At 54.5% G+C, this 140,782-nt stretch overlaps 7 protein-coding genes across 10 annotated transcripts; 3 read left to right on the plus strand and 4 right to left on the minus strand.

The window, feature by feature from the left end:
• Nucleotides 1-7,837: 7,837 nt before the first annotated feature.
• NELFB (negative elongation factor complex member B) lies at nt 7,838-21,078 on the minus strand. The gene is made up of 14 exons (XM_078877943.1): nt 21,020-21,078; nt 19,657-19,773; nt 18,525-18,688; nt 17,744-17,843; nt 17,048-17,278; nt 15,913-16,098; nt 15,664-15,776; nt 15,346-15,448; nt 13,622-13,717; nt 12,351-12,493; nt 11,693-11,799; nt 10,844-10,985; nt 10,212-10,317; nt 7,838-9,338 (listed from the first exon to the last, which is right to left on the minus strand). The coding sequence occupies exons 2-14, from the start codon at nt 19,759-19,761 to the stop codon at nt 8,949-8,951; spliced, it is 1,986 nt and encodes a 661-aa protein (XP_078734069.1). The 5' UTR covers nt 19,762-19,773; nt 21,020-21,078; the 3' UTR covers nt 7,838-8,948.
• Nucleotides 21,079-26,969: 5,891 nt separating this feature from the next.
• Nucleotides 26,970-54,271, plus strand: LOC144948463 (ral guanine nucleotide dissociation stimulator-like 1). The gene is made up of 18 exons (XM_078877956.1): nt 26,970-27,267; nt 35,579-35,695; nt 35,928-36,193; nt 36,561-36,638; nt 37,423-37,619; nt 38,851-38,948; nt 40,596-40,811; nt 41,186-41,289; nt 42,857-42,941; nt 43,634-43,723; nt 44,196-44,282; nt 46,167-46,199; nt 47,268-47,389; nt 47,944-48,033; nt 49,748-50,012; nt 50,271-50,651; nt 52,614-52,728; nt 53,890-54,271. The coding sequence occupies exons 1-18, from the start codon at nt 27,187-27,189 to the stop codon at nt 54,078-54,080; spliced, it is 2,616 nt and encodes an 871-aa protein (XP_078734082.1). The 5' UTR covers nt 26,970-27,186; the 3' UTR covers nt 54,081-54,271.
• A 7,649-nt stretch (nt 54,272-61,920) lies between these two features.
• Nucleotides 61,921-66,944, plus strand: TADA1 (transcriptional adaptor 1). Of its 2 annotated transcripts, XM_078877944.1 has the most exons (8): nt 61,921-62,035; nt 62,627-62,718; nt 63,195-63,260; nt 63,407-63,483; nt 64,197-64,454; nt 64,935-65,095; nt 65,482-65,608; nt 66,126-66,941. In XM_078877944.1, the coding sequence occupies exons 1-8, from the start codon at nt 61,959-61,961 to the stop codon at nt 66,303-66,305; spliced, it is 1,038 nt and encodes a 345-aa protein (XP_078734070.1). In that variant the 5' UTR covers nt 61,921-61,958; the 3' UTR covers nt 66,306-66,941. The 2 variants fall into 2 exon arrangements, with proteins under 2 accessions (XP_078734070.1, XP_078734071.1); XM_078877945.1 differs by lacking the exon at nt 63,195-63,260 and having other exon boundaries at nt 66,126-66,944.
• A 127-nt stretch (nt 66,945-67,071) lies between these two features.
• Nucleotides 67,072-70,228, minus strand: PTRH1 (peptidyl-tRNA hydrolase 1 homolog). Its single transcript, XM_078877946.1, has 5 exons — nt 70,026-70,228; nt 69,415-69,658; nt 68,733-68,832; nt 68,285-68,330; nt 67,072-67,608 (listed from the first exon to the last, which is right to left on the minus strand). The coding sequence occupies exons 1-5, from the start codon at nt 70,191-70,193 to the stop codon at nt 67,399-67,401; spliced, it is 768 nt and encodes a 255-aa protein (XP_078734072.1). The 5' UTR covers nt 70,194-70,228; the 3' UTR covers nt 67,072-67,398.
• A 1,895-nt stretch (nt 70,229-72,123) lies between these two features.
• GOLGA2 (golgin A2) lies at nt 72,124-92,852 on the plus strand. Its single transcript, XM_078877947.1, has 27 exons — nt 72,124-72,233; nt 73,180-73,308; nt 74,222-74,317; nt 75,251-75,300; nt 76,321-76,384; nt 76,875-76,931; nt 77,894-77,974; nt 78,642-78,680; nt 79,078-79,137; nt 79,701-79,794; nt 79,947-80,053; nt 80,282-80,340; nt 80,610-80,751; nt 81,465-81,554; nt 82,045-82,152; nt 82,589-82,676; nt 83,176-83,327; nt 83,980-84,198; nt 84,612-84,725; nt 85,392-85,559; nt 86,159-86,440; nt 88,522-88,719; nt 90,499-90,601; nt 91,025-91,131; nt 91,612-91,795; nt 91,956-92,057; nt 92,367-92,852. Exons 1-27 carry the CDS (start codon nt 72,183-72,185, stop codon nt 92,549-92,551), a joined length of 3,129 nt encoding a protein of 1,042 aa, XP_078734073.1. The 5' UTR covers nt 72,124-72,182; the 3' UTR covers nt 92,552-92,852.
• Nucleotides 92,853-95,086: 2,234 nt separating this feature from the next.
• On the minus strand, nt 95,087-102,168 carry UMPS (uridine monophosphate synthetase). Of its 2 annotated transcripts, none has more exons than XM_078877948.1 (8): nt 101,357-102,168; nt 99,181-99,331; nt 97,625-97,749; nt 97,303-97,410; nt 96,290-96,725; nt 95,998-96,173; nt 95,790-95,904; nt 95,087-95,486 (listed from the first exon to the last, which is right to left on the minus strand). In XM_078877948.1, exons 1-8 carry the CDS (start codon nt 101,489-101,491, stop codon nt 95,305-95,307), a joined length of 1,428 nt encoding a protein of 475 aa, XP_078734074.1. In that variant the 5' UTR covers nt 101,492-102,168; the 3' UTR covers nt 95,087-95,304. The 2 variants fall into 2 exon arrangements, with proteins under 2 accessions (XP_078734074.1, XP_078734075.1); XM_078877949.1 differs by lacking the exon at nt 101,357-102,168 and adding an exon at nt 100,043-100,112.
• A 3,498-nt stretch (nt 102,169-105,666) lies between these two features.
• Nucleotides 105,667-112,400, minus strand: CACFD1 (calcium channel flower domain containing 1). Of its 2 annotated transcripts, none has more exons than XM_078877951.1 (6): nt 112,108-112,400; nt 111,753-111,908; nt 109,858-109,930; nt 109,125-109,250; nt 108,115-108,222; nt 105,667-107,110 (listed from the first exon to the last, which is right to left on the minus strand). In XM_078877951.1, the coding sequence occupies exons 2-6, from the start codon at nt 111,868-111,870 to the stop codon at nt 107,017-107,019; spliced, it is 519 nt and encodes a 172-aa protein (XP_078734077.1). In that variant the 5' UTR covers nt 111,871-111,908; nt 112,108-112,400; the 3' UTR covers nt 105,667-107,016. The 2 variants fall into 2 exon arrangements, with proteins under 2 accessions (XP_078734077.1, XP_078734076.1); XM_078877950.1 differs by having other exon boundaries at nt 112,102-112,400.
• Nucleotides 112,401-140,782: the final 28,382 nt, after the last annotated feature.

Raw genomic sequence — 140,782 nt, forward strand, 5'->3', positions numbered from 1 at the left:
AAAAAAGTGGCGTTTCTTTTTTGTTTGTAGTGTGCTCTTTATTCTTGTGAGTATAACTGCAGTGAGTGTAAACTATCCTGTTAGAGGTAGTCTCCTGCGGGGAGTGAACTCTGTATTGTAGTAAGTGCTATGCTGTAGTAAGTGTACTCGATGAAGCAATACGTACTGTAGCGGGTGTAGTCTGCATTGCAGTGAGCGTGAATGGAGTCCATCATCAGCCATGGTCAATCCACTGCTGCATGAAGGCCACTTCTCACGATCCTGCGATGTTACCAGCTGATTCCATCATCATCATCGCTCCATCTCCTCTTCCAAGCCGCAGTGACCGGCGCGGTGAAGTATGGTCGTCAAAGGGATGCACGTTTCGGACGACGACATTATTGTGACAGAAAAGCACGGACGGGCTACATTCGCCACCATTCGAATCGTGCAGTGAAGCCAATTGTGGGGGTCTCGACTTGGAGGGGCGATTCTTGATGGGGCGGTCGAGGCCGAGGACGGAACGGCAGCCAAATGCACGCATTGGAACGCGCCCGAGAGAGGAGGGAGGAGGAGGAGGAGTCCGTCCGCCGAGGAGACGGAGCTGTGAGCACCGCGGGCGTGCTGCTTGCTGTCGTGGATCGCGAACCCCGCGGTGGCTGATGTGTCCGCAACGCACGCGGTCACGGCGTGTTTTATAGGTGAGCTCACTTGCTCGCGTTATCTGTCTGGGCTTGCAGCTCGGCATAATGACGACCGTGAGTGTGGGGGATAACGACCGCCGTGAGTGGTGGTGGTGATGATGATGATCACCAGGCCGGCACGCGACTGTAATCAAGAGATGGCTTGGCACCGTGCCGGTGACGTCGGCCAACTCACAATCCCCCCCCATGGAACCTCAGCAGCGTGTATCACTCTACCCCAGCGTGTCGTCTCACTCTACCCAGCGTCTCGTCTCACTCTACCCCCAGCGTGTCATCCATTCACGCATACACACAAAGACAAAGATCCCCTTATAGCCGTCAACAGACGATTGTGGCAAGTGCTGTCAGCGAGTAGCAGCAGCTTTGAAAGCCGGCACGGCACACGAGGGAGAGGGTGGCCAGCACCACTCCCGGCCGCCTTCGTCTCCCCGACGATTTACACATCGCGTCAAGTACTCATTTTGGGCTGAGTCAACTTAAAAGGAGGCCCCGGAAGGGTGGAAATATTTGCCACCGCTGTTTATAGGTGGTGTAATTTTTTTCTGCTGAGTCGACATAGGGGATACCCAAAACCGGCTCCTTGTTGGTGGTCTTGTTGGCCATAGCCACGAATCTAACCCTGGTCGCCGAGATTGCAGCGCAGTGCCCCAACCACTGCGCCACCGCTCCACACAACTACACAGATGCCCCGTGTAGCCTTGACACACTTTTAGGACAAGTGCTGTCAAGCGAGTCATCATGCCGGCACGAGGGGGTGGATTGTTGGCCAGCACCACGCCCCGACCGCCTACACGGGCACACATTCGCCTGGGGAGTAATTAAGTCGATGTGACACACGCATTGGTGTGTTTTCCCAAACGGGTAATTCCACCTCAATGGGATCATTCAATCTTGATTTAAGCTTTCGTGACTGCAGGAATCCATACTCTTTGGTTCTTTCGGTAAAAGTCACGTGGGTAGAAAAATAATAGATCACGACGTTTCGACCGCAACACAAGCAATCGTCATCAGGTGGGACAACCACAACAAGAAAAAAAAAGTTCAACCGTCCAATGCTGCACTGCCTTGTGCACAAAAGTCGCAACCGGGTACCCGGTACCCGTACGATACCCGGCTACCCGTACCCGGCCGGGTACGGGTACGGGTAGCCGTTTGCGACCCTGGTGCGGCCGGGTACGGGTACGAGTAGGCCGTGAGTCACTGGTGAGTAACCGTTTGTCACTCATTTCGGGTAGGGTATGGGTAAGGAATCAAAACCCGTTTGCGACCTCTGCTTGTGCACCGACCGCCTATAGCTCGACTAGCTGTAACGCCAGTCATGCAACAGGGTTACATGGGCGACATCGCTCTATACCCCGTTTCTATGCTGATGTTGATCTTGCCTGTAACCGAGAACACTTGAGTTCTCACCTGGGTAATACACAAAATACACGCGATGCCATAGATTTGAAGCTTTCGGGACTGCAAGGATTCATATTCTTAGGTTTTGTCGGTAAAGTCACGTAGGTAAAAAAATTAAAATTAAAATTAATAAAAGTAAAATAAAATACAAATAAAATAAAAATCACGACGTTTCGGAGGCAACACAAGCTTCCGTCTTCAGGTGGAACCGTCACAGCACGCTTGCTGTATTTTTATTTTATTTTACTTTTATTAATTTTAATTTTTTACCTACGTGACTTTACCGAAAAAACCTAAGAACACGCGATGCCACTTATGTGGACTGGTGCGTTCAGCACCACGCCGGGCCGCCTTTGTCTCCCCGGTGATGGATGCTTTTAAACACGCTGGGGGGAGGACCAGTACTGCGGTCCCGATGTCACTCTCGGACTAACGCTAGCCTTGGTCGGGACTCGAACTCGGGTGACCGGATTCCTAATCGCAGTCTATGGGTCTCTATGCGAGTCTGTGGGTCTGAACGAGTCTATGGGTCTCTGTGCGAGTCTATGGGTCTCTATGCGAGTCTATGGGTCTCTGTGCGAGTCTATGGGTCTCTATGCGAGTCTGTGGGTCTCTGTGCGAGTCTGTGGTTCTGTGTGCGAGGCTATGGCCCTCTGTGCGCGTCTATGGGTCTCTGTGCGAGTCTATGGCTCTGTGTGAGTCTATGTGTTTCTGTGCGCGTCTATGGGTTTCTGTGCGAGTCTATGGGTCTCTATGCGAGTATATTGCTCTCTGTGCGAGTCCACGGACTCGCACAGAGAGCAATATACTCGCTCTCTGTGCGAGTCCGTGGCTCTCTGTGCGAGTCCGTGGCTCTCTGTGCGAGTCTATGGCCCTCTGTGCGAGTCTGTGCGAGTCTGTGGCTCTCTGTGCGAGTCTGTGGCTCTCTGTGCGAGTCTGTGGTTCTCTGTGCGAGTCTATGGGTCTCTGTGCGAGTCTGTGGCTCTCTGTGCGAGTCTGTGGCTCTCTGTGCGAGTCTGTGGCTCTCTGTGCGAGTCTGTGGTTTTCTGTGCGAGTCTGTGCGAGTCTATGGCCCTCTGTGCGAGTCTGTGGCTCTCTGTGCGAGTCTGTGGTTCTCTGTGCGAGTCTGTGCGAGTCTATGGCTCTCTGTGCGAGTCTGTGGCCCTCTGTGCGAGTCTGTGCGAGTCTGTGGCTCTCTGTGCGAGTCTATGGGTCTCTGTGCGAGTCTGTGGCTCTCTATGCGAGTCTGTGGCTCTGTGTGCGAGTCTGTGGCTCTCTGTGCGAGTCTGTGGCTCTCTATGCGAGTCTGTGGCTCTCTGTGCGAGTCTGTGGCTCTCTGTGCGAGTCTGTGGCTCTCTATGCGAGTCTGTGGCTCTCTGTGCGAGTCTGTGGCTCTCTGTGGCTCTCTATGCGAGTCCTTGGCTCTCTGTGCGAGTCCGTGGCTCTTTGTGCGAGTCTGTGGCTCTCTGTGCGAGTCTGTGGTGTCTATTTGGGTCTCTGTGCGAGTCTGTGGCTCTCTGTGCGAGTCTGTGGCTCTCTGTGTATGAGTATGTGGGTCTCTATGCGAGTCTGTGGCTCTCTGTGCGAGTCTGTGGTGTCTATTTGGGTCTCTGTGCGAGTCTGTGGCTCTCTGTGGCTCTGTGGCTCTCTGTGCGAGTCTGTGGTGTCTATTTGGGTCTCTGTGCGAGTCTACGACCTTGCGCGCGTCGCCAGGTTATTGCTACTGGAGGGATCAAAGTTCACCCTGTCACTTGGAGCGGTTATTGATTCGTCACGTGTTGTGAAACGTCTGAACACAGCACGTTTCAGACAAAGCACCTGCTCCAACCGCTGTACTAGAACAGTCCACTGCTGGGTGAACGCCTCCCCTGGCCGTAAAGGCAGCAATTTGACCATACTTCGCCACGCTGGTCAACGCGGGTCGTAGTGTAATGCAGAGGAGGAGGTGGTCAGGACCGGTTCAGTTCTTAGACTTCACTGGTGTTTAGCCGGAATCGAACGCAGGTTCGTCTCCGTCCGTAATCGGAATGGAGCGGGTGAATGAATGCTCACGACTGGAGACTGCCTCTGACCGAGTCACCCGGAATGGGCCGACCCATGTGAAAACTAAAATGTATTCGACTCGAAGAGAATTCTACGGAAACACATCACTCACGACCACTCGTGGATGTCGAACTATTGTTCCCTCCGAGCTGTGGCAAAGTGCGCGAATTATGACACCGTCATTCAAAGATAAAAATGTTTAATGTTTCGCATGGCCGCGCGAACCGTCGCTTAAAAGCTGTCACTTAAACGTGGAACGGGAACAGCCTAAAGAAGTACCGACAAGATCCGATGGCCTCAATTAGCCCGTGGGGCTACTGCGCCCTTTGTTGCTAGAGGCTGCTGCGGCGCTGGCTGCTGAGCTTTTAATGTCAAACTCGCATGGGCTTTACTCGGGAATGAAACCTTTGATTCGCAAGGGCCATTGCGCTCCCCCTACGTATACTTCAGTTTCATTTCAGGTTCATTTATTAGGTATAACCCTGTGAGCCATGCGGCTCTTGACTCGGATGCAACCGCAACAAAACAAAAACATGAACAAGAAACAGCTTAAAGTGACTAGGCGTAACAGCGTTTCAACGGTGTGTGCAAAAATCCCTGCTCCCTGCCCGTCCGTCACCAACACCCGCACGGACGCGATCAGTCAGCGTGTTTGATTTACGATCAAATAACCCCCCTCCCCCCCACCACTACAAGCCACACCGGTGAGGGGAGGCCCTTATCCAGCAGTGGAGTGGAGTGGCCACGCGTGCCGGCCAGATACGCCGGAGACGACTGAAGCAGGCTTAAGACTTTATCGGAAGTTAACCGGCCTCTCCAATGTTTTTGCAAAAAGAACGTCTATTGGAATAAACGGCGGCGGCTCGGTTAAGGAAGGAAATTGGTACACCCTGGTTAATACTTGCTTTGTTGCTCATGCGTGTGACGATATTAATCGACCAATTATCAGACTGTGCCTTCATGCCACCCAGTCCGCGTGGTTGGCACAATAGCGCCCTCTGGTGGATATAATGAATTTATATTTGAAGCTTTCGTGACTGCAGAAATCCATACTCTTTGGTTCTTTCGGTAAAGTCACGTAGCTAGAAATAAAATAAAACAAATCACGACGTTTCGATCGCAACACAAGCGGTCGTCATCGGGCAAAGTGTTGCAATCGAAAGGTCGTGATTTGTTTTATTTTATTTCTAACTACGTGACTTTACCGAAAGAACCAACGAGTATTTTGAATATATATTTGGAATCTACGGACCACAGTGCAGTCGCAGTTAACCACCGTTGTCTGCGCTCGCTCCTTCAACGAAGCCGCAGCAAAACCACACGAACTCTCCTGAAGCCCTCTCGCCGTGGGCAGCAGGCCTCCACATTGGCATCTAACTCTTGAACATATCGCTGCTGCTGCTGCTGCCGTCATGTGGCTAGGAGATGTTATCTCCCTCGCCTGGTATACAGGAGGTCGTGGGCTCGATCCCGACCCCGACGCCTGCTGTATATTTGGAGTTTGCGTGTCTCTCTCTGTCATCATCACGGTGGCTAGGAGATGTTAACTACCTCGCCTGGTATACAGGAGGTCGTGATCCCAACCCCGACGCCTGCTGTATATTTGGAGTTTGCGTGTCTCTCTCATCATCATCACGGTGGCTAGATGTTATCTTCCTCGCCTGGTATACAGGAGGTCGTGGGCTCGATCCCGACCCGACGCCTGCTGCTGTATATTTGGCGTTTGCATGTTCTCCCCGTGGTCGTGTGGATTTTTCTCCGGCTCCTCCGGATTTCCCCTCCACATTTATAAACATGCGTTTAGACGCAGGGGTGGGGAACCTTGTTTTCTGCCAAGGGCCATTTGGATATGTATAACATCATTCGCGGGCCATACAAAATTATCAAATTCTAGATTTGAAGCTTTCGTGACTGCAATGATTCATATTCTCAGGTTTTTTCGGTAAAGTCACGTAGGTAAAAACATTAAAATTAATGAAAGTAAAATAAAACAAAACAAAAGTTAATTAATGAAAGTAAAATAAAACAAAACAAAAGTTTTGTTTTATTTTACTTTCATTAATTTTAATGTTTTTACCTACGTGACTTAAAAATTATCAAATAAAAATTAGCCTGTTATATTTGGTCAAACATTTAATTAACTCACCCCGAATGTGATGGCTGGAACTGCTTCTCTTTGGTGAGGCGTGGTGATGTTAGCTGGTATTGATGATGTTGCTACTCACAACTGCATTTCCAGGTTTGCTCCGAGATTTATTGAATTTCGAGTCCCGCCTGCGGTTGCCTTGGCAGGGCCAGACCCAAATGATTTCGCGGGCCCTATACGGCCCGCGGGCCGGACGTTCTCCACCCCTGGTTTACAGTATTTGGCTGCTATACATTTCCACATAAGCCACTTCGTTGAGCTTTCATTTGTGGCCAGGTTGCTTCTAAAAAAATTGCGATATAGCTCGGTGGGCCTTATCTGGTCAAATAAAAGAAAAAGTTGAATAGTTTAGTGTGCAAACAAATTGAATGCGGGGTCTGCGCTTTTCATGACCACAGCTCACACACCTTCCACACGATTTGCATCTCTCACACTTCACACTCGTATCTCACACAGCACACAGAATGTGACCCTCCTGTTCTCCGCGCTCCCACGTGTCTCTCCGCGTCGTCACGTACCACTGTGCTGCTGGCGTCAGTGACGTTAGCTTTCGAGTGTGCAGGCGTGGCATTTGCACCAGGTCTCGAGGCGCCGGGCTGTGAAGAGTGGGGACATTGGATGGGTGGCGTGGCGGCAGAGGTCGCAATCGGGTACCCGATACCCGTAACCTACCCGATTCCCAGCTACCCGTACCCGGCCGGGTACGGGTACCCGTTTGTGACCCTGGTGCGGCCGGGTACGGGTAACCGTTTGTGATCCTGGTGCGGCCGGGTACGGGTAGGCCGTGAGTCACCGTTTGTCACTCATTTCCCAACGTCTTGTCTCTTCTCACAATTCAAGTTCCTAGAATCAACCCACCCGCGCCTGCAACATGCCTTCATCCCAGAGGTTGCAATCGGGTACCCGATACCCGTACCCTACCCATACCCGGCCGGGTATCGGGTAGGGTACGGGTAACCCATACCCGTTCCCGGCTGGGTACGGGTACCCGTTTGCGACCCTGGTGCGGCCGGGTACGAGTACGGGTTAGGATTCAAAACCCGTTTGCGACCTCTGCGTGGCGGGAAGGCCTACTTCAGTCGTTGCACCAGGGCTATGGAAGTCGTGATGCAGTGGCTAGCGCGCTGCTCTACAAACTCGGCGACCCGAGCTCAACTCCCGCTCGTCGCCCGACCAACCAAGGCCAGTGCCGATTATATTACCTGAACCAGTCCTGGGCCTCCCCTAGGTCCACTCGACCTCAAATGAGTACCTGGTGCGGTGTGTAAACATTGCCACTTGGGAGACAAAGGCGGCCAGGCGTGGTGCTGGTCATCCACCCCCTCCGTGTGCCGTCTTGGTCTTCGTAGGTGAACACTAACAGTACCTGCCCCAATAGTCTGTTAAGGATATATGGGGGATCTTTGTATAGCGCTCTGCGCGAGTATGTGGGTCTCTACGCAAGTCTACTGGTCATGCCAACCACGACATGCCACCGACTGGGTCAGGAACCGCACTCACAGGCCCCCGGCTCGCACGTTCACTCCGGACGCGAGGCAGAGAGAGACGCCCGGGATAGAAATGACGAGAGTTTTATTGTGACCCAAATCTCACCGCTGCTTGCGGCTCGCAGCCTCTATCCACCCGGGGCAGGGGCGTCCCCGGGCCTACGGGGGGCGGGGGAGGTGGGTATATCGCGGCTGCCCGCTTATCACGGACGAGTTTTACCACGACCTTTAAAAAAAACAGAAAAACTCGGAAAAGATCTCAACTCGCACTTTCCCGAAGCTCCAGAAACTGTGTGGTGAGGATAACCCCGCGGCTACGCGGCTACGCTGCCACGCTGCCACGCGCGTCTCCACACAAGCCCCAGCTCGCTCCCACGTGTTGCCCTACGGTGACCGCTGCAGCGCTGGATTGCGCGTTGTGGGATCGCTTTCTATACTTTTACATTAGAAAAATATAAATGACCTTGCACGCTGGAAATAACGGACAACGGATCTACTGCTAGGGGCTGCACGATCCCTGAGGACACGAGAGCCGTAGCTGCCGCATAGTTGCATTGGGTCGTGAGGTGGCGCTCACGGTCAGTGCGCACAGTGTGTGTGGGTGGGTGGCTTCACCGGGCCTGGCGTTATGAACTCCAGGGTGAACGCACGCAGCGGGCACGGCACAATCAAAGGCAGTAAAACCGTGGTGAACGCTCGGGGCATAAGGGTGCAATAGCACGACGGGGCATTGCCTCAATGGCGGTGCGTGCCTCAAGCGGTGCGTGTACGTCGTGCGCGCGCGCGTGCGTGTGTATGTAACGCGTGCGTGTATAACACGTGTGTAAAGCGCGCGTGTGTATATAGTGCGTGCGTGTGTAACGCGTGTGTATAACACTTGTGTATAGTGCGTGCGTGTGTGTAACGCGTGTGTAAAACGGGTGTAACGTAACATGTATAACACGCGTGTGTTTAACGTAACGCGTACGTAGGTAACGCTAATCTAGTGTATCACACATGTACGTGCGTAATGCGTGCGTAACACGTGTGTGCAACGTGTACGTGTGCGTAATGCGTGCGTAACGAGTGCGTAACGCGTGTAAGGTATTACATTCGTAGCTACCTGCGTGCATTACACCCATCACCACCCCTGGGCGATGCACACACACACGCGTGATTCTCTCTGCCGACAATCGCCACCCAACTCGCTCACGGCGGTGGCGTCACCGTGGCCGCGACGCTAACCCGGGGAGACTCTCCTCCTCCGGCTCCTGCTGCACCTGCTGCTACAGCGGCAGCGGTGGCGCCGGCAGCGGCAACGGCAACGGTGCCGGCAACGGTGCCGGCGACGGTGCCAACGGAAGTGGCGGCGATAGTGGCGGCGGGCGTGGCGGAGGTCGTGGTGGGGGTCGTGGCGGGGGTCGTGGCGGTGCTGATTGCGACTGGCTGCGTGAGCGCCAGCACGGGCGTGAGGCCCGGGGTGAGTGCCACGCCGGTGGCGGAGGCCGGCGCCGTGGCGGCGCTGGCGGCGGTGCCGGGCAGACGCGAGTCCCCCTTGGCCAGGAGCGCCGTGTGAAGCTCCTTCACAACATCGCCACTCTGCCGGAACAGCAGCAGCAGCATCGGCACCATCAGCAACACGAGCATCAGTAGCTGTGCTCGATCCACGGCTGGATGAAGGCCTCCCCAAAGCTGCCACCATCTCTCACCGTCCCCAAGGATTGTGAGAGATGGGGCAAGTACTGTTGGCGAGCGCCTATGAAGGCCGGTACGGCACACGAGGAGGTGGGTGACCAGCACCACGCCCGGCCACCTTTTGTCTCCCCAGTGCCGATGTTTTTTCACACAGCACCAGGTACTTAATGAAAACTGAGTCGACCTAAGGGAGGCCCAGGACCAGTGTCGATATTCGTCACTGGTATTGGTCTCCGTGAACAGGAATCGAACTTGCTTCACACATACACACACGCAACTCGCTCAGTCAACAACAACCGCCATTCGCCACTAAGTGGCGGTGACGTCACCACGACGCTTGTGCCAGGCCATGTGCACCTTCAGGCCACGTGAAGTGTCGAACGCCCGCTGGCAGGAGGTCACGGGGCAGACCCAGCAGGTGCCACGGGTCGACTGACTGAGATGACCGAGTCACAAAGATCCCCCGTATAGCCTTAACAGACTGTAGGGGCAAGTGCTGTTAGCGAGCACCTATGAAGGCCGAAACGGTACACGAGGGGGTGGGTGGCCAGCACCACGCCCGACCGCCTTTGTCTCCCCAATGGCGATGTTTACACACCGCACCAGGTACTCATTTAAGGCTGAGTAGACCTAGAGGAGGCCCAGGACCGGTTCAGATAATCGTCACTGGTGTTAGCCGTGAGCGGGAATCGAACCCGGATCGCCAGGTTCATAGCGCAGCGCGCTAACCGCTACACTACCGCTCCCACCGAGACACGCACACACACACGCACTCACCTGCTTGTTGGGCTCCAGGGCGGTGCGTAGCGTGGCGAGCCGCGCAGGCACCAGCTTCGCGTGCACGTGCAGCACCAGCCGCAGCGTGTGCCTGTGCACGTTCTCTCTGCCGCACGCACGCACGGGGAGGCAGAGGTGTGAGCGAGCGCTGCTGCGCGTGTGCGCTAGTGGATATTACAACGTGCATCAGAGGCCAGTGTGTGTGTGTGTGTGCGTTTCAAGTTGACTTTGTATAATCAAGTGAGAAATCGAGAGACCGGAATCGAGTCATTTGCAAGTCACCTAGGGAGGGGGGGGGGCAGGGCATCAGTCTGCTGGCACTGATTGCTGCTGTGTGTACAATTGCGCTTGAGTAATTTGCGGGTTGTAATGTTTCAAATATAGACCCCAGGCTCCGGCACGCAACGGCCTACTCTTGCGAATGACGTCACGGGACCTTTAACGTCCACTCGGAGTGAAGTATTTTTTTAATAGCCGATACCACACCGCGGTAATAGCCAGGGCAGCCGCTTGGCATCGAAGCGCGAGCCTCAGCAACAACCCATCGCGTCGGCGCCCGTGTACACGGCCCGTGCATTCGTGTGGGCTCTCGCGCGCGCGGCGATCGTAGATGATCGTAGATGAGAACGTACCGGGAGAGCGCGGGGAGCAGGAAGCTGTCGAACAGCGCGCCGCACAGGCCCTCGGACCCCAGCTCATCGGCGAGCAGGGTCAGCTGGGACAAGAAGAGGTGCAGGAACCAATCGCTGTAGCCGGCGTCCCGGTGGAATTCCGCTATGGATTGCATATACGTACAGAACCGCACCGATGTCTCACCAGTGTACAGCACCAGTGTCTCAACAATGTGTACCGCACCCGTGTACCGCACCAGTGTACCGCACCAGTGTACCGCACTTGTGTCCCACCAGTAAACCACACCAGTCCATGCACCACGATCAATCAACACATTTAATACGTGACATTCCTATCGTGCAAGGCTCAACCGAAGGCACTGTGTTTCACAGACGGGTAGAGTCTGTCAGTAGCAGGACGACGTGGCAATGTGCTTTTACTAAATCCATCAACTTGCGAGTCATTCTTAAAATTTGGCAAATTTGGACCGTGACGCCATTGCGCATTTTCCAATAACGCCACGAGATCTGTCACATCCTCCGTGAAGCAGCCAGCGCCCATTTTTGGTGAAGGAGCCCTCTCAAGGAGCGCTCAACAACTCCTATTATAAACTGTAAGCCCCGACGCCCTTCCTCCAGCGTTGACGCGAGCAAGTGACTGCCGGGCTTGCACCACTCCTGACCTCCGCGGTATTAACCGGGGCGGCCGCTGGACTCGAACCGCAAAACCTCCGCAACCAGGGGCCAAACGCACTGCTGCCCGGCCACGTTCCCCCCCCCCACCTGCCGCTTGGTCTCTCCCCGTCGTCTGACGTACGCCTGCCCGCCCGGGCGAGTGGTACACCCCGGTGGTAATCGTGCCACACTCACCGAGGGCGGGGAGCACGCGCGCGATCGCGTTCTTGTTCCTCTGCCGCGTCACGTGCAGCACGTAGTAGAGCCCCATCTCGCAAGCGACCGGGTGCTCCTGCACCCACCTGCACGCAGCACCGCAGCACGGTCAAGGCGAATGAAAATCGAGGTGGCCGGGTGAGTCGGAGGGTGAGAAGCTCTGAGCCGGCACAGCTGAGAGCCCGGGTTCGAATCCAGAGTATGTGCCGCCTGTGAAACCAGGGTTTCAGCCACTGCTCGTGATTAATTAGAATTCTCAAGCCACGCGAGTTGATGGTCTCCCGCCAATCACCAACGATTGCACGAGAAAACACAATCGCATTAAATTTGGCTCTGCACTGGATTTGGCTCAAGTACAACCGTGAGATTTTAAATGCGAGTCTGTCCGAAGGCGGTGAACCCCCCCTACAAGCCACGCCCAGCACGACGCGGCCAGTGATTGTATGACGTAACTAATGACGTTGCCAAGCCCCACCTCCCGTCCAGCGGCACGAGTGGTATCAGAGGCGAGACCTTTTGTTTTCCCCCACCCCCTCCGCCAACTATTTTCGTGTTCCCCGATGAGTCTAGCGACCCGACCGACTGTCGGTCGCGTCGCTTGGGCGGCCTCCTTCTGCTCGGCTCCCGGCGTCCTCACTTGGTGAAGGCGGGGGGCAGGCCGGAGGGGTACGTCGGGGGGGTCCCTCCTTCCGCCGGCAAGCGAGCGTCCACCCCAAAGGTCAGGTCGTCCACCAGCAGGGTCATGAGCGCCGGCAGGAAGCGCGTCGCCACCTCCGCATCCTGCTCACCGCGACACACGACGTTGGCCGAAACGCCGGGGCGGGCAGGCTCGTTACGGCGACGCGGTCCGAGTCACCGCTCGCGAATCGCTCGCGTGGGAAGAACCATACCGGCACAGCCAACTCCACAGGGAGGCGCCGACAGCAGCATGGCAAGCGCTACGAGAAGAAACGCTCGGCCAACGCGCAGCCCGGCGACCGGCAAGGCCGCGCCTGGGTTATGAGTGGCTACGAAAAATGCATGCGCTAAATCGTGACCCCTCAAACAAGCCATAATGCTCGGCAATCCAGCCCGTTACCCATTAGCGACCGTCCCTACCCTACCCAGATATCTCACGTCTAGCCTGTGAGCGGTCAATAACATTACTGATATCTAGATTTGAAGCTTTCGTGACTGCAAGGATTCATACTCTTAGTTCTTTCGGTAAAGGCACGTAGGTAAAAAATGAAATTAAAATTAAGAAAAAAAGATATTTGTATTTATTTATTTCTATTAATAAAAAAAAATATTTGTTTATTAAAAAAACTATTTTAATAAAAAATAAAATATTTATTTTATTCTTTATTAATTTTAATTTCATTTTTTACCTACGTGACTTTACCGAAAGAACTAAGAGTATTACTGATATCAACAACGACGTCAATGTCTGCAGGGTTAAGCCACGGCGATCCATGAGCAAGGGTGCTGAAACGCAGTGAGCCCCCACAATGCCATGTGCCGTGAGATCACGCAAAAACCAACGCGTTCCCCAGCCTCGCACGTGCCGGTTTACTCCGGGTGCTCCGATTTCCTTCCAAATGTATTCATTAATTTGCTGATAACACCTTAATATATAGAGAATCGTAAAGCTCGGGCAATTGTTGGTAGCGCCGGCTCACAGCCTTGCTGCCGCTGCCTTTCCCTCTCGTCTGTGGTTCCTCCTCGTGCCTCCGACTCGTCCCCTCTCCATCACTCCCCGAGAGCGAGCGGACACGGTGCGGCGGCGACGGCGGCGCGTTTTCATGCCGAAGTCGTTATCATTCTTGTTATCGCTCAGAACGCCTGTGTGATCATCGATTAGATGAAGGAGTCACGGGGCGTTAACGAGTTTGCTGGGAAGAGAGACGTCTCCCACGGAGCCAGACTCACCAACTTGGGCTCCCTGAAGGCCTGGCTGTCGATCATGTCCCACGCACCCAGGCCCAGCGCCAGCATCCGCAAGAGCAGCTGCAAGTCCGGACTGTCCTGTGGGCGGCACACGGAACGCAGCGCGTGGGCACACGCAGCACAAACAGCAGGCACACAAACAGTACGCACGAAACACACACACACACAAATAGTACGCGCACAAGAACAGCATGCATACGAAACGGCATACAACCTGCTTGCATGACACACGTAAGCAGCGTATACACAAACAGCATGTACAATATACACAGCATGCATGGGGCACACACTACGCACACAAGAACCGCATGAACAACATACACACAAACAGCGTGCATGGAGCGAACACCAACATAATGCAGACAATAACAGCATGAACAACAAACAAACAGCGTGCATGGAACACACACAGACAGTACGTACACAAGAACAGCACGCATACAAAACAGCATGAACAATATACGGTGTGCATGGTGAACACGCACACAAACAGCACGCATGTAAAACAGCGTGAACAATATACAGTGTGCATGATGAACACACACCCACAAATAGCATACATACAAACATCATGAACGGCACGCGCGTACAAACGGCATGCATGGTACACACACGCACACAAACAGGATACACACAGTGGCGCACACATACAAAACCATCGTGAACACTGCATGTGACGCGCATTCGCGACACGGACACACGTCGCGTTCCCACGCTCAGGGTGCAGGGTCCTGCAAAAACACGCGTGGACAACCGCAGTGCAGGTGTGTGTGTGTGTCCGGGTTGAGTTTGTTCAACCAGGCGAGGCCTTGAGAGAGACCAGCAGAGTCTCGCTGCAAAGAGAGGTCAGGGTTGGACCTGCCTAGTACCAGGTTGCAGTTGTGCTTGTAGCCGTGACTGTGGTTTTAGTTGTGACTGTGGTTGTGACTGTGGTTGTGACTGTGGTTGTAGCTGTGGTTGTAGCCGTGACTGTGGTTTTAGTTGTGACTGTGGTTGTGGCTGTGGTTGTACCTGTGGCTGTAGTTGTGGTTGTGACCGTGGTTGCGACTGGTTGTTGCTGTGACTGCGGTTGTAGCTGCGGTTGTGGTAGTGACCGTGGTTGTAGTTGCGACAGTGGTTGTTATGACTGTAGTTGTAGCTGTAACTGTGGTTGTGACTGTGGTTGTAGCCGTGGCAGTGGTTCTCGTTATGACTGTGGTTGTAGTTGTGATTGTGGTTGTGTTTGTTTGTTGTAGTTGTGGTTTAGCTGTGGCTGTAGCTGTAACTGTGGTTGTGACTGCGGTTGTGGTTGTAACCGTGACAGTGGTTGTGACTGGTTGTTGCTGTGACTGCCGTTGTAACTGTGGTTGTTTTTGCTGTGGTTTTTGCGGTTGTGCTTTTAGCTGCAGTTGTGGTAGTGACTGTGGTTGTAGATGTAACTGTGGTTGTGACTGTGGTTGTAGTTGTGACTGTGGTTGTAGTTGTGACTGTGGTTGTAGTTGTGACTGTGGTTGTAGTTGTGACTGTGGTTGTAGTTGTGGCTGTGATTGTAGTTGTGACTGTGTCTGTCGTTGCAGCTGTAACTGTGGTTGTTGTTGTGACTGTGGCTGTAGTTTTGACTGTGGTTGTAGTTGTGACTGTGGCTGTCGTTGCAGGTGTAACTGTGATTGTGGTTGTTGTGACTGTGGCTGTAGTTTTGACTGCGGTGGTGGCGCCGCGAGGCTCACCCTGGGCAGGCTCTCATGGCTCACGAGCTCCTGCAGGGTCTTCATGGTGCTCATGGCCAGAGTGTTGATAGCGAACGGATCGCACAGGATCATGGAGAGGTCCCTGGACAGGACAAACACAAAGATCCCCCGTGTAGCCTACACAGACTGCTGGGGCAAGTGCTGTTAGCGAGTAGCACCTACGAAGGCCGGCACGGCACACGAAGGAGCGGCGTGGCTAGCACCACGCTCGGGTGACAATTATCTAATTACATTTCCTCCAGTAATTTATAACATGCGATTTAAATTTTCCCATCTCCATCACTCCAAGTCGCTCACCCCAGCACCTGCTCCTGTCCCCGCTTGATGCCGTCCAGGAATCCCTGCAGCTCCCGCGCCCGCTTCACGTCCACGAAACGCTCGCGGATGCACGCGTCCAGGCACCACGTGAACTGCGCGCATGCGCGTGTGCGCAGAGAGAGGGACCGTTAAAGACGCTCGCTCATCACTGGCGCTACGAGGTTCTCCTCTTGCGCGAGAACCGTCGCGAGTTCCGTTGAGACCAGCGCGACGCTCCCCGCGGGTCACCTTGTGGCAGGGGTCGACAGAGCAGATGTCGGTGGCCTCCAGGTCGTGCAGGGCCATGAGCAGCTCCGCGCGGAGCGTGCAGTAGTGCGGGTTGCGCGTGCGCAGGAACAGCGTGCGCAGGAACTGCAGCACCATGTCGTACAGCTTCACGTTGCGCCCGATCATGCCCGTCAGCTTCTGTACCACCTGCCAGGCACAGCTAGGTGTCACGCTAAAAGCCGTGTCGATAATGACGACAACGATGAGGATTGAGCCCGATTTATAACGAGCGCAAAATCCATTTGCGCAGCAAGTCAGAGGCACGGGGCGGCAAGCCCCAGGTGTTACTTGAGTCGAGCTAAGCGGACGCTGCCACAGTGGTGTGGTGGTGGGCACACTGGATTTTCAATTCAGAGGTCGCCGGTTCAATTCCATTTCCCCCATGCAGGCAGCGTAAACGATGCTGCAAGTTTCTAAAATCCCTCCACCCCACCCTGCCGACCACCTCTGTCCACCCAGCAGTATAAAGGGGTGCATCGCAGCTCGTCGATGGGGCAGATCGCCGCGTGTGGTGGGGTAAAGTGTGGGTACGACCACTTCTTCCAAGGCGTCTGGCCAGAGTGGAAGAAGATGCCAGACACGCTACGGCAGGGTAAACAGCTGCAGGTCTGCACGTTTACACTAGTTACAGTGTACAGCTGGGCACCCCCCCAAAGCACCCGCCACAGCCCGCCAACTCGCCCGCCTGCTCGCTCGCCCACCCACCCACCCAGCCGCTCGCCAGAGGTCGCAAACGGGTTTTGATTCCTTACCCGTACCCGGCCGCACCAGGGTCGCAAACGGGTACCCGTACCCGGCCGTACCCTACCCGTACCCGGCCAGGTACGGGTATCGGGTACCCGATTGCGACCTCTGGGATGAAGCCATGTTGCAGGCGCGGGTGGGTTGATTCTAGGAACTTGAATTGTGAGAAGAGACAAGACGTTGAGAAATGACTGACAAACAGTTACTCACCAGTGACTCACGGCCTACCCGTACCCGTACCCGGCCGCACCAGGGTCGCAAACGGGTATCGGGTAGGGTACGGGTATCGGGTACCCGGTTGCGACCTCTGACGCTCGCTCACCCACCCAGCCGCTTCGTTGGCTTCACTCACCTGCCCGTGGCGGCGCGCCTTCGGGGAGGAGCTGTAGAAGGTGTGCACGGCCGACAGCTCGGGGCCCAGCAGGGCCGCCTCTCTCTCGGCCAGGTACTGCTTGAACAGCGGGGATGCCTCGTCCCCGAACAGCGCCTGGTTCTCCTGCCAGATCTGCCGCTTGACCTCGGTGGCGCACGCCGCGTACAGCGCCGGGTCGCTCGTCACCTGCTTCAGGTAGCGCTCGGGGACCTGCGCGGCACGAGCGGAGGCGGCGCGGTGGCGGCGTTCACAGCAGCGCCGCGCACGGTCGTCGCGAGATTGTTCCACGCAGGCCGCCGCACAGGTGGTGCGGCCAACACCACGCCCGGCCGCCTTTGGGAGAATCCCCCCCAGTGCTGATTTACGTTCCGCACCAGGTGCTCCTTTAAGCTTGAGTCGACTTAGAGGAGGCTCAGGATGGTAGCCTCGGCCGGGTATCAAACTCAGGTTGCTGGGCTTATAGTGCACTGCAGGAACCACTAAACTACCACTCTCCACCGACACTCGCTGGCCTGTGCCACGATAAGCCTTGTGCCTCACAGGGACAGCTGCCGGGGTGGGGGGGGGGGGTGCTCCCTGGTGACGACATCAAGCGGCGGCTGTACACGCGCGACGGGGACACCACATATGCGTGCGATGGCAACGCCGCCGCGGGAGCACGGGGAGGTCGCTCACCTTGGGAATGTGTTTGAGCAGGCACATGACGACGGGCTGCACAGACGGCATGCGCACGAGGGCAAAGCTCTTCTCCAGAAGCTCCTCCAGCTTCGTGTTCCTGCCCGGGGCACACGTAGAGCGACGCAAAGTCAGACAGACGTGCCCCTCTTCCGACTGCGCGCACGCGAGCCGGGCCGGTACGGGTGGTTTTTCCACCGGCCGTTTGCCGAGCCGAGCCAGAACCAAACAGATGATACGTAAGCCTCACAAGATATCCGAAGGATGCTCGAGGTCAAGCGGGGGCAGGGGTGAGGCAAACAACGCGTTCATTGCGTGCGACATCAGCGGCGCGGCTCAGCTTCTGTGGTGGAAAATCAACCTGGCGCTGCCCGAGCAGTGCCGGGCTGGCTCGGCACAGGCCTGGCACGGTTGTGCAGTGGAAAGAGGTAAGGGGCACAAACATGGAAACCAAGACGCACTGAGAGACACAAGCAAGAATTCCACGTGTACAGACTCGACGTGTGCACACACAGACACACGTGTGCACACACACGTGTACACACACACGTGTACACACGCACACACACGTGTGTACACACACGTGTACACACACACGTGTACACACACACACACACGTGTACACACACACACGTGTACACACACACACGTGTACACGCACACACACGTGTACACACACACACGTGTACACGCACACACGTGTACACGCACACGTGTACACACACACGTGTACACACACACGTGCACACACACACGTGCACACACACACACGTGCACACACCGGCTGAGTGGCGGGCCCTCGGTGGCGATGACCGCCACCCTCTCGAGGAGTTTGTCGCGCAGCTCGTCGAACACCGACTGGTGGAAGTCGAGGCGCGGGATCGCGTGCAGGTCCAGGAAGGGCAGCGCCGACTGCAGCGAGGGCAGCAGGACGCCGTTCTCCAGCTGATCGCATGCGGGGGGGGGGGGGGCAGCAGGCAAAGCATGAGTCCGGAAGATTACACTGGTCAACAAAAAATAAACATTTTTTTCTGGCCCTGGACTTTTGCAGCTGTTTTAGACTAATTTCAGGGTGCTGATTCCAAATCAGATCTCAGATTTGCATCTCATTTTTATGCTATCGGCATACCCCATTTTCATTGATTTTACCCGAAATAAACTGTCACTTATGATTGCAAGTTGTTGCGAGTCAGTGACTGCTTTAGTGTTAAAATATGGTGCTGTATTTTTAGGATAGTGTGTTTATAATATCACTTTATGTAGATATCAACATTTATTTAATATTTTCCTTCTGCAGTTTTTATTGAAAATGCAATATTCGATATCTCAAAAACCCGATGTGATAGACAAAAACTGTGTGTTGACCAGTGTAATTCGTGAGCCCTGTGGCTGAGTTTCCGAGTCTGGGAGGTAATTTCGCCTATGATGTGGAGGCAGGGGGGGCATTGTGTTAACCGTGACAGCCATGGCCGAAAACAACTTTTATTCGTTTTCTTGGTTCTTTCGGTAGAATGGAAATAATGAAATAATAAAAATAAAACATAATAAAATAATTCTCACGACGTTTCGGCCACAACGTAAGCAGCCGTCCTCAGGTGAAGAACATGTGTCTTCTCGACAGACCTGTTCTGAATGACTCTGTCTTCTCGACAGACCTGTTCTTCACCTGAGGACGGCCGTTTGCGTTGTGGCCGAAACGTCGTGAGAATTATTAAATGTTTGATTTTTATTATTTCATTATTTCCATTCTACGTGACTTTACCGAAAGAACCAAGAAGATGAATCCCTGCAAGTCACGAAAGCTTTAAATCGAAATTTAACTTTTAATCGTGTTCTATTTGAGCTGCGTGTTGATGATGCCGTGATGCTGCTGCTGCTGGGGCAGGAGTTGAGCGGCGGCGTGGGGCTGGAACCTGGAACTGCTCGATGGCCTTGAGTGGGTCCGTGCAGTTGGTGAGAGTCTCCCGGAGGTCCTCTCCGCCAGCCACTCCAAGCTTCTCCAGACCCGAGGTGGCCATGGCTCCCGCCTCCTTCTCGGGTCGACACACACACACGCACGTGGAGAGGTATGGAGACACACGGGGGGAGACACGGGGAGAGGTATGGAGACACACGGGGAGACACACGTGGGAGAGGTATGGAGACACACGGGGAGAGACACACGGGGAGAGGTATGGAGACACACGTGGGAGAGGTATGGAGACACACGGGGAGACGGGGAGACACAGAGAGACACACGGGGAGACACACGGGGGGACGTGGAGACACACGGGGAGACACACGGAGAGACGTGGAGACACACGTGGGAGAGGTATGGAGACACACGGGGAGGGAGACACGGAGACACACAGAGAGAGACACGGAGACACATAGAGAGAGAGACACGGAGAGAGACAGAGAGAGACACGGAGACACACAGAGAGACACGGAGACACACAGAGAGAGACACGGAGAGAGACACGGAGACACACACAGAGAGACACGGAGACACAGAGAGAGACACGGGGAGACACGGGGAGACACGGAGACACAGGGAGAGACACACAGAGAGAGACACAGAGAGAGACACACAGAGAGACACGGAGACACAGAGACAGAGAGAGACACGGAGACACACAGAGAGAGACACAGAAACACGGAGAGACGGAGAGAGACACGGAGACACAGAGAGACACGGAGACACACAGAGACACGGAGACACAGAGAGAGACACGGAGACACACAGAGACACACAGAGACACGGAGACACACACAGAGAGACAAGGAGACACACAGAGACACGGAGACACACAGAGAGAGACACAGAAACACGGAGAGACGGAGAGAGACACGGAGACACACAGAGAGACACGGAGACACACAGAGACACGGAGACACAGAGAGAGACACGGAGACACACAGAGACACACAGAGACACGGAGACACACACAGAGAGACAAGGAGACACACAGAGACACACAGAGAGAGACACGGAGAGACACGGAGACACAGAGAGAGACACGGAGACACGGAGACACACACAGAGAGACAAGGAGACACACAGAGACACGGAGACACACAGAGAGAGACACGGAGAGACACGGAGACACAGAGAGAGACACGGAGACACGGAGACACACACAGAGAGACAAGGAGACACACAGAGACACGGAGACACACAGAGAGAGACACGGAGAGACACAGAGACACGGAGAGAGACACGGAGTACACGGGGACACACGGGGACACACAGAGACACAGAGACAGAGAGAGACACACAGAGACACTGTCCCTCACCTCAAAAGGCCGCGCTTCGAACTCCTTGCGCCGTGCACCGCTACCGGCAGATTGAAGAAAACACTCGGAAGAGTCTTCCAGAAGACGCCTGCCATGCCCAAATGAACATCCGGAAGATATCTTCCGGAAGATGTATTCGATTTGCGTTGGTGAACATCTTCCGGAAGAAATCTTCCAGAAGATACGTTCGAGTAGAGTTAACGAAAAAAACAGAAAGTTATCTTCCGGAAGACATATTCCGGAAGATGTATTCGAGTAGAGTTAACGAACAACCAGAAGACATCTTTCGGAAGATATATTCCGGAAGATGAATTCGAGTAGAGTTAACGAACGACCAGAAGATATCTTCCGGAAGACTATTCCGGAAGATGAATTCGAGTAGAGTTAACGAACGACCAGCAGACATCTTCCGGAAGATGTATTCCGGAAGACGTATTCGAGTTGAGTTAACAAACGACCAGAAGACATCTTCCGGAAGAGGGTACGGAAACTGAATGAAATTCCTTGCATTGTTCGGCGTCGTTACTCTCCCCACGCTCCCCGCTGTCAAACAAACCCGCATTGACCCGCGAGGTGAAGTATGGTCACTAGCAAATCCCCATGCCACGCCACGCATGTTGTGGCATGGGGGGAAGGCCGTAGTGTGTGTGCCCGTCAGCGGCTGGTGGAGTTTGGTCAAAGTTTCGATTTAAAGCTTTCGTGACTGCAGGGATTCATCTTCTTGGTTCTTTCGGTAAAGTCACGTAGAAGGGAAGTAATAAAATAATAAAAATAATAAAACAATAAAATAATTTTACTTTTTTATTTTTATTAAAATAATAAAACATAATAAAATAATTTTATTATGTTTTATTTTTTTCAAAGTGTTATCTTCTTCATTTAATGTGTCACTTTATTTCAAAAAAACGATTATCTGTATTAATTCTAGATTTGAAGCTTTCGTGACTGCAAGGATTCATACTCTTATGTTTTTTCGGTAAAGTCACGTAGGTAAAAAAAATAAATTAAAATTAATAAAAGGAATAATAGAGATAAAATAAAAGAATAAATCACTAAATCTAACTATTTATTATTTTATTTTATCCCTATTATTCCTTTTATTAATTTTATTTTGTACCTACGTGACTTTACCGAAAAAGCATAAGAGTATGATTATCTGTATAACGTCTCTAATCAATGTCGCCGTGATACAAAATGTTTTGTCGAAATCAAGCACAAGCGCAAATAGACATATAGCACATGCAGACGGCTCGTTGCCCGAAACGTCGCCTGTCATATACTTTTTCCCCTTTAGGGCCACAGTGTTCTTGAGGAATGTGCCGAGGGTTTTTAAAAATGTTGTTATCTTGGGCATTTGGCAATTGTTCTGCCAGGCTTGTGGCTGGAGTTCTACCAACGGGAGACAATTTAAATTCGCCTGTATGGGATAGGGGGCCGTCCATAAATGACGTCACGCGATTTTGGACGATTTTTTACCCCCCCCCCCTCGTCACACGGCGTCACAAAAAGTCAGACCCCCCCCCTCAAATATGACGTCACAAAGCTCTGTCTCCCCCCCCCAAAACCATATTTCCATTTTGAAAATTAAACATGCTTCAAATCGCTTTAAACTATTGTCATTGTAGGGCGTATTTAATGTGGCGCTGCACTCTGATGTTGTAGGAGTGTTGTTATAACAATTATTGTTGTTATAACAATTCTATGTTTATTTAAAGTTGCGCATTTTGATGTGACGTCACATTTCTCAACCCCCCCCCCCCCCTCGTCACACATCGTCACAAATGTCTGACCCCCCCCCCCCCGTAGGTGCGTGACGTCATTTATGGACGCGTCTTTTTTCTTCGTATTTTCCGGGTGGTCCGGTTTCCTGCCCCATATAAGCACTCGTTTAAATTGCGCCGGTAACGTCTGAATATTGTAAAGGGCAGAGGTTCTCAAATGGGGGTACGCGGATTCCTGGAAGTACGTGGCAGTGTTCCAGGGGGGGTACGTGATGTGATTTATAAACGTGTGAAATTATATCATCAGTGAGAGTCATTGGTGAATAATCGTGTACGAATCTACCAACAAATTAACTAGGGTTAAATTTCAAGTTCATTTATTAGGTGTTGCCCTGTGAGCCATTCGGCTCTTGAATCGGGTGCAACCGCAACAAACAAAAAACAAAAACATGAACAAGAAAACATCTTAAAGTGAATATGTGACTATGTGCAAACAAAAATCCAAGAAAAGACAGCAAAATATTGCAGAAAAAGCACCGTACACCAACACTGTGTGCAAAAATCCCAGTGGGATGCAAGTCAAACAACAACAACCACAAGACAACTTAGATTAAGGCCATCAGTCTAACTCTGTACTACAACAAACCAACATGGCCAAACCAATACACTTTTCGAAATCACCAAAATAAAGCCTTAAAGCAATGTAACAATGATCATAGGAACTGTGACCGATTTTTCACAATAAACGACAAACAACATGTACCACCAAACTCTGCAGCCATAGCTGGCTGCATGAGTCACTCCACAACAGCAGAAGCATCAGTCGGAGTATCAACATTTTTCAATGCACCTTTAAGATCAGCACGCTAAATCAAAACACAGGATCATACTTTGCAGCGATCATCCGGAGCGAAACATTTTATTTTAGGCCACTGAATTTTCAGTGGCAGCTAGGGGTGTACAAGTCCTCTAGAGAAGTTTTGAGTGAAGATCTCATAGGTAGTGATCTCAAATTTAAATCCATATGGTCACCTATAAGGATATCAAATACCTTTCTAAACTCATTGATCGTACATTTTTTATTTAAAGCTGTCGTGACTGCAGGGATTCATATTCTTGTTTTTTTCGGTAAAGTCACGTAGAAGGGAAATAATAAAATAATAAAATATAAGACAATACAAATTCTCACGACGTTTCGACTGCAACACAAGCAATCGTCATCAGGTCTGAAATCCACAGCAAGAAAATTTGAAAAACAGCCACTTTTTTCAAATTTTCTTGCTGTGGATTTCACACCTGATGATGATGATTGCTTGTGTTGCAGTCGAAACGTCGTGAGAATTTTTATTTTTTATATTTTTATTATTTTATTATTTCCCTTCTACGTGACTTTACCGAGAGAACCAATAATTTCATTGATCGTACACAATGTGGTGTACGAGAGTAAAACCAGCGAGTGCAAACAAATCACGTGTCCCATGCAGAACGTCCGTTGGATTTTTATTTATTCGCTTGCAGTTACTAGCAGCTAGTTACCTCACAAAATGTATCATTGGTAACAAAAAATATATATATTGATATTGATTTGAAGCTTTCGTGACTGCAGGAATCCGTACTCTTTGGTTATTTCGGTAAAGTCACGGAGGTATAAAATAAAATAAATAAATTTATTTATTTTCAATAAAATTTTCAATAAAAATTAAATTAATTCATTTTATTTTATACCTACGTGACTTTACCGAAAGAACCAAAGAGTATATATATTGATGTTCATTATTAATATTTTTTTTTCCTCTCAAAACCATGTTGGGTCAGGCAAGGGGGTTTACTCGGTTGTAACACCATTCAACAAGGTTGGCTACAGTAGCCCAAACAAAAGGTTGAGAACCACTGATATCGAGGCCCGCAGAGCTAGGGGGAGAATTTGGCGCAGGCTGACCGCCTTGGCTGCTGTTCGAATACATCAGGGCTGGGGAACCTTATTTCTGCCATTTGGATGTTTATATAACATCATTCGCGGGCCATACAAAATTATCAACTTAAAAATTAGCCCGTTATTTTTGGTCAAACATTTAATTAACTCACCCCTAATGCGATGGCTGGAACTGCTTCTCTTTGGCGAGGCGTGTGATGTTAGCTGGTGTTGATGATGTTGCTACTCGCAACTGCTTTTCCAGGTTTGCTCCGAGATTTATTGAATTTCGAGTCGCCGCCTGCGGTTGCCTTGGCAGGGCCAGGCCAAATGATTTCGCGGGCCTTGTACGGCCCCGCGTGCCGGACGTTTCCCACCCCTGGTCTACATGAATCAGGAGGCGAGGCGACCTTCCCGTCAAGCCAACAGGAGACGTGATGCCTTCATTCCTGCAGCAGTGGGGGCGATGGAGGACGGGGGCAATCACGGCCGTGGATGGCGGCTCTCACATTGAAGCCTGTGGGCCAGAGGTCGCAACCGGGTACCCGATACCCGTACCCTACCCGATACCCGGCTACCCGTACCCGGCCAGGTATGGGTACGGGTACCCGTTTGCGACCCTGGTGCGGCCGGGTACGGGTACGGGTAGGCCCGTGAGTCACTGGTGAGTAACCGTTTGTCACTCATTCCGGGTAGGGTACGGGTAGGGAACCAAAATCCGTTTGCGACCTCTGCTGGGGGCTAACCTTGACCCGAACTCCAACACAAAGGCGAACTCTTCCAGAGACGTAAAAACAGAAACCCCTGCCACTGTAAACATTGAGACAATGGGTGTTACATTGAGACAATGGGTGTCAGATTGAGACAATGGGTGTCACATTGAGACAATGGCTCTCACATTGAGACAATGGGTATCACATTGAGACAAAGGGTGTCACATAGAGACAATGGGTGTCACATTGACACAATGGGTGTCACATTGAGACAATGGGTGTCACATTGAGACAATGAGTCTCACATTGATACATCGGGTGTCACATTGAGACAATGGGTGTCACATTGAGACAATGGGTGTCACATTGAGACAATGGGTGTCACATTGAGACAATGGCTCTCACATTGAGACAATGGGTATCACATTGAGACAATGGGTGTCACATTGAGACAATGGGTGTCACATTGATACAATGGGTGTCACATTGCCACAATGGGTGTCACATTAACACAATGGGTGTCACATTGAGACAATGGGTGTCACATTGAGACAATGGGTGTCACATTGAGACAATGGGTGTCACATTGAGACAATGGGGTGTCACATTGAGACAATGGGTGTCACATTGAGACAATGGGGTGTCACATTGAGACAATGGGTGTCACATTGAGACAATGGGGTGTCACATTGAGACAATGGGTGTCACATTGAGACAATGGGTGTCACATTGAGACAATGGGGTGTCACATTGATACAATGGGTGTCACATTGAGGCAATAGATGTCACATTGAGACAATGGGTGTAACATTGAGACAATGGGTGTCACATTGAGACAATGGGTGTCACATTGACACAATGGGTGTCACATTGAGACAATAGGTGTCACATTGACACAATGGGTGTCACATTGAGACAATGGGTGTCACATTTAGACAATGGGGGTCACATTGAGACAATGGGTGTCACATCGAAGTTCGCAAAGCAGAACCATAGTTTATTCTGATTGTAAAAAGGAGAGGGTGGAGATGGGGCAAAACGGAGAGAGATGGGAGAGAGGGCAGGTGGGAAATGGATAGAGCCGAGAGATGAGCAGAGGCAACAGAGAAGGGGAAGATGGAGATAGCGGAGATAGTGAGAGAGGTGAGAGAGATGACAAGGTGAGAGAGATGACAACAATTCGATGAAGAGAGAGAGAGAGGAGATCGAGGAAGTTGAGAGAGTTGGCAGATGGAGAGCGGAGAAAGAGGAGGAATTGAGAGAGGAAAGATTGGGGAGGAGAAAAGGGGGACGGGGGGGGGATGGAGAGAGGGGAGTGAAAGGAGATAGGGGAGAGAGAGAGAGAGAACGGGTGTAGAGAAAGGGGAGATGGGGGGGGAAGAGAGAGAGGGCATGGAGAGAGAGAGAGAGGGAATATCTAGAGAGGAGTGGGGGGGGTGTGATGTGAATGTTGTGAGATTTCAGCGCGGGTCGCCGCGACATGGACTGAAGCTCGGAGCAGGGAGAGAGAAGGAGAGGTGACAGGGAGGGGGAGAGGAGAAAGGAAAAGCGAAGGAGGGAGGGAGAAGGAATCAGCGGGGGGTGAGGGAGGAGACAGAGACGGGAGGGGAGACTGGGGGAAAGAGCGAGAGACGGGGCGAGGAGGAGGAGAGAGCGAGAGACAGCGGGAGGAGAGACAGCGTTACAGGCTGAGACAGCACAGCCGGTGAGACACAGGGAGACAGGTGGGGAAGACAGGGGGACAGGGAGACGCGAGATGATGATGCTGCTGCTGCTGGCTCCCAGTAGCAGCAGCCGTCGTCTCGTTCTGCTGCTCCATGGATGTCGCGCTCATCCCCCTCCTCTCTGACAAGCAGCGAGCGGCGAGGGGGAGACGAGGCCGACATGATCTCCGACTACCAGGTACATGCCGTGCCGGGGGGGGATGCGGGTGGATACGGGGGATACCCCGGGGTTAGCGGGCAAAGCCCCGGTGTTTGGGATGCTCGTGCCCTGCCTCACCCCCCCCCCGGTCACCTCGACAAGGCTCATGTTTTGTGTGGCCGTCAGTACAGATTGTATCTGGGAGATGGGGTGGCGTGTGTGTGTGATGGGTGGTGTGTGATGGGTGGTGTGTGTGTGATGGGTGGTGTGTGTGATTGGTGGGAGGTGTGTGTGTGTGTGAGATGGGTGGGGTGTGTGATTGGTGGGAGGTGTGTGTGTGTGTGTGATGGGTGGTGTGTGTGATTGGTGGGAGGTGTGTGTGTGTGTGATGGGTGGGGTGTGTGATTGGTGGGAGGTGTGTGTGTGTGTGATGGGTGGTGTGTGTGATTGGTGGGAGGTGTGTGTGTGTGATGGGTGGTGTGTGTGATTGGTGGGAGGTGTGTGTGTGTGTGATGGGTGGTGTGTGTGTGTGTGATGGGTGGTGTGTGTGATTGGTGGGAGGTGTGTGTGTGTGTGATGGGTGGTGTGTGATGGGTGAGAGGTGTGTGTGATGGGTGGGAGGTGTGTGTGAGTGTGATGGGTGGTGTGTGTGATGGGAGGTGTGTGATGGGTGGTGTGTGTGTGATGGGTGGTGTGTGTGTGTGTTGGGTGGTGTGTGATGGGTGGTGTGTGTGTGATGGGTGAATTGTGTGTGTGATGGGAGGGAGGTGTGTGATAGATGGGAGGTGTGTGTGTGTGATGGGTGGTGTGTGTGTGTGTGATGGGTGGGAGGTGTGTGTGTGTGTGATGGGTGGTGTGTGTGATGGGAGGTGTGTGATGGGTGGTGTGTGTGTGATGGGAGTTGTGTGTGTGATGGGTGGGAGGTGTGTGTGTGTGATGGGTGGGGTGTGTGTGTGTGTGATGGGAGGTGTGTGTGTGATGGGTGGTAGGTGTATGTGTGATGGGTGGTAGGTGTGTGTGTGTAAGGGAAGCTGCGTGAGTGGGTGTGTGTGTGTTGGTGAAGGTGTGGGTGCAGGGGGGGGGTGTTTTTCTACGGGGCAGCAATCACGCAGTGGTTCGCGTATTCCGCTCCGAGCCCGGCCACCCGAGTTCGAACCGGTCCTGAGCCTCCTCGAGGTCGACTCAGCCTTAAATGAGTACCTGCTGCGGTGTGTAAACATCAGCATTGGATAGACAAAGGGGGCCGGGCGTGGTATTGGCCACCCACCTCCTCGTGTGCCCTGTCGTCCTTCATAGGTGCTCGCTAACAGCACTTGCCCCAACAGTCTGTAAGAGCTCGCTAGCTTTGTCTTTGTGCTGTGCGTTAATAGTCTCGTGATGATGACGGGAGTCTGCGTGATGCTAGTGTGTAAATGCTCGTGTGTGTGTGTGTGATGGTGGTGCGTGAGTGTGTGTGTGTGAAGGTGGTGCGTGAGTGTGTGTGTGATGGTGGTGCGTGAGTGTGTGTGTGTGTGATGGTGGTGCGTGAGTGTGTGTGTGTGATGGTGGTGCGTGAGTGTGTGTGTGTGATGGTGGTGCGTGAGTGTGTGAGTGATGGTGGTGCGTGAGTGTGTGTGTGATGGTGGTGCGTGAGTGTGTGTGTGATGGTGGTGCGTGAGTGTGTGAGTGATGGTGGTGCGTGAGTGTGTGTGTGATGGTGGTGCGTGAGTGTGTGTGTGTGATGGTGGTGCGTGAGTGTGTGTGTGTGATGGTGGTGCGTGAGTGTGTGTGAATATTAGTGTGACGAACATGGTATAGTGGGAAGATGGTGGTACTTAGTAATGGTGTGTGATGATTGAATTCGATGAGTGTGATGATGATGGTGGTAGTGGTGTGTGCGTGATGGCAGCGTCTGTGTGGGTGTGACTTGTCTTGGCGTGTTCTCTTCCACTGATTTGCATGAGGAGCTGGTAAACACACAGAGCCCAGGGAGTGTGTTGGGTTGTGTAGCGAGGTCAGTGTGTGTTGTGTGGGTTGTGTGTCCTGGTGAGTGTGTGTTGTGTTGTGTGGGTTGTGTAGCCTGGTGAGTGTGTTGTGTTGTATGGGTTGTGTAGTCTGGTGAGTGTGTGTTGTGTGTAGTCTGGTGAGTGTGTCCTGGTGAGTGTGTGTTGTGTTGTGTGGGTTGTGTAGCCTGGTGAGTGTGTTGTGTTGTATGGGTTGTGTAGTCTGGTGAGTGTGTGTTGTGTGTAGTCTGGTGAGTGTGTCCTGGTGAGTGTGTGTTGTGTTGTGTGGGTTGTGTAGCCTGGTGAGTGTGTGTTGTGTTGTGTTGTATGGGTTGTGTGTCCTGGTGAGTGTGTGTTGTGTTGTGTGGGTTGTGTTCCCTGGTGAGTGTGTGTTGTGTTGTGTGGGTTGTGTAGCCTGGTGAGTGTGTGTTGTGTGGGTTGTGTAGCCTGGTGAGTGTGTGTTGTGTTGTGTGGGTTGTGTAGTCTGGTGAGTGTGTGTTGTGTGGGTTGTGTAGTCTGGTGAGTGTGTGTTGTGTTGTGTTGTATGGGTTGTGTGTCCTGGTGAGTGTGTGTTGTGTGGGTTGTGTTCCCTGGTGAGTGTGTGTTGTGTTGTATGGGTTGTGTGTCCTGGTGAGTGTGTGTTGTGTGGGTTGTGTAGTCTGGTGAGTGTGTGTTGTGTTGTGTGGGTTGTGTAGTCTGGTGAGTGTGTGTTGTATGGGTTGTGTGTCCTGGTGAGTGTGTGTTGTGTGGGTTGTGTAGTCTGGTGAGTGTGTGTTGTGCTGTGTGGGTTGTGTACCCTGGTGAGTGTGTGTTGTGTGGGTTGTGTAGTCTGGTGAGTGTGTGTTGTGTTGTGTTGTATGGGTTGTGTGTCCTGGTGAGTGTGTGTTGTGTGGGTTGTGTTCCCTGGTGAGTGTGTGTTGTGTGGGTTGTGTAGTCTGGTGAGTGTGTGTTGTGTTGTATGGGTTGTGTAGTCTGGTGAGTGTGTGTTGTGTGGGTTGTGTACCCTGGTGAGTGTGTGTTGTGTTGTATGGGTTGTGTAGTCTGGTGAGTGTGTGTTCTATGGGTTGTGTGTCCTAGTGAGTGTGTGTTGTGTTGTATGGGTTGTGTAGTCTGGTGAGTGTGTGTTCTATGGGTTGTGTGTCCTAGTGAGTGTGTGTTGTGTTGTATGTGTTGTGTAGTCTGGTGAGTGTGTGGTGTGTTGTGTGGGTTGTGTGTCCTGGTGAGTGTGTGTTGTGTTGTATGTGTTGTGTAGTCTGGTGAGTGTGTGTTCTATGGGTTGTGTGTCCTAGTGAGTGTGTGTTGTGTTGTATGGGTTGTGTAGTCTGGTGAGTGTGTGTTGTGTGGGTTGTGTGTCCTGGTGGGTGTGTGTTGTGTTGTATGGGTTGTGTAGTCTGGTGAGTGTGTGGTGTGTTGTGTGGGTTGTGTAGTCTGGTGAGTGTGTGTTGTGTGGGTTGTGTAGTCTGGTGAGTGTGTGTTCTATGGGTTGTGTGTCCTAGTGAGTGTGTGTTGTGTTGTATGGGTTGTGTAGTCTGGTGAGTGTGTGTTGTGTGGGTTGTGTGTCCTGGTGGGTGTGTGTTGTGTTGTGTGGGTTGTGTAGTCTGGTGAGTGTGTGGTGTGTTGTGTGGGTTGTGTGTCCTGGTGAGTGTGTGGTGTGTTGTATGTGTTGTGTAGTCTGGTGAGTGTGTGGTGTGTTGTGTGGGTTGTGTAGTCTGGTGAGTGTGTGTTCTATGGGTTGTGTGTCCTAGTGAGTGTGTGTTGTGTTGTATGGGTTGTGTAGTCTGGTGAGTGTGTGTTGTGTGGGTTGTGTGTCCTGGTGGGTGTGTGTTGTGTTGTGTGGGTTGTGTAGTCTGGTGAGTGTGTGGTGTGTTGTGTGGGTTGTGTGTCCTGGTGAGTGTGTGTTGTGTTGTATGTGTTGTGTAGTCTGGTGAGTGTGTGGTGTGTTGTGTGGGTTGTGTGTCCTGGTGAGTGTGTGTTGTGTTGTATGGGTTGTGTAGTCTGGTGAGTGTGTGTTGTGTTGTGTGGGTTGTGTAGTCTGGTGAGTGTGTGTTGTGTTGTGTGGGTTGTGTAGTCTGGTGAGTGTGTGTTGTGTTGTATGGGTTGTGTAGTCTGGTGAGTGTGTGTTGTGTTGTATGGGTTGTGTAGTCTGGTGAGTGTGTGTTGTGTGGGTTGTGTAGTCTGGTGAGTGTGTGTTGTGTTGTATGGGTTGTGTACCCTGGTGAGTGTGTGTTGTGTGGGTTGTGTACCCTGGTGAGTGTGTGTTGTGTTGTATGGGTTGTGTAGTCTGGTGAGTGTGTGTTGTGTTGTGTGGGTTGTGTGCCCTGGTGATGGGGCCGTGTGTTTGAGACAGATGAAAGCAGCACCATTCTAAGTGGAGATCAATTTTTGTTTAAATCAATCATATACCTGGGTTATGAAGGCAACCTTAATAAAGGCGACCTTAATAGCCCTCAGCCCCAAGTGTTCGAATGTCCATATGGGTGTCATCGTGATAGTGAGAGTAGTGAGTTTATGTCTGCCTACGTACGTACCATGGGTCCGTATGTAAGCGTGAGAGTGAGTGCAGTGGTTAGCGCACTCACGTTGCAAACCAAGTGTGGCCAGGATTCAATTCCTGCTTTCCCCAGCACCAGCGTCGAATATCTGACCTTGTCCTGGGACTCCCCTAGGTCGACTCAGCCTTGAATGAGAACCTGGTGCAGTGTGTGAACATCAGCGGTTGGGGAGACAAAGGTGGACGGGTGGAGTCCTTGCCACACCAACCCCCCTCGCTGAACAGTACTTGACCCAACACCCTGTGTGGGTTACACGGGTGAGCTTTGTCTCTGTAGGAGGGCCATCTCAAAAGTTCTGTCACCCACAATATCTAGATGGCAATTAAACATTTAAAGAAATTTACTGCATTGAGACGAAACATAATTGATAATTGTTCAAAAATTGCACCTGTATCCTTTAAAAATGAAGTCCTACATTTATTTGAAAGTATAAATCGTGCCTGCATTAATGTTAATAATGGAAGTCAGTCTGAACATTTGTTAAATAAAAAAGGAAATTACCCTGTGATCTAATAAAATACATATAACCTCCCTGTCTACTGACTTTTGGGCTACCCTGTTATAGGGTTGCCACCTCTTGAGTGGGACATATCATGGCAAGAAGGAAGCTATCTCGGATCAGCACAGCAGTGGAGAGCTACATGGGAATTCCTTTATCTCCAGCAGTTGTCATTGCTATTGTCATGCAACGGACACACACCGGGACTTGCAATGACAGATTTCCCTGCCACGGCAACTGCCGTATTCTCCGAATTATAAGACGCTCCAGAAAGTAAGAAAAAACACAAAAATAACCTTATCAGAATATTAATTTCAGTTGCACCGACAAAGATCCCCCATTTTCGCCTTGACAGGCTTTTGGGGTAAGTGCTGTTCGTGTGCAGCTATGAGGGCCGGCAAATAGATGCACACACGCGCAAACACAGGGGTATGAGACGCACCCCCCAACCTCTGCTGTTAAATACAGGAGTTGAGGAGGTGTGCGGGGATGTGTGGGGGGGGGCACAAATACGCTGCGTCTTCTAACCCGGAGATTAGGGGATCTCTCAGCGAAGACGGTCCTGGGGAAAACCAGGACAGGTGGCGGCCCGGACAGGGTGAGCGGAGCGCCGATCTTTGTCCCGCCGCTCGATGCGAAGCTCCGTTCCGCCCGGCCGTGTTCGTCCCAGACACGCGCGCCATGAGGTCCCTGCTTCCTCGAGTGGACTGACAGATCTCCCAGGAGAGCGGCCGGCCTCGTCCAACAAGAGAGGACGATGTTGCATGGAACAAAACCTGCGGGGGCGGGTGACAGCGCTGCCCCTGTCACCTTCCGGCAGGTGTAAGGTCGTGGATGGGTGACACGGCGACGCGACACGGCGCGACACGGCGCGTGTTGGTCCACTTGTCTGGTAGAGCTCCGGTAGAGATCGCGTTTCGCACTCTGCTATTGAAATAACGAAATCAAATACCTACGGCAGGGGATGGGGGGGGGGGACCCGCGGCCCGTAGGCCGGATGGGAGCCGCTACTTCGTTTCGTGCGTGTCCGCACCAGGCCTGCCGCGTCGGGGCGGCAGGCAAACTATGTTTGTCCGTGATTGCAAACGTCTTCCAACGTCACCATCACTCAGCCCACACTATGGACCATATAGAGAATCAACCGTGATCTGCATTCCTTCATCGGAGGAGGAGGAACAGAACAACGGCACGAACTCTCCCTGAGCTGAAGTAACAGACCTCCACATTGGGCATCTATTGCAGTTCTGAAAATGCAAAAATATACGTTTGACCGTCGTGCGACGAACATTGCTCTCGCGTGTGTGGACCAGAAATCAACTTGAAGGAGGGATCTCAGCGGTAGATCTGTGACACCTGCTTCCGCGGGCCGCTCTCGAACGCGACGGGGTCACACTGCTCTGCGAGATTTCTGAATCGATTCTTCATCACTTGGAATGAGAATGAAGGAAATCAAACGCACGTGTATAGCATGCGCCTGCTGCTGTGCTGCGGCCAGTGACGATTATCTGAACTGGTCCTGAGCCTCCCCTAGGTCGACTCAGCCTAACACGAATTTATCTGGTGCGGTGTGTAAACATCGCCACGAGGGAGACAAAGGCGGCCGGACGTGGGTCTGGCCTTCACTTGCCCCAAACGCCTGTAAAGGCCCCGTGTGTGTTGGTGGCATGTGCTGGCGCACGCGCGGGGCTGTGCGGCGTGCCCCGTGAGTGGGGAGCTGGTCGGTAGGCTTGTGTGCCACTAGCGGGGGGCTGTTGGCCACTGCTGTGCGCGCGTGAATGTTTACACGGGGCCAGAGGACAGATTCACCGCTTGAAATAGCTACCATATAGTGTTACACGCAGAGATGGCACAGTACGCCATACACACAGTACACCATACAGACACCGTTATACTATACACACACACACCAAGATAAGTGTTATACCATACGTGTTGCACCAAAGATGAAGGTCCCCCGTATAGCCGAAACACATTTTTGGTGCAAGTGTTGTGAGCGAAAAGCGTCCGGTATGGCGAATGGCACCAATAAAAGCCGGCACGGCGCACGAGGGGGTGGGTGGCAATCACCACGCCCGGCCGCCTTTGTCTCCCTCGTGGCGATATTTACACACCGCACCAGTTACTCATTCGAGGCCGAGTCGACCTAGGGGAGGCCCTGGGCCGGTTCAGGTAATCGCCACCGATGTTGATCGTGAGCGGGATTCGAACTCGGGTCACCGGGTTCGTAGCGCAGCGCGCTAACCGCTCCACTGCCTATCCGGTACCATACACACAGTGACACGCGTTATACACATTACACCGAGGCCTTAATTATAATAATATATATTGGGAGGGAACATATCCCCCCCAAATATTCAAATATGCTCAAAATGTCCCCCCCCCCCCATTATATTGCTATAAAATAAATTTCTGTTTATATGATTGTGGTTATGGTTGTACTTTATTAATCCCTAATCTCTGCCATAATATGCAATGAAACAAGAAAAGGTAGAAAAGAAAAAAACAGAGCAATGTAATACAATGCACTATTAGACATTATTGTTAAAATAAAATAAAAAGTCCATCCTATGTGTTAGTGCATTTTTTCATATTTTAGGCAGGAAATGGCAGGAAGTTCTTTTTCAAATTTAGATTTTTTTTCTGGGGGGGGGGACCCCCAGACCCCCTAGAAGATTTGGTCCCCCCCAATGTTGACTCCATGGCTACGGCCTTGCATTACACACACAGGTATATGTTATACGCCATGCACAGAGAGACACATCTTTAATAACTGTCCCACGTGTTTTCTAGTTATGTCCCCCAGGCCCCAACCAGTGATTGGTATTGTATTGATAGTTACCCACAGAGGAAATGGGTTGAATCTCAATACTTACTCATGTAGGGGGCTCCTATTTCAAGAGCTTGGAATTTCAGGACCCCCCCCCCCCCCCGCTTTCCCTGTGGGGGGTTCACTATCCTCCTCTGGCTGTTAGTGACTCGTGCTGAATTTTGTTTGGGGGAGCGGTGGCGCAACGGTTAGCGCGCTACGCTACGAACCCGGCGACCCGCGTTCGATTCTCGCTCACGACCACCACCAACACCAGTGACGATTTTCAGAACTGCTCCTGGGCCTCACCTAGGTCGACTCAGCCTTGAATGAGTACCTGGCACGATGTGTAAAATCATCGCCACTGGGAAGACAAAGGCGGTCGGGGGTGGTGCTGGCCACGCACCCCCTGGTGCGCCGTGCCGGCCTTCATAGCTGCTACTCGCTAACAGAACTTTCCCCAACAGTCTGTTAATGCTACACGGGGGATCTTTGTCTTTGCGTGTCACAGCCCAGCGTGGTGCAGGACTGGGGTGAGGAGGTGGAGGATGGAGCCCTGTACAGCGTTACCCTGCGCAAGGTGCAGGTGCAGCCACTCGCCACGCACAAGGGAGCTCGCTGGCTCGGGGTGAGGGCACTCACCACACTCACCCACCACAGCACACACACCGCTCCATGCACACCATACCGTACTCACCACACACACCACACACATCACACTCACCGCACTCACCACATCCGATTATCACTCACCAGACCGCATCATACGCCACACGCACACCGCGCACACACCGCACACACCGCACCACGCACACGACGCTCGCTAGACAACAACTCCGCCGCCCGCGTTGGCACGGCAGGTGGAGAATGGCGCGTGCGCCCCGGGCTCCGGCGGCACCGGCGGCACCGGCGCGGCACCGCCCCCGCCGCTGCCGCCCCCGCCGCCCCCGCCGCCCACCGTGGAGACGGTGCGCACGCGCACGCTGAAGGCCGGCACGCTCGAGCGGCTCGTGCGCAACCTCCTGGTGGCGTTCCGCGAAAACGACTCCACTTACGCCACCGTCTTCCTCGCCACCTACCGCTCTTTCGCCACGCCCACGCAGGTGCTCGACCTGCTGCTCGACAGGTGAGGGGCGCCGGCGGTGCGGCACCGGCTGGCACACGGAGACTAAGAACTCCCGCCCCCCCTCCCACAAATCCCCAACCGTGTAGCGTTTAACAGACTGGTCGGCGCAAGCATTGTTGGCGAGTGGCACCTACGAAGGCCGGCGCACGAGGGGGTGGGTGGCCAGCTACACCACGCCCGGTCGCCTTTGTCTCCCCAATGCTGATGTTCACACACTGCACCAGGTACTCATTTAAGTACACACCGCTGTGCTGCGCAGTGTGATGCTGACCACGTGGTGCTGTGCAGTTCCTGTGTGGCGCTGACCGCGTGATGCGGTGCGGCGCTGACCACGTGGTGCTGCGTGCTGTTGTACGGTGCCGTGCAGGTACGGCAACCTGGAGGGCGAGGCGGCGGAGATCTCGCTGCGCGGCTTCACGGCGGAAGACAAGGCGGTGCTGCGCAGGTGAGCGCTCGGCAGGGGGACTTGGGTGGGACTCGGGCGGACGAGAGGGCGCGAGTCGGAGGCGTCGTCGTCGTGATGGTCAAACGCGGGCAGCGGCCGTGGGCGGGGGGCACAGTGGCCGGGGGTCGAGGCCAAGGCCGGAGCGGCGCGTCGGAGCTCTCCGCTGCCGTTGTGGCGGGGCCGTGAGAGACGGCGGCGGACTGCGGAGGCCTTGACCGTAGCCCACTGTGATTGTGATGACGCTGATGGTGGTGATGGTGGTGGTGATGATGATGATGGTGCTAATGATGGTGGTGATGCTGATGATGGTGGTGATGCTGATGATGGTGGTGGTGAAGATGATGATGGTGCTGATGATGGTGGTGATGCTGATGATGGTGGTGATGCTGATGATGGTGGTGATGTTGATGATGGTGATGATGGTAGTGATGCTGATGATGGTGATGACGATGGTGGTGATGCTGATGGTGATGCTGATGGTGGTGACGCTGATGATGGTGGTGATGATGCTGATGATGGTGATGCTGATGATGGTGATGCTGATGGTGGTGATGCTGATGGTGGTGATGCTGATGATGGTGATGCTGATAGTAGTGATGCTAATGATGATGCTGATGATGGCGATGCTGATAGTAGTGATGCTGATGATAGTGATGCTGATTATAGTAATAGTGATGCTGATGATGGTGATGCTGATGACGCTGATGACGCCGATGAGCGTGTCTGACCACCGAGTCGCCCGTCCACCGCCCGCTTTGACCGTACCCGTGCCGTGCCGTGCCAGCTCCATCGCGTCCATCCTGGGCGCGTGGCTGGACCAGTACTCGGAGGACTTCCGCGAGCAGGGCCCCGAGTTCGGCGGACTGCGCCGGCTGCTGGAGTACCTGGCGCGGACTTTCCCCGGCTCCGACCTGGAGCGGAGGGCGCGAAACCTCATGCGGCACTTCAAGCAGCACCGCGGGGAGGCCGCCGACGGGCACAGTGCGTGTACTCACAGCGCGTACTCACAGCGCGTACTCACAGCGTGTACTCACTGTGTGTACTCACAGCGCGTACTCACAGCGCGTACTCACAGCGCGTGTACTCACCGTGTGTACTCACAGCGCGTACTCACAGCGTGTACTCACAGCGCGTACTCACAGCACGTACTCACCGTGCGTACTCACCGTGTGTACTCACAGTGCGCGTACTCACAGCGTGTACTCACAGCGCGTACTCACCGTGCGTACTCACCGTGTGTACTCACAGCGCGTACTCACCGTGCGTACTCACCATGTGTACTCACAGCGCGCGTACTCACCATGCGTACTCACTGTGCGTACTCACAGCGTGTACTCACCGTGTGTACTCACCGTGCGTACTCACTGTGCGTACTCACAGCGTGTACTCACCGTGTGTACTCACCGTGCGTACTCACCGTGTGTACTCACCATGCGTACTCACCGTGCGTACTCACAGCGTGTACTCACCGTGTGTACTCACCGTGCGTACTCACCGTGTGTACTCACCGTGCGTACTCACCGTGTGTACTCACAGCGCGCGTACTCACCATGTGTACTCACCGTGTGTACTCACCGTGTGTACTCACCGTGCGTACTCACCGTGTGTACTCACCATGTGTACTCACCGTGCGTACTCACCGTGTGTACTCACCGTGCGTACTCACCGTGTGTACTCACCGTGTGTACTCACCGTGTGTACTCACCGTGCGTACTCACCGTGTGTACTCACCATGTGTACTCACCGTGCGTACTCACCGTGTGTACTCACCGTGCGTACTCACCGTGTGTACTCACCGTGTGTACTCACCGTGCGTACTCACAGCGCGTACTCACCGTGTGTACTCACCGTGTGTACTCACAGCGCGTACTCACCATGTGTACTCACCGTGTGTACTCACAGCGCGTACTCACCGTGTGTACTCACTGTGCGTACTCACAGCGCGCGTACTCACCATGTGTACTCACCGTGCGTACTCACCATGTGTACTCACCGTGTGTACTCACTGTGCGTACTCACAGCGCGCGTACTCACCATGTGTACTCACCGTGTGTACTCACCCGTAAATGAGCACCTGGCGCGGTGCGTAAAGCCGGCCCGGCGGGGAGACGTCGGAGAGACAAAGGCGGCCGGCGCCGACAGCAACTTGCCACGGCAGGGTGGGTAGAGGCTACATGGGGGGGGGGGGGCACCTTTGTCTGTGTGTGCGCAGGGCTGGCACACACGTGGCACCCGGAGCGCGAGGGCCGCGGTGACTTCCTCTCCTTCCCCTCGGACCTCATCGCAGCGCAGCTCACGCTCATGGACGCGGTGCGGGGCCGACCTCCTCCACGCACCTCCACGCAGCCCCCCCGCCTTGCACCCCGGCACTGTGTGTCGGTCCGTGTGTGTCTGTGTGTGTGGCAGTGTGTCTGTGTGTGTGGCAGTGTGTCTGTGTGTGTGGCAGTGTGTCTGTGTTGGTCCGTGTGTGTCCGTGTGTTTGTGTGACCACCCCTACTATGTGTCTGTGTGCGGGTGGCCGTCCGTGTGTCTGTGTGTGTGTCCGTGTGTCTGTGTGTGTGTCCGTATGTTTGTGTGACCACCCCTACTATGTGTCTGTGTGTGGGTGGCCGTCCGTGTGTCTGTGTGTGTGTGTCCGTGTGTCTGTGTGTGTCCGTATGTTTGTGTGACCACCCCTACTATGTGTGTATGTGTGCCTGTGGCCGTCCGTGTGTCTGTGTGTGTGTGTCCGTGTGTCTGTGTGTGTGTGTCTGTGTGTCTGTGGCAGTGTGTATGTGTGTGTCCGTGTGTTTGTGTGACCACCCCTACTATGTGCGTCTGTGTGCGGGTGGCCGTCCGTGTGTCTGTGTGTGTGTGTCCGTGTGTCTGTGTGTGTGTCTGTGTGTGTGTCCGTGTGTCTGTGTGTGTGTCTGTGTGTGTGTCCGTGTGTCTGTGTGTGTGTCTGTGTGTGTGTGTCCGTGTGTCTGTGTGTGTGTCTGTGTGTGTCCGTGTGGCTGTGTGTGTGTCTGTGTGTCCGTGTGTCTGTGTGTGTGTGTCCGTGTGTCTGTGTGTGTCTGTGTGTGTCCGTGTGGCTGTGTGTGTGTCTGTGTGTCCGTGTGTCTGTGTGTGTGTCTGTGTGTGTGTCCGTGTGCATCTACCAGTCATCTCAGTCAGCCACCGAGACCTCCCCTTGTCAGCGAGCTTTCGACACTTCACGTGGCCTCAAAGCGCACCTAGCCTGGCACAGGCGCCGTGGTGACGTCACAGTCACTGAGTGGCGAATGGCGGGGTATTGGTATTGGTCCGTGTGTCTGTGTGTGTTTGGCTGTGTTTATATCCGTGTGGTCTGTGTGTCCATGTGTCTGTGTGTGTTTGATCTTGATTTGAAGTTGTTGTGACTGCAGGGATCCATACTCTTTGGTTCTTTCGGTAAAGTCACGTAGGTAGAAAATAAATTAAATCACGACGTTTCGGGCGCAACACAAGCGTCCGTCACCAGGTGGGACGACCACAGCAAGAAACAATTGCTGAAGTGGGCAATTTGTTGCTTGCTGTGGTTGTCCTACCTGATGACGGACGCTTGTGTTGCGCCCGAAACGTCGTGATTTATTTTATACCCACGTGACTTTACCGAAAGAACCAAAGAGTTTGTGTGTGTCCGTGTGTCTGTTTGTGTTCGTGTGCCCGTGTATCTGCGCGTTGTTGTGTATCTGCGCGTCCGCCTCTACTCTGTGTCCGTCTGCGTGTGTGTCCGTCCGTGTGTTCCGGCGGCAGCGGGGAGAGGGGGGTGGGAAGAGACAAAGACGGCCGGGCGTAGCGTAGCCACCCCACCCCCCTCCGCCGCTGCCGCTGCACGATCGCGCACGACACTTGCCCTCCAAATATCCCGTCAAGGCTATCCGCTCGGCAGCGGAGGAGGAGCGGCGTCGTCGTCTGCGCTGCGTCGTAAACCCCCGCGTCTCCGTGCTGTGCGCACAGGAGCTGTTCAAGCGCGTGGTGCCCCACCACTGCCTGGGCTGCGTGTGGTCGCGGCGCGACCGCAAGGAGAACGCGCGCCTCGCCGGCACCGTGCGCGCCACCATCGCGCAGTTCAACGCCGTCGCCAACGCCGTCACCGTCACCGTGCTCGACCCCGCGCTCGCCAAACCCGCGCAGCGCGCACGCCTCGTGCACAAGTGGATCGACGTCGCCCAGGTGCGGGGGTGGGGGGGGGGCTGGGGGGGGGGGGAGCTGGGGCTGGGGGGGGGGGGAGCTGGGGCTGGGGGGGGGAGCTGTAGCTGGGGGGGGGGGAGCTGGAGCAGAGGGGGGGGGAGCTGTAGCTGGGGGGGGGGGAGCTGTAGCCGGGGGGGGGGAGCTGTAGCCGGGGGGGGGGGAGCTGGGGGGAGGGGGAGTGGGAGCTGTAGCTGGGGGGGGGGAGCTGGAGCAGAGGGGGGGAGAGCTGTAGCTGGGGGGGGGGGAGCTGTGGCTGGGAGGGTCGCGGGGTGCCCACGTGGGTATCCACGTGTAACCATGAGACACAAACACACACACACGTGTGTCACCACGTGTGTGTCTCCGTGCGTCTGCAGGAGTGCCGAATCCACAAGAACTTCTCGTCGCTCCGAGCGGTTCTGTCCGCGCTGCAGAGCAACGCCATCTACCGACTCAAGCGCACGTGGGCCACCGTCCCCAGGCACGCACGCGCGCGCAGAAGCACAAAGACAAAGACCCCCCGTGTAGCCTGTAACAGACTAACACGTAGCAGGCTTTCGCGACCAATAGTATTCATAATCAACGTTTTTGGGTTTAGATCGCGTTATTTATAAATGTGTCGTAACCCTCCACCACCCGACACGGCCAATCAGTAAAAAAGTGTCACGTTGACAAAAGACAAATAGTTCACTGCTTTAGCCCACCGGTGTGTTGAAGCGTGAAACCACAACATTTACAATTTGAGTACGACGTTTCGCTCGGTGGGCTAAAGCAGTGAACTATTTGTCTTTTGTCAACGTGACACTTTTTTACTGATTGGCCGTGTCGGATGGTGGAGGGTTACGACACATTTATAAATAACGCGATCTAAACCCAAAAACGTTGATTATGAACTGTAACAGACTGTTGGGGCAAGTGCTGTTAGCGAGCACCTATGAAGGCCGGCACGGCACACGAGGGGGTGGGTGGCCAGCAACCACGCCCGGCCGCCTTTGGGGGCTGTCCATAAATGACGTCACGCACCTAGGGGGGGGGGGTGGTCAGACATGTGTGACGATGTGTGACGAGGGGGGGGGGATTTGAGAAATGTGACGTCACATCAAAATGCGCAACTTTAAATAAATATAAACAACACGTTCTACTGAATTAAATAGACTTTTTTTTATAAATGTTTTCTCCTACAACATCAGAGTGCAGCGGCACAATAAATACGCACTACAATGACAATAGTTTAAAGCAATTTGAAGCATGTTTTATTTGGGGGGGGGGGGGGTGCAGAGCTTCGTGACGTCATATTTGAGAGGGGGGTCTGACTTTTTGTGACGCCGTGTGACGAAGGGGGGGGGGTCAAAAATCGTCCAAAACCGCGTGACGTCATTTATGGACGGCCCCTTGTTTTCTCCCTTGTGGCGATGTCTACACACCCCACCGGGTACTCATTTGAGGCCGAGTCGACCTAGGGGAGACTCAGGACCGGTCCAGATAATCGTCACCGGTGTTGGCCGTGAGCGGGAATCGAACCTGGGTCACTGGGTTATAAGCGCAGCGTAGCGCTAACCGCTACACTACCACTCTGTGCGTGTGTGCACAAAAGTACACACACACAGGTACACGCATTCACACGCACGTACACACAGATGCACACATACACGCATGCACACACATGCACCTACACACACACGCACCTACACACACGCACTCACACGTACACACACGCACCTACACACACACACGCACCTACACACACACGCACCTACACACAAAGGCACCTACACACACACACACCTACACACACGCACCTACACACGCACCTACACACGCACGTACCTACACACACACGCACCTACACACACACGCATCTACACACACACGCACCTACACACACGTATACGCACACGTACACACGCGTATGCACGATGGCTGCGCTGCGTGTACGAGCCGTGTGTGTGTGTATGTGTGTGTGCTGTGTATGTGTGTTCTGTGCGTGTGTGTGCGTGCGTGTGTGCTGTGTGTGCGCTGTGCGCGCCTTTGATCTTGGTGCGCCACAGGGACACCACCTCCCTTTACCAGGAGCTGTCTGACATCTTCTCCGGTGAGAACAATCATCTCACGAGCCGCGAGCTGCTCATGAAGGTGAGCGAGGGCACACACATAGACAAAGATCCCCCATATAGCCTGTGACAGACTGTTGGGGCAAGTGCTGTTAGCGAGCACTTATGAAGCCTGGCACGGCACACGAAGGGGGTGGGTGGTCAGCACCACGCCCGACCGCCTTTGTCTCCCCAGTGGCGATGTTTACCACACACCGCACCGGGCACAGGTACACGTACACGCAGGTACACACACGCAGGTGCACACACGCAGGTGCACACACACGCAGGTGCACACACGCACACACGCAGGTACACACACGCAGGTACACACACGCAGGTACACACATGCAGGTACACACACGCAGGTACACACACGCATACACGCAGGTACACACACGCAGGTACACACACGCATACACGCAGGTACACACACGTACACACACGCACACACCGGTACACACACGCAGGTGCACACACGCACACACACGCAGGTGCACACACGCACACGCAGGTACACACACGCACACGCAGGTACACACACGTACACACACGCAGGTACACACACGCAGGTGCACACACGCACACACACGCAGGTGCACACACACACGCACACACACGCAGGTGCACACACGCACACGCAGGTGCACACACGCACACGCAGGTGCACACACGCACACACACGCAGGTGCACACACGCACGCACGACGACGCGCGCGTGACTCCGCGTGGCAGGAGGCGACGTCGAAGTTCGCGACGCTGGAGAGCAGCCTGAAGGAGAGCCAGAAGCGCGCGCTGAAGCGCCTGCAGATCCAGAAGGACACGGTCAGTCGCGCTGGGGAGGGTGGGGGGAAGGGGGGGTGGGGGGAATGGGGGGTTGGGGGTTAGGGGGGATTGTGGAGGAAGGGGGGGTTGGGGGGATCGGGGGGTATAGAGAAGGGTTGGGGGGAATGGGGGGGGTTGGGGGAATGGGGGGGGGGGTTGGGGGGGATGGAGGAGGGTTGGAGGGGAGGGGGGTTGGGGGGATCGCGGGGAATGGGGGGGGGGGGTTGGGGGGATGATGGGGGGGTGGGATGGGGGGAGATGGGGGGGGTTGGGGGGGATGGGGGGGTTGGGGGGTTTTAGGTGGATGGGGGGGGGTTGGGGGGATGGGGGGGTTTAGGTGGATGGGGGAGGGGATAGGGTAGGGTTGGGCGGATAGGGGAGGGTTGGGGGGGATGGGAGGGGGGGCACCGCACCCCCCCCCCCCCCCACACTCGCGCTCACCGCGTGCCTCTGCCGTGTCCGCTCTGTGCAGGGCGTCATGCAGGGCACGGTGCCGTACCTGGGCACGTTCCTCACCGACCTCACCATGCTGGACACCGCCCTGCCCGATCGCCTCGAGGTGCCCACGCTCCCAGCCCATGCACCTAGCCCGTGTACTTCGCCGAAACACCATCAGCCATGCACCTAGCCCATAGTTCTAGCACTCACCCCATGCACCTAGCCCATAGTTCTAGCACTCACCCCATGCACCTAGCCCATAGTTCTAGCACTCACCCCATGCACCTAGCCCATAGTTCTAGCACTTACCCCATGCACCTAGCCCATAGTTCTAGCACTCACCCCATGCACCTAGCCCATAGTTCTAGCACTTACCCCATGCACCTAGCCCATAGTTCTAGCACTCACCCCATGCACCTAGCCCACAGTTCTAGCACTTACCTCATGCACCTAGCCCATAGTTCTAGCACTCACCCCATGCACCTAGCCCATAGTTCTAGCACTTACCCCATGCACCTAGCCCATAGTTCTAGCACTCACCCCATGCACCTAGCCCACAGTTCTAGCACTTACCTCATGCACCTAGCCCATAGTTCTAGCACTTACCCCATGCACCTAGCCCATAGTTCTAGCACTCACCCCATGCACCTAGCCCATAGTTCTAGCACTCACCCCATGCACCTAGCCCATAGTTCTAGCACTCACCCCATGCACCTAGCCCATAGTTCTAGCACTCACCCCATGCACCTAGCCCATAGTTCTAGCACTCACCCCATGCACCTAGCCCATAGTTCTAGCACTCACCCCATGCACCTAGCCCATAGTTCTAGCACTTACCCCATGCACCTAGCCCATAGTTCTAGCACTCACCCCATGCACCTAGCCCATAGTTCTAGCACTCACCCCATGCACCTAGCCCATAGTTCTAGCACTTACCCCATGCACCTAGCCCATAGTTCTAGCACTTACCCCATGCACCTAGCCCACAGTTCTAGCACTCACCCCATGCACCTAGCCCATAGTTCTAGCACTCACCCCATGCACCTAGCCCATAGTTCTAGCACTCACCCCATGCACCTAGCCCATAGTTCTAGCACTCACCCCATGCACCTAGCCCATAGTTCTAGCACTCATCCCATGCACCTCGCCCAACAAACCTTGTCCATACCTCTAGTGCATAGCCCAAAGCCCACATACAAAGCTTTAACACATGCTCAGATTGTAAATGTTGTGGATTTGCTCTCCAACACACCGGTGTTGCTGTACTGGTAACGAATTGGCATGTACCGTTTACGTGACAAACCTTACTAATTGGCTGTGTCGGGTGGTGGTGGGTTTAACGACGCATTTATATTTACGTGATCTAACCCCCCCCCAAAAATACTATATTATGGATTCTAGATTTGAAGCTTTCGTGACTGCAAGGATTCATATTCTTAGGTTATTTCGGTAAAGTCACGTAGGTAAAAAATGTAAATTAATAAAAGTTAAATAAAAATAAAATAAAAATTACGACGTGACTTTACTGTATCAACAGCTATCGTGCTGTGACGGTTCCACCTGAAGACGGAGGCTTGTGTTGCCTCCGAAACGTCGTGATTTTCATTTTATTTTTATTTTACTTTTATTAATTATAATTTTTTCCCTACGTGACTTTACCGAAAAAACCTAAGAATACTATATTATGGACTTTAACACGTAGCTTAGCCAGAGACGAATAAAAGCGCCCTTAATAGGTGCTTGCTAACTGCACTCGCCCCAACTGCCCGTAAGTGTGACACGGGGAATCTCTGCCTGTGTGTGTGCTGCGTGTGTGCTGTCAGTGTGTGCTGTGTGTGTGCTGCGTGTGTGCTGTGTGTGTGCTGCGTGTGTGCTGTGTGTGTGCTGCGTGTGTGCTGTGTGTGTGCTGTGTGTGTGCTGTGTGTGTGCTGTGTGTGTGCTGTGTGTGTGCTGTGTGTGTGCTGTGTGTGTGCTGTGTGTGTGCTGTGTGTGTGTGCGCGTGCAGGGAGGTCTTATCAACTTTGAGAAGAGACGCAGGGTGAGTTCCCCTCTAAAGAGGAACAACTGAGATCGTCATCACGTGTGTGTGTGCTGCGTGTGTGCTGTGTGTGTGCTGTGTGTGTGCTGTCATTGGGCTGTGTGTGTGCTGTCAGTGTGTGCTGTCAGTGTGTGCTGTGTGTGTGCTGTCAGTGTGTGCTGTCAGTGTGCTGTGTGTGCTGTGTGTGTGTTGTGTGTGTGCTGTGTGTGTGCTGTCAGTGTGCTGTGTGTGTGCTGTGTGTGTGCTGTGTGTGTTGTGTGTGTGCTGTGTGTGTGTTGTGTGTGTGCTGTGTGTGTGCTGTGTGTGTGCTGTGAGTGAGTGCTGTCATTGGGCTGTGTGTGTGCTGTCAGTGTGTGCTGTCAGTGTGTGCTGTGTGTGTGCTGTCAGTATGTGCTGTCAGTGTGCTGTGTGTGCTGTGTGTGTGTTGTGTGTGTGCTGTGTGTGTGCTGTGTGTGTGCTGTGTGTGTGTGCTGTCATTGGGCTGTGTGTGTGCTGTCAGTGTGTGCTGTCAGTGTGTGCTGTGTGTGTGCTGTCAGTATGTGCTGTCAGTGTGCTGTGTGTGCTGTGTGTGTGTTGTGTGTGTGCTGTGTGTGTGCTGTCAGTGTGCTGTGTGTGTGCTGTGTGTGTGCTGTGTGTGTTGTCTGTGTGCTGTGTGTGTGTTGTGTGTGTGCTGTGTGTGTGCTGTGTGTGTGCTGTGAGTGAGTGCTGTGTGTGTGAGTGTGCTGTGTGAGTGTGCTGTGTGTGCATGCTGTGTGTGTGAGTGTGCTGTGTGTGTGAGTGTGCTATGTGTGTGAGTGTGCTGTGAGTGAGTGCTATGTGTGTGAGTGTGCTGTGTGTGCATGCTGTGTGTGTGAGTGTGCTGTGAGTGAATGCTATGTGTGTGAGTGTGCTGTGTGTGAATGCTGTGTGTGTGAGTGTGCTGTGTGTGTGAGGATGCTGTGTATGTGAGTGTGCTATGTGTGTGAGTGTGCTGTGAGTGAATGCTATGTGTGTGTGTGCGCTGTGAGTGAATGCTATGTGTGTAAGCGAGTGTACTGTGTGCGTGCTGCGTGCGCCGCGCTGTGGCAGGAGTTTGAGATCATGGCTCAGATCAAGCTGCTGCAGTCGGCCTGCAACAACTACAGCATCAAGGCAGAGCAGCGCTTCCTCGCCTGGTTCCACCGTCTGCACTCGCTGTCCGAGGAGCAGAGGTGAGCAACGGAAGAGCGGAGAGGGGTGAGGGGACCCTGTCCCACGTGGTGTACCGTGGCCCATGTCGCGTGTACCGTGTCCCAGGTTGTGTACCGTGTCCCACGTGGTGTACCGTGTCTCATGTCGCGTGTACCGTGTCCCACGTGGTGTACCGTGTCCCACGTGGTGTACCGTGTCTCATGTCACGTGTACCGTGTCCCACGTGGTGTACCGTGTCTCACGTGGTGTACCGTGTCTCACGTGGTGTACCGTGTCTCACGTGGTGTACCGTGTCCCACGTGTGTACCGTGTCTCATGTCGCGTGTACCGTGTCCCAGGTTGTGTACCGTGTCCCACGTGGTGTGTCCCACGTGTGTACTGTCTCCCACGTGTGTACCGTGTCCCACGTGGTGTACCGTGTCCCAGGTCGTGTACCGTGTCCCATGTGGTGTACCGTGTCTCATGTCGCGTGTACCGTGTCCCACGTCGTGTACCGTGTCCCAGGTTGTGTACCGTGTTCCAGGTTGTGTACTGTCTCCCAAGTGTGTACCGTGTACCGTGCGCGTGTTCCCAGTTACGCGCTGTCGTGCGAACTGGAGCCGCCGGGAGAATCGACCTCGTCCCCCAAGACCACGCGCCGGCGCGTGGGCAAGAGAATCAGCGGGTAAGCGGCACAGCAGCAGCAGCAGCAGCAGCACCACCACCAACAGCAACAACACAGCAGCACCACACCGCCAACAACAACAACACAGCACCACCACCACCGCCAACAGCAACAACACAGCAGCATCACACCGCCAACAGCAACACAGCAGCAGCAGCACCACCGCCAACAGCAACAACACAGCAGCATCACACCGCCAACAGCAACAACACAGCAGCACCACACCGCCAACAACAACAACAACGCAGCACCACCACCGCCAACAGCAACAACACAGCAGCAGCACCACCGCCAACAGCAACAACAACGCAGCACCACCACCGCCAACAGCAACAACACAGCAGTAGCACCACCACCACCGCCAACAGCAACAACACAGCAGCAGCACCACCGCCAACAGCAACAACACAGCAGCAGCACCACCGCCAACAGCAACAACACAGCAGCAGCACCACCGCCAACAGCAACAACACAGCAGCAGCACACCGCCAACAACAACGCAGCACCACACCGCCAACAGCAACAACACAGCAGTAGCACCACCGCCAACAGCAACAACACAGCAGCAGCACCACCGCCAACAGCAACAACACAGCAGCAGCACCACCGCCAACAACAACAACAACGCAGCAGCACCACCGCCAACAGCAACAACACAGCAGCAGCACCACCGCCAACAGCAACAACACAGCAGCAGCACCACCGCCAACAACAACAACAACGCAGCACCACACCGCCAACAGCAACAACACAGCAGTAGCACCACCGCCAACAGCAACAACACAGCAGCAGCACCGCCAACAACAACGCAGCACCACACCGCCAACAGCAACAACACAGCAGCAGCACCACCGCCAACAGCAACAACACAGCAGCAGCACCGCCAACAACAACGCAGCACCACACCGCCAACAGCAACAACACAGCAGTGCAAGCCTAGCCACTCTCCCACTCAGTCACAGCGCACCGTGACACAACTACAACGCGTCGTTGTGTGCGACGCTCTGCGTGGGAAGCGGAAGAGCAGTGGTCAGCGCGCCGCACTACGACCCCGCTCGAGAATCCCGAGCACAATTCCCGCTCCTCACAGCCACCACCACCGGTGAGGATTATCCGAACCGTCCTGGGCATCCCCCAAGTCAACTCGGCCTCAAATGAGCACCTGGTGCGGTGTGCAAACACCGCTCGGGAGGCAGAGGCGGCCCAGGCGTGGTGCTGGCCACCCACCTCCCTCTGGTGCCACGCCGGCCCTCGTGGGCGATGCTCGTTAACGCTCTGTCCAGGCTACACGGGGGGGCCTTTAAATTTCGATTTAAAGCTTTCGTGACTGCAGGGATTCATCTTCTTGGTTCTTTCGGTAAAGTCACGTAGAATGGAAATAATAAAATAATAAAAATAAAACATAATTAAATAATTCTCACGACGTTTCGGCCACAACGCAAGCAGCCGTTCTCAGGTGGAGAACAGGTCTGTCGAAGAGTCTGACTCGAGGAGACAGAGTCTGTCGAAGAGTCTGACTCGGTCTCCTCGACAGACCTGTTCTCCACCTGAGGACGGCTGCTTGCGTTGTGGCCGAAACATCGTGAGAATTGTATTTTATTATGTTTTATTTTTATTATTTTATTATTTCCATTCTACGTGACTTTACCGAAAGAACCAAGAAGAAGGGGGGGCCTTTGTCAATGTCTTCCCCCGGCGGGGCCTCTCCCCGCAGCGTGTTTGGAGCGGAGGGGCTGGCTGGAGGGGTGGTGGCGTCCCGCACCGGCGCCGCCGTTGCCGCGGGCCCCGTCGGCGGCGGGCCCTGCGTCGGCGGGCCGGCCGAGCACCGGCGGCTGGCTCACTCGGGCAGCGTGGGCGGCGAGAGCGCCGACTCGGTGAGCGTGCTCTCCTCGGGCTCGTCGGGCTCCGACATGGAGGAGATCTACCTGGGCCTGGCGGCGGGCTCGCCCGACGCGCACGCCAAGCACGCCGCCGGGCAGGTGAGGGCCGCTGTCGCGCCCGGCGTGGGCTACGTGACCCGGCCAACGCAGCCTCGCCCGCCGACGCCGTGCTCACACGCGCTCACGCACGCAGACGCCCCTTCGCTCGCCGCGTGACTGAGCGACCCTGCCGTGCGACCCCGCGGCGTGACCCCGCACGTGCGACCCCCGCGGGGCGACCCCGCCCTGTGACACGGTGCCGCGCCCTGCGTTGCGTGCGTGCAGCTCACGAGCTGCACGTCCTGTGCCTCGCTCCAGTCTCTAGACACGACGTCCGGGGTCTCCTCGGGCTCCTCAACCGTCTCCACCGAACCCTCGCCCGCGCCCGCCTCCCGCCGGCCGGGGACGCCCGGCCGCCCGGCACTGCCCCCTCCGACAGCGGCGCTGCCGCCGCCGCCGTCGCGGCCGCCGCCGCCCCCGCCGCCGCCGCATCGCCGCGGCCGCGGGGAGACGGCGCCGAAGGCGGCGTCGCTGTCGGCGGCGGCGGCGCTGACGGCCAGGAGCCACAGGCGGTCGTCGTCGGGCGCGGTGGGCTACAGCAGCCTCTCGCTGCCGCTGTACAACCAGCAGCAGGACGGCGCGTGCGTGATCCGCGTGAGCCTCGACCGGGGCAATGGCAACCTCTACAAGAGTATCCTGGTGACACGCCGCCCCACACACACACACACACACGCCCTGGCGCACTCACAGCGGCAGCAGCAGACAGCGGCTTGTGCCAGGCTAGGTGCATCTTGAGACCGTCACGTGAAGTGTGGAAGGCTCGCTGCTGGTAGGAGGTCACGGGACAGACCAGGTGCCATGGGTTGACTGACTGGGATGACTGGAATATGCACCATCCTTCACAAGCATCCTCCTCCACAGAGGCCGATCTTGACACCGCCAGTATCAGTCTTCGATAAGTCCACTCAGCTCCACATCCTCCTGTAACGCATCAGTTCTCTAGCTCGTGCCGCGTCCGTTTAGCCCCCTCTATCCGGCCAAAGCAGCCTCGCCTGCCGAAGCGCACCGGTGGGACTGTGTCCAGATCAATCAAGGGTCTGTGAGCTCCTCACACAATCCATTCTGGTTACACCCAGGATGGATCGTAGGCAGGCCAGCCTGAATGTTTCAAACCGGCGCACCGAGTCAGCTTAGGGCAGGGGTCTGCAACCTTTAAGACATAAAGAGCCACTTGGACCCGTTTCCGAAGGAAAAAATAAACTGGGAGCCGCAAAACCATTGCAACTATTAAAACAAATATAACACTGTATATATTGTTTCTTACCTTATTGCTATATACAGGATCGTGCAGTCAGCTGTCAATCTGAATAAAAAAAGGACTTTTTCACTTAACAATGTAAAATATATTTTTGCAAATTAATAGCTAAATTACCTGGTTAATGGGATTTTTGCTCCTGAACCTCAGTGCACAGTGTCTGCACATCAGGGCTGTAAGACGTCACCTTCATTTTCACACAGGCTTGCAAGCTGTCATCTGTGAGGCGTGATCGATGTTTGTTTTTAATATAGTTCATGTTGGAGAAGACCTGCTCACATACATATGTGGAGCCGAAGATCGACAGGACTCCAAATGCATACTTTTTCATGTTTATATAAGTGTTGGGGATGGCATTCCATGTTTCGAATACAAGTTTGTCCTGTTTGGGAAGGTTTTCAATATCACTCCATTTATGATTCTGAGCCAGAATGGCCTTCTGACGGGCAACATCCTCAAGAGTAGCGGTCAAGCATTTGAACTTGGACACCCATATATCTTTGTCGGCTATATCGGCCAGTTCCATCTCAAGATCAGGTTGACTTACACCTGCAAATGCAGTCATATTCAATAGGGATGGATCGATCGCCAGGGGAGTGACAGGGAAGGATAATGTCGTTTTTTCCTCTCTGAACTCACAGAATCGTTTCCCAAACGAACTTTGCATTGTGGTGATTGCAGACTTGAAATATTCCAAATTTATCGTATCATGACTTTGTTTGAACTCTCTCAAAGAGGGAAAGTGAGACAGTGTACCTCTCTGTAAATCTTTGACAAACACTGTCAACTTGCGCTCGAATGCCAAAACCTCCTCCAGCATGTGCAGGGCTGTGCCTCCTTTCCCCTGAAGGGTTGTATTTAGCGTGTTTAGATGTGCTGTCATGTCTACCATAAAATGTAATTTTTCCAGCCACTCTGGCTGTTCCAGCTCAGCAAAGGTGACCTCTTTGCTGCCCAGGAAGGTTTTTACTTCTTCCAAACATGTGACAAAGCAACGGCAACGTTATTGCCTGTCACCGGGCGGGCAGTGTGGAGCGGAACGGCGACCTGTCAGCAGCGGCAACGCCAGAGCAGGTGTCACAGTGCGCCTCCTCCCCTCGCTAGCATCCGCCCCGGAGCCGCGGTCAAGGTTCAAAAGAGCCGCATGCGGCTCCGGAGCCGCAGGTTGCCGACCCCTGGCTTAGGGGATGCCCCAAGCTGGCTCATATATCACTCATCATCCACAGGCCAGGAGGGCGTCGGTATGTTTGTGATAACGCTCATCGTGCGGTGGTGGTGCCGCCGACAGAGAGTGCTGAGCCATGAGCGTGTGTGTGTGCATGCGTCCGTCCGTACGTGACGTGCAGCTGACGAGTGCCGATAAGACGCCGGCCGTGGTGCGGAAGGCGATGATCAAACACAATCTGGAGGAGGAGCGCACGGAAGCCTTCCAGCTGGTGCAGGTCGTGGGAGAGGACAAGGGTAGGCGGTTCACGTACACTCACACACGCACACTCACACACGCATACTCACACACGCACACACTCACACACGCACACACTCACACACGCACACTCACACACACACACTCGCACTCACACACGCACACACTCACACACGCGCACACACTCACACACGCACTCACACACATGCACACACACGCACACACGCACACACTCACACACGCACACACACACTCACACACGCACACACACACTCGCACACACTCACGCACACACGCACACACTAATACTCGCACACACTCACGCACACATGCACAACAACAACCGCCATTCGCCACTAAGTGGCGGTGACGTCACCACGAAGCTTGTGCCAGGCCATGTGCACCTTGAGGCCATGTGAAGTGTCGAACGCCCGCTGGCAGGAGATCACAGGGCAGACCCAGGTGCCACGGGCCGACTGACTGAGATGACTGGCTGATGCATGCACACACTCACGCACACACGCACACACACTCGCACACACTCACGTACGCACGCACACACTCGCACACACTCGCACACACTCGCACACACACACACGCACACACACGCACACATGCACACACTCGCACACACTCGCACACACTCGCACACACACACACGCACACACTCGCACACACTCGCACACACTCGCACACACTCGCACACACACACACGCACACACTCGCACACACTCGCACACACTCGCACACACACACACGCACACACTCGCACACACACGCACACACGCGCACACGCACGCACACACACGCACACACGCACACACGCGCACACTCGCACACACGCACACACGCACACACTCGCACACACGCGCGTGTAAGTGGTGCTATGCTACAAACCCGGCGACCCGAATTCGATTGCCGCTCACCTCGTGGCCAACACCGGTGACGGTTATCTGTAACAGTCCTAGACCTCCCCTATGACGACTCCGTCTCAAACGAGTACCTGGTGCAGTGTGAAGTAAACATCGCCACTAGGGAGACAAAGGTGGCCGAGCGTGGTCCTGGCCACCCACCCCCTCGTGTGCCATACCGGCCTTAATAGATGCTCGCTAACAGCACTTGCCCCAACAGCCTGTTAAGGCTACACGGGGGGATATGTATCTTTGTTGTATGCACACGTGCGTACGTGCGGTGCGCAGAGTTCGTGATCCCGGACAACGCCAACGTGTTCTACGCGATGAACACGACCGCCAACTACAACTTCATCCTGCGCAGGAAGGGCGCCGCGTCGGCGCGCAGCGAGCGCAAGGTGGGCTACCTCCACGCCACGCTGCCGCGCATGCGCACGCGCGCCCTGCTCGCGGACAAGCTCGCCAAGATCTCCCTGTGAGAGCTCCTCCCGCCTGCCAGCCAGCCACCCAGCCGGGCAGCCAACCACCACCAGTGACCCCACAACCACAGTACCCACCCCATTGACACTGCCGCCCCCCCCCCCCAGACACTGCCGCCGCCGCTTCTCAAGACACTACCACCCCCTCTCAAGACACTACCGCCCCCTCTCAAGACACTACCACCCCCTCTCAAGACACTACCACCCCCTCTCAGACACTACCGCCCCCTCTCAAGACACTACCACCCCCTCTCAAGACACTACCACCCCCTCTCAGACACTACCGCCCCCTCTCAAGACACTACCACCCCCTCTCAAGACACTACCACCCCTCTCAAGACACTACCACCCCTCTCAAGACACTACCGCCCCCTCTCAAGACACTGCCACCCCCTCTCAAGACACTACCACCCCCTCTCAAGACACTACCACCCCTCTCAAGACACTACCACCCCTCTCAAGACACTACCGCCCCCTCTCAAGACACTACCACCCCTCTCAAGACACTACCGCCCCCTCTCAAGACACTACCGCCCCCTCTCAAGACACTACCACCCCCTTCCAGACACTACCGCCCCCTCTCAAGACACTACCGCCCCCTCTCAAGACACTACCACCCCTCTCAAGACACTACCGCCCCCTCTCAAGACACTACCACCCCCTCCCAGACACTACCACCCCCTCTCAAGACACTACCGCCCCCTCCCAGACACTACCACCCCCTCTCAAGACACTACCACCCCTCTCAAGACACTACCACCCCCTCTCAAGACACTACCACCCCCTCTCAAGACACTACCACCCCCTCTCAAGACACTACCACCCCCTCTCAAGACACTACCACCCCCTCTCAAGACACTACCGCCCCCTCTCAAGACACTACCACCCCTCTCAAGACACTACCACCCCCTCTCAAGACACTACCACCCCTCTCAAGACACTACCACCCCCTCTCAAGACACTACCACCCCCTCTCAAGACACTACCACCCCCTCTCAAGACACTACCACCCCCTCTCAAGACACTACCACCCCCTCTCAAGACACTACCACCCCCTCTCAAGACACTACCACCCCCTCTCAAGACACTACCACCCCCTCTCAGACACTACCACCCCCTCTCAAGACACTACCACCCCCTCTCAAGACACTACCACCCCCTCTCAAGACACTACCGCCCCCTCCCAGACACTACCACCCCCTCTCAAGACACTACCACCCCCTCTCAAGACACTACCGCCCCCTCTCAAGACACTACCGCCCCCTCTCAAGACACTACCGCTCCCTCTCAAGACACTACCACCCCCTCTCAAGACACTACCGCCCCCTCTCAAGACACTACCACCCCTCTCAAGACACTACCACCCCTCTCAAGACACTACCACCCCCTCTTAAGACACTACCGCCCCCTCTCAAGACACTACCACCCCCTCTCAAGACACTACCACCCCCTCTCAAGACACTACCGCCCCCTCTCAAGACACTACCACCCCCTCTCAAGACACTACCGCCCCCTCTCAAGACACTACCACCCCCTCTCAAGACACTACCGCCCCCTCTCAAGACACTACCGCCCCCTCTCAAGACACTACCACCCCCTCTCAAGACACTACCGCCCCCTCTCAAGACACTACCACCCCCTCTCAAGACACTACCACCCCTCTCAAGACACTACCACCCCCTCTCAAGACACTACCGCTCCCTCTCAAGACACTACCACCCCCTCTCAAGACACTACCACCCCTCTCAAGACACTACCACCCCCTCTCAAGACACTACCGCTCCCTCTCAAGACACTACCACCCCCTCTCAAGACACTACCACCCCTCTCAAGACACTACCGCCCCCTCTCAAGACACTACCGCCCCCTCCCAGACACTACCGCCCCCTCCCAGACATGCTGTCCCACCTATTACCACCATTCCTGGTCATCATCTTTCTCTCTAACCATCAGCGACTGCCTCCCCTCATGGCAACCGCCACCGTTAAGACTCCAGGCTCACGCACGGCGCTCGTGAGTGCTAGCGCTGGGTCCACCTCCGCTCGGACTGCAAAACCGTGGCCATCGGACGCGATCTATCTGCTGCTGGATGAACGCTTGACATAAGCCGTCGCCATCTCTCAAGGACCCGCGACGCAGCGGCAATCCTTACAGCTCCTGCACACGGGCTGAGCTCGTCGCTCCATCTCCGCGGGAGGCCCTCTCGTAGTCTCGCCCCGCCGCCCGTCGTGCCCTCTGGCCGCGACGACGCGTCCCGCCCAGGCCCAAGCCCCTTTCCTTAACAGTTAACGCGCCGGAGCCAAAGGCACGAAAATGTCATCTCGCCAGGGCAAGCCACCGGAGCTCTCTGGCACTGCCAGACGCTGGGAACTACCTTGGTGGTTGGGCGGTGGCTGTGCGGTTGTGGCTGTCGTTCCGGCTGCTGATACCGTAGCGTGTCCGGGTCGTACCGCGCGTCGTTCAGCGCGATGTCCGACGTTTCGCTACACGTGCCACGAGCTTGTTCGTCAAAGATCCCGTGCCGTTATCCATAAAGTCGTCGTAGGCGATGTGGGCCGGCGTCATGGTCCACATGTTCAATATTTGAAAAATGACACCGCTATTCACTCAATTAAACTAAACAATGTTACTTACCAGGTAAAGCCCATTGAGCTATGAGCTCTTTCAGAGGCGACCTGGCCACACGTGGGAATTTATAGCATCAGCCGATGGAGGGGTGCAAAACCGGAGGAACCCGGAGAACAATCCACGTGACCAGCACGGGGAGAGAGAGAACACGTGGACTCCAAATATCGCGAGGGTCTGGGATCGAACCCACGGCCTCCTGCGTAGCAGGCGCGGGAGATAACATCTCTCCACCGCAGCGCCCCAATGTGGATCACAGAGCAGCAGCATCGCCCCCGACTCTGAAAGCTTGGCAGGACCATCTTGAAAGAGAGTCTTGAGACTCAGCGATGCCTTGCTGGGTACATAAACACGAAACATGCTGGGCTAGAGATTTCTTCCTGAAGATATCCGGCGTTTCGCTTGAGCTCCTGAACAAGCCCCCATCACGTGTAGCGAAATGTCGTGCATCGCACCGGTCGCACAGCTGGCGCCGTGTTGCTGTAGGTGGCACGCGCGTGTGTGCGCCGCGTGTGTGCGCGTGCGTGCGCCTGCATGTGTGTGAGTGCGTGTGTGTGTGTGGGGAGCGATAGTGCAGCGGTTAGCGCGCTGCGCTATGAACCCGGCGACACGAGTTCGATTCCCACTCACGGCCAACACCAGTGACGATTATCTGAACCGGTCCCGGGCCTCCCCTAGGTCGACTCAGCCTCAAATGAGTACCTGGTGCGGTGTGTAAACATTGCCACTAGGGAGACAAAGGCGGTCGGGCGTGGTGCTGGCCACCCACCCCCTCGTGTACCGTTCCGGCCTTCATAGGTGCTCGCTAACAGCACTTGCTCCAACAGTCTGTTAAAGGCTATACGGGGGTTCTTCTTCTTTGTGTGTGCCACCACCATCGGCTTGCGCGTGCCAATGGAGGAGAGAGCCTCTTGGCCGTGAGAGTCGCCTTTTGGGCCGGCGCAGTAGCGGCGGAGCGATCGGCAAGGCGCGGAGTTTACAGAGCGGCGCCGCGCTCCCAACGCATGGGGGTGGCGACACGGCACTCGCTCCCTGCCACTCGCTGCCTGCCACTCCTGCTGCCGCTGCTGCTGCCGGTGGTGGTGATGCGGCGAGCCAAACAGCTGGAGTTGCAGCTGGTGAAGTTGCAGCTGGTGACACAGCTGGTGAACTTGCACCTGCAGCAGTGCAGTGGCGGCCGGTCTCTATGGGACATTGGGGGCCAATGCCCCACGTAAAATGAAAAGCTTTCGAAAAAAAACCTCTTTGGGCTCTCCATTTTTAGAAACGCCAACTCAGTAGTGGGTAATTCGAGCAGTCTGCTCGTGGTTTGTTTTGGCACGTCGCATCGACTCGATTCACACAGAATCGACACACGGGGAACCCGGTTGATCCGCCCCACCAAGACGCGCATTCCAGCCTCTCATTGCCCCCATTCGAACCGCTCCCACGGAGAGTCGAGGGCAGCGAACGGGACGCAAATATTTCTGCCCTTGGCCAATGATAACTAGCCACCAGTTCCAATCAATTTTCATAGTGGGGGGGGGGGGGGGGACTGCTCTCTGCAAAATGAGCTCTTCCTACCCTCCATCAGCACCCCAGATCTCGCCGCCGCTCACTGCTGCAGATGCAGCTGCACTCACCGGGTGAGCTCAGCCTGCAGGAGCCAGAGTCCCGCAGGAGCGTGGCGGTGACGCCGCTTTGTGATAGCTGGGATTCCTGGCAGTGTTGCGCCAGGCTGCTTTGCACCAGGCTAAGCCAGTGATGCAGTTCAGCGTGGGATATACGTATACTGGGCTATTTGGACCGGATTGCATCGACTGGACTACGTTTACTGGACTATGTGTGGACCGGACTACCGATAATTAATATTGGGCTGTGTAGACTGGGCTGCTTGGACCGGGCTACGCGTGGCAGGCTACATAAAGCTGGACCGCGTGTGTCAGGCTGTGACGTGGCCTCGCTGGGAATGAGGACCCAGAGTCTGACCCGGTGAGACGTTGCTGTGCTTTGCGGGGAAGAGGGGGGGGGTCATGTCTCTTGTGACCTCTGACCTCCCCCACCACTCCGTAGAGAGCAGTGTTACTCGCGTTTCCGAAGTGACCCTGGCCTGGTGCCCTTGATGGTGGCCTGACCCTCCTGTCCTTTTCACGTAATGTCACGTGACGAGGGGTGCTTACCCTGCCGTAACTCTTCTCAGACCCGATGACTTCTACTCAAGACCCTGTGACCCCTCCCTGTCCTCGCACCGTGACCTTTCCTAGACCCCATAACGTTGTCCTTACCCCACGATGCCGGCCCTGACCCTACCGTGACCTACTGCCCCGGCCCTGTGACCTCTACCCAAGGACGGAAGAGTCGCGGTGATTGAACCCGGGGCGATTACCGAGCCCAGGGGTCGCGTTTGTTACAAACGTCGTCGTCGTCGTTGTTGTTGATGATGCTGCTGATGTACTTATCGTTGTCGTTATTGTTGTTGTGAATATTAATATTATTATCGCGGTTATGACTGTGGAGGAGCCTCTGCCGCTCCCGTGGTGCAATACGTGGTGGTGATCGTGGACGTGGTGTCGTGTCGTGTCAACCGCGGTGTCTCCGTGCCCCCCCCCGCTCTTCCTGTGGTCCCCCTTTCTTCCAGTGCCCGCCGGTTTCTATGTTTGTACAGACGCAGTCAGTCAGTATTCGCGCCGCGAATTCGCGGCGCACAAATAAAAGTTTTCATGTCATCTGGAAGCGAGTGGCGGACGTCTGTCGGAGTATGCGGTCCGCTGCCAGCGGTGAGCTCGGAGAGATGAGTGACGTGGAGAGATCGAGCAGAGTGAGCGGAGGGTCTTACCGGCGGTCAGATGAGTGGAGAGTTTGACAAGTGGAGAGATGAGTGGAAAGGGTGGCCACCAGTGGACAAACGAAGTGGAGTGAGCGGAGGGTCTTACTGATGGTCAGATGAGTGGAGGAGTTGAGAGTTTGACAAGTGGAGAGATGAGTGGAGAGGGTGACCACCAGTGGACAGACGGGTGAAGGAGTGAGCGGATTCACCAGTGAGTTGAGACAAAGTATAGAGATGTCAGGAGGTGCTGTCTGTGTGGTGTGTGCTGTCCGTGGTGAAGGGGAGAGTTGTGTCTGAACGTGGTCCTGGTTTTTCTGTACTTCGTCATGAGATGCGGTCAGATTTAAGGTTATTATAACCAGGTGGTAACCCAAGAGAGCAGCATGAGTCGCATTTGCAAAAGCGTCACCAATATGAAACAAAAAAAACGTGTAAAGTAAAACAACTCGGAGTAGAAAACATTGCACGAACACGAATACATGTATATAAATTCCCCGTAGCACAAGAAGGCTCGCACCGATTATAGCACAATTACAAATTACCGAAACATTATACAGAGGGTGCCTTGCACCAACATGTCAAGAAGTTAACGAAACTGCGTTGGCAGTGGTGCAAATGCACAAATAAACCCATCATCACAACTACTGTATATAAATACAGACTGTAATTGGTGTGCCTCTAAAACCTCTAGGGTGCTGCCCGACAAGTTAGAAAGCTCACATTTGGTACACAGGTCGCTTTTAAGACGAAAACCACGTGACACATCTGAAAATCCGAGATCAGGGTGGGGGTGGAACCCACGGCCTCCTGCACACCAAGCAAGGCAGTAAACATGTTTAACACGTAGGCTTTCGCGACCAATATCATCCATAATATAGGGTTTTGGGTTAGATCGCGTAAATATATAAATGTGTCGTTAAACCCGCCACCACCCGACACAGCCAATTTGTAAGGTTTGTCATGTTAACAGAACGTGCCAATTCATTACTAGTACAGCACACAACTAGCTTCATCAGGCGGCAGCCTCGTTGGCTGTCGCCTGATGAAGCTAGTTGTAATTACTGGCGAAACGTCGTACTCAAGATTGTAAATGTTGTGGCTTGGCTCTCCAACACACCGGTGTGCTGTACTAGTGACCAACTGGCACGTTCTGTTTAACGTGACAAACCTTACCAATTGTCTGTGTCGGGTAGGTGGCGGGTTTATATATTTACGCGATCTAACCCCAAAAGAACCTCTACGACATCTTCTTGGTTCTTTCGGTAAAGTCACGTAGAAAGGAAATAATAAAATAATATAACTAAAAATAATAAAATAATTCTCACGTTAATTATGTTTTATTTTTATTATTTTATTATTTCCCTTCTACGTGACTTTACCGAAAGAACCAAGAAGATGAATCCCTGCAGTCACGAAAGCTTTAAATCGAAATTTAACCTCTACGACAGTGAACATTTTGTGGGGCTGTGCGCGCGCCGTCTGGGTTATGGGAGGCACGGGTGGGGGTGGTTGGGGCCACGTGTGTGTTGGTGGGGGGGGGGACGCCGTCCCTTGGACTCGTCCACTCGCGGCTGACCCCCCCGCCCCTTCTCCCCCGAGCGCCGCGTGCTTCCCCCCCCCCTCCCGCGGCGCGCACTTGGTCTCGTCCCGATCACGTGACCACAACATCGGCGGCGGAGGCGACTTCTCTTTACGACATCCTTTCTGGACGGGTTGTTGTGATTTGCGACAGGTGTCACGATTTACGGCACCAACGATTTACGGTAACAACGCTTTACGGCAGCGGTCTGTGATTTACGACACTTGAGATTTACGACAGTTTACAATCGACTACCGTAAATGGCATTACAAACGACGACTTAAAAAAACAACCTTCCTGTAACATGTTACTTCTTCCTGTAACATGTTACATCGCGTTTGTCAACTACACTGCCTGGGTTAACCCTGTCTCTGGCCTCCAGTTATGTGCGTATGCACAAGGGTCATCGCTTGAAACGTTGTTTACTATATACGTTTGCTTCTAAGGCCACAACACCGTTATTATTGGCACGGGGAACGTATTGTGTTGCTGGTTGTGCCCCACTACCAACGCAGCAGCGACAATAGGCGAGAACTAATTTCTTAACTTCACATTTAGCGAAATTTTCCCCTCTACCTCGCTTTACGACAGTCCGTGGTTACTTTACGACATACGGTGTTGTTCCTTTACGACATACGGTGTTTTTACTTTACGACGCACAGTGTTGTTCCTTTACGACATACGGTGTTGTTTACGACGTACGGTGTTGTTACTTTACGACGCACAGTGTTGTTACTTTACGACGTACGGTGTTGTTACTTTACGACATAACCGTTAAGCGCGGGGGGCGAGTCGCTTCTGATTGGTCGCCGCATCCCGGATGTGACGTCGCGTCCCCCTCCACTGCGCTGTCTGGCACTGCAGCGCGATGGCGGCGTCTGGTGGTGGAGAGCTCGAGGCGGCCAAGAAGAACCTCGCGGAGGCGCTCGGAGAGAGTCTCAAGCAGTGAGAGACTCGTGGGGGGGGTGGGGGGTGGTGGGGGAGAGTCTCAAGCAGTGAGAGACTCGTGGGGGGGGGTGGTGGGGGAGGGGGTGGTGGAGGTGTGGGGGGGGGGTAGAGTCTCAAGCAGTGAGAGACCCGTGGGCGGGAGGATGAGTGAGATGAACATGAGACACTTGAGGGCAGCAGGGTACTGCAGAGGAAATGTCAGTGAGGGCAGCATGTGGGAACCTGCGAGCGCGAGGCAGCTGCGTGGTCAGCAGCTTGTGTAGGTGGAGAGGGCGGCAGAGAGAGCGTAGAGCAGTGATTGTAGTAGAGGGGGGACTGAGACAGCGAGGGCAGCGAGGAGCACTGCAGAGGGCAGCAGTGGGAATACCCCGAGACGGACACGGGGGGGGAGGGCTGTTTCTCGACAGCTCTCGGCCGTGGGGAGATGGAGTCGGGGTCTCATTGAGGGGAACCCCAGGGCTCACCTCTCCCCGTGTCTCTGTGTCCCCGTGTATATTTGTCTCCCGTGTCGTGCGATCTGTCGCGGCCGTGAGAAGTATATGCGTGTAACTGTGAGTGCTGACTGGGATCTGCGTGTGCATGTTGCAGGTACTGGGCAAACATGAAGCTGTGGTTCAAGCACAAGATCAGCAAAGAGGAGTTTGACTCGGAGGCGCGGAGACTCCTTACCCAAGACATGGGTGAGCGTGGGGATGGGAGCGATGGGGCTGGTGCGGAGTGATTCTGGGTTGATGCTGAGTGAAGCCTCTGATGTTGAGTAATATTCGTGATTCTAGATTTGAAGCTTTTGTGACTGCAAGGATTCATATTCTTAGGTTTTTTCGGTAAAGTCACGTAGGTAAAAAATTGAAATAAAAATTAATGAAAGTAAAATAAAATAAAAATAAAAAATCACGACGTTTCGGAGGCAACACAAGCTTCCGTCTTCAGGTGGAACCGTCACAGTCACGACAGCTGTATCAAGTAAAGTGGCTGTGACGGTTCCACCTGAACACGGAAGCTTGTGTTGCCTCCGAAATGTCGTGATTTTTTATTTTATTTTACTTTCATTAATTTTTATTTCAATTTTTTACCTACGTGACTTTACCGAAAAAACCTAAGAATAATATTCGTGATGTTCATGCGAGTCATGATCGGTGTTGATGTGTGTTTACAGTTCACCTCCACAATGACTTCCTTCTCGCCATTATCACCAAGTGTCAGATCATGGTGACGGCTTCCGGTGAGTGCTGCCATTCAAAGTTTTTGCTGCTCCCCGTGTATTGATTCCCGTTTGCCCCTCGATCTCTGTGTCGAGTCTCCTGCTGCCCCCGTGTGTGTGTGTGTGAAGTTTTGTGTTGAGACCCATGCTGCTGCTGCTACCCCCAGGCCTCAAGGAGGGTCCGGGCCGGCCTGGGAAGCCAAGCCGCAAGAAGAAGTTGCCCTCGCTGCGGGGAAAGTTTGAGGTGAGAGCAGTAACAGCCGTGTAGTGAGTGTGCGTCCGTATGTTTGTGTATGGGAGTGGTGGTGTAGCGGTTAGCGCGTTGCGCTACAAACCTGGCGTCCTGAGTTAAATTCCCGCTCACGGCCAATACCGGTGATGATTATTTGAACCGGTCCTGGGCCTCCCCTAGATCGACTCCGCCCAAAAGGAGTACCTGGTGCGGTGTGTAAAAACATCTCTACTGGGGAGACAAAGGCGACCGGGCATGGTGTTGGCCACCCACCCCCTCGTGTGCCGTATCGGCCTTCATAGGTGGTGCTCGCTAACAGCACTTGCCCCAACAGTCTGTTCAGGCTATACGGGGGATCTTTGTATGGGAGCGGTAGCATGGCGGTTAACGCACTGCGCTCCAAACCCGGCGACCCGTGTCCGATTCTCGCTCACAGCCAACATTGGTGACGAATATCTGAACCGGTCCCGGGCCTCCCCAAAGTTGACTTTTCTTCTTTCCCCACACCTCCAATTAGCACGGTTGGCTACGTACAGTGCGAAAGAAGTTCAACTTTAATGAGGGCCTGGTGTGGTGTACAAAGATCAGCAGGGTGTGGTGCTGTGACCACCTTCCCCCTCGTGTGCCATCCGAGCATTCATCGGTGCTACTCGCTAACGGCACTTGCCCCAAGAAGTCTGTTCAATAGCTTTACGGGGGATCTGTGTGTGTGTGTGTGGTCACAGCACCGCTTCCAGGAGCAGGATCCGCTTGCCGGCGCCACCTGGGTGGGAAGTCGCGTGTGCGGCCCCGACGGTGTTGTGGGCGCGGGCGACGGCGTGGACGGGGAGCGTGCCGGCCCCACCGCCCCTGCGCTCTGCGTGCAGTCGCTGCTGCTGCCGGCGCTGGGCGAGATGATGGGGCGTGCCATGCTGGTGGCCTGGGAAGCCGGGTTGGACTCGGTCTCCGAGGAGACGGTGCTGTGTCTGCAACATGCGCTGCAGGCGAGCGGCAGTGGCACCACCACCGTCATCGTCACCGCCACCACCGCTACCAACGGCGCCACCACGACCACCACGACCACCACCACGACCACCACCACCACGACCACCACCACCACGACCACCACGACCACCACGACCACCACGACCACCACGACCACCACCACGACCACCACCACGACCACCACCACGACCACCACGACCACCACACCTGCCCATCTGACATCATTGTAATCACCGTTACCACCGTCACCATCACTACCAACATAACCATCATCACCGCCACTCACATCATTGCCACCATCACTCGCATCGCCAACATCACCATCCTTATTCTCACCACTGCCACCATCCACTCCGTATCCCCCACCACCACCTTAAACACCATCACCAACAACACTATGAGTGACTGTTGTATTAAAAGCGGTTGTGGTGAGTGGGGAGAGCATTGTCTTAGCTGCTGTTGTGTTCTGGCGGTTGTAGAACCACCTGAAGGCGGTGGTGACGGCGATGCTGGTGAGTAGGCGTCCTCACCGGGTGAAGGACGGGCGGTTTCGGTACGCGTACGGCACCACTGCTCCCCTGCACCCGTACCTACGCAACAGCTGTGTAGCGCACCGCAGCAGCAGCAACAACACTGACAGGTACGAACATCAGCAGCCAATATTTTAACCATCACTCACCACCGCTAACCACGAAACCCACCACGAAACTCTCCACCACTCTTACCACGCGACGCTCACCATACCGTACGGTCCCATCATGAGGCTTTGCTGGTCGGTGCGATGTTTGTTGGTCTGGTTCTCGGATAGCCTCGTGGTTTGGTGTTCGCGCAGTTTTTTTACGGCGTTGATGTGGTGTGGTCTTGTCATGGTTCACCCCTGTGGTGTGCTGTTTGCGTGGTTGATGTGATGTGGTGTGGTATGGTTGCTGTGCGGTTCAGTATGGCTGGTTGGTGCGGTGTTGGTGCAGTCTTGTGGTCTGTGGCACGGCGTCAGTGACGTGTGGCTCTCCGACGGTGCTGGTGCAGTGAGAGTTTGTGCCGCCCGGGCGAGGAGGCGGAGGAGCGTGCTGCCCTGCTGCTCGCCTGCTCGGGGTCGGAGGTCGTGCCCTCGCTCCCTCCCATCAGCCTCGTGGATCTGCAGCAAGCGCTCACGGTGACTGACGCAACCCCGAACTCCGCACTAGTCCTGGAATGTCCCATTACTTTAGTTGTTGATGACTCGATCGTTCCGTATGTGCCGCCAGACTGAAGGTAACAGGCAGGGTTTGGTGACATCTCCATCACCATCAGCCGTGTTCTGCCTTGGGGGTGCGGTAGGAGTGGGGGTGGTGGTAGCCACCGTATTTAAAAGAACCCGAGTAATCGCCCATACAAAAAGTAGTTAATTATAATTTTAAAGTGGTAATAAATTGACTTAACCTACTACTAATGGCGATTGTTGCTGATGCTGCTGCTCTTGCGAAAGGTGCACAAGCAGATCGTACCCTCAAGATAATGATGCTAATGGTAGAATACTAATGATGCTGATGGTAGAATAATACTAATGATGATACCACTCGAGCTGCTGCTACTACTAATATATATTGAACTTCTTTCACACCGTTTATAGCCAACGCTGATATCGAACACAGATGCTCATGCTGATGGTTCCGCTGCTGTTGCTGCTGCAGGTGCACAAGCAGGTGATGCCGTTGCACACCATGTGGTCTCTGAACATGGAGCGCATTCTGGCGCGACGGTGGCACCCGGACCGCGAGGAGGTGGCGTGGGACGTGCGCCACCGGCAGCTTCTCAGCGGAGACGGTGCCGGGGGGGCAGCGCTGGGGCTGTCCGCGTGGGCCAGTGCCTGAGGGCCAGGGCATGAGGAGCGGGGGCCCATGGCAGAGGGGCCCATGGCAGAATTTTTATTTTCACGGTGGATGGGCCAATGATGAATGGGTTAACACTGGAATGTCTTCTTCTTGGTTCTTTCGGTAAAGTCACAACGCAAGCAGCCGTCCTCAGGTGAGGACGACTGCTTGCGTTGTAGCCGAAACGTCGTGAGAATAATTTAATGTTTTATTTTTATTATTTTATTATTTCCCTTCTACGTGACTTTACCGAAAGAACAAAGAAGATGAATCCCTGCAGTCGCGAAAGCTTTACATCGAAATTTAACACTGGAATGGTTCAGTGGCAGGGCCCATTGTGAAGAAATCCACGTGAAAGGGGTTAACACCAGAGACCCATGGAGCAGGATGCCTCGGTGGAGATTGGCGCCCAGTTGGTTGGAGCACGAGTGATGTGGCCAGCAATGGCGGTGGGTGCTATGGTGGTGCAATCGTTGACGAGTGCGACGTTGCGTTGACGTTGCATGTGACGTGTTGGTTGCGTTTGGTGTGTTGACGTTTTTGCGCATGACATGTTTCGTGTTTTGCGAACGCTGCTGTACATTTCATATCGCGTGCGACTGTGAACATCATTCCTGTTTTATACCGCATCTTCCAATAAAGCGTTGCTATGCGACGTTCCTCCCGGTGTGCGCTGGTGTCCCTGTCCCGCGTGTTTACGTCAGGACTGCACCCCACACCACCTCTTCCAGAACTCTTTTATTACTTCATAGATTCCAGACAAACACGAGCGATGTCCGCATGGTAAACAAGCCACGCAAAGATCCCTCATGTAGCCGACACGGGGCTGTTAGGGTAAGTGCAGTTAGTGAGCAGCTATGAAGGCCGGCACAACACAAGAGGGTGGTGTGACCAGCAACACAACCAATGTTTACACAGCAGCAGTTACTCATTTAAGGCTGAGGCAACCCTGGGGAGGCCCTGGACCGGATTGAATGTTAGCCGTGGCCAGGAATCGAACTCGGACCGCCAGGTAGATAGCGGAGTGTGCTAACTGTTGCGTCGTCGCTCCACCCATGGTAGTGAAGGGTGAGTGAGGAAGGAACAGTGGGGGTCATCTGGGTGCCTCCTTGCCCATGTGACCCCCCGTGTGACCCCCCGTGTGACCCATGTGCGCGAGCAAGAGGTCGATGCCACGCTCCAGCGCTCGCTGGATCTGCGGCTCTTCCTCGGCTGAGAACGGCGCCAGCACGTGGGCCACCAGCGCCGCCGAGCCCCGCGCCACGTCGCCACGGCCAACGCCGATCCGCAAGCGGACCATGGCCTGGGTGTGCGGCACAGGAGAGATGCAGCAGCAGCAACACCAACAACAACGGGGTGAACGTGGGGTATGGGCAGGTTGAGAATGGGACTGTCAATACCCGTATCCCAATACCAGCATCACTCAAGCTTGCCCCACACACACCATCCACATCAACACTGACATCTCACACACACACACACACCATCCACATCAACACACTGATATCTCACACACACACACACCATCCACATCAACACACTGACATCTCACACACCATCCACATCAACACACTGATATCTCACACACACACACACCATCCACATCAACACACTGACATCTCACACACACACCATCCACATCAACACACTGACATCTCACACACACACACACACCATCCACATCAACACACTGACATCTCACACAGACACACACCATCCACATCAACACACTGACATCTCACACAGACACACACCATCCACATCAACACACTGACATCTCACACACACACCATCCACATCAACACACTGATATCTCACACACACACACACCATCCACATCAACACACTGATATCTCTCACACACACACACACCATCCACATCAACACACTGACATCTCAAAATCACACTTGCCCATGCACCACACCCACATCATCCAGCTCAGTGTCACAGTCGAGGTGTCTGGAGGGGAGGTACTCACATCAGACCGCAGGCAGTGAATGCAGGACTTGACTCCATTGTGTCCCCTAGACACAAATACAAAGATTCCCCATGTAGCCTTTAAAACACTTTTGGGGCATTTCTGTGAGCAGATATGAAGGCCAACATGGCACGCCATGCCCGGCCGCCTTTGTCTCCCCAGTGCTGATGTTTATTTACATCAGGTACTCAGTCGAGCTTAAGGGAGGCCCAGGTCTGGTTCAGATACTCGTCACCGGTGTTGAACTCAGGTTGCCTGGCTCGCGGCGCAGTGCGCTAACCGCAGCACCACCGCTCCCCGTTCGAGACAAGACGCGCACACACGTGGTGAGCCTGCACGAGCCCCCTGCTCCTGCACCTCCAACAACAACAAGGGGAGCACGCCGATGGGGTGGACAGCGCGGCGGGGTGGACAGCGCGGGGTGGACAGCGTGGCGGGGTGGACTCACCGGGCACTGCCCCCGTGCTTGAGAGCCACGTGACCCAGGGGCTTGTCCACATCGTCGTGCAGGAGGACGACCTCCTGGGCGGGCACCGAGAACTTCTTGGCTGTGCACAAAGACAAAGACCCACCCCCCCCGGTATAGCCTCAATAGACCTTTGGGGCAAGTTGTTATCGCGAGCAGCACCTTTGAAGGGCTGGCACGGCATATGGCAGGGGGGGGGGTGGCCAGAACCACGCCCGGCCGCCTTTGTCTCCCCAGTGGCGACGTTTACTACACACCGCACCAAGTACTCATCTGGGTACATCACTCCACACCTCACCCCACACTAGCCCACACCCCCCTCCACCCCACACCTCACCCCACACCCCCACTCCACTCCACACCCCACACCCCCCCACTCCACCCCCCCCCACCCCACACCCCCCCACCCCACACCCCCCCTCCCCACACTACCCCACACCCCCCCACACCCACACTCCACTCCACACCCCACACCCCCCCACTCCACCCCCCCCACTCCACACCCCACACCCCCCCACTCCACACCCCACAATACCCCCATTCCACACCCCACCCCACACCCCCCCCCACTCCACACCCCCCCCCACTCCACACCCCCCCCCACTCCACACCCCCCCCCACTCCACACCCCCCCCCCACTCCACACCCCCCCCCCACTCCGCACCGGCGAGGGCGGCGCTGAGCCCGTTGACGTTCATGGGGTGGCTGGAGGCGAGCAGCACGAGGCGGGGCCCCCCGGGCCACGCGGGGGCCCCCCCGGGGGGCCCCACCTCGGCCAGGGTCCCCGCCACCGCGCGGTCCCCTCGCCACGCGGACCCCGCGCCCAGCCGCTCCGCCAGGCGCCGCACGGCCACGACCCCCACGCTGTGGCGGGTACCCGCCATGCCGGGGTTCCCCAAGCCCAGCACCTGCACGAGCGGTGGGGGGGGCGGAGAGGGGGGATTGGTAAGGGGGGGGAAGTAAAAGGGGGGGGGAGTAAAAGGGGGGGGATAAAGGGAGGGGGGTAAAGGGAGGGGGGGGGATAAAGGGTGGGGGGATAAGGGGGGGTAAAGGGGGGGGGGGGCACGAGATGAAGGGGGGGCCGGGGTTACCCACAGCCAGTCTCTCTAGAAGGGGGGCAGGGAGACATGCAGTACCCATGGAGCTGGGCACGAGGGGAGAGGGAGGCATAGGGGTCAAGACGAGGGAGGCATGGGGGGGGCACAGGGGTGGGATATGGACTTAATGGGGGGGGGGGGGTAGCGAAGTTGTTCCCCAGGCCCAGACGGCACGCACCAGCCAGCACGCCGCGCCACGCTCCGCGCTCGAACTGAACTCGCGCTTCGCGAGCGAAGCGGGGAGGAGGCCGAGCGAGTAGGAGGCGAGTGGGGGGGCGAGTCGGGCGGGTGACACGGAGAGGGGGGGTAGCCCCCTCCCACTCAGCCTCAGCCCGAGCCTCCTCATCCCGTGGACGCAGGGCACGGCGAACCGAGCGTGACCCCTCACACGTGGTGGGGTGAGGGGGGGGGTGTCTCGGCTTCTTGGGTTCCCACCTCGGGGTGGCGCTCTCGCATTGCTTGATTGACGATGACACTCGAGCGCTCTCGCATTACTTGAGTGACGATCAAACTCGAGCGCTCTCGCATTGCTAGATTGACGATCACACTCGAGCGCTCTCGCATTGCTTGATTCACGATCACACTCGAGCGCTCTCACATTGCTAGATTGACGATCACACTCGAGCGCTCTCGCATTGCTTGATTCACGATCACACTCGAGCGCTCTCACATTGCTAGATTCACGACCGTCCCAGAGTTTCACTTCTGGGAGCGCTCTCAGACTGATTGATGCACGATTACGATTAATTCTGAAGCTTTCGTGACTGCAAGGATTCATACTCTTAGGTTTTTTTGGTAAAGTCACGTAGGTAAAAAATTAAAATAAATAACAAAAATTATAGAAATAATAATAGAAATAAAATTCTTATTTCTATAATTTATAATTTTTATTTTTTACCTACGTGACTTTACCGAAAAAACCTAAGATTACGATTCAGTTTGTTCGGTTTCGCGTGTGAGCGCTCTCGTATTGCCAGGTTGCCGATTACGCTTCAGTTTTTCATCGGATCCCTTTACGTGCAACGCTTTCCACTGTCTTGCTTTCCGATTACGATTACGTTTCTTTTCAGATTGCGCTCTCGCATTGCTATGTTGGCGATTACGACTTTGCTTGGGGATCCTGTGTTAGCGCGCGCCCTCGCGTGGCTAGACTTGGGATCACACTTCAGTAGCGCGCTCGAATTGCTCGATTGGCGTTCTCGCTGTAAGCGCTCTCGCATTTAAATTTCGATTCAGACGCTGTCTTTCCGACAGACCTGTTCTTCACATGAGGACGGCTGCTTGCGTTGTGGCCGAAACGTCGTGAGAATGATATTTTATTTTGTAAAATTTTATTTTATTATTTCCCCTCGACGTGACTTTACCAAAAGAACCAAGAAGACGCTCTCGCATTACTTGAGTGACGATCAAACTCGAGCGCTCTCGCATTGTTAGATTGACGATCACCCTCGAGCGCTCTCGCATTGATTGATTGACGATCACACTCGAGCGCTCTCGCATTGCTTGATTGACGATCACGCACGAGCGCTCTCGCATTGCTTGAGTGACGATCACACTCGAGCGCTCTCGCATTGCTTGAGTGACGATCACGATGGGAGCGCCCTCGCATTGCTAGATTGACGATCATGATGGGAGCGCTCTCGCATTGCTTGATTGACGATCACACTTGAGCGCTCTCACATTGCTTGATTGACGATCACACTTGAGCGCTCTCGCATTGCTTGATTGACGGTCACACCCGAGCGCTCTCGCATTGCTAGATTGACGATCACACTCGAGCGCCCTCGCATTGCTTGAGTGACGATCACGCTCGAGCGCTCTCACATTGCTTGAGTGACGATCACACTCGAGCGCTCTCGCATTGCTTGAGTGACGATCACACTCGAGCGCTCTCACATTGCTTGAGTGACGGTCACACTCAAGCGCTCTCGCATTGCTCGATAGACGATCACACTCGAGCGCTCTCGCATTGCTTGAGTGACGATCACACTCAAGCGCTCTCACATTGCTTGAGTGACGATCACACTCAAGCGCTCTCGCATTGCTCGATAGACGATCACACTCGAGCGCTCTCGCATTGCTTGAGTGACGATCACACTCAAGCGCCCTCGCGTTGCTCGATAGACGATCACACTCGAGCGCTCTCGCATTGCTCGATAGACGATCACACTCGAGCGCTCTCGCATTGCTTGAGTGACGATCACACTCGAGCGCTCTCACATTGCTAGATTGACGATCACACTCGAGCGCTCTCGCATTTGCTAGATTGACGATTACGGCCTCGCTGACGCGGCGCCGCGGTGCACGCCGGAACCCGAGGACGTGGTCGCGCGTCATGGCGGAGGGGGGCAGCAGGCAGGCGCGTCTCGCCGCGGCCAAGAAGAAGGTGACGACGACGACGAGGCCAGCGGCGCACGGGGCAGTCGTGGGCTGGGGGGTTCACGGGGCGCGCGAGGCGAGTGGTGGGGGGGGGTGGGGGGGTGGGGGGGCACGAGGTGGCGCTGCTGGGGAGGAGGGGAATGGGTACCCCCCCCCACCGTCGTAAGGCGCCGGCTTGCGGGGTTCAACCCGGACGTACGCGGCTGAGCGGTCGATTTGGCCGTCTGAAGCGTCTCCTCGCTTGTCTCTGCGTCTCCTCGCGCGTCTCCTCGTCTCCTGGCGCGTCTCCACTTGTCTGTCTTCACATGTCACTCTCGACTGAGACCGCCGCCTGTCTTAAAAGCCTCCCTGTCTTCGCTTGTCCCCATGTATCTTCGCTTGTCGTCACGCGTCTTCCTGTGTCTGCCTTCACTTATCTGAAAATGTCCCCCACCGCCACGGCCTCCCTTCCTCCACCCGTCTTCACACGTCTCGCTCTGTCTTCACGCCTCTGGGCGCGTCTTCCCTTGTTCGCCCGTCTCTTCACAGGGCCACTGACTCCCCCCCCCCCTACCACCACCTCCAAGTCTATTTCCCCGCCTCGTCTTTTAGTTTTAGACTTTGTGTGCACCGTACGCCGGTCACACTCTACCCCTCAACGCCCCCCTACCCCCAGATCCCATCTTCGTGTCTCGCTGTCTTCACATGTCTCCATTTACATGTCTCTCTGTCTTCACCTGTCTTGAGCTGTCCCACCGCTCTTCTCTCCACTTACATTCATGGCCTCACCTTTATCTCCCCACCTGTGTTGAGATCTCTTCGTCTGAACCTGTCAGCACGTCTCGCTATCCCCCCCCCCGCCCGTCACCAACTTGTCTCCGTATGTGTCCAGTGTCAACATGTCCCTCTGTCCCCACGTCCTCCACTTGTCCTCACCTGTCTCTGTATCCCCATGTCCCCCCCCCCCCCCCCAGCTGAAGGAGTATCAACAGAAGGCAGTCCCCGGCGGAGGAGATGGCAGCAGCGCCAAGAAGAAGCGGCGAGGACGAGACGGCGAGGAGGGCGGCAATGACCCCCGGGATGAGCGGGACAGCCGAGAGCAGGTCACCCGCCAGGCGTCGCCCTCGCGTTCACCCTCAAGTTAACCTCGCGCTCACCGAGCGTTACCCGAGCGTTACCTTAGCGTTGCTCCTGTCAACCCACTCGTGGGTGGCGCACGCTTGTCGCCCCAGCGCTGTGGAGGCAGCGGCAGCAGCGGCAGCGTTGGTTGGTGGATCACAGAGAAGTTGTGAAACTCCCTTCCTACAGCAAGTGTGGAATAATCGCCATCCGTGTGGGGATAGAGTGTTTCCCCCTCGCACCCGTGGGTTTTCTCCGGGTGCTCGGGTTTCCTCCCACATGTAAACACTCGATAATTGGCCGATAACGCCTTCGTATATAGAGGACCCCAGAGCTTGGGCAATTGTTGGAGCCACTTCACCAGCTGGCTGCTTTCTTGTCTGTGGTTCCGTCCACTTATTAAATTATTATCCGTTACCCTGGCATTATCCTGAAGATACCCTTGTGTTACCATAATATTACTGTCACGTTACCCTGGCGTTGCCGTCCCCTGTCAGCCGTTAACCAAGACATTACCCTGACGTTACCCTGACGTTACCCACACCTTACCCTGACATTACGCGAGTGTTACCCTGGCGTTATCCTGAATGTTACCCTCTCATTACCCGGTCATTACCAAATCGTTAATACCGTGGCATTATCCTCTTAATACCCCCCGCCTAACATTACTGCCATTTAACGCCAGAGGGATTGCTGTTACCCCTAGCGTTGCCCCTGCCGCCCGCCATCATCGCCTGACCCCTGCTGTGCCAGCTGTTAACGTCGCTCACCGTGGTCGCCACCCCAGCTCGCCGTCGCCAGACACGTCGCCCCTCACCCTCGCCGTCGCACGTGACCCCCTAACCCCCATGTGTTCATCCCCCCCCCCCCCTTCCCCGTGCCGGGTGCTGGGCGCAGTCGGAGGACGAGCGACTCTCTGCGAGCGCCGGAGAGGCCGACGAGGAGACGGCGGCGGGGGCGGTGGGGGGGTCGCCCCCCCCCACGCTCACGGAGGTGCATGAACCGTCCTTGCATGCGTCATGTGACCCGTGCATGCGTCATATAAACCCTTGTGTGTCGATCACGTGGTCTGTCGCACGCGTGACCCGTGCATGCATCACGCGGCCCCGCGCCTGTGCAGCATGACCTAAGCGTGCTCAGATGGCTTGTGCTCCTAACACGTGACCAGTGCTTGCATCATGTGATGTGTGGCTGCAGCACATGACTTGTCTGTGTAACGCGACCGACTCACACAGAGCGACCCACAGAGATTAAAGACAAAGGATCGCCTGTTTAGCCTTAACAGACTGCTAGGGCCAGTTCTGTCAGCGAGCACCTATTTAGGCGAGCATGGCACACGAGGGGGTGGATATCTAGCACCAAGCTTGGCCACCTTTGTCTTCCCGGTACTCATGTTTGTCCACCACACCCAGCAATAACTTAAATGTGAGTCGACCTAGGGGGAGGCCCAAGATTGGTTCAGATAACTGTCACTCATGTCGGCCGTGAACGGATCTCGGGTCACCTGATTCATAGCGTGGTGCACTAGCCACTGCACTACCGCTCCGCACACACACAGCGATTTGCACACACAGCGAACCACACACACACAGTGAATCAGACACATGCAGCGATCCCCATACACAGCGAAGCACACACACACACACACAGCGAACTACACACACACAGCGAACCACACACGCACACAGAGATCCACACACACAAAGTGAAAAAAAACACAGCAAACAACACACACAGCTAACCACACAACGGTCCACATACACAGCAAACCACACACAAATACACCGTGATCAGCACACACAGCGAACCACACACGCACACAGCAACCCACACACACAGGAGTGCCCTTGTGTTCCGTCTGTCCTGGATGTGGCCCAGCGCCTTGGCTGGTGGCAGGGATTCTGAGTAACGGGGTTTGTGCTGCAGGTGGCGGAGGTGATGGATGGGGGGGAGGAGGAGCAGCAGGAGGGAATGCGGTAATAGCAGAGGCACAAGCGCACTCATTCACACTCTCTCATGTCGACACGGACAGACGTGCAGACACACAGACAATGACCCCCCCATAGTCTTCAACAGGCTTTTGGGACAGGTGCCGTTAGCGAGTTGCACCTCTATGTAGGCCGGCATGGCACACGGAGGGGGTGGTTGGACAGCACCACGCCTGGCCGCCTCTGTCTTCCCACTGGTGATGTTTACACTGCACCAGGTGCTCATTTAAGGCTGAGTCGACATAGGGAAGGCACAGGACCGATTCAGGTAATCAAATATGTCACCGGTGTTGCCCGTGAGCGGGAATCGAATTTTTGTCACCAGAATTGTCGCGCCGTGCGCTTACCACTGCACTACCACTACCCAAAGACAAGACATAAATCCCCTGTTTACCCTGAACAGACTTTTGGAGTAAGTGCTGTTAGCGAGCACCTATGAAGACTGGTGCGGCACATGAGGCCACGCACACACTTAAGCAGATACACTAAATGACAAAGAAAAATGTTTAGTGCAACGCAATACTCCAGCAGACACACACACAGACGGAGGCACATATACATCAATATACACAGATGCACGCAAGTCAAAGAATCTAGCTAAAGCCTTGGTCTGGTGATGGTGTGGAGTCATGGTGATGGTGGTGATGTAGTACCGCATGATGCTACATGGTGGTGGTGGTGATTGTGTGGTGGTGGTGGTGTCATGACGATGTGGAATGGTGTTGTAGTACTGCGTGATACTGCTTGGTAATGGGGTGTGGTGGTGGCGGTGTGGTCGTGGCAGTATGGTAGTGGTGGTGTGGTACTGATGGTGTGGTAGTGATGGTGTGGTATTGATGGTGTGGTAGTGGTGGTGTGGTAGTGATGGTGTGGTAGTGGTGGTGTGGTGTTGGTGTGGTAGTGGTGGTGTGGTAGTGGTGGTGTGGTACTGATGGTGTGGTGCTGGTGTGGTGGGGGTGTGGTGACGCGGTGGCTGCGGTTCTCATTCTGCTGCCCGTGTCGTCACAGGGACGTCTCGTCCACGGAACGTTTGCGCCAGATCTCTGTGCAGATCAACGGCCTCATGTCTCAGGTGAGTGAGGGAGTGCGTGCGTGGGTGTGTGTGCAAGCGTGTGCGTGTGGAGTGGAAGTGTAGTGGTTAGCACTCTGCTCTACGAACCCGGCGATCCGAGTTCGATTCCCGCTCACGGCCAACACCAGTGACGATTATTTGAACCGGTCCTCGGCTTCCCCTAGGTTGACTCGGCCTCAAATGAGTACCTGGTGTGGTGCGTAAACATCGCCACTAGGGAGACAAAGGCGGTTTGTTGTGGTGGTGGCCACTCCACCCCCTCGTGTACCGTTCCGGCCTTCATAGGTGCTCGCTAACAGCACTCGCCTCAACAGTCTGCTAAGGCTATACGGAGGATCTTTGTGTGTGTGTGTGTGAGCACGTGTGTGTGCTCACTAATGGCACTTGCCCCATCAGTTTGTTAAGGCTAGAGGGGGGAACTTAGTCTTTGTAGTAGTTGTGTATTGCATGTGTTTGTGTTCTAACGAAGTCTGTGTGAACTGTGTGCCAGTCAAACTACCGCAACGGGGAGAGCGGCAGCCACTCGGCAGACACCAGAGAACTGGAGGTGAGATGCACAAACAAAAACAAAATATCCCCGTGTAGCCTTAACAGACCGATGGGGCAAGTGTTGTTAGCGAGCAGCTATGAAGACCGACATGGCACAGGAGGGGGTGGGTGGCCAGCACCAGGCCTCGGCTGTCTTTGTTTCCCCGGTGCTGACGTTCACACACAGCGTCAGCTGCTCATTAATGACTTGAGCCGACCTCGGAGAGGCCACTGATGTTAGCCGTGAACTGGAATAGAAACTGGGTCACCGGGTTCACAGAGCAGTGCGCTAACTTGCCACAACAGGATGTGTGACCGCACGAGGGATCCATGGCGTGCTTGTGTGTAAAGGTGCGTGTCGGCTCAGCCTCAAATGAGTACCTGGTGCGGTGTGCAAACATCGCCACTGGACAGACAAAGACGGTCGTGCGTGGTGCTGGCCACCCACCCCCCTCGTGTGCCGTGCCGGCCTTCGTAGGTGCTCGCTAATAGCACTTGCCCCAACAGTCTGCTAAGGCTATACGGAGGATCTTTGTCTTCATACGCATGTGTGTACATGTGTTGTGGGCGTGGTGCTGGCCACCCACCCCCCTCGTGTGCCGTGCCGGCCTTCGTAGGTGCTCGCTAATAGCACTTGCCCCAACAGTCTGCTAAGGCTATACGGAGGATCTTTGTCTTGATACGCATGTGTGTACATGTGTTGTGGGCGTGGTGCCGGCCACCCACCCCCCTCGTGTGCCGTGCCGGCCTTCGTAGGTGCTCGCTAATAGCACTTGCCCCAACAGTCTGCTAAGGCTATACGGAGGATCTTTGTCTTGATACGCATGTGTGTACATGTGTTGTGGGCGTGGTGCTGGCCATCCACCCCCTAGTGTGCCATGCCGACCTTCATAGAGGTGCAACTCGCGGACAGCACTTGCCCCAACAGTCTGTTAAGGCTACACGGCTGATCTTTGTCTTTGTGTGTGTGTGGACGCACAGACGAGGAACCAGGAGCTGACTCAGGCTCTGGACGCTGCGTCGCTCGATCACAAGAGACTCCTTGCAGACCTGCACGACGCCGTACTGCACCGCACTCACCACACTCGCCACAGCCACTCGCCACAGCCACTCACCACACTCACAACAGCCACTCGCCACAGCCACTCGCCACACCCACTCGCCACACCCACTCGCCACACCCACTCGCCACAGCCACTCGCCACAGCCACTCGCCACAGCCACTCGCCACACCCACTCGCCACACCCACTCGCCACACCCACTCGCCACAGCCACTCGCCACAGCCACTCGCCACAGCCACTCGCCACAGCCACTCGCCACAGCCACTCGCCACAGCCACTCGCCACAGCCACTCGCCACACCCACTCGCCACAGCCACTCGCCACAGCCACTCGCCACAGCCACTCGCCACAGCCACTCGCCACAGCCACTCGCCACACCCACTCGCCACAGCCACTCGCCACAGCCACTCGCCACAGCCACTCGCCACACCTACTCGCCACATTGACGAACCATACCACAACTCATACTCACTTAGCACACGCAACACACTCGCTGACCACACTCGCTCACCACACTCGCTCGTATATGACACTCGTCAGACTCGCAATATTCACTCGCCACACATCACACTCGGCACATTGACACACCACTCCCACCACCCTCACCACCCTCACCACTCACCCCTCCGGGACTGACCCCCTCTGCCCTCTCTGTGTGTCCCACAGAAGCAGCAGAACGATGCCTTGGAGACAGAGCTCCTGAAGGTGGTGGCACATCCTCACTCTGTTCCTGTAGTGTGTGTGGTGCGTGTGTGTATGTGTGTGCATGTGCGTGTGTGGTGCGTGTGTGGTGCGTGTGTGGTGCGTGTGTGGTGCGTGTGTGGTGCGTGTGTCCGGTGTGTGTGGTGCATGTGGGGTGTGTGTTGCGCGTGTGGTGTGTGTGTGTTACACGTGTGCAATGTTTTGGACGTGTGTATATGGGGTGTAACGTCAGATGTCACGTGTTGCAAGCCGTGCGTAACGTCTGGTGTCACCTAACATGTTGACCTTGACGCGTCACGTGGAGTGCATTGCGTTTACCTCGCAATGCGTGTCACATCTCGTCCTTAACGTGTGAAACACGTCTCACAGATTGCATGTCGCGTGTCGTCGTATCTCTCAGGTCCGCGCTGATCAGGAGAAGCGGCTTCACAGTGAAGGGTCAGCTTTGGAACAACTGCAGGTCAGAGGTCAGGGGTCAGGGTCGTGGGTGGGTTTGGGTCAGGATGCCGCGTGCTCTCCCGTGCTGTTAGCCGGGTGACCTGTGATTCAGCGCTGTGGAGGCAGCAGGGAGGGTTGTTGGATCACGCACAGATGGGCTGAGGAGGTGCCATACCCTGGGCTCACCAAGAGAAGGCAGCAAAGCAAGTGGACTAATCGCCATCCGTTTATTCCACCCGCACGGGGCTAAAGCGCTGCCACCTCGCACAAGGCGTGGCTGTTCTCCGGGTGCCGCGGTTTCCTGCCACGTGGTATAATTAACACAGCTCATCGTTAATTGGCCGGAAACTTCTCGCAGACAAACGCCCAACGTAGCAGCAGCAGCAGCACCCTCCTGAACAAGGGTCACACGACTCAGTGTGGCTCTCCTAGCTAATGAAGTAATTTACACGTTTTTAATTTGCGCGTGTGCTGCGCGGGTGCCGCGCGTGTGACATGGCGTGCGACGCGTGTGACATGCGTGCGACGCGTGTGACATGCGTGTGACGCGTGTGACATGGCGTGTCGTGGTCTGGGCCACCCCAGGTGCACGTTCAGACGATCGGGATCCTGGTGTCGGAGAAGTCGGAGCTGCAGAACACACTGAGCCTCGCGGATAAATCCCTGCAGCAGAGAGCCGGTCAGCACCACAACCACAACAGCCGCAATCTCGTGTCTCTCTCTCCTATATCCCTCCCTCTGTCTCACGTCCATGCCCTCGTGCACCTCGTGTCTCTGCGTACCCATGCCCCATGTCTCCAAGTCTCTGTGTCTCCGTGTCCCCGTGTGCAGGCGAGGTGGAGGATCTGAGCGCGCGCCTCAATGCCGGGCGCCAGCGCGTGTCGGAGCTGGAGCGCGCCCTCTCCACCGTCTCCTCCCAGCACAAGCAGGCCGAGAAGGTGACGCGCAGAGCACGCCACGTGACACGCCGTGTCCCCGTGTCGCGCAGAGCACGCCACGTGACAAGCCATGTTCCCGTGTCGCGCAGAGCACGCCACGTGACACGCCGTGTCCCCGTGTCGCGCAGAGCACGCCACGTGACAAGCCGTATCCCCGTGTCGCGCAGAGCACGCCACGCGACAAGCCATGTTCCCCGAGTAATGTTGATGCCGTGTCTGTGCTCGCAGCTCGCCAAGGAGCTGCAGACGGAGAGAGCGGCCGTGGCGGAGGAGCGAGAGCAGCTGATGTGAGTGTGCGCGTGCGCTGGGGGTGCCATCACGATGCCTGTGGGAAAGTGAACTCCCGGTTGGCTGGGCTCTCTCCCTCCTCTCGATTTGTTCGGGTGTTAAAGTCAACAGCTGAGAATCTCATTCTCCTCTGTTCACTGTGCCGGTCACACCATGCCCCCCGTGCGCCGTGCCGGCCTTCGTAGGTGCCACCCGCTAATGGCACTCTGCCCCTGCACTCTGGTGGAGGCTACACGGGGGTTCTGCGCGTGCGTGCGTCTGCGAGTAGGCGCGTGCGGGACGAGCTGACTCAGCAGACGTCGGAGCAGGCGGAGCAGCTGGCGTCGCGCGCCGCCGAGGTGCTGGGGCTGCGCGAGTTCACGGAGGAGCTCAAGGGCAAGCTGCACATGGCCGACATCATGGTGCAGCAGGTGAGCCAACGGCGCCGCCACCACCACCACACCGCATGCACGCGCGGTCTCTGTGCGCGTGCACGCGGCGTGCTCACCGCACTAAACCCTAAACTCGCTGCACACTCGCCGGGCACTAACCGCACACTAACCCCACACTCGCCACACACATGCGGCAGGCACGCATTATAGTAAAAACAATCAATCTTAGCTTGAAACGGTGAGCCGTTGCCGCCGCCGCGCAGTATCTGCTCATCGCTCTCGATGAGTGAGAGAGGGGACGACTCAGAGCCGCCAGGAGGAGGAACTACAGACGAGGAGCGGGAAGGCAGCAGCAACGGCACTACCAACAACTGCCCGAGCTCTGCGGTCCTCTGTATATCGAGGCGTTATCGGGCAATTGATGATGAGTGTTGACATGCGGGAGGAAACCATGGCACCCGGAGAAACCCCACGCGGGCGAGGGGGAAACACTCGATCCCATGCCGAGTGAAACAGGCTGAGTCCTCACTTCTTCTGCTCTGCCGTCTTCTGGCGAGCCGACGTCACTTTGTCCAGATTACGGACCGCAGGCCTTGCCGTGACGTCACCGTGAGACGCCTGAGAGGGCAAAACCCGTGGTGGAAGAGCGATACGGAATCCACGCATGCCGCCCGATTTTTCGTCTTCGTTTACAAATACGAGCGTGCCTGCGTGCCTGCGTGCGCATTCCCCCCGTACGTGTGCGCTTGCAGCTGTCGAGTCAGGCGGGGATGCCCCATCTCAACCAGCAGCTGCAGCAGCTCTCGGAGGAAAGAGAACAGCTCCAGCAGCAGCTGCACGCGGTACGGACGCTGCTGCTGCGGTGGCTGTGTCCGCGTGCGTCCGTGTGTGTCCGTGCGTGTTTGAGTGCCTATGTGTTTGTCTGTGGATGTGCGTGCGTGTGCGTCTGTGTGTGTGTGTGTCCGTGTGTGTGCGTGTGTGTGTGTATCATTACGGGTGGGTAGCAGTATTGTAGCGGTTAACGCGCTGCGCTACAAACCCGGTGATCCGAGTTCGATTCCCGCTCGCCAACACCGTTGACGGTTATTTGAACCGGTCCTGGACCTACCCAAGGCCGACTCGGCCTCAAATGAGTACCTGGTGCGGTGTGTAACCATCAACAGTGGGGAGACAAAGGCAGCCTTGCGTGGTGCAGGCCTCCCACCCCGTTGTACGCCGCGCCGGCCTTCATCGGCGCTCGCTAACGGCACTTGCGCGAAGTCTGTTCAGGGCTACGTGGGGGGTTGTCTTTGTGTGACTGTGTTGAGGGCGCTGTGCGTTTTCCCGGTGCAGATGTCGGAGTCGGTGCAGCAGCTGATGCTGGAGCGGCAGCAGCACCTGCAGCAGATGGAGGAGCAGGGGCGCCTCTGGCAGGAGACGGCTCGGCACTCGGCACAGCAGGTGCAGCCGCACCGCTCGCACGCTCGTGTGCTGTGTCGGGCGCAGAGTGCTGCGTGTGTGTGCCGTGCGTGTGCTGTGTGTGAGCTGTGTCTGACATGGTGTGTTCTGTGTGTTTTCTAACACTGTGTGCTGCCTGTGGTGTGTCGCGCATGGTATGCTGTGTGTGTGCTGTGCTCTCTAATATGGTGTGCTGTGTATGCCATGGTGTGCTGTGTGTGTGCTGTGTATGCCATGGTGTGCTGTGTGTGTGTTGTGTGTGCTGTCTAACACAGTGTGCTGTGTGTGTGCTGTGTGTGTCATGGTGTGCTGTGTGTGCTGTGTGTGCCATGGTTTGCTGTGTGTGTGTGCTGTGTGTGCCATATTGTGCTGTGTGTGTGCTGTGTGTGCCATGGTTTGCTGTGTGTGCCATGGTTTGCTGTGTGTGTGCTGCTGCTAGGTGGAGCTGCTGTCTCGTGAGAAGGATGAGCAGGTGGTGCGCATCACAGAGATGGAGCGGTCGCTGCACGAGCTGGAGCAGCAGAAGGGTGAGCTGAGCGCTTGCGGCACACACCCAGTACACACATAACGCAGTGCGCACGGCACGTACGGTATGACACGCGCTGTTACCTACATACAGCAGGTAACAGCGCACGCACATACACAGCACGTTAACGCAGCGAAGACAAAGGTCCCCTGTTGCGGCAAGTGCTGTTAGCGAGCACCTATGAAGGCCGGCACGGCACACGAGGGGATGGGTGGCCAGCACCACGCCTTTGTCTCCCCAGTGGCGATGTTTACACACCGCACCAGGTCCTCATTTTAGGCTGAGTCGACCCAGGGGAGGCCCAGGACCGGTTCAGATACCGAACCCGGGTGGCCAGGTTCGTAGCGCAGCTCACTAACCGCGACACTACCGCTCCTCACGTTAACACAGCACACACACAGACACACACACAGACACACACACAGACACACACAGACACATACACACGTGTCACACAGCAGCCGCTGAGTGACCGCCGGTGCCCCCCCCTCCCCCACCAGTGGTTCTGTGCGAGCAGGCGGCGCAAAAGTCGAGCGCCGCCGTCGCCACGTCGGAACAGGAGGGGCCCTCGGAGCGCGAGCACGGCCTGGCGGTGGAGCTGGAGAGGGCGCGCAGGGAGAAGGACGAGCTCGTAGCCCAGTACCACGCACAGGCACGCGCACGCACGCATCCACGCGCACACACGCACAGACACGCACAGGCACGCACAGGCACGCACACACAGGCACGTGCATAAACACATACACACAGGCACGCATGTTCACGTGCACACGCAGGCACACACGTAAACACGCGCACACAAGCATGCACGTATACGCGCACACACAGACACGTGCACAACAAAGCACACATACGCACAGGCACGTGCACACACACTTAACTCCTTACCCAGCTGCGCACGTGTGAAGAGCTGAGTGAGTTGAAACAGGAGGTGGTCATTTCTCCTGAGCACACACACACGCTGGTACAAAAACAAAGATCCCCCATATAGCATTAAACTGTTGGGGCAAGTGCTGTTAAGGAGTAGCACCGATGTAGGCCGGCACGGCACAGGAGGGAGTGGGTTGACAGCACCACGCCCGGTCGCCTTTGTATCCCCAGTCCTGCTGTTTACACACCGCTCCAAGAAGTCATTTAAGGCTGAATCGACCTCGGGGAGTCCTGGGACCGGTTCCGATATCCCCCCGTCACCGCTTCTGGCCGTAAGCGGGAAGAGTGGAACTTGGGCCGGCGGGTTCGTGGCGCGTCGCGCTAACCGCTGCGCCTCCGCTCCCCGCGCTCCCTTTACCCCGCCGTCCGCCCAGGTGCGCGACAACGAGCATCTGAGCGAGCTGAACCGCGAGGCGGAGTCGCGGCTGCTGGCGCTCGAGTCGCGGCTGGGGGACCTGGGCTGCGAGGCGAGCGACCGGCAGCGGCTGCTGGAGACGGCGCAGGCCGACAAGGCCACCATCTCCCGCGCACTCGCGCAGAACCGCCAGCTCAAGGAGCAGCTCGCCGAGATGCAGAACGGCTTCGTCAAGCTGGTGAGCGCCGTGTCTCTCCGCGTCTCGCTGTCCGCGCGTACCCGTGTGCCCCCGTGCTCGTCGTCCCACTCCCCGTGTTTTCACTTCCCCCTTTGTCTCCCCCAGCGTGCCCCATGTCTCCCTGTCTACCCGTGCCTTGTGTCATCCCTTTGTCACCTACCTTCCCCTCGTATCCCACATGCACCCTTACGTCCCATTTCCCCACGTGTCTGTGTCTCAATCTTTCCCGTGTATTCCGTGTCTCCGATGTCGCCCATGGCCCTACTGTGTCCCCTTGTCCCTGCGTGTCCCCACATCCGTCTGTGTCCTCCCGTGTCCCCACATCCGTCTGTGTCCTCCCGTGTCCCCATGCTGCTGTCCCCTGATGGCTGTGCTGTCCCACCGTGCCACCCCCGCCGCCGCGTCTTCCACAGAGCAACGAGAACATGGAGCTGGGCAGCGCGCTGCAGTCGGAGCAGCACGTGAAGAAGGAGCTCGCTCGCCACATGGGCTCCCTGCAGGAGAACTCGCACGAGGTCAAGGAGCAGGTGGAGCTCCCGCCACCGCTGCCACCGTGCCACCGCGCATGCTACGCAACAAATAGTTTCTGATAATTGTTTTTTTACCCTTTTATCTGGCAACAAAACTGACACCTTTGTTGCCAGATAAAAGGGTAAAAAAACAATTAGCATATTTTGCTACTGGCAAAGGAGGTTCCAATGGTGTAAACAATAGTTTCTATTTGTACGAAGCGTCGTCATTGGTGCAAAGAATCGCAGATCGAAGCACCCGCTGTAGGATTTGTGACGCCGTGCCCAGATTTTCGCTCGGAAAACCGCAGGTAAGCGAGGGAAGGAAGGGCACCCAGAACCGGCACCGCCAACAACGATCGCCCAAGCTCTATGATCCTATAATTGGGACGTGTGGCCAACTCCATCCCGAAAACACAACGGGGAGCCACACTTCGCAACTTGCGCATCTCCACACGCCGTCCAATAACAGTGTGACGCACGTGGCCTGTAAACGGTGACAAACGGTAAACACACACACACACACCAATACACCCCGCCACTCACCACTAAGTGACGGTTACGTCAGCGGAGTGCCTTCCACACTTCACACGGCCATCAAAGCGCACCTAGCCGGGTACACGCGCCGTGGCGACCGGCGGCTCGCCATCGATGTCGTCGTCGTGACCGTTGTCTTCGTCGCAGCTGCAAGCCAAGTGCGCGGAGGCGGAGTCCCTGGTGGCGGAACGGAGCGCGGTGCTGCAGCAGCTGCAGCAGTACGGGGCGGCCGTGGTGCAGCTGCAGGCGGAACGCGACGAGCTGCACCGGCAGTGCCTGGCCCAGAACACGCTGCTCGACCGCGTGCAACACCAGGTGCGGGGCCCGCACACACACGTGCAGACGGTCACTTCAGATACTCGTTTAAGGCTGAGTCGATCTGGGGGAGGCCCAGGACCAGTTGTTCATATATTCGTCGCTGGTGTTGGTGGCCGTGACGACTGCTCCCATACAAAGATTTCCCCCCCCCCCTCCCGCATAGCCTCTAACAGACTGTTGAGTCAAGTGCTCTTTGCGAGCAGCACCTGTGAAAGGCGACGCTGCTCACACGAACTCGACACGTTAAAAAAGATTTAGTAGTCTGTTGAGGAAGGTGCTGTTAGCAAGTACCTATGAAGCCGGCACACGAGGGGGGTGACCAGCACCACGCCGCCCGACTGCCTTTATCATTTATGGCTGAGTCGAACTTGGCTCGCGAGGTTTGTAGCGCGCTAACAACTGCACCACTGCTCTCCATGCTCAGCAACCACACACATACATGCACACGCGTACACACAAGACGCAGCTCCACCAAGTGCTGTGTGCGAGCTCCTAATAAGCGTGGCACCCTCCCACTACAACCTAGAACAAATATTACCATTAATTCTGGTTATCATTTGTGTGTGACCGTGACCCCGTGACCCCGTGTCGAGCAGGAGGCCGAGGCTCGTTCCGCTCTGCACATCGCGCACGACAAGCTGCGCACTCTGGCCCAGGGGTCTCAGGTCACCGTCGACGGGTCGCAGGTCGCCGTCGCGGAGGGGGTGCTGCAGGGCGGGGAGCGGAGGGTGGGCGAGGGGGGCCCCGAGGAGGGCTGGGCCGTGTGGGGGGCCCTGCAGGGGGTGCTGGAGGACATGGCGTCGCTGCTGGAGGCGCCGACGGACGCGCCCGCTCCGTCTCCCACAGACGAGGCTGGGGCCGAGGAGCCAGAGGAGACGGTGAGGGGCTGTGGGGTGTGTGTGGGTAGGGAGCAGTGTGATCAGGGTGTGTGTGTGTGTGTGGGTAGGTAGGGAGCAGTGTGATCAGGGTGTGTGTGTGTGTGTGGGTAGGGAGCAGTGTGATCAGGGTGTGTGTGTGTGTGTGTGGGTAGGTAGGGAGCAGTGTGATCAGGGTGTGTGTGTGTGTGTGGGTAGGGAGCAGTGTGATCAGGGTGTGTGTGTGTGTGGGTAGGTAGGGAGCAGTGTGATCAGGGTGTGTGTGTGTGTGTGGGTAGGAAGCAGTGTGATCAGGGTGTGTGTGTGTGTGGGTAGGGAGCAGTGTGATCAGGGTGTGTGTGTGTGTGGGTAGGGAGCAGTGTGATCAAGGTGTGTGTGTGTGGGTAGGGAGCAGTGTGATCAGGTTGTGTGTGTGTGTGGGTAGGGAGCAGTGTGATCAGGGTGTGTGTGTGTGTGTGGGTAGGGAGCAGTGTGATCAGGGTGTGTGTGTGTGTGGGTAGGGAGCAGTGTGATCAGGGTGTGTGTGTGTGTGGGTAGGGAGCAGTGTGATCAGGGTGTGTGTGTGTGTGGGTAGGGAGCAGTGTGATCAGGGTGTGTGTGGGTAGGGAGCAGTGTGATCAGGGTGTGTGTGTGTGGGTAGGGAGCAGTGTGATCAGGGTGTGTGTGTGGGTAGGGAGCAGTGTGATCAGGGTGTGTGTGTGTGTGGGTAGGGAGCCGTGTGATCAGGGTGTGTGTGTGTGTGGGTAGGGAGCAGTGTGATCAGGGTGTGTGTGTGTGTGTGGGTAGGGAGCAGTGTGATCAGGGTGTGTGTGTGTGTGGGTAGAGAGCAGTGTGATCAGGGTGTGTGTGTGTGTGGGTAGGTAGGGAGCAGTGTGATCAGGGTGTGTGTGTGTGTGTGGGTAGGAAGCAGTGTGATCAGGGTGTGTGTGTGTGTGGGTAGGGAGCAGTGTGATCAGGGTGTGTGTGTGTGTGGGTAGGGAGCAGTGTGATCAAGGTGTGTGTGTGTGTGGGTAGGGAGCAGTGTGATCAGGGTGTGTGTGTGTGTGGGTAGGGAGCAGTGTGATCAGGGTGTGTGTGTGTGTGTGGGTAGGGAGCAGTGTGATCAGGGTGTGTGTGTGTGGGTAGGGAGCAGTGTGATCAGGGTGTGTGTGTGTGTGGGTAGGTAGGGAGCAGTGTGATCAGGGTGTGTGTGTGTGTGTGTGGGTAGGAAGCAGTGTGATCAGGGTGTGTGTGTTTGTGGGTAGGGAGCAGTGTGATCAGGGTGTGTGTGTGTGTGGGTAGGGAGCAGTGTGATCAAGGTGTGTGTGTGTGTGGGTAGGGAGCAGTGTGATCAGGGTGTGTGTGTGTGTGGGTAGGGAGCAGTGTGATCAGGGTGTGTGTGTGTGGGTAGGGAGCAGTGTGATCAGGGTGTGTGTGTGTGTGGGTAGGGAGCAGTGTGATCAGGGTGTGTGTGTGTGTGGGTAGGGAGCAGTGTGATCAGGGTGTGTGTGTGTGTGGGTAGGGAGCAGTGTGATCAGGGTGTGTGTGTGGGTAGGGAGCAGTGTGATCAGGGTGTGTGTGTGTGTGGGTAGGGAGCCGTGTGATCAGGGTGTGTGTGTGTGTGGGTAGGGAGCAGTGTGATCAGGGTGTGTGTGTGTGTGTGGGTAGGGAGCAGTGTGATCAGGGTGTGTGTGTGTGTGGGTAGAGAGCAGTGTGATCAGGGTGTGTGTGGGTAGGGAGCAGTGTGATCAGGGTGTGGGTGTAGCGGTTAGCACGCCACACTACGAACTTGGCCACCCGAATTCGATTCCCGCTCACGGCCAACACCGGTGACGATTATCTGAACCGGTCCTGGGCCTCCCCTAGGTCGACTCAGCCTCAAATGAGTACCTGGTGCAATGTCTAAACCTCGCCACTAGGGAGACAAAGGCGGCCGGGCGTGGTGTAGGCCACCCACCCCCTCGTGTGCCGTGCCGGCCTTCATAGGTGCTCCCTAACAGGACTTACCCCAGCAGTCTGTTAAGGCTATCCGGGGGATCTTTGTCTATTTGTTCACCACGTGTAACCTATGCATGCCGTGTGCGGCGCTGCGCGTGCCCGCCCAGGTCTCGCACCTGCGGGCTCTGGTTGAGCAGCGCGAGAGCGAGCGAGCGCAACTCATCTCGCGACTCGGGGACGTCTACGCTGCTCTGCGTCGTCTCGGCAACCTCGCCGCCCCCCCCTCGGCCGCCCCCCACCACGGGGAGGGGGCCGTGTCCCCCCAGGAGCACGAGTCTCTGCGTGCGGCCATGGAGCAGCTACAGGTGAGTGGCGGCTGCGGTGATGGAGTGAGTGGTGGTGCATGGTGCGTGGTGACAGGGTTGTTTCCCGTGGGCCGTGCTGGTGACTCCGCACCAGCACCGGTAAACGAGACCTCGTCACCCCAACGCCGCGATCGCTCCGTCGGCTCCCGATCTGCGGTGAGCGTGACGCGGTGAGCGAGACGCGGTGAGAGTGACGCGGTGAGCGTGACACGGTGAGCGTGACGTGGTGAGCGAGACGCGGTAAGCGTGACGCGGTGAGCGTGACGCGGTGAGCGTGACGCGGTGAGCGTGACGCGGTGAGCGTGACGCGGTGAGCGAGACGCGGTGAGAGTGACGCGGTGAGCGTGACGCGGTGAGCGTGACGCGGTGAGCGAGACGCGGTGAGCGTGACGCGGTGAGCGTGACGCGGTGAGCGAGACGCGGTGAGAGTGACGCGGTGAGCGTGACGCGGTGAGCGTGACGCGGTGAGCGTGACGCGGTGAGCGAGACGCGGTGAGAGTGACGCGGTGAGAGTGACGTGGTGAGCGAGACGCGGTGAGAGTGACGCGGTGAGCGTGACGCGGTGAGCGTGACGCGGTGAGCGAGACGCGGTGAGAGTGACGCGGTGAGCGAGACGCGGTGAGCGTGACGCGGTGAGCGAGACGCGGTGAGAGTGACGTGGTGAGCGAGACGTGGTGAGAGTGACGCGGTGAGCGTGACACGGTGAGAGTGACGCGGTGAGCGAGACGCGGTGAGCGTGACGTGGTGAGCGAGACGCGGTGAGAGTGACGCGGTGAGCGTGACACGGTGAGCGTGACGTGGTGAGCGAGACGCGGTAAGCGTGACGCGGTGAGCGTGACGCGGTGAGCGTGACGCGGTGAGCGTGACGCGGTGAGCGAGACGCGGTGAGAGTGACGCGGTGAGAGTGACGCGGTGAGCGAGACGCGGTGAGCGTGACGTGGTGAGCGAGACGCGGTGAGAGTGACGCGGTGAGCGTGACGTGGTGAGCGAGACGCGGTAAGCGTGACGCGGTGAGCGTGACGCGGTGAGCGTGACGCGGTGAGCGTGACGCGGTGAGCGAGACGCGGTGAGAGTGACGCGGTGAGCGTGACGCGGTGAGCGTGACGCGGTGAGCGTGAAGCGGTGAGCGAGACGCGGTGAGCGTGACGCGGTGAGCGTGACGCGGTGAGCGTGACGCGGTGAGCGTGACGCGGTGAGCGAGACGCGGTGAGAGTGACGCGGTGAGCGAGACGCGGTGAGAGTGACGCGGTGAGCGTGACGCGGTGAGCGTGACGCGGTGAGCGAGACGCGGTGAGCGTGACGCGGTGAGCGTGACGCGGTGAGCGTGACGCGGTGAGCGAGACGCGGTGAGAGTGACGCGGTGAGAGTGACGCGGTGAGCGTGACGCGGTGAGCGTGACGCGGTGAGCGTGAAGCGGTGAGCGAGACGCGGTGAGCGAGACGCGGTGAGCGTGACGCGGTGAGCGTGACGCGGTGAGCGTGACGCGGTGAGCGTGACGCGGTGAGCGAGACGCGGTGAGCGTGACGCGGTGAGCGTGACGCGGTGAGCGTGACGCGGTGAGCGAGACGCGGTGAGAGTGACGCGGTGAGCGAGACGCGGTGAGCGAGACGCGGTGAGCGTGACGCGGTGAGCGTGACGCGGTGAGCGTGACGCGGTGAGCGTGACGCGGTGAGCGTGACGCGGTGAGCGAGACGCGGTGAGCGAGACGCGGTGAGCGTGACGCGGTGAGCGTGACGCGGTGAGCGTGACCTGCACCCCCTCTGTGCTGTGGCGGCGCAGGTTCGCTTCCAGGCCGTGATGCGGGAGAAGGCTGACCTCCGCGATCAGCTGGAGCAGCTGGAGCACCGCTGCGAGCAGCTGTCGGGAGAGACCGACACCATCGGTGCGCACGCGTTTGTAGGTCGACTCAGCCTTAAATGAGTACCCGGTGCGATGTATGAACATCAGCGCTCGGAGACAAAGGCAGCGGGGTGTGGTGCTGGCCACACCACCCCCTCATGCGCCGCGTTGTCCTTCTTCGGTGCTCGCTAACAGCACTTGCCGCAACAGCCTGGACAGGCTGTATGTGGGATCTCTGTGTGTGTGTGTTTGCGCGTCTGTCGCACACTCTGTACGTGCGTGTGCGCGCGCGTACCTGTACCCATGCGGTACCCACGTGTGCGTGTGTCACACCCCGTGCGTGGGTCACACCCCGTGTGTGCGTCACACCCCGTGCGTGCGTCACACACCGTGCGTGCGTCACACCCCGTGCGTGCGTCACACCCCGTGTGTGCGTCACACCCCGTGCGTGTGTGCACGTGTGCAGGCGAGTACATCGCGCTGTACCAGAGCCAGCGCGACGTCATGCGCCAGCGCCACCGCGACAAGGACGAGTTCATCAACCGCCTGGCGCTCGACCGCGACAACATGAAGGTGACGCCGACCTACGACCCCTACGACCCCTACGACCCACCGTCCCATTGCCCCTCTGACCCAGGGACCGCGCCATTGCGGTGACAATTTCGTAGAGGCGATGGGACGTGCGGGTCAACGGCTCTCAGTCGTTGCTTATCCCCCCTTCTGGAAACAATCTGATTAAGGGGAGATTCACTCTGCACCTCACAAAGCTCATGCTTGTAAACTGCGAGTCATGCCGTTACAATATTAATGAGATTCGTCCATACGTGTTCATCATGTGAACCTAATGTATATAAATCTATGAAATTCACTCCACATTTGCCAGAGGTCCTGATTGGATCTCAAAACCTAACATCCAACCGTAATACATTCGCGTGTTTGCTCCGTACCACATCCTCGTTATCATATTCAAAATAATCATCTTCTTCATCATCATCACCCCTGTCACCCAACCCTTGCCCACACGCCCTGACCCTTGCCCTGTGACTCCGGCAGGTGAAGCTGGGGGAGCTGCAGGAGCTGGTGATGAGACTCCTGGCCGAGAGGAACGCGTGGGGGCTGGAGGGACCGGCGCCACGGGGGGTAGCGGCGGTGACGGCAGCAGCAGCAGCGGGAGGAGGACCCAACGAGGAGAAGCAGGAGGAGGGAATGGGCCCTCACCTGCCCAACGGCACCCAGGGTGACACGGCCACACGCTACAGTTGACCCGCGCAGCTACAGCCACGCATCCTTACAGCCGGTCACCGCAGGCACGGCCGCCCAGATACGGAGAAGCCGCCGCAGCCTCCGGTCACTTCCGTCACTCATGGCGACACCCCCCCCCCCCTCTCTACCCGCAGACGGAGATGAAGGAGATGAAGGAGGTGAAGGAGGTGAAGGAGGTGAGAGCGAGGGGGCGAGGGAGAGAGCGGCAGAGACTGGCACGGAGAGAGCACACACAGGTGATGCACACGGCACACACTGTACACACAACATAATGTCGCACTGCACTGATGTGCCATACACAACACACCACGCATACTGTGTAGTACACTGCGGTACGAAACCTATAACATGATACGCGCTATATGCCACTTTGCATAAAATACGTCACATGATACACACCATGCACAACACATTACACTACACACGACACACCATATTATACACCACACCACACATACTCACTGCACATGCGACTGAAACTAGCTCCAGTGAGGTGCGTTGACTCGAACCTCCCTCCCTGTACCCCGCTTCTCATCCTCCCGCAGACGACGACCCTCGGCCCCCCACGACCGCCGAGCCCCCCGGCACGGCCGGGCAGATCATGCAACTGCTGCAGGAGCTGCAGGAGTCGCGCGGGCCCTCCTCCTCCTCCTACCTCGACGAGTCCACGTGCATCCCCTTCTTCTACCGCGTGGACACCGACAACGAGGTCAAGGTCATGCTCATATGAGGTCGCGCGTGCGAGGTCGCGGCCTTGCCCACCAACGCGCCCGCGGCTGCCTAGTCCACGGCACAGGCGGGCGGGCAGCTGGACGGGCGGGAAAGCAGCCCCGGCAGCGGCATGGAGGGGGTTGCCAGGTCGCCCGGCAAGCGGCTTCGCGGACGTTCACACCTACGCGGATCGCTCAGGTGTGAACCCGGCTCTTGAGGTCACGGCCCGTGGGCGAGATCGCGTCAAGAGGTCAAGGTCACGCGTGCGCGATGATCGCGTGACGTCCGGAGGGCGGAACGGTTGTGGGGGGGGGGGGGGCAGCGGGTGGGCGGGTGTGGGAGGTTGGAGGGGCTACAGACAAGAGCGATTGATGGGGGTGCGCAGACAGCAGCAGGGTGGTGGTTGTTTTAGGGGGCCGTGTGGGTGAACCCACGGCATGTGCACATCTACAGGCGCATGGTGAAAACGTGTGCGTATGGCAGAATGTGTGTGGGAGGGTCTGCGTAGAGGGTGTGTGTCAGGTGAGGGGTGTAGTGCAAAGGTTAGCGTGCTGCGCTATGAACCCGGCAACCCGAGTTTGATTGTCGCTCGCTCGCAGCCATCGTGGGCGACGATTATTTGAACCGGTCCTGGGCTTCCCCTAGGTCTACTCAGTACCTGGTGCGGTGTCTAGTTAACATCGGCACTGGGGAGACAAAGGCTGCCGGGCGTGGTGCTGGCCACCCACCCACTCGTGTGCCATGCTAGCCTTCATAAGTGCTACTCCCTTCTAACAGCACTTGCCCCGACAGTCTGTTAAGGCTATACAGGGGGGGGGGGAGGTCTTTGTCTTTTGTACGGGTAGAGGCTGCGCGGGTGTGGAATGTGTTTGCACCAGGGCCCACTCCCGGTGAGTGGAGTGGTGAATGGAGATTGGTTTAGCAGTGGGTTCTTGCAAGTGGAGATTGGTTAGTTCTGTGAACTACAAACGAGTTCTCTTTAAACTCTGAGAGTAGGTGGCTGGGGAGGCTAAGTAGCGGAGAGGGCTGAGAAGTTGGGGGGCTGGGAGACTGCGGGGGGGGGAGCTGGAGCACTGGGAGTATTGGGGAGGGGGTGGCGGCTAGAAATACAAAAACATGGGGAGCACTGGATGTACTCGGGGACTGTGAGTCCAGTCTCCCCCCATGGCTGCACTTGGCAAGATGCTCTCACTTTATACGTTTGGGGCGCGGGGTCACGGGGTCATGGGGAAGAGATGTTAAAGGCGAGCGGCGTGCACAGCAGAGGTCCAGAATGTCACGGGCCGTGCTGGGGTGCCTGTGTGTGCGTGTGTGTGCGTGTGTGTGCGCGTGCGTGCGTGTGTGTGCGTGCGCGTGCGTCGGTGTGTGTCCATTTCTCTTTGTGACCGTCTGTCTGTATGTCTCTGCGTCCTACCTGCGCGTGTTGCCTTCATCTGTGTCTTACTACGTCGGTGTCCGTCTGCTGGGTGTCTTCGGCGCTACGTGTCTGTGTTGTCTGTCTGTGTACGTGTGTGTCTTCATGTATGTGCATGTTTCCGTCCGTCTCTTTTTGGAAACCTGCTTTTCCAAGTATCTCTGCGTACCGACATCTGTGTATGGTCCCATGTGTGTGTGTGTGCCTGCGTGGCTGTTGTGGGGAGCGGTGGTGCAGTGGTTAGCGCGCTGCGCTACAAACCCAATTGTATAGTAAACATCAGCACTGGGGAGACGAAGGGGGGCGGGCGTGGTGCTCGCCACCAACACCTGCCCCAACAGTCTGTTGAGGCTATACGGGGGATCATTACTTTGTTGGTGTGTCTGTGTGCCTCGTGTAATCCTGCTGTAAACAGAGCTGTATCGAGTCTCCCATTTCCACGTCGATTTTCCACGACAGCAAAGGCCTCAGCCAGGCCTCGCTTGCTCAGCGTGCGTCTCGGCGCCCGTCGCGTACGCACGGGCACCGCGAGAATATACTACAAGTGTCTCCTCGTTGCGTACCATACACGCACGCGTACCGCAAGTGTGCCATGCGTACCAACGGCAGACTGTGTACCATGTGTATAGCTTACAATATGGGTGTGGGTGTTCCAATCTGATTAAGTGGGTGGTGACCACGTGGACAGTGGTGGGGGCTTGTATTAATTTTGGGGGGGGGGGGGGAGTAGGAGTTGTACCCCCCCCACCCCCAGGGCTGGTGTATAATCGGTTAAGGCTGTCACATGCCCCCCGACCCCTAGCCGCCCCCCCCCAACCCACAAAGGGGTGCTGGGGGGGATTGAGTTTTGCACATAATTGTATCTGGTGGGGGATATTTATTTGAGATTGCTTTGGGAATCTTGGCGCTTTTTGATAAGAACCTGTATCTACTACTATTAAGCCCGGTGTCGGCGGCTAGATTCCTGTTTCATAGATTCCTTGCGCGTGTCCTCCAATAAATCAACCGATTGCACATTCCCCTCCCCACCCGCAGTTCACTATCCCTCCCCGAGCTGCCCACTGCACGCGAAAGACGCGGAGGGTTATTCAACGTAGCTTTATTCGCGCCGAGACAAACCGCGGACGTCGCCACGCGCCCTTACAGACGTCGTCGCCAGTGCAGTCCGAAAGGAACCGAGAGTGCAGATTTCTTCAGCCCCCTGCTACATGCTGCCCTTGCCCTGTGTATGCCGCCCCTTTGTATGCTACCACTTCCCTGCGCAACGCTGCTCCTGCCCACGCTGCCCCTGCCCTGTGCCGCTCGACCGCGTCGCCCCACCCGTGCCGCGTCGCCCCACCCGGGTCGCTGTCCCCGCGCTACGAGGCGGTGGCGGGCTGGAGGCGACCGCAGTAGGCGTCCCAGCCGGCCTGCTGGTAGAGCCGGGCGGCGGCGGTCACATCGGTGGCCTCCAGCACGCCGCGGCCCACCACCATCACGTCGCAGCCACGGCGGCCCACCACCTCCTCCGGGGTCAAGTACTGCTGACCCAGGTCGTCGCCTGGCACGCACGAGACACGCATTCGGAAGGGTACAGAAGTGCACACAAATGCGGGTGTGAGTGGTGGGTGCAGTGGGCGGGTGTGTAAAGTGGAGAGTGTGGTGCTACTATGAGAGGTGAGCGAGTGTATAGAGTGGTGATAATTATGATAAGTGAATGGTGATTCTCTGAGGTACGCGAGCGAGCGGTGGCGAGTGGTGATGCTGTGGTGAGCGATTGGCGAGTGAGTGGTGATGCTGTGAGTGATGTGAATGGTGAGTGATGTGTGGTGAGAGAGGAGTGTGGTGAGTGAGTGGTGAGCACCTCCCGGCTGTAGCTTGACCCCAGGGGTGACGTGCAGCAGGGAGGGGTCGTGGGTGACGCGCTCCGTGCTGATGAATCCCAGCACAAAGTCGCGACGCGCCTCGGCCATTGCCACCTGCGTGGCATCGCACACCCCACCGTCAACACTTGAGCAAGGGTGAATGGAGCAGTGTGGTGAGTGGTGTGCGTAGAGCGAGCCGAGCCGTACCGTTGCCTGCGTGTACCCCTGTGTGGTGAGCGCCCCCTGTGAGCTCATCTTGGCGATGAGGAGGCAGCCCCTCCCCAGGGGCACTCCCACCCCGGCCAGGGCCTCCAGCCCCCCGGGGCCTGCCACGGCATGAGCCGTCACCAGATCCGCCCAGCTCGCGATGCCAAAGACCCCTCCTGCAGTGCACGCCCACACACCACACTCGCTAAACCCGCCACACACACTCCTCACTCGCCACACAATAAACGCCGCACATCACACGTTGCAGTGTACCCCCCCCCCCCACACGTACCCTGGTACTGCCGCCGGGCGGTGTGGCCGATGTCGGCGAATTTGCGGTCCTCGAACAGCAGGAAGCGATGGCTCCGCGCCAGCTCGGCCAGGCGCTCCGGCAGGTCGGCCGTGAAGTCGTCGAGCGCGTCCACGTGCGTCTTGAGGAGGCACACGTGGGGGCCCACGGCGCGCGCCACCGCCAGCAGCTCCGCGGCCGTGCGCACGTCGGCCGACACGCACAGATTGCTGCGCTTCTCCTCCATGAGGAGCAGGAGCCGCGAGGCGACGGCCGACGTCGACGGGAGACGCGCGCGCTGCCCGTAGCTCTGTGCCACCTCGCCTGGCTCGAGCGAGGGCGACGAGGCAGGAGGCGGTGACGTAGCGCGGTTTTGGGAAATGAAGGCAGACACGGAGTCGACCGTGGCCTGGTCGACGCGGCCGCGGTCCAGCAGCACCTGCGGCGTGGGCGGGAGTGAGCGGGACGGCCGCCAAGATTGTCCACCGGGTCGTTGGGTGGACACTGCAACCCCCCCCCCGCCACGGTGATGACCAACACCGGTGTGCAACAGTGCAGGGATTCGTGGTCTTGCATGGTTTTCACAACGGATGTTCCGGTTGTTTTAGCGACAACGACACTGCAGAACGGGATATCACGGAACTGCTTCCAAGATCCTTTCCAAGTGACGCTTTGCTTTTTTATCCGCATACATGAGTTTGGGCCGCAATCTTCACACGCCCCGCTATGGAGAGTGACGTCCCTTGCGTGGCAGTTGCACCGATATAGCTTAAATTCTCACGAGTTGTAATTGGACCCAGTTAAGTTTGTGGGCTGGTGAACCCATCTGTGCGAACCTTTGAGCGCAACTCCCCTCGTAAAGAGCACGCTGGGCGAGCATCGCCCCACGCCGAGACAGCCAAACCCCCTCGATATGTATGCAGCGGAACCCCTCTGTGAGGTGTTCCCAGGCTAATAAAGGAAATGAATGATCGTCGTCGTTGTTGTTCCCAACTCTGTACACGAGTCGCCTTCACCTGCATGAGCCGAGACACGGTGCACACCGAGTGAAGGGTGATGCCAGCGCCGGCCAGGGTCTCGCGGCCACCCTGCTCACGGTCCAACAGCACCAGCGCGTCACGCACCTGCAGCATCAACATCACACAGCGTCAACATGACAACAGCGTCAACATCGCACAGCGTCAACATCGCACAGCGTCAACATCGCACAGCGTCAACATCACACAGCAATCCCGCCCGGCTCTGTCCACAATCAAGAGTATGATAGCATCGTGCCACTGCACCACCATCAAATGATCACCATCACGCACACTGTCATCATCACGGGGCATCTCGCACCTGCAGGCCGTGCTGACGCAGCACGTCCGCCGTCTCGAGCACGCTGGATCCGCTGGTGACGACGTCCTCCACCACCACGCACACATCTCCAGCCGCGAACGCGCCCTCCAGCATGCGCGCCGTGCCTACACACCGCGTCACGCCACCACCCGTGTTGAGCCACACCGCATCACGCCACACCGCGTCACGCCAACCCCGTGTTGCGTCACACCACGCAGCGTCACCCCTCGTGTCGCGTCACGCCACGCAGCGTCACCCCTCGTGTCGCGTCACCACCCGCGTCACGTCACCCCGTGTCGCGTCACACCACGCAGCGTCACCCCTCGTGTCGCGTCACCCCTCGTCGCGTCACCCCGTGTCATGTCACCCTGTGTCGCGTCACACCACGCAGCGTCACCCCTCGTGTCGCGTCACACCACGAAGCGTCACCCCTCGTGTCGCGTCACGCCACGCAGCGTCACCCCTCGTGTCGCGTCACCACCCGCGTCACGTCACCCCGTGTCGCATCACACCACGCAGCGTCACCCGTCGTGTCGCGTCACACCACGAAGCGTCACCCCTCGTGTCACGTCACACCACGCAGCGTCACCCCTCGTGTCGCGTCACCCCTCGTTGTCGCGTCACCCCGCGTCGTGTCACACCACGCAGCGTCACCCGGCGTGTCGCGTCACACCACGAAGCGTCACCCCTCGTGTCACACCACGCAGCGTCACCCCTCGTGTCGTGTCACCCCTCGTCGCGTCACCCCGTGTCATGTCACCCCGTGTCGCGTCACACCACGCAGCGTCACCCCTCGTGTCACGTCACACCACGCAGCGTCACCCCTCGTGTCGCGTCACCCCTCATGTCGCGTCACCCCGTGTCATGTCACCCCGTGTCGCGTCACACCACGCAGCGTCACCCCTCGTGTCACGTCACCCCTCGTGTCGCGTCACACCACGCAGCGTCACCCCTCGTGTCACGTCACCCCTCGTGTCGCGTCACACCACGCAGCGTCACCCCTCGTGTCGCGTCACCCCTCATGTCGCGTCACACCACGCAGCGTCACCCCTCGTGTCGCGTCACCCCTCATGTCGCGTCACACCACGCAGCGTCACCCCTCGTGTCACGTCACCCCTCGTGTCGCGTCACACCACGCAGCGTCACCCCTCGTGTCACGTCACCGCTCGTGTCACGTCACACCACGCAGCGTCACCCCTCGTGTCGCGTCACCCCTCATGTCGCGTCACCCCGTGTCATGTCACCCCGTGTCGCGTCACACCACGCAGCGTCACCCCTCGTGTCACGTCACCCCTCATGTCGCGTCACCCCGTGTCATGTCACCCCGTGTCGCGTCACACCACGCAGCGTCACCCCTCGTGTCACGTCACCCCTCGTGTCGCGTCACACCACGCAGCGTCACCCCTCGTGTCGCGTCACCCCTCGTATCGCGTCACACCACGCAGCGTCACCCCTCGTGTCGCGTCACCCCTAGTGTCGCGTCACCCCTCGTGTCGCGTCACACCACGCAGCGTCACCCCTCGTGTCGCGCCACACCACGCAGCGTTGGGCCGCACCGTACTGCTTGGCTTCCTTGCGCCTCATGAGCATGGGCCTCTCGTGCGCCGTGGCCATGAGCGTGGCGATGGGCAGCGCCGTGTAGGGTACGCCGCACAGCAGCGCCGAGGGGCACACGGAGCGGCCCACATCCCATAGGCGCTCCGCCACCTGCGGTGGAGGGGAGGGAGACAGGGGGATTGGGTGAGTTGCAATACACGTGATGCAATCATCGAGCTCATCAATAACAGCGTAAAGTCACAGCTGTTACTCGGCATCAACGTCAGCCATATGAAGACATTCATAGATTCACATCGAGACCCACAGACCTATATAGATTCATACAGACCCACTCGCATAGAGACCTACACTCAGAGATCGATAGATTCACACGAAGACCCACTCACAGACTCGCACAGACCTATATAGATTCATACAGACCCACTCGCATAGAGACCTACACTCAGAGATCTATAGATTCACACGAAGACCCACTTACAGAGACCCACAGACTCGCACAGACCTATATAGATTCATACAGACCCACTCGCATAGAGACCTACACTCAGAGATCTATAGATTCACACGAAGCCCCACTCACAGAGACCCACAGACTCGCACAGACCTATATAGATGCATACAGACCCACTCGCATAGAGACCTACACTCGGAGATCTATAGATTCAAACGAAGACCCACTCACAGAGACCCACAGACTCGCACAGATCTATCGATTCACACCGAGACCCACTCACTTAGTGCTCCCGCAGAGATATACTGATTATTACCGAGACCAATAGACTCGCACAGAGATGTATAAATTCACACTTTGAGACAGACACTGTAACAAACTCCCACTGCACATGAAGCATCTTCACGCACCGGATTCCGTTTCTCCCCAGCCCAGCATCATCATCCTGATACTGCTACTCCCTGCCCCCAGCTACCAGGCCTCATGCAACCCCTACCACACTTCCCTACCCCTACCCTACCACTACCCCTTTCCTAGCCTATCACTACCCCTACCTACCCTACCACTACCCCTGCCCTATCACTCCCCCAAACTCTTTCACTACCACTACCCCTATCATCACTACCACGAGCCCCATCACTACTCCAAAACTAACCCTTCCTTAACCCCTCCCCCGTCTGTTCTCCTGTCACCATAACTATAGGTCTGTGTGTGAGTGTGTAGTTCTGTGTGTGAGTGTGTGGGGCTGTGTGCGAGTGTGCGGGTCTGTAGTTCTGTGTGTGCGTGTGTGGGGCTGTAGTTCTGTGTGCGTGTCTGGGTCTGTAGGTCTGTGTGAGTGTGTGGGTCTCTAGTTGTGTGTGTGAGTGTGTGGGGCTGTAGTTCTGTGTGTGTCTGTAGATCTGTGTGTGAGTGTGTGGGTTTCTAGTTGTGTGTGTGAGTGTGTGGGGCTGTAGTTCTGTGTCTGAGTCTGTAAATCTGTGTGTGAGTGTGTGGGTCTCTAGTTCTGTGTGTGAGTGTGTGGGGCTGTAGTTCTGTGTGTGAGTCTGTAGATCTGTGTGAGTGTGTGGGTCTCTAGTTGTGTGTGTGAGTGTGTGGGTCTCTAGTTGTGTGTGGTTCTGTTGATCTGTGTGAGTGTGTGGGTTTCTAGTTCTGTGTGTGTGTGGGGCTGTAGTTCTGTGTGAGAGTGTGCGGGTCTCTCGTTCTGTGTGTGAGTGTATGAGTCTGTAGTTCTGTGTGTGTGTGGGTCTCTGGACCTGTGTGAGTGTGTGCCGGTCTCTAGTTCTGTGTGTGAGTGTGCGGATCTTATAGTTGAGGGTTATGATGATGGTGAGGATGAGGGCGAGGATAAGGGTTATGATGATGATTATGATGGCGGTGATGATTATGATGATGGTGGTGATGATGATGAGGGTGATGATGGTGGTGGTGATGATGGTGGTGGTGATGATGATGGTGGTGGTGATGATGGTGGTGATGATTATGATGGTGGTGATGATGGTGGTGATGATGGTGGTGATGATGATGGTGGTGATGATGATGGTGGTGATGATGGTGGTGATGATGATGGTGGTGGTGATGATGATGGTGATGATGATGATGGCGGTGATGATGGTAGTGATGATGGTGGTGATGATGATGGTGATGATTATTATGATGATGATGGTGATGATGATGGTGATGATGTAAACTTGTGCCCACCAAGACGAGCTAAGTGGGATCCCGACCTGCAGCATGAGGCGCGGGTGCGAGACGATGACGCGGAGGTCGAAGTAGACGGGGGAGGCGAGGCCGCTCTTGAGCGTGAAGCTTCCAAACTTCACCGCCTCCGCCTCGAACAGCGCCTCTACGAGGTCCTCCATGACGCACCGCTCAGCCTGAACAACCACCACTACCACCACTACTACCAACAACAGCAGCAGCAGCAAAGACCCCCCGTGCCTAAGCCTCTAACACCGCTGGCCAGAACCAAACCCGACCGCTTTTGTCTCCCTCGTGGCGATGTTCACTGCACACCGCGCCGGGTACTCATTTGAGGCCGAGTCGACCTAGGAGCACAGCTAGTGCAGTGCCACCACTACCAGCAGCAGCAGCAGCAGCAAACAAAGCTCCCTCGTGTCTAAGCCACGAACAACACTGCTGGGGACACCTATGAAGGCCCGAACGGGGCAATAAGAGAGTGGGTGAGTGGGTGGCACCACGCCCGAACCGCCTTTGTCTCCCTCGTGGCGACGTTTACTGCATTTAAGGCTGAGTCTACCTAGGAGCACAGCCAGTAACAGCACCACCCGCTACCACGCACGTCTAGGGGCGGAGCGCGCGGCCACGTGGTGGTGGGGGGGTGACTGTACAGGGCACACGTGGTTAATTTTATTTATCTATTAACGAATCAACAAAACCACGGCTTTGTTTATTTTAACAAATGTTCAAAAGGTGACCTCCGTTAGCGTAACAATCGCGGTGTCCTTTATGTGTTCAGCGGCGCAGATTCAGGAGGCACGGTTAGGCACTCACAACTATAAACATGTGTACTGTACGTTTAATGTGTATTGTCTCGTGAATTGATGAGGTTTCGAAAGCATGTGGTAAATACTCTTAGTTTTTTCGGTAAAGTCACGTAGGTAAAAATAAGAATAAAATAATAAATTGTTATTCTTTTCTTATTTTTTTCCTACGTGACTTTACCTAACAAACCTTAAGAGTATGAATCCTTGCAGTCACGAAAGCTTCAAATCTAGAAGCATGTGATAAAAACAATCTCCAATTATCAAACATTAATTTAGATCGCCAATAATGAAAGATTCGCTGTATTTAAACATGTGTAACAAACTTAATATTTGAACGTTCAAAATGACAAAATGTCGATAATTTATATATTAAAGACGTCTTTATTTGAAGTTTTCGTGACTGCAGGAATCCATACTCTTTGGTTCTTTCGGTAAAGTCACGTGGGTAGAAATAAAATAAATCAAATCACGACTTTACCGAAAGAACAAAAGAGTATTAAGGACATTTAAAAATGTCTAATTGAGGATACAGGATATTGAATGAGTTAATGGCATGTCGAAAATCAGACGTAGCAAAAACATCGCCAATACATCGCATCAAGCTCTCCTTCACGTATCCACAGCCGAGTGTAGGCCACTGCTTAAATGCGCCATGAATGAGGATCAACGCCCGAAACGTTGCACCGAAAATCACGTGCGCAGAGTTTAACAGACACGTGCCCCAGGCGGCGAGTACAGTGAGCACTGTACGCGGCGTGGTCACGTGCGCGGTGGGCGGGGCCTGCGTCTCTGACGTAGCACGACTTGTTTGATCCACTGCTGCCTGAAGTCAGAATCAGATGCGATTTGAGGTGTGGAAGTCTTATTCTTGGGTTTTTTCGGTAAAGTCACATAGGTAAAAAAAATTTAAATTAATAAAAGTAAAATAAAATAAAAATCACGACGTTTCGGAGGCAACACAAGTTTCCGTCTTCAGGTGGAACCGTCACAGCACGATAGCTGTATCAAGTGCACGATTGCTGTATCAAGTGAGAGAAATTCCAATAAAGCAGTCCTTGTATATTTCTTGGAATTTCTCTCACTTGATACAGCAATCGTGCTGTGACGGTTCCACCTGAAGACGGAAGCTTGTGTTGCCTCCGAAACGTCGTGATTTTTATTTTATTTTTATTAATTAAAAAATTTTTACCTACGTGACTTGACCGAAAAACCCTAAGAATATGAATCCTTGCAGTCACGAAAGCTTCAAATCTAGAACTGTGGAGGTCTCTTTATTCAAGGGCCACTCGGCCAGCAAACATCAAACAACGTCTCGAGTTGATTTCGTCTTCGCAGGCGCCCTGAAGCCCCCGTGGGACCCTAACTGGATATCTCTCGCCCACTTCAGCATTTTACTGGAAGGAACCTCCTGGTTACACCAGCCCACAGGGGATTATTGTGTCCGTCCGTCCGTCATGCAGGGAGGGGCTGGGTGGGGCTGGGTGGGGGGTGGGAGAGGTGGGGCTGGGCGGGGAGAGGCTGGTCACCCCGTGGTGCCCTTATAAAACTCAACGTTTAACCTACTCACGCCGGCTTGTGCCCGCCCTCAGTCGGCCATATTTGCGGAATACACCACGCCGCCGTTGACCCTGGCCATTGACCGAGCAACCCAAAGTTCCTACCAGCTCCCTCCGCAGGACAATGTGTTTCTTGCTGTGGTTGTTCCACCTGATTCAGTTTCATTTATTAGGTACGAGCTTTACTACCCGGCTTCGCCCGGGACTTGGATTCACCACGCCCGGCCGCCTTTGTCTCCCCAGTGGCGATGTTCACACACCACACCAATTACTCGTTTGAGGCTGAGTCGACCTAGGGGAGGCCCAGGACCGGTCCAAATAATCGTCACCGGTGGTGGCCGTGAGCGGGAATCGAACTCGGGTCGCCGGGTTCGTAGCGCAGCGTAGCGCTAACCACTACACTACAATGCGTTACGCTTCCACGTGCGCGGGTCACATGACAGATTTGACGTCACAGCTCACTTGCCGTGCAAAAACATCTGCATTATTGAGCTCACCCCCCCCCCCCCCCAAAAGTGTATTTTTATAATGTTTGCATGGTGTACAGTCTGGATAGTACCCACATGGCAAATTTCAAGTTTGTTGCATGTCGGGAAGTACGCTAAACATTTTGAACAGACACACAATCACAACTTTGCCTTTTATATATATTGAGAATAGCCCTGTGAGCCATGCGGCTCTTGACTCGGGTGCAACCACAAAAACATGAACAAGAAACATCTCAAAGTGACTACGCGCAAACAGAAAAATCCAGGAAAAAACAGCAAAGTCTTCCAGAAAAAGCACCGCATATCAACGCTGTGTGCAAAAATCCCAGTGGGATGCAAGTCAAACAATAACAACCATAAGACAATTTGCTTCTGATGAAGATTGCGATCGAAACGTCGTGATTTGTTTGATTTTATTTCTACCTACGTGACTTTACCGAAAGAACCAAAGAGTATGGATATCTGTGGCATAAAAAAAAGAGAGCTTTTCTATGTCCTCGGATTCCTCCAGCCGTAAAATTGCATTTTCTGACAACTTTAAAAGAGTCGGATTTGTCTCATTTTGCAACAAGTGGCTTGACCCGGCTTGCCGAAATAACAGAAGCAAATCGAACTTAATAAAAGTCTTTGATGGGCCCACCAAGTCGCCGGATCACGTGCTGTACAAGATCCACTTGGCACCCGCGCTTCGAGTCGATTTCATCGCTCCGTCTCCCCACGGATCCATCAGACGCGTTCCCTCCCTTGGCGACCACTCCGTCCATTAGTCTCTAAAGTTGTTCACTTCGAGCCGTGGCGTGCCCTGCCCACGTAAGTGCGGTCTCTGCAGTTTCCTACCGGCTTCTGTTTTGCTTGATGTACACCCGATGTTAGTGTCCTCTAATGCACATGTCACTTTTAGCATCCGCACACCGATTTCACTTAATTTTTACTAAATTTTTTATGTTTTTTTTTAAATATCGTTGCCTGCTGTTTACATTTGTTGTTAATTTGCACAAGCTGAGAAAGCGACACTGGAACAAAGAATCTCACTGCCATGTACCGCGTCTGTGCCTGGATATGTGATCAATAAAGCTGACTTACTGACTTACTACCTGGCCACGTGGTATAACACCCGAGCCGGGTGAGCAGAGCACGTGTGGGAGATGGGTGCCAGGGGTGGTGGTGGAAGTGATGATCGTGGAGGTGGTTGATGATGATGAACATATCCAGGAGTGATTATGGTGGAATGGTGTCGGGTGGATGATGGTGGTGGAGATGATTGTGTTGATGCGACAATCGGGGTGGGGGGGATGTCGTCGTGATGGAAGTTGCGATAATATGATGACGAGGTTGTTGACAATGCGATTTTGGTGGTCGTGATGCTGAAGATGGATCTGTTGATGCGAGACGACATTGGTGATAATGGTGAACGTGCTGTTGGCGGTGACGATATGATGGTGACACGCAAGCTGGTTAACATCAACACCGCCACGCTCTCCCCGAATGTCTTCGCACGCCGTTTATTATCCATCCCATCAGGGCAGAGCCGCCCCTGCCTACAACAACAACCACCATAATTACCGCCGATACTACAGCCACAATAAAACAACCACAACCCGCGGGCGCGACCCCACAGCCCGCACGGCACCTGGAGGAAGAAGAGCCATCATCGCCTCCTTCCTCGTGCCAACAATTGCACTCGCGCTCAGCCAAGACGCACGCGTGGTTAACTTCTTATATAGTTAAACGGGGTGTGTGTGTGCGGTGTGCGTGTCGTATGCGTGCGAGATGTAGCGTATCAGGTGTGCGTTGTACGAGAGGTGTGTAACGGGTGCGTGTCCAGGGCGATGTTTCCCGTGTACCCCATTGTAAGATTTGCGTGTGCAGAAGAGGTTTTGTACAGCGGTACAGCGGTTAGCGCTCCGCGCTAGGAACCAGACGACCCGAGTTCGATTCCCACTCACGGCCAACTACCGGTGACTTTTATCCGAACCGTCACCAGGCCTCCCCTTAGGTCGACTCAGCCCGAGTACCTGGTGCAGTGTGTAAACATCAGCATTGGGGGGCGTGGAGCTGGCCACACCATCCCCTCCTAAGTACGCCGCTCCGGCATTCATAGGTGCTCACTAACAGCACCTGCCCCAGCAGTCTGTGAAGGCCACCCGGGGGATCTTTGTCTTTGTAGCGTACAGCACGTGCGTTCTCTGTGCTCTGTGTAAACGCTCGTCGTGGTGCGACTGTGGACTTATCCTTTACCCCACGTGCCCGGCTCCAATGTCAAAGCCCACGCTAAGCGCCTCCGGATTTGCCCACCGCGTGGTTGTGTAAACAATAGTTGACGAGCCCCTAGCATTGTAGTGTGTTGATACACCGTGTTCGGTACGAACGGTGAGTGTCGTTCCTGCGTCAGGGTGTGATGTGCGTGTTATTACATGGGAGGAGAGCAGTGTCGTCGTTCACGCACTGCGCCACCAACCCCCAATCGGTCTCCTGGGTTTCATCCCCGCTTCAGTGGCGAGTTGTATCTGTCCCAGGCCTCCTCCCCCCCCCCCTAGGTCGACTCAGTCCGAAGAGATGAGTGCCTTGTGCGGTGTGTTCAACACACGTCGTCAGCTCCAGGGAGACAAAGGCGGTCGGGAATAGTGATGACCACACCATCATCAGCCGTAATCAGTGATCTTTGTCCTTAAGCTATGTGTGTGCTTTATTTGCGTGGACTATGTATGCATGCACGTGCTATGTGTGTACTGTCAATGCTATGTTTATGTATGTGCCGTGGGTGTGTGTACTATCCATGCTATGCGTGTGCTACGTATTGTGTGTGTGCGAGCGGTGTATGTTGTCAGGAGTGCCCTCAGGGCTCCCCCTCCACGCCACCTCTCTCCGCGAGGGGGATGTCGTCCGACTTCTGGCCGTGCTGTAGCCTCGCGTACGATACCGCGTCTCCCCTGGTGACACACACGCACACAACGTACATGCAAAGATCCCCCGTGTAGCCTTAACAGACTGTTGGGACAAGTGCTGTTAGCGAGCACCTATGACGGCTGGAACGGTCCACAAGGGGCTGGGTGGCCAGCACCACGCCCGACCACCTTTGTCTCCCCAGTGCTAAGTGCTGATGTTTTACACACCGCACAAAGCACTCGTAATCGGAATCCTTATTTATCCTGGAAAAATCCAATGAGCCATGAAGTTCTTTTTTCACAGATGTCCAGTTGGTGTGGGTCAGAAAGTTACGGCAATACAAAAAAACGATTGGAGTACAAAAAATGTAGGAAAGCTAAGCAAAAGACAAAAATAAATACGTAAATAGAGAAGGGATCTAATTATACATTTCAAAAGTATATCAACTCCTGACGATTGTTCAACAATAAATGCAAGCTTGGACAAGGCAGCAAAACAACAACAACAAAAGTCCCAGACCACAACAAACAGTCCCTCAATTAAAATTGCACATTAAAATGTAACTATCAGTACACGGGTAAGGTACTCATTTAAGGTTGAGTCAACTCGTGTTGCCGAGTTCATAGCGCACTGCACTAATAACTACACCACCACTCCCCAACAACAACAACCGCCATTCACCACGAAGTGGCGGTGACGTCACCACGATGCTTGTGCCAGGCCCAGTGCACTTTGAGGCCAAGTGAAGCGTCGAAGGCTCGCTGGCAGGTCACGGGACAGACCCAGGTGCCATGGGTTTACTCACTGTGTGTGGGGAGTGGTGGTTTGACTGAGACCCACCACTCCCCACACAACACATACATGTGCATACAAAGACAATTATTATTTACAATTCTTGTCTATCTAGGAAAGCCTCAGGAGAGACCTGTCACCCATGAGCTGTGAACCGTGACCTCTGTCCCATGCACCGTGACCTGTCACCCGTGAGCTGTATATCGTGACCTCTGACCCATGACCCATGACCCGTGACCCGTGACCAGGCACGCACTTCCTGCCGAGTGAGGCGAGGCCGTAGAGAACGCCGGTACCAAACACAATGGCATTGCCCAGGATGGTGGTGAGGCCGGCACTCAGAAACACGGGCACCAGCGCCAGTCTGCACACGCACACACACCAACACATTAACAATAATACAAAGATCCCCCGTATAGCCCTAATAGACTGTTGGTACAAATGCTGTTATGGAGTCGTAGCTATTAAGGCTAGCACGGAATACGAAGGGGGTGGGTGGCCAGTACCACGCCCAGCCGCCCTTGTCTCCCCATTGCTGATGTGTACTACACACCGCGACATGGACTCATTGGAGGCTGAGTCGACCTAGGAGAGGGCCCAGGACCGGTTGAAATATTCATCACTGTTATTGGTCGTGAGCGGCAATTTAATTTGGGTCGCCGGTTCGTAGCACAAGCGCTCATCACTGGGCCAACGCTCCCCACAATATTTATATACACATTCGACACACATATACGCACAAGAGATTCACTGTGTAGCCGACTGCATGTACTGTTTATACCTGTGTGCGTGTACTGTTTGCTGCGTGTACTGTGTGTCCTGTACTGAGTGTGGGGCTCACGCGCAGTACACCAGGCCCTTGTGTTAGGAGTATGTGTGCTGTGTGCACTGTGACGTGTACTGTATATCGTGTATTCCACATGCACCGTGTGTGCTGTGATTGTGTACTGTGTATGCTGTGTGTGCTGTGTGGGGCCCATGTCCAGAACACCAGGCCTTTGTCTCAGGGGTGTGTGTGCTGTGTGTGCTGTATATCGTGTATTCCACATGTACCGTGTTTACTGTGTATGCTGTGCTTGTGCACTGTGTGTGCTGTGTATGCTGTGCGGGACTGAAGTGCAGAACACCAGGCCTTTATGTCAGGGGTGTGTGTGCTGTGTGCGCTGTGACGTGTACTGTATATCGCGTATACCGCGCGTCCTGTGTGTGCTGTGATTGTGCACTGTGTGTGCTGTGATTGTGCACTGTGCGTGCTGTGGGACTCACATGCAGTACACCAGGCCCTTGTGCCAGGGCTTTAGGCGATCGGCGCGCGCCGCCACCACGTTTGCAAACTCCACGAACTGACAGCAGAACGGAGCCTCGCATAGCAGCAGCACGGCCGCAGTCAGCCTGGGGGTGACCCGGGAGGCATCGGGAGAAAAACACAAAGTGTAACGGTGAGACTCGCACACAATGTTCCAATTACTGTGGGGGTACAACCAGTTTCAGTGTCGGGGTTGGATTACGGCTAAAGGGTCAGGGTTACAGTTTTGGGACAGGGACTGGACCCAGCGTGGGGATTGGGGGTTGGAGCCTGGGTGTAGTATCAAAATTGAGAGTTAGTGTACAAAATAAAGTGAGGTTTTTGGTAGGGTGTGAGTATGTGGGCATGTGCATGCTGGTGTGTGCAAGTTTGTGGATGTGTACGGCCGTAGTGCAGTGGTTATGGCTGTGGTCGCGTTGTGGTTAGCGCACTGCACTACAAACTCAGTGAAACGAGTTTGATTTCCACTCACGGGCAAAATCGGTGATGAATATCTCAACCGGTTCTGCGCCTCGCTTAGGTTGACTCAGTCTTAAATTAATACTTGCCGTGGTTTGTAAACATTACAATTGAGGGGACAAAGGCAGCCGGGCGTGGTGTTGGCCACCAACCCCCTCGTATGCCGTGTCGGCCTTCATAGGTCCGTTAAGGCTACGTGGGGAAAAAGCTCTTCCCCCTCCGCCCGCCACTCACATCATGAAGATGCCAGCCAGGAGAGTGAGTGGGCTCACGGTGATGCAGCTCCAGAGACCGGCGATGGCACACGCTGACACAACAACAACAGCAGCAGCAACAATGACAGCCGTCATTCTCCACGATGTGATGGTGCCATCACTTTAAGTATGGATGGTGTAATGAGTTGACCGAGATGACTGGCAGATGCACTAACTGTGCTCCCCACTGCGCCCAACACGAAGACAGAATACAAAGGTCCATCATGTGGCCTACATATACTATAGGGGCAAGTGTTGTTAGCGAATACAGTTATGTTCAGTACAACAAGACAAAGATCCCCCGTATAGCCTTAACAGACTGTTGGGGCAAGTGCTGTTAGCGAGCACCTATAAAAGCCGGAACGGTACACGAGGGGGTGGAGTGGCCAGCACCACACCAAACCGCCTTTGTCTCCCTAGTGGAGATGTTTACGCACCGTACCAGGTACTCATTTGAGGCCGAGTCGACCTAGGGAAGGTCCAGGACCGGTTCAGATAATCGTCACAGGTGTTGGCCGTGAGCGGGAATCGAACTCTGGTCGCCGGGTTCGTAGAGCAGTGCGCTAACCACTACGCCACCGCTCCCCACAAATACCTAGGCAGAATATACGCACATTACAAAGTACACGAATAATGGGGTCGAGACTAAATTATTGAAATTCCTCTGTCAATCCACTTCCGGAAGAAGGCGTCTCCCCCGCGCCCACGGCACGTCAGTGATGGTGGTTGTTTGACCATACTTCACCACGCCGGTCGATGCGGCTTGGCGAAAGGATACATTATGCACACAGTCATCAATAATTATCAATGGTCCGCGTTTCGCCGTGAAAGGAAACGCGTGGAGGGGTGGATGATGCAGACGTCTACGAATGTGTGTCCACGCAACACTTGGCTATTTTTGACCCTGGGTCTGTTTCTTTGTCCCTTTGTCTCTGGATCCCCGTGACTCGGATTCATTCACCCAAGTCCCTGAACACTCCGTCTCCCTGTGTCTGTGTCCCTGTCTCCCTGTGTCTGTGTTCCTGTCCCCGTGTGTCTGTGTCCCTGTCCCCTTGTCTGTCCCCCTGTGTCTGTGTCCCTGTCCCCCTGTGTCTGTGTTGCTGTCTCCCTGTGTCCGTATCCCTGTCCCCCTGTGTCTGTCCCCCTGTGTCTGTGTCCCTGTCCCCCTGTGTCTGTGTCCCTGTCCCCCTGTGTCTGTCTCCCTGTGTCTGTGTCCCTGTCCCCGTGTGTCTGTGTCCCTGTCCCCCTGTGTCTGTGTCCCTGTCTCCCTGTGTCTGTGTCCCTGTCCCCCTGTGTCTGTGTCCCTGTCCCCGTGTGTCTGTGTCCCTGTCCCCGTGTGTCTGTGTCCCTGTCTCCCTGTGTCTGTGTCCCTGTCCCCGTGTGTCTGTGTCCCTGTCTCCCTGTATCTGTGTCCCTGTCCCCCTGTGTCTGTCTCCCTGTGTCTGTGTCCCTGTCCCCGTGTGTCTGTCTCCCTGTGTCTGTGTCCCTGTCCCCGTGTCTGTGTCCCTGTCCCCCTGTGTCTGTGTTGCTGTCTCCCTGTGTCTGTGTCCCTGTCCCCCTGTGTCTGTGTCCCTGTCCCCCTGTGTCTGTGTCCCTGTCCCCCTGTGTCTGTGTTCCTGTCCCCCTGTGTCTGTCTCCCTGTGTCTGTGTTGCCGTCTCCCTGAATACCGCGTGTCTCCCCACGTCCCCGTCCTTCATCATGCGTCTCCGTGTCTCTCACCGCGCCCCCTCTCCCCCTAGTGTCCTCATCTCACACTCCGTCTCCCCTTGTCCCTACATCCCACCTATCTCATTGTGCCTCACCATGCCCCGTGTACCCACACCACCCACCAATGTTCCCCCACCACCCTGAGTGTCTCCCGGTGTCTCACTCACACAGGGCCCCACACACCCCGGCCACCCGCAGCAGGACCCGGTACCACCACGTCATCCCGTCCGGGTCCCCTCCTCGCCTCGCCGACTCGGGGGTCTGTGCCGGGGATGGGGTCGCCATCCTCTCCCAGGGGTCTCCACGACCCCCGCGAGTCGATCCTGTGGTGGGGTCGAGGTGCGAGTTCACTCGGGGTTCGAGGCTTCAAGGGGTCGGGGACTACAGGCAAGGGGATACCGGGGTTGATTTTGGGGTCCAAAGTTTAGGGATCCCTGTCCCCACTATAGGGGTTCTTAGTGTATCGGGTAGCGATATCTATGGTTTAGGGGTGCAAAGTTCAGATTTGATGGTTACCGGTACCAAGCAGACCCCCGACCAAGAGTCCGTGGGTCTCTCGCCTGTCGCTCCCTGGCCAACGGCGGCGGCCACGAAGACCCCAGCGATCTCCGAGGCGGTGAGGGAGCGAGGGGGCGAGGGGGTCGGGCAAGGGGGTCAGGGGGTGAGGGAGCGAAGGGGTGAGGCGGCGAGGGGGTGAGGGAGCGAGGGGGTGAGGGGCTGAGGGGTGAGGGAGCGAGGGGGTGAGGGAGACCCCGGTGCAAGGGGACCCGGCTCGGGGTCCGCGTCACCGCGTTTGATTTTCCCAGTTCACTTCCGCATGGAGGCGGTGATGAGAGCGCGGTCACGTGGCGCTCAGCGGCCAATCGCGGAGGGGGCAGCGCGTGTGAACTGGGGAATGTGACAAGGACGTGTTGACGTCACGTGACGAGCGTGTGGGCCGTGTGGGATGGGAGTGTGTGTGTGACACGTGCGTGCGTGTCTGTGTGTAGGTGGAGGTGGCTCGTGAAGGACACTACTGGGCAGTCGGAAGCAGTTGCCCTCTAACAACAACGGAGGACGGAGGAGCGACGCTCACAACAACGAGCGGAGCGCCGGGTGGATAAAGCACAGCAAGTTGGCACAGTCGGGGGCACAGGTGGTGCATCAGCCACTCATCTCGGTCATCTCAGTCAGTCGACCCGTGGCACCTGGGTCTGCCCCGTGACCTCCTGCCAGCGGGCGTTCGACACTTCACGTGGCCTCAAAGTGCACCTGGCCTGGCAAAGACCCTATGGGGACGTCACCGTCACTTAGTGGCGAATGGCGGGGTATTGGTATTATTGGTGTTGGGAACGGTCCATATTTTCTCTCCGTCTGCTACAGCCAGAGGTGTAGGGAATTCCAACAATACCTACATCTATGCTTTATTGACCTGGTAAAGGCCTATGATACCATCAACAGGCCAAGACTATGGGTGGTTCTTCGTGCTTTCGGAGTCCCGAACTCTCTGCTGACAATCATTAAGGGCCCTTCATGATGGTGTCCAGGCCCGGGTAAAGCTACGTGGCCAAGAGTCGGAGCCATTCCCTGTTCACTTTGGGGCTCCCACATTTAACACCATCTTTGACCACGTCGTTCGAGCTTTCCATGGCTGTCCCGGAGGAATTCCCATCTGGTACAGATACAATGGGAGGCTGATCGATGCCCGGGTGCGGTCGGGGGATGGCTCCCTATTGGTCAACCATGTTACGTATGCTAATGATCTGGTGATTGCTGCTCACTCAGAGGAGTTGGATGCACTGTTGCTGAACCTGGAGTGTGCTAAGTATTTTGTGCCACCAAACACTCTACCCCGTCAGCTTCCCATTGGTGATGGGGCAGTTGTGGAGTAGATAATTTTCCATACCTGAGCAGTGTCCTTATGACCAGCTCCGGTTTGACAGCAGAGTTCTCACTCCGAATCAGTCGGGCGGCATATTTTCATCGGCTGCATAATTCTGTCTGGAAGCTACCTGGTCTGTCACTTCGCATGAAGCTTCGGGTCTTCTCGGCCAGTCATGCCCTCCCTTCTATATGCTTATGAAATGTGGACCCCTCTCATGGAACATCTGCGCCAGTTAGAAACATTGAGGCTGGTCTGCCTACGATCCATCTTGGGTTTAACCAGGCTTGATTGTGAGCTCACAAATCCTTGAAAGATCGAGACACATTCCCATCAGCGAGCTCCTCTGGCAGGCAAGGCTATGTTGGCTAGGTCATGTAGCCCGCATGCCCAAGAACCTTGTTTGGCCACATAGAGGGTGCTACACGGGTGCGACATGGGCTGGAGAAGAGATGGACTGATGCGGTATGGGAGGATGTGGAGCTGAGTGGGCTTGCCAACAATTGGTACCAGCTGTGTCAAGATCGGCCTCGATGGAGGAGGCTCATGAAGGACGCTGCTGGACCATTGGAGGCAGTCGCCTTCCAACAACCGAGGACAAAGGAGCAACGCTCACAACGAGCAGCTAAAATGTTGCAAGTTTGCACAGTAGCGGGTATAGCTGGTGCATCTTCCAGTCATCTCAGTCAACCCATGGCACCTGGGTCTGTCCCGAGACATTCTGTCAGCGAGCCTTCGACACTTCACGTGGCGTCAAAGTGCAGGCCTAGGACAGGCGCCGTGGTGACGTTACCATCACTTAGTACCGAATTGCGGGTATTGGTATATTGGTAGGGAGTGGTAGTGCACGGGTTATCTTGCTGCTCTATGAACCATGTGACCCAGGTATGATTCCCGCTCATGGTCAACACCAATGACAACAAAATAGTACCTGGGGTGGTGTGTAAACATTTCTACTTGGGATACAAAGGCTGCTGGGCATGGTGCTGGCCACACTCCCCCCTCGTGTGCCATGCCTGTTTTCATATGTGCTCGCGAACATAACTTCTTCCTAAAGTCTGTTAAGTCTGTTATAGGAGTATGGCACGTGTGTGTATGTGTGATGGGAGTGTATGCAAAACTCTGGGAGATTAACTTCTTTCGCACCGTACGTAACAAACCATACTAATCGGATGTGCGGGGAAAGGACAACAAACAACACAAAAAGCAGTTCTAAATAAAATAGTTTTCATAGCGCCAGTGGCTTCCTAACACAGGAGCTGTGTGTGTGATGGAAGTGTGATATGTATGTACATTATGTTGAACTTTTTTCGCACTGTATTTAGCCAACCATGCTAATCGTTGGTGATAGGGGTATGTATCCGTGTGAGTACAAGATAGGAGTGTGTGAGATTGGTATGTTTGTATAAGGTGCATAGCACCACACCACCGCAGTACAAGTTCTCAAATCCTTTATTCAAAATCACGGCGATTTCAGAGCATGGGAGACAGGAGCAAAATAACTCGCCAGGAAAGGGGGGGGGGGTTTGCTCGATGTAGGCTGAGTGTACTGGGTGTAGATTGCGGTGTGTGTAGATTGTGCTGGATGTTGCTATTTCATATCAGGGCGCTGCATGGGCTTGGCCCAGGGGTTGGTGATGACGCTGGGCGTAGCATCCTGCTGCATCGCCTGCTTGGAGCGGCAGCAGTATCGTCCGATGACCACTCCCAGCGCGATGAGTATGACGAGCAGCACCACGCTCACCACCGACAAGGCGATCACCATCGCCTGCCGGGTACACGTGGTTAGCCAGTGGTGACCGGACTGAGACCATCAACTCGCTAAACTTAAGAACCCGGGTTAATCACTATTCAGTCTGTGTGAATCTATGTGTCTGTGTGAAGCTATGGATCTCGTGCGAGTCTATGGGTCTCTGTGTAAGTTTATGAGTCTCTATACTGTATTAGTAATTTATAACCGGGCTGAGACAATCAATATGCTTTACTTGAGAACCTGGGTTAATCACCACTTTTGTCTGTGTGAGACTATGAGTCTCTGTGTGCATCTATACATCTCTGTGGGAATCTATGGGTCTCCTGTGAGTCTATTGTTCTCTACGTAAGTCTGCTGAGTCTCTATTTAAGTCATTGGTGACGAGGAAGAGCCCATCTACTCGCTACACTTGATAACCTGCTTTAAACACTTATTAGCCTATGTGGGTCTTTGAATCTCTATGCAATCTATGAGTCTATGTAAAACCAACCCACTACACTTGAGAACCCAGTTTAGTCACTGGTGGCTGAAACCGCGATTCACACCCAGGCTGTCAGCAGTACTATATATCTCTCACAAAGCCAATGTGAACCAACTAAAAGACACCCAGATGTGATGTTGACCAGGCATATCCTCTATTTAAAGCGTAAAGAGGCCGAATGTCTCTTCATGCACCTACATGCTCGTGCAATTACTCGGTGCAGCAAGCGATGACTCGAGCTATCGGAGAGCGGACCACACATAGTGGTGTGGGTGCATCCTTACCGTCCTGCTGCCGTCCTATGTCGGCATCGGCTCGGCGAAGTCGAGAGAGTAGCGCCCCAGGTTCCCCGTGAAATCACTCACGTCCAGTGTCACCCATGGGCTGCAGCACGGAGACCTGCGGGGCCCAGGGGAGAGACGAGGTGAGCGGGCACAGGGTGAGGGGTAGGGAGTGAGGGGTCACAATTATGTCGTTACCACCTTGGTTACCGTGGACTTTAGTCGTCGATTCCTTCCACCCCGGTCGAGGTATCGGTCTCTAGCAGACACTTGACTGTTTCGCCTCAATATCAGTGTTCAACCACCAGAACAACTCACTGACTCATCTACTCACCCACACTCACCTAATTGCTCAAACACCATCCACTCACTCACACGCTCACTCATTGATTCCTTCACCAATACTGAGGAATTGGTTTACGAGACATGACTGTTTCGTCTCATCCACACTGTCCCATCTCCATGCGTCCCACGTCTCCCACTGTTCCCGTCCCCTCGCGTGCCCAGTCTCCAACTGTCTCTGTATTTCCTTATCTTCCTATTTCCCTGCACATCTTATTGTCCCCCCATCTCCCAGTGTCCTCTGTCTCTCACCTTCCCCGTTTACCCTGCCCTGCTATCTCCCCCCTCATCCCTCTCCATCAACCCCCGCCGCCCCCCACCTTCTCCCCGTGTGTCCATCCCCACACCTATAATTAATCTTGTAGACTCCGTCGATGCTGCCCACGGTTAGCAGCGCCTTTCTGTCCCCAAGAGCGATGTTCACTGTGAGGGGTTCCTCCGTCTCGGCGTCGATGGCTTCGACGTCCACGCTCCAGCCGCTCCCCGAGCACAGTGCCTCACCCCCGTGCTGCACCTCCGCCGTGCACGCCGATACATCCCGCGCCAGCTCTCGCACCGCAGGGGGGGACGTGTCCGGGATCTGGGTGACGACAAGGAGAAATAGATGTTCCAATCACAAATTATGGGAGGTGGTATAATTTATATTGGAGTTGCCAGTTAACCGTGTGAAAGTTAGACGCGAATGACAAATGTTTTGACACGTATACCACCAGAAATTGCCACTATCCTCAAAAATGCTAAGAAACCCATTAGTAACATCAGCAAAAACGAGCGCTCTGAACTCGCAAATTTGAAAAAGAGGGATGACATAGTCATCCTCTCGGCCGACAAGGGCAATGCCACTGTCATCATGGATAAAACCACATACAACAACAAAATCCAGGACCTGCTCAATGATGGCAGCTACTCCAAAATCAATAAAGATCCTACTAACAGCCTAACTACAAAAACCAACAAGATTATTACCAGTTCGACTTCTCTAATCGAACCAGTCAAATGGCTCTCCCTAAAATCTTCGGCTGCTAGACCACCCAGACTCTATGGTCTTCCGAAGATCCATAAAGAAGGTACCCCACTGCGGCCCATCGTGTCCACGATCACCTCGCCTACCTACAAACTAGCCCGTTTTCTGTCGGATACTTTGCTTCCCTTTACTGGCAAGACCACTTCAGCGGTACTCAACTCAACTCACTTGGTCTCTCTAATCAAGGACATTTCACTGTCCCCTGATGATGTCCTCGTCAGCTATGATGTGGTTTCTCTATTCACCAAGGTTCCGGTGCTTGACACCATAGCAATAATTGAAGACTTAGTCCAACATGGACTGAACCCTGATGTCCCTACGCTGGTTAGGCACTGCCTTACCAACACGTACTTCACCTGGAATGGTACTTTCTACAAACAAAATGAGGGTACTCCCATGGGTTCCCCCTTGTCACCAGTGATAGCCAATGTTTTCATGGAGAAATTTGAAACAGACGCCACCCAGACATCCACCCTGCGTCCTCCCCTGTGGAAGAGATATGTGGATGACACTTCCGTCATTTGGCCACATGGCCTACCAGCATTGAACCAATTTCTCGGCCACATTAACTCCATACATCCATCCATCAAATTCACCATGGCAGTGGAGAAAGATGGCAAACTACCATTCTTGGATGCTCTGTTTGAGAGGAGGCCCAATGGCTCTTTGGGACATTCTGTCTACAGGAAGGCCACCCACACAGATTCCTATCTGAAACCTGATTCCCACCACCATCCGGCACAGAAGAATTCCCTCATCAAAACACTACACCATAGGGCCCACTGCATTTCTGACCAACACCATCTGACCATTGAATTAGAACATGTACACCGGACCCTAAAGATGAATGGATATTCGGACCAGATTATCCGCAAAGCTGTTTCTCCAATCATTGTGAGACAACCTCCTGCGACTCCGATCAAAACCATCACGCTGCCATACATAGCAGGCGGTACCAAAAAGATTTCCAAAATCTTAAACAAACACAAGATCCAGGTCCGATTCAGTACAGTACACAAAATCCGTGATCTGATCCCATTCGTAAAGGATGTCATTCCTGACTTGCAGTACCCTGGAGTCTACAAACTGAGTTGCATTTGTGGTGATTGTTACATTGGGGAAACGAAACGACACATATCAGACCGTATTCGCGAGCACAAGGCAGATTTGAAACACGGCAGGACGAATTCTTCCACTGTGGCTGATCACTGCTACAATGCGGTGGGCTCTCATGATATTGTTTTCTCCGACACCAAAGTGCTCTGCAAGCCGTCTGGATACCACCAGAGATTTGTCCATGAAGCCATCCAGATATACAAACATAGACATAACTTTAACAGAGAAGATGGATTCAAATTGAGCAATCATTGGTAGGATGTTATCAACCAGGTAAAATCTTAGTCTTCTTTTAGTTTCTTTCATACCCGTATCTCCAGTCTCTTCAACACTCTACTACACCCCCCAGACTCACTCAGTGCACCACTTCGGCATTGTGTGTCACACCGGCGATGTCGTTTCCCCCACTCCCCCCTCCCTACTCCACACCCCCCTCCCGTCCCCAGCACCTCTCCCAGCTCCGGCATTGTTCTCATCGGCCGTTGGTGATTGGTTGGTGGCACTCAACCCCCCCCCTCCACACCCCCCGCCCCCCTGGCTCCCCCCCTCTTGCCTTATATAATATCTTGTTACGAGCAGTTCTTGTCCACTCCAGCAAATTATTTCTTACTGTGGCTTTCCTACCTGATGACGGAGGATTGTGTTGCTTCTGAAACGTCGTGATTTAATTTAGTTATTTTAATTTTATTTTAATAAAAAAACATTTTTTTACTATTTTTTATTTTCACCTACGTCACTTTACCGAAAGAACCAAAGAGTATGCATCCTTGCAGTCACGAAAACTTAAAAACTACAATAATTCTTCTTCATACATGCGTCTCTCTACATTGACACTGAATGTGCTGAACCAATGCTGCTCAATTTATGTGCTACCAGAAGTCCGTGCGGCTGATTGGATGTGTAAAATTACTTTTATATTTTGTATGTGGACAGACGGATTTGTAAAGGATGTACATTTTCTGCTTATTAATTGTATTATGCTTTCCTGAAAGGTGCAAATGGTTATTCAGTATTGTAGTACTGGCAGTGAGTGATGTGAGTAAGGGGTAGAGGAATGACTGAGTGTTGGAGTGAGGGATGTAAGTCGTGAGCAATGTAGTGAGTGTTGTCGTGCTCCGGTGAGCGATGTCTTCGTTTCTCACCTCCACTGGCGCGGTGAAGATGAACAGGGGGATGCTGAGGGTGTAGGAGGAGTCCGGAGAATCCACGCTCTCGGCAGTGACGCGCAGCATGCTGCAAGCACGCACAGGTAGGCACACACACACGCACAAACAGGTGCGCACACACATACAGGTAGGTACACACGCACAGGTAGGTACAGGCATATATATAAGTAGGTACGTGCACACAGGCAAGCACATGCACATGTAGGAACATACACACAGGCAGGCACACACATGCTCAGATAGGTACACAAACGCAAAGGAAATTACAATAACAACCGCCGTTCACCACTAAGTGGTGGTGACATCTCCTCGGCGCTTGTGTCTTGCTCGGTGCAATTTGAGGTACACAGGCAGGCAGGCAGGCACACACACAGGTAGGTTCACACACAAAACAAAGATCCCCCATATAGCCTTAACAGACTGTTGGGGTAAGTGCTGTTAGCGAACACCTATGAAGGCCGGAACGATACATGAGGGGGTGGGTGGCCAGCACCACGCCCGGCCGCCTTTGTCTCTCCAACGGCAATGTGTAGTGCACACCGCACTAGATACTCATTTGAGGCTGAGTCTACCTAGGAGAATCCCAGGACTGGTCCAGATAATCACTATCAGTGGTGTTGGCCATGAGCGACAATCAAACTCGGGACGCCGGATTCGTAGCGCCGCGCAAGAACCGCTACACTACCGCACACACAGGCAGGCACACGTGCACAGGCACGCACATGAACACGGAGTGTGTGTGCAGTGATGTCGATGATGATGTGGTGATGTAATCGTATGTCTAATGATCTCAGGGATGTCATTGTGCTTCGTGACGTCAGTGATGATGTTGTGTACGTGGCGATGGTCCCTTGATGCCATTGCACCCGCGCTGCTCGCCCGCTCACTTGCTGGTGAACTCGGTGATGTGCTGCGGTGCCGCCACGGTCACGATGAGTTTGGCGGTCGTCCCCGGTGCCAGCACGGCGCTGCTGGGGCTCACGGCACTCGCCCAGCCCAGCTCGTCACGCGCTGACACTGAGAAGGATGACGCCGCAACGCCGTGGTTCTCCAGGACCACAGAGAGGGACACCTCCACACCGGGCTGCCGCGTGGCTAGAGACGCAGGCGTCACGGGAGAGTGGCGAGACACGAGCGTCACGGGAGACGTGGGCGACACGGAAGACCCGGGCATCGTGGGAGACGTGGGCGACACGGGAGACACAGGAGACATGGCGTCCAGTGTCAGCGGATGTGCGTGGGTCAGAATCTATCCACTGCTGGATCAAGGTTTTCCCCCTATGGCGTTCACCATCATCACGTACGTGGTGTGACTGTGTGATGCACTCTGAGAATTAGTACGATGGTGGACTCTGAAGGTGGACTGAGTGAATGACTTTGTTGGTGGAGTGTGGACTAGGTGAGTGACTATAAGTGAGTAACTGCGATGGTTACTATATGAATGAGTTACTATACGAGTAAACGTCTATATCAGAGGTCGCAATCGGGTACCCGATACCCGTACCCTACCCGATACCCGGCTACCCATACCCGGCCGGGTATCGGGTACGGGTACCCGTTTGCGACCCTGGCGCGGCCGGGTACAGGTACGGGTAAGGAATCAAAACCCGTTTGCGACCTCTGGTCTATATAGATGAGTGACTACGAGGGTGGACTATACGTGTGAGTAAGTGACTATATATAACTGACTACGTTGATGGACTATGAGTGATTGAGGATGGATTACAAGTGACTACGATGAGAGGTGGATAATGAGGGTGATTCTGATCCGGTGCCCCACCTTCCTCGAAGTTGAGCTGGGCGAGACGGAAGCTCTGCACAGTCGTGAGCTGCGTGTGCATGCGGCAGAACGGGAGGCCTTCCGGATCTGAGCCGCACACCTCCACCATGAACGCCTGCAAACCAGCATCCGCAGCATCAGCCACAATCTAGCTGCTGTTGGATGAAGACCACCCCCCCTCCCCACCCCCTCTAAGCCATGACATTGTGTAACGGGTGAGTTGAACAGCAATTCTCACAGCCAGATTTAGCTCAATTAGACACGCGACGTGACGCTTCTCTTGCCCCTGCAACTGCGTCGAGCATCTTCGGGACCAGATCCAGAAAATCAGACTAAACTCCTTGAAAATCGGAATTGCTTCCTGAATTGGATGGGAATGCAGAGTTGTTCACCAACTCACTGGTGAGCGAGCTGAAAGATTAATAGTTTGCGTGTCGGGTAGCGTAAGATCTTATCACACATATTCCTAACTGGAAAAGCAATTGCTTATGAATCATAAAGTAGACAGATATCACAGCTCTACTCTGATCCACGCCCCGCCCACCCGATCCCTTCCGATCACCCCTGATCCCCGTGTCCCCTCCCTGACCCCAATGCTCACCATGGGGTCATCGAATTGCAGGGGGACCCCGAACTCGGATTCGGTGGGTGAGACCAGGTACTCGAGGTTGCCCATGCCGGAGAGCAGACGGACACTGGACATGGAGTAACCAGCCACGCTGCCCATCGGCTTCACCCACAGCTGATACGGCTCACCTGTCTTGCCACACAGCGTCGCACCACGTCACAACACATTACACTGCATCGCACTCACGTTACACCACGTGACATGTTGACACGTTACACGTCGCACCGTGTTACACTGCATTGCGCCACATCACACCACACCATATCACACCGCACATCATACACTCACCATGTTATCAATCACTCTTAAAACCTTGCAAGGACACTGGTGTTAACATTAACCGCATCAGAACATCACCAGCCCGGTCCGCACATCTTCATAAATGGAAAATTAAAGACACAAGCCACAATGGTGCGATGGTGGCCATGCAAGCCAAACTATGGACCGACCATATAGGAAACCCAGAGACCCATAGAGATACACAGAGACCCATAGAGATATGTAGAACACATTAACGACAAGGCAAAGTAGTATGACTGTGGCCATGCAACCCAAACTATGGGCCATTTAGTAAATCTACTGCAATCTGTGCTCCTTCAACGGAGGAAGAACAGCAAAACTACACAAATTCTCTCTGCTCAAGCTCTCTGGTTGTGGCCAGCAGACCTGGACATTGATATCTGGCTCCTGAAAATATTGCCAAAGACCCTAATTGATCATCACACATGCCACATGCACTATCACCACATACACCCACGCACACCCCACGTGAATGACCACCGTCACCCCGCGCGCCGTACCCGTGACGGGGTGCCCCGGAATCGGCAGCATGAACCCGTTCGTCCGCTGCAGCAGCTGAGCAGTGAAGTCGACCAGGCTCTGCCCGGTCACCTTCACCAGGTGAGGCCCCGACGACCCCGTGACTTTGACCGTCCAGGTGCCTGGGGTCACCGAGGTCACCCTGCGCACGACGTTCTGGCTTGAGGACACGAGCTCCTCCACGCCGGTGGCGAGATCACCTGACGACGGGATGGGAGCACGGCCGACATCAGTTGCTAGCGATCGTCTGAACTGGTTCTGGGCCTCCCTCTAGGTCAACGGAAATGTAAACGAGTACCTGGTGTGCAGTGAGTAAACGTCAGCACGGGCGTGGGCATGGCACTGGCCACACCGCCCCTTCGTGCGCCAGTATTTATAGATGCTCGCTAACAGCACTTGCCCTAACAGCCTGTGTAGGTTACATGGGGGGTCTGTGGGTGTGTCGGACACAGCCTGGCTGTGTACTATAACAGAAGAAGTGTGCGTGTTATACTTCTTTTTCACTGGCACATCTGGGCCGAGCCAGCGTGGGCGGGTTCATGGTATAGGTGGTTTTTCCACTGGCTGTTTTCTGAGCCAAGCCAGAACCACGCTGGCCTCGCAAGACATCTGAATCTGGTTTGGGGACAAGCAGAGCCAGGTGCGTGAATAACAACGCAGTCATTGCTGCCGTGCAATGGAGGCGGTACCTGAGGGAAGGAACAGCTCCACAGTGAAGGAGGCCGGGCCGCTCACGGACACGGCGATTTCGGACAGCGACGAGTCCACGGGGAAGGTCACGGAGTCCGGGGTCGTGACCTCCGCGTAACACACGGAGACGGGCGCCGCGTTGAGGCTCAGCTCCAAGCTGCCCAGCACGTCGGCCAGCTCGCCCTTGGTCGTCAGGATATACTGGCCACCCGACAGCGCTGTGAGGGTCTCGTATATGTTCTGACGTGGCTCGCTGGCTGTTTGGGGGGGAGTTAGGGAGGTGGAGGGGTTGGTGATGGTGCAGTTGGGAGAGGGTGCAGAGATAAGGGTGAAGATGCATAGGTGATATTAGGGGAGAGTGGGCGATGGAAAGAGAGGGCGAGTGAGGGCAGGATCAGTATGCAATCCTGTTGAGGCAAAGCGAGTGTAAGAAGTTCGGTGAGTGTGGGTAAGTATCGGTGAGTGTATCCGAGTGTAGGTCACCTTGTTGAGAGACAAGGCGAGTGTAGTGAGTTTGGCGAGGGCTGGGTAAGTCAGGGGTGAGGGAGCTGTGCGTGGTACCGCGTGAGTAGAGGTCTCGCTGTGTTCGGGCCACACAGTAGGACCCCGTGTTGAACACATGCAGCCGTGAATCCGTGCTCTCAAACAGCGCCATCACTGCATCCTTCTTCTCTGCCTCGTCCTTTGCTCCCGCATCCGTGAACAGGTAAATATCCGACCTGTAGGCGTGACGGTCAAGGTCGCAGTGACCCCAAAGGTGACAATAAAGTCATGCAGCCAGCAACAAAATGGCACTATCAAATTTGTCAAAGACGTGCGAGGCAAGGAACCGAGAGGTGAACCAAAGATGAGACAGAGAGACAAGACCAAGGAGGATATGGCGAGCATTCGCCTAAAGGCAGGAGGGTACCGCAAGCAGGGCAAAGTGGACAAAGACAAGCAGGGCCGCCGAGCCTGGGATAAAGCGAAGGAGAGTGATAGGTCACGGTTACCCGGGCTGCGAGATCTGCAGCGCACGCTCCAGGGCTGTGAGCGCCATCTCAGGGCAGTCTCCGCCACCACCAACTTGCAGCGAGTCCAGTGCCTGGTACATCTCTGTCCAGTTCTTGGTGATCAATGGTTCGTAAACATCTACTCACACACACGAGGGAAACGCAGGATCTCAACACGGAGCCCCAGCAAACCCGAAGCATGACCTTGTTTGCACAGAGTGGTCTGGGTGGGGGGGCATGAAATAGTCAATACTAAACAAACTCTAAACAAATGCCCAACGCTAAATGGAATGAGTAGCAATGTGATTAGCTCCTGCCCATCATACAGTCTGCTCTGGCTATCTCCACCGTCTGAATGAGGAAAGCTTCAACGTGGTTTTGGGTGTTTTTCAAAGTGGCAGACTTTAAATACAAACATATAAAGAACACAGACACTGGTGTTAAGTTCTCACGGCGTACTGACTCACGTCATTAGCCTCCGCCCCTGCTTGACCCCGAGTCAGATTCAGATGCCATCTTTGAGGCCAGCAGCGTATCACGGTTTGGTGCCGGCTCGGCTCCGCAAACGGCCAGCGGAAATATCACCCGTACCATTTGGACACCTGGGTTGGCTCAACTCGGATGTGCCAGTGGAAAAGGGGCAGAGGGGGCCCCAAGAAACCCCGGGGGCCACGTACCGGGGTCACTGAAGGTGACGAGCACATATGTCTCGGGGGCCTCCGTTTTGTTGGCCACTTTCAGCACCATCTCCTTGGTCTTGTCGCGCACAAATGCAATGTCGTCACCCATGCTGCTCGTGACGTCCACCACGTAGACAAGTGAGTGCCGCTCCAGATTGAACAGCTGCGTGAAGAGCTCTTCACCCAGCTGCTCCAGCACGCTGCCCGCTGTGATGAGAGGGGGTCGCCACATGAGGGAAACCGTGACCTGATCCCAAGTCCACCCCTGACAACCCCAAGTCTGACTCGAACCGCACCCCGCCTACCTTAACTCTGACTCCCATCCTTACTTTACTTCACACCCTGACTCTCTCACCCTGGCTCTAACCCTGACCATGACTCTAACCCTTACTCAATCTTCCCCCTGGTTACCCTGACTTGAACCTCACCCCAGATACCTTAACTCTGACTCTTAACCTTACTCTCTCACCCTGACTCTAACCCTGACCCTAACTCAAACTCTGATCCTTAATCTTAATGCTGAGCCCTCTCTGTGTCTCATCAGCGTTCAGGAGGAGGTTTCGGAATGCCACCAACGCCAACTACCCCACACTCTCGTACAGGTAGCGTGACGAGGTGTGTGTGCTCAGCTGTGATCGTGGTGAGCTGTGTGGTGAGGTTGGGTAATTAGGTGGAGCTGGCTCTGCGTCTCACTGGAGTTGACGAGGGCGTCTCGCGTGGCAATCATGGCCACCTGCCCAGCTTTGTCGTGATAGTAGTGGTGCGGAGAGAGCTTCGGCTCCAGAGTCTCCTTGTTGATGCCGCCCGTCGCAGTCTGGTTTTGCCACGCATCGTTTATCCCGCCGTGACTGCACTTGACTGCGTAGGGGGCGGGAAGACAGAAACATGGTGATGTACACAAAGACACAGCGAGGCTCGTAAAGCCAGATGGCCAAGCGCTAGCGCGTTCGCCCCTTGTTGCAGGGGGTCGCGGTTCAAATCCAGCAGGCAGCCCAGGTTATTACTGTGGGTTAATCGACCATAAAACGCAATCTGTCAGCTTCATACAAAACATGACTGCTACTAAGGAAAACATTCGGCACTTTCATTACCCAAGTCTGGGGTCTGGGGTGTGCGGATATATGCGAGCAAGCGGTGAGTGTGCGGTAAGGTGTGCAGAAGGCAGGTGCATGACACGTGTGAGCTCACTTGTAGGTTTATTTTTGCATCCTCTGAAAGGCCTATATCCACTGGTGAGCGGTGAAGCCGCGATGATGTTGTTCAGACATTCGTACACGTTGGGGTCACTGTGTAACACAAAGAGGTTACAAATGCGTGATGCATAGACGTACGGTACAACAGCAGCCTATGACAACCTGCAGTGCATGGTGGTCGACCCATCCAAGCAATCTCTCCCAAAATGTATACTGTACGTAGGTGTTCGCAGCCAGTGATTCATAATATATATTTTTTAGTTAGGCCACTTAACGATCTGACCAAATCTGTGTCGCCAAGGCCACCCACCACCCGACATAGCCCAAAACAAATTGTCACGCGTTTAACGCGTCAATTTATTGTTTCAGCTCAACTCACTCGGTGAAAACCTACGTACAATCCTCATAACCTGTTGCATCTTATTGCTAAATTTGGTTGTAAGGATTGTTCCTAAACTGTGCCGTGCTCATAGCACAAGTCCTCGGACACGAACGTTGTAATGCGACTGAGTATCCATTGCCCATAGGCATACGCCACATATTTGTAGATTTCCTTCGCTTCACGCAGTAGATGCATTCCAAAAAAGTGGCGTGCAAAGTGAAACCACCCAAGACAGCTGTCTGCCGAGTAACACATACAGTAACACACACAATGTTGTCCGTAGGTCAAGTACAGACGCATCTGAGTGAATCCAAACCGCATATTGCGAATTTTAGGTATAAATAGGTTAGCCAAACCCACGTAAAGCAAGGGAAATCTGTAATTAAAGTGCCCTCTAATGTGAAGTTGCTCTAATAACGCGTCCTGTCCTACCGGGTCCTACTGGTGAAATGTGCTTGACAAATGTTAACGGTTATCATTACACAACATATTCACACACCCGTGTACAAAAGACAAAAATCCCCCAGTTTAGCCTCACGATTGTTGGGGCAAGTGCTGTTAGCGAGCACCTATGAAGGCCGGAATGGCACACAAGGGGGTGGGTGGCCAGCACCACGCCCGGCCGCCTTTGTCTCCCCGGGTGGCAATGTTTTTACACATCGCACGAGGTACTCAATTGAGGCTGAGTCGACAATGTGCACATACACATGGAGCATATGGAGAAAGGGGAAGACGGGGGGGGCCTGGGAAGATGGCGCGGGAGTTGAGGGGGGGCAGGAGTTGGGAGGGCGGGGGCTTGCCTCGTGTTCGTGCAGTCTGTGCAAGTGGCCAAGGTTGAGGATGCATTTGCTGGAAATGGCAGGTCCATGTTCACTGTAGGAGGGAAGGGTGGAGAACAGGCAGCAATGACATTCAGTGTCCAGTCACGTAACTATCAAGTGTACAGGCGGTGCAATTGCACCGGTGGCCACGGACCTTCGTGACCCAAGTACATTTCAAGTGATTGCTCGAGAGCAGTGCATCTCAAACTGTGTTGGTGGGTGGACCACGCAACCAATACAAACATTCCCGCGGACCACACAACCCACACCCCTCGTGACAAAACGAAAAAAATATAACGCAGCTAAAAGGGCATTTTATGGGGGGTATTTAGATCTTAGGGTTAGGGTAGTTTACCTACGGTTTATTAATTAAATATGAAACAAATATGAATTAATGTCCAAAACACATGATATAAACATTGCCATTATTTCCAGATCAACCTTCATTTGCATGAGCCAGCGGAACACCTCGAGGGTCGTGGCAGACCACGAGTGGTCCGGGTCCGCACTTTGAGAACCCAACTTCTAGGACGCCGACCCCTGGTGGTCCGTGAGACTACTACAGGGGTATGCGGAAAAGAAAACAAATAATATCCTCACAAAGGAAATTATTAATTCAAACAGCAAGTAGCATACTCTTTGGTTCTTTCGGTAAAGTCACGAAGTTGGAAATAAAATAAAACAAATCACCACGTTTGGATCGCAACACAAACGACCGCTTGTGTTGCGATCAAAACGTGGTGATGTTTTATTTTATACCTACGTGACTTTACCGAAAGAACCAAAGAGTATGATTCCTGTAGTCACGAAAGCTTCAAATCAAGATCAAATAGCATGTGGTGGTCTGCGAAAGTTTGGAGGTTGAAAAGGGGTCCGCACACTCGAAAGGGTTGGTAACCGCTGCTCTTCAGTTTCAGTTTCATTTATTAGGTATAACCCTGTGAGCCATTCGGCTCTTGAATCGGGTGCAACCGCAACAAAAAACAAAAACATGAACAAGAAAACATCTTAAAGTGAATATGTGACTATGTGCAAACAGTAAATCCAAGAAAAGACAGTAAAATATTGCAGAAAAAGCACCGTACACCAACGCTGTGTGCAAAAATCCCAGTGGGATGCAAGTCAAACAACAACAACCACAAGACAACTTAGATTAAGGCCATCAGCCTAACTCCGTACTACAACAAACAAACATGGCCAAGCCAAAAAACTTTTTGAAATCACCAAAATAAAGCCCTAAAATCTCAAAAGTCGAGATTGATGCTATGGGGTGGGCCCCCTTACCCCGTGCTGTGAAAGTGATTGTGCTGCACTCCGCATTCACAGAGCCGCTAGGAGGCGCTGGCTCGTCTGCGTTTTGTGTTTTTTTCTGGGCGATGATGATGATGGACGATCCTCAGCACGACTGTGGTCATGGCGTCCCCAGACCATAGAACGTATCGCTTCAACCTGCCCACTAACATCTGCTGCGGGCAGCACTTCATTTATCCAATTAGCATCTCAGGAAGCCGTTGAGTGGATCTTCAAACGAGGCATCCCATTGCATGTTTCCTCCTTTTATGCGGGTAGATGCAATCCAAAAATGGGGCGAACAAAGCGAAATCCCGTACCATGGACCGCAAAGACCCAACCCACAATGCACCGCACGCGGAGATGAGCTTCCTGCCGAGTAGCGCGTACAAGACAGTGCACTACACGCAATGTCCCGTGTCCGACCGCATAGCAGGGACAATTTAAACCGCATATAGTCAATTAATGGGTAGAAATAAGTTAGCAGCATATATACGTAAAATCGCACAAAGCGCAGGAAACCTGTATCAGCTTTCCCCGCCTTACGAAAAATGAAGGGTTAGCCACACTGGGCACCTGACGTGCCCTGATGCGCTTGAGCTTTTGATGAGTTAAAGAACTTTATAAGATACCTCCCCCCCCTTCCTAAAAACCCCCCTCGCGGGTCTTTGTACCCCACCAATATATTTGTAGAGGTCGTGCGGGGGCACGCTGAGGTTAGATGTAGGGGTCATGGGACCCATGTGTGACACCTACACATAGGGGATTGGGTGAAAAACACCCAACATATACCATATTTGTGGGAATTAAAGAAAAAAGTGGAAATATTTTTTTAGAGGTGTGGGACCCAGGTGAGAAGGTGCTACAGGGCTAACATATAGGGTGCGTACGCGGTATGGGGGTCAACAAAGCAGTGAGCGAGTGGAACGAGGTTGGACACACTGGTGGGTGACGTGTACAGGTGGGCACCACCCCTGCACCCCACGTACCCAGGGCCTCCAGGGGGTCCAGGTTGCCCTGCTCGATCCAGTTGGTGTTGGAGTAGAACTTGTTGAGAATGTGCAGCATTTGACCCAGGCTCTTCCTCGCCAGGGCTGGACTGCTCACGTTCGCATAGTTCATGGCAATTTGGCGGTACTTGCCCAACTCCCCTCTTGCTGCACACACGCAGACACAAGCACACACAATGGTCCTCGGTGCAAAGCCATGAGAGCAAGCGAAGGCTGCAGGGCCATTTAGGTGGAAACATAATAAGAATAGGTTGTACCCTTTCTGGCAATTAAACAAACGTTAAGATGTTCAAACACAAATATATACTGTAAATTTTGCAAGGAATCAAGTCTGCATTAACCACACGTACTTATGGTGATCATGATAATATATGCATTGTCTTTGAAACTGATTTGCCTACACTTGAGTCAGCCTTTTAATGGCCTAGTCTCACCAGTGTCAGACCAGAGATCAATGCCAAAATGCGAACAGTTCAAAGCCTATGCACATATCAGAGCATTTATAGCTCGGGTTGAGCAGTTATATCCTTCAGACAATTTTGCTCGTCTCAAAGTATGAAAAATAAGAATAGGCTATACCATTTCTGGAAATAAAACCAGTGTTAAGATGTTTTGTTGGAGTAGGTATCAATATATAATACGTGACGTTTCGGGCAGTGTACCTTATTAGCGTGATTTCGATAAATGAAATGATATATAACATACAAATCCGTGATTTTACTCACAACTTATCCAAAGGAAAATATCCCCCCTATAGCCTTAACATACTGTTTCAGTTTCAGTTTTCAGATTCATTTATTTGGTATAGCCCTGTGAGCCATTCGACTCTTGAATCGGGTGCAACCGCAACAAACAAAAACATGAACAAGAAACATCTTAAAAATACTAAGCGCAAACAGAAAAATCCAGGAAAAAACAGCAAAGTCTTCCAGAAAAAACACCATATATCAATGCTGTGTGTAAAAATCCCAGTGGGATGCAAGTCAAACAATAACAACCATAAGACAATTTAGATTAAAGTTATCAGTCTAACTGTGTACTACAAGAAACAAATATGGCTAAACCGAAACGTTTTCGAAATCACCAAAATAAAGCTATAAAAGCAATGTAACAGTGATCATAGGAACTGTGATTGAAATTAAACAATAAACGATATACATAACATGTACTACCAAACTTTGCAGCCATAGCTGGCTGCATGAGTCACTCTAAATCAGCAGGAGTATCAGTAGGAGTATCACAAATTTTCAGTGCGCCTTTAAGATCAGCACACTATAATCAAAACACGAGATCATACTTTGCAGCGGTCATCCGGAGCGAAATAATTGATTTCAGGCCACTGAATAGCAGTGTTTGTTAGGGGTGTACAACTCCTCTAGAACAGTTTTGAGTGAAGATCTCAAAGGTAGTGATCCAAGTTGCAGTTTATTGGCGATAGCATTCCAGACCCTGGGGGCATCAATAGCAAAGGCCCTTCCTCCGAGGTTGGGTGGCCAGCAACACACCCGGTCGTCCTTGTCTCCCCAGTGGCGATGTTTACACACCACACCAGGTACTCATTTGAGGCCGAGACGACCTAGGGGATGACCATGACTGAGGCAGCATGGCCTATTAGGTGGAGGCTGTTGTCAATTCATCACGTCGAAAATGTAAATGATTTACAACATACAAGTGCGTGGGTGTCCTCATACTCACTCACTCATCCTTGTACTCACCCACCCGTATACTCACCCCACATGTGCACTCGCCTGTGCACAGACGCACACTCGCGGCGGGGGCATAGAAGGGCGGAGAGGTGAGAATGGGAACCCCCGCGGTAAGGGGATGATGATGAGGGGGGATGAAGGGGGATGTGGATCACCGTGGCTGGGGTGCGAGAGGGGACCCAAGTCCCCTGCGGTACCTACTGTCTTTAAATAGCTCGCAGTTGGCGTAGTAGGAGGCGATGTCGGGATAGGACTGTTCCATGAAGTTGTTCCCGTCCACCACCTCCTTCAGAGCCTTGACGAACCTCACCGCCGACACGTTACCTAGTAAGAGGGGGATCAGAGACGGGATACTCACCAACAAGCCTCACCATCACTCAGCTCACCAACGAATCCCCTCACCACCCCGTATCTCACCAAGCCTCACCTTCCCGCCAATCCGCTCACCATCTCTCACCTCACCATCCCGTATCTCACCAAGCCTCACCTTCCCGCCAACCCCCTCACCATCTCTCATCTCACCACCCCGTATTTCACCAAGCCTCACCTTCCCGCTAATCCCCTCACCATATCTCCCCTCACCACCCCGTATCTCACCAAGCCTCACCTTCCCGCCAACCCCCTCACCATCTCTCACCTCACCACCTCGTGTTTCACAAAGCCTCACCTTCCCGCCAACCCTCTCACCATCTCTCACCTCACCACCCCGTGTCTAACAAAACCTTACCTTCCCGCCAATCCGCTCACCATCTCTCACCTCACCAATGAATCACCTCACCACCCCGTGTCTCACAAAGCCTCACCTTCCCGCCAACCCCCTCACCATCTCTCACCTCACCACCCCGTGTCTCACAAAGCCTCACCTTCCCGCCAACCCCCTCACTATCTCTCACCTCACCACCCCGTATCTCACAAAGCCTCACTTTCCCGCCAATCATCTCACCATCTCTCACCTCACCACCCCGTATCTCACAAAGCCTCACCTTCCCGCCAATCCGCTCACCATCTCTCACCTCACCATCCCGTATCTCACCAAGCCTCACCTTCCCGCCAACCCCCTCACCATCTCTCCCCTCACCACCCCGTATCTCACCAAGCCTCACCTTCCCGCCAACCCCCTCACCATCTCTCACCTCACCACCTCGTGTTTCACAAAGCCTCACCTTCCCGCCAACCCTCTCACCATCTCTCACCTCACCACCCCGTATCTCACAAAGCCTCACTTTCCCGCCAATCATCTCACCATCTCTTACCTCACCACCCCGTATCTCACAAAGCCTCACCTTCCCGCCAATCCCCTCACCATCTCTCCCTTCACCACCCCGTGTCTCACAAAGCCTCATCTTCCCGCCAATCCCCTCACCATCTCTCACCTCACCACCCCGTATCTCACAAAGCCTCACCTTCCCGCCAATCATCTCACCATCTCTCACCTCACCACCCCGTGTCTCACAAAGCCTCACCTTCCCGCCAATCCCCTCACCATCTCTCACCTCACCACCCCGTGTCTCACAAAGCCTCACCTTCCCGCCAATCCCCTCACCATCTCTCACCTCACCACTCCGTGTCTCACAAAGCCTCACCTTCCCACCAATCCCCTCACCATCTCTCACCTCACCACCCTGTGTCTCACAAAGCCTCACCTTCCCACCAATCCCCTCACCCGATCGCCCCACCAACCCGCGCCTCGCCAATTAATAATTTAATTCCCTCACCTCACCACCATCTCTCGCCTCACCAATTAATCCCCTCACAAAGGCGCGGCCTAGCGGTGTCACGGTCGCAGCTCGTTGAGAGAGGTTCACGGTTCGCCCCCAGTGGCCGCCCCAGTTAATGCATCACTGTGAACTTAACCACGGGCGTGTTGAACGCAGGAGTAGGCCGTTGTGTTCCGGCGTCATCGTACACATAACGACCAAAAATAATACACCGCACATGACTCAATTGTGGTGATACACAGCAGCAGCAGTCACCGCACCCTACTAGCAGCGCTTGCAAGCCAAAGGGACAACTTGCCACTGGGGGGTGCCCTGCCACACGTGTAGAGATGTGAGGTGATAAAGCGCACTGAGACGCCGTAGGGCGCGATGAAAAAAATAAACCAAATCATTGTTAAAGTTTCACCTTCCCGCCGATCAATCCCTTCACCACTAAGCCTCGCCATCACTCACTTTGCCAATCAATCCCCTCACCACAACCATCTCACCACCTCTCCTCTCTCCCCTCTCGTCCTTCACCTCCAAAGCGTCTCTCCCATCTCCTCCCGATATCTCCCTGCGCCTCGTCCCTTATCCCCCTCCTCGTGTCTCCTCTCACCCTCCCGGTTTCTCCCTGCCCACCACCACCATACCGACCCACTTCCATCATCTCCCCGTTACCTCACCTTGGTAGTACGCCTGGATGAGCGTGGTCGGCGTGAGCGGCGAGAGACCCTCCAAGGCACCCGGCGCCAGCCCCGCTTTGCCCTCGAGGAACTTCGCCACGGCTCTCAGTACCCCGGTCTCCGTCACGGACTCGTCCGTGTGGTTGGCCAGATACGTGCCCAGGGAGGCCTGGTTCGGGTAGAACCCCGCGGCGGGATCATGGAGCAGGGTCAGGGTGAAGATCAGGGTCAAGGCGAAGTGCACGGCGAAGGTCATGGTTAGGGCGGGTGGGGGGGTAAGGGAAGGGTCAAGGGGGTTAGCGAGCGATCGACGCACAGGCAGGTGTGGGTGATTGGGAGCGTGAGTGACAACGCTGACGGGTAAGATGATTTAGGCGGTGAGACTGACGGGTGAAGGATTTAAAGAGAGGGTTGTCATAAATGTGCGGTTGACAGACCGGCGGGGTGAACGTATTAGTGAGTGACGTGCCAATGTGACACACACACCCACAGCCTGGATCTGGTTCTGAGCAGGGTCAGTTTAAATCTGGCGTCTTTACTCTCTGGACCTTGGCCCCGTGTCTCTTATCCGTCGGACATAGGGCCAATAAATCACATAACTAGACACACCATCACTAGGAGCGACACAATCAATACAAAACAAAACAAAGATAAAGACTGTTGGGGCAAGTGCTGTTCGCGAGCACGTATGAAGGCCAGGACGGCACACGAGGGGGTGGTTGGCCAGCACCACGCCAGGTTATTATAAACAGGACCCTGCGGGGTGGGCTGGTAGGAACGAATAACCAAATAATATAAACATAATGTATTATTACACTTGTTAAGCCAGGAAAGCCCCACTGAGTCAAAAGGTTTTTGTAGGGTCCTGCCAAGTGTTTGCAGTAGGGGTCGATGTTGATACACGGACGGACGGACGGACGGACGGACGGACGATATAATCTATTGGTGGTCTGGTCCACTTCGTTCCTACCAGTATAACTGTGCAGCCTCCAACTTCTCAGTTTAGCAGAAATTACCAGATCATCAGTTCACTCCGGACACATCCCTTGACCCGGGCATCTGGTCCAACACCATGTGAGACTAGGCTCCAAGGAAAGCTGTCTCGGGTTTGGACCAATCAACTTCAAGGACAGTGTATACATTATCAGAGTTATGTTTTTTGTTTGCATTACGACTGCAGGTATTGTGGTCTATGCAAACATGACTCCTTGTAAAAAAGGTGTCAGTTTTGTTGCCAGATAAAAGGGTAAAAAAACAATTATCAACTACTCCACAAATTAGCATTTTTCCGCAAAAAAACCCACAAAAAATGTTGACTTTATTACATTTCTTATATTTAAAGTCGTACCCATCAGAAACTGCTCAATGTAAAGATTCCGTTCTTTTTGTTTATTAGAAAGAACACAAATGAATGAACGTAATACTCTATGAGGGGAAGCTCCTATCTTTTACCGTTTTCGAATTATTCACATTTGAACACATAAAATGCATATTTTTTCGTTCAAAAGCACCTGAATCCGAAATATCGCAAAAACAATAAAACGTAGAACAATGGTTATCGCTTTAATTATATTTGCTGTTTAACGCTCTATCAAACGAAAAAAAACGCAATCTTATATTTTGAACATTTTTTGAATGACACGCACAAACATGCTATGGGGCATTTAAAATTATAGAATTTTGGGGCCTTAAAATGAAAAATCTCTGATTTTCAGATTTTTACCGTGGTTTGTCCTAAAAGCTACCTATGTACCAAATTTCTACTTTCTACCTTGTCGAGAAGTACCCTAGAGGTTTTTGAGACACAGAAATTAAGGTATTTATTTATTTCGATAGTTAAGGCAGGGTTCTCATCAAAAAGCCACGTATCAACAACGCTCCCTACTAGCAGACTAATTGACTATGCAGGCCGGAGCTGCGGACATGTGCCGCGTAGGGGCTACTACCACTGAGGGTTCCCTTGGCGAGACTGCAGCAGGGTATGGTTAAGATGAGATGTGGTTATTTTTTTTAGTTAACGTTTCACTGAGTGTCATGACTGTTGCAGGCCTACCACGTTTGCGCAGATAGGGGGTAATGGTTGCTTCTCTATAATCCCCAATGAGTAATATACGGTGTATTTTATTTCAAAATGTGGCAAATTTGGACCATGATGCTGGCACACAATAGCAGATGGTGCGTAGTAGGATTTTAATGGCTACTACCACCACCACATTAATGAGGGCGGCCACTGGATTCGAACCAAGAACCCTTGCAACAAGCGGCGTACGCGATACCTCTAGACCATGACACCTGGCTATGAGCTGCTGGGGCGTTTAAGCAAGCGCAATGTGGATGTAGATCCTTATTTCTTATTCCCTGAATGATAAAAGTCTATTTTGTTGTCGTTCCCCCGCACCTCTGATTAGCACGGTTGGCTATGTAGGGTGCGAAAGAAGTTCAACATACGTACAAGGGAGACTTGAATCTCTTGTTAATGCTCAGATGGGTGATCTGCACCAGTACTTGCCAGGTCTAGGTGTCTCTATGTAAATCTATGGGGTCTCTTTGTAAGTCATTTATGATCGGGCTGAGACCCTTAACTCGATACACCCTCACCCACCACCGGTCGACTCGCTACACCCAGGAGTAGATTGGCGACACCAGTTAGTCGAGCAGATAGGTTGCGCGTGGTGGGGGTAAAGTGTGGGTACTCCCAACCTCTTCCAAGACGTACTGACCAGCAGAGTAGGCCCAATAACTCTACCTCGAGATAAGCTCTCCACAGCTCCCTGTAGTGGAGGCCCTTTTCCACCAGCAGTGGCATGACTAAGCAATTGCAGGGCTGCACCTTTATATGTTGAACGATTTACCATGGTCAATATATGTTTTACTGCTCACAAGCACCATTTGTATGCAGTATATAGTACTGCCCATTGCACAACTGTTCAGAATGTACGTGAGTAGAGAAAAAGGCAAGTTCGTCATATTTTATGGCGTTTAAACGGACATCAAAGTGGGGCTTTGTTTGTTTAATATTGTTAAAAAACGTTGTTTCGTGGTCTGAAAAAAACCTATATTTAGGCTTGAGAGTATGCAGTAGAGGAAGGAGTTGAACCTGGACTTTAACAGGGGCAGGCAGGGAGTCGGACAGCACGGATGGCCGCGTGACACCCACAAGCGTGGCGTGTATTTGACGGGAGAAGTGTGAATTTAGAAAGTAATTTTGGGCTGGACAACTTTTGTTGCTGGAAATATATTTCAGTTAATATCCGATGTTTGTGCACTGTTTTCCGTTTATACTCTTAATTTATATCTGCACCAATTTATGTCTGGTTTGATTTCTATCCCATTGTTATCTCTTTCATCTTTGTTGCATTGCTGTGCTTGTTTTTATCTTTTAAAAAGTCAGTTTGGTGACCCGGGTGGTTTTGGCCAACGAGACTCATCCTTGTCCCTCGAAGTGCTCACCCGGTTACACAAAATACATTTGAGCCACCAATACGCGTTTCACATAAATGCGTCAGAAGTGCCTACTGATTGCCGAAGGCGGACCGCGCAATGATTAACCAGCCGACTCCACCTAGCCCAAGGTTTATGACCTCTTATTTTTAACAACAATAACAACTCACAAAATTAATCATCTACAAACGCCAGATGATTCCAAAGTTGCACCACCAGACTCCTGAATGAGACCACATCAGCCCAGCGCTCCAATCCATCCACTGGCTCCCAATCCCATCCCAAATCAGTTCCAAGATCGCGATCTTCATCTTCAAGATCCTCCGTGGACTCTCCCCTGTATGCTTCTCACCTCACGCCCCCCCCCCCCCTAGGGGGACTCGCGTACCCTGGCGACGTGGTAGGCCTCGGCAAGGTAAGGTAATTTACCCTTTTTACCGGGTAAAAGGGTAAAGGTGTCGGCATGCCAAGGGGTAAGGTAAAGGGTAGGGTAAAGATAGCTCGTAAGAATTACCCGGTAGGGTAAAGGTAGCGTGAAGTATTACCCGGTAAATACGGTGCCTTGTTTATCGCTAAAAGCTCAGTGGCGCAGTCCGTGGCCTCCATTTAATAAGTAATGTTAAAAAAAACTTTTTTTTAAACACGCTTTTATTAAATGTACTCGTAATGGCAGAACTCCACGACTCCAGAAAGTGGCCCCGAAGCTTGCCATAACGTAAGGGGCCGTGGTGATTTACAGCCAACGTGAGTTGACTGTGGACAATTAGACCCAAGCCGAAACATAACATATAAAAAATAATGTAAAAAATATATATATTTATTAATTTGTGATAATAGAATATCGTGTTGTCATCAGTATGACATAAATATACCAAGTTTGCAGTCGATACCACATTGGGAAGTGGGTTAAAATTGAGTTTCAATATTTGAGGATATAACAACAACAACAACAATAACGACAACAACAACAGACAGAGTGAGTTAAAAGAAAGTGTGTAACATTGGAATCATCGAGAGTATTCTATATGAATAAAGAGCTTTACCTAGCATTTACCGTTATAAACCTTTTTCATGTGTAGTACCCTAGTAATACCCTGTAATCAGGTAATTTGTATGGGGTAAGGGTAAAAGGTAGGGTAAAGTTAGGCTCGTTGCTTTTTACCTTTTACCTTACCTGCTAAAGGGTAAAAGGTAGGGTAGAGTGATTGTATTGTGGTAAGGTAAAGGTAGTCTTGTTTTTTTTACATTTTAACTTTTACCTTACCTTGCCGAGGCCTACGCCGTGGTTTGAGTGGGGGAGACGTTGGGGGTGACGGGCGGAATTCCGATGGTCGTGGGGATACAGACAGAGAGAGATGCGGTGGCGAGGGGGGCGCATGGGGATACAGGGAGACACCGGGAGGGAGAGAGGGGGTGGAGGAGCGAGCCACAGAGACACTGACAGGGCGACACAGGGAAAGACAGAAGAACAGGAAGACACGGTGGCATGATGAAACATGGCAACCGCTCCAAAAACAACGAGCACATCTAAAATACTACAGCGAGTTGGCACAATGGGGAGCACAGGTGGTGCATCTGCCAGTCATCTAACTTAACCCATAACACCTTGGTCTGTCCCATGACATCCTTCCAGCAGAGAGCATTCGGCACTTAAAGTGGCCTCAAAGTGCACCTAGCCTGGCACAAGCCCTGTGGTGATGTCCCCGCCACTTAGTGGCGAACGACGCTTTTTGTTGTACCCGGCGGGGAAAAATATATTTCAAAACTTCTCAAAACTTAAAAACATAATATATACATACACAAGAAAATTTGAAAAAAGTGGCGGTTTTTCAAATATTCTTGCTGTGGATTTCACACCTGATGATGATTGCTTGTGTTGCAGTCGAAACGTGAGAATTTTTTATTGTTTAATATTTATATTATTTTATTATTTCCATTCTACGTGACTTTACCGAAAGAACCAAGAATATCAAACGAAGTTGTTTATAAAATCGTTGTTTTTATAGAAAAAAAAACTTTTTTAATAAAAAAAACAGTGGGCTCACATGACATTGACTTCTCCAAGACAGAGGTTCTCTGCAAGCCATTTGGCTACCATGAGAGATTCGTTCATGAGGCGATCCACATATACAAACACAGAGACAATTTCAACCGAGAAGATGGATTCTGGCTCAGCAATCATTGGAAGGACGTAATAAACCATTTCGGATCTTAACTGATTGTGTTCACGTTTATGGTGACTTTCAGACCGCAGTCCACTCTCTGGCATGACTATATATCTTGTATTCTCCGCATGGAATGGATTCTTTGCTCCGCTGCAAGTCTCCTACCACCACTCTTCCATTGACATATTGCGTTGCTTCCTCTTAGTATATTTCACTCGACGGTCAATGGTATAGTGTATAGCAGATTGTATAATAATAAATAGTATAAAATTGTAATGTTTAATACAATGTATAAGGCAATATATAGTATCGTAATTGTATAGTGAATATACAGCAGTGTCTTCTTGGTTCTTTCGGTAAAGTCACGTAGAAGGGAAGTAATAAAATAATAAAAATAAAACATAATAAAATAAAATAATTCTCACGACGTTTCGGCTACAACGCAAGCAGCCGTCTTCAGGTGAAGAATGAGACACTACCAAGCTAGGAGCTTATATATATAAGCTGGGTTGGAGGTGGAAGAGCGCCTTAACAAAAAGAATGTGCATATGAAGAGGAATTTAGCATATTCATGGGAAATGCGTAGGAGATGGGCAGGGGGGTTTCAAAGTCATATTATGCCCATGCATTATGCAGGATCAGCAGCACCAAGGGGGGGTTGCAGGGAGTAGCATTAACAAAGGAAAGGAATGTTAATGATATGTTTCTACGTGGTTGTTTAGTAACTGCAGCTACATATCATTAACATTCCTTTCCTTTGTTAATGCTACTCCCTGCAACCCCCCCTTGGTGCTGCTGATCCTGCATAATGCATGGGCATAATATGACTTTGAAACCCCCCCGCCCACCTCCTACGCATTTCCCATGAATGTGCTAAATTCCTCTTCATATGCACATTCTTTTTATTAAGGCGCTCTTCCACCTCCAACCCAGCGTATATATATAAGCTCCTAGCTTGGTAGTGTCTCATTCTTCACCTGAAGACGGCTGCTTGCGTTGTAGCCGAAACGTCGTGAGAATTATTTTATTATGTTTTATTTTTATTATTTTATTACTTCCCTTCTACGTGACTTTACCGAAAGAACCAAGAAGATGAATCCCTGCAGTCACGAAAGCTTTAAATCGAAATTTATACAGCAGTGTGATATACAGTAGGGATGGATAGAATAATACATAGTGTAATATTACATTAT

This window comes from Lampetra fluviatilis, chromosome 49 (genome assembly GCF_964198595.1).
Source record: "Lampetra fluviatilis chromosome 49, kcLamFluv1.1, whole genome shotgun sequence".
In the NCBI taxonomy this organism is placed as follows: Eukaryota; Metazoa; Chordata; class Hyperoartia; order Petromyzontiformes; family Petromyzontidae; genus Lampetra; species Lampetra fluviatilis.

Excerpts from the sequence above, each read along its gene's own strand:
- NELFB (XM_078877943.1), bottom strand. The coding sequence starts at position 19,761 with ATGGCCACCTCGGGTCTGGAGAAGCTTGGAGTGGCTGGCGGAGAGGAC. Across the intron at positions 13,718-15,345 it reads GCCATGAGAGCCTGCCCAGG|GACAGTCCGGACTTGCAGCT; the intron begins GTGAGCCTCGCG and ends TGCCGCCCACAG. Across the intron at positions 10,318-10,843 it reads CTGCTCCCCGCGCTCTCCCG|AGAGAACGTGCACAGGCACA; the intron begins GTACGTTCTCAT and ends TGCGTGCGGCAG.
- LOC144948463 (XM_078877956.1), top strand. The coding sequence starts at position 27,187 with ATGTCGCGCTCATCCCCCTCCTCTCTGACAAGCAGCGAGCGGCGAGGG. Across the intron at positions 37,620-38,850 it reads GGAGGCCGCCGACGGGCACA|GGCTGGCACACACGTGGCAC; the intron begins GTGCGTGTACTC and ends GTGTGTGCGCAG. Across the intron at positions 44,283-46,166 it reads CCCTGCCCGATCGCCTCGAG|GGAGGTCTTATCAACTTTGA; the intron begins GTGCCCACGCTC and ends GTGCGCGTGCAG.
- TADA1 (XM_078877944.1), top strand. The coding sequence starts at position 61,959 with ATGGCGGCGTCTGGTGGTGGAGAGCTCGAGGCGGCCAAGAAGAACCTC. Across the intron at positions 62,719-63,194 it reads ACTCCTTACCCAAGACATGG|TTCACCTCCACAATGACTTC; the intron begins GTGAGCGTGGGG and ends GTGTGTTTACAG. Across the intron at positions 65,096-65,481 it reads AGCAGCAACAACACTGACAG|TGAGAGTTTGTGCCGCCCGG; the intron begins GTACGAACATCA and ends GTGCTGGTGCAG.
- PTRH1 (XM_078877946.1), bottom strand. The coding sequence starts at position 70,193 with ATGAGGAGGCTCGGGCTGAGGCTGAGTGGGAGGGGGCTACCCCCCCTC. Across the intron at positions 69,659-70,025 it reads GTGGCGCGGCGTGCTGGCTG|GTGCTGGGCTTGGGGAACCC; the intron begins GTGCGTGCCGTC and ends CCGCTCGTGCAG. Across the intron at positions 67,609-68,284 it reads TTCACTGCCTGCGGTCTGAT|GCCATGGTCCGCTTGCGGAT; the intron begins GTGAGTACCTCC and ends CCGCACACCCAG.
- GOLGA2 (XM_078877947.1), top strand. The coding sequence starts at position 72,183 with ATGGCGGAGGGGGGCAGCAGGCAGGCGCGTCTCGCCGCGGCCAAGAAG. Across the intron at positions 73,309-74,221 it reads AGCGGGACAGCCGAGAGCAG|TCGGAGGACGAGCGACTCTC; the intron begins GTCACCCGCCAG and ends TGCTGGGCGCAG. Across the intron at positions 91,132-91,611 it reads TCGACCGCGACAACATGAAG|GTGAAGCTGGGGGAGCTGCA; the intron begins GTGACGCCGACC and ends TGACTCCGGCAG.
- UMPS (XM_078877948.1), bottom strand. The coding sequence starts at position 101,491 with ATGGAGGACCTCGTAGAGGCGCTGTTCGAGGCGGAGGCGGTGAAGTTT. Across the intron at positions 99,332-101,356 it reads ACCCGCGCCTCATGCTGCAG|GTGGCGGAGCGCCTATGGGA; the intron begins GTCGGGATCCCA and ends CCTCCACCGCAG. Across the intron at positions 95,905-95,997 it reads AGGGGTACACGCAGGCAACG|GTGGCAATGGCCGAGGCGCG; the intron begins GTACGGCTCGGC and ends GATGCCACGCAG.
- CACFD1 (XM_078877951.1), bottom strand. The coding sequence starts at position 111,870 with ATGGCGACCCCATCCCCGGCACAGACCCCCGAGTCGGCGAGGCGAGGA. Across the intron at positions 109,931-111,752 it reads CGGGGTGTGTGGGGCCCTGT|CGTGTGCCATCGCCGGTCTC; the intron begins GTGAGTGAGACA and ends TTGTTGTGTCAG. Across the intron at positions 108,223-109,124 it reads AAGGGCCTGGTGTACTGCAT|ACTGGCGCTGGTGCCCGTGT; the intron begins GTGAGTCCCACA and ends GTGCGTGTGCAG.